The 144,179-nt window shown below is 42.2% G+C and overlaps 1 protein-coding gene, 1 long non-coding RNA gene and 1 pseudogene across 4 annotated transcripts; 1 reads left to right on the top strand and 2 right to left on the bottom strand.

Annotated features, from left to right (window-relative positions):
* Positions 1 to 44,262: 44,262 nt before the first annotated feature.
* Positions 44,263 to 85,621, top strand: LOC116596793. Of its 3 annotated transcripts, none has more exons than XR_004288317.1 (5): positions 44,263 to 44,522; positions 78,732 to 78,822; positions 81,430 to 81,657; positions 83,780 to 84,191; positions 85,533 to 85,621. It is a non-coding gene; the product is annotated as an uncharacterized LOC116596793 (long non-coding RNA). The 3 variants fall into 3 exon arrangements; XR_004288318.1 differs by lacking the exon at positions 78,732 to 78,822 and adding an exon at positions 62,281 to 62,409; XR_004288319.1 differs by lacking the exon at positions 78,732 to 78,822.
* GYPC (glycophorin C (Gerbich blood group)) lies at positions 53,113 to 96,901 on the bottom strand. Its single transcript, XM_032353929.1, has 3 exons — positions 96,292 to 96,901; positions 54,781 to 54,837; positions 53,113 to 53,831 (listed from the first exon to the last, which is right to left on the bottom strand). Exons 1-3 carry the CDS (start codon positions 96,326 to 96,328, stop codon positions 53,635 to 53,637), a joined length of 291 nt encoding a protein of 96 aa, XP_032209820.1. The 5' UTR covers positions 96,329 to 96,901; the 3' UTR covers positions 53,113 to 53,634.
* Positions 96,902 to 124,828: 27,927 nt separating this feature from the next.
* Positions 124,829 to 124,938, bottom strand: LOC116598049 (annotated as a pseudogene).
* Between the last annotated feature and the right edge of the window lie 19,241 nt (positions 124,939 to 144,179).

The raw sequence follows: 144,179 nt of genomic DNA, 5'->3' as shown, positions 1-144,179 counted from the left end.
ACTCAGTCTGGGATTGGAGGTGGGAGGTGAGACTGGAGCAGGACCATGCCCACTTCCTGTTGTTCAGACAAGACCCCGTGTCTATTCAGAGGACCAGGAAGGATGGTGGGCCAGCTGGCATCATGCTGTCCTGGGATGCTGCTTACTCCTCCCATCCAGCTGGTGAACACAGTGTGCGGTGCCCTGGCATGGGCCCCTTGGCTGTGCCTGAGTGGCGGCTGATGCAGTTGATGCTCAAGGGTGCTTGGGACACTACCAGACACCAGGTTGGCTACCCATCCCATGGTACGCCAGACAAAGGTTCTTGTTGCCTTTGGTGTCCTCACTGTCTAGCTGGTGACTTTCAGCCTGCTACCTGATCCAAGCTTCAGTTTCAAACTAAAAATTACAATATCCCCCGCTAGCTATTCAGTGCCACAATATTTATTGAACATGTTGAATGTGCCAAGCATTTTATGTGGATTATCATTTAATCCTCAAAACAAACCTCTGAGGTAGGTACCATCATTACTTGGTTTTAGACATCAGCCATCAAGGCTTAGAGATGTTAATTAAGTTGCTCAAGGTCACAGCTAGTAAGTGGTGACACAGATTCTACCAGGCCAGTGGGGGGAACTACTTGCTTTTATTACTGATAATAATTCTTTCCTTGATTCTGAATGCTTATCTCCTTCGTCCCTCTCTCCCTCCCTTCTTTCTCCCCCTCTCCCTCTTCTTTCTCTCCCTTTCTTCCTTCCTTCTCCTTCCTTCCTCCAACCTTGCTCCCTCCCTCCACTCCTCTCATCCTTCCTCCCTCCCTCTTCTCCTCCCTTCCCTTCCCCTTCCCCTTCCTCTCCCTTCCCCTTCCCCTTCCTCTCCCTTCCCTTCCCCTTCCTCTCCCTTCCCTTCCCCTTTCTCTTTCTCTTTCTTTTCTCTAATCTTCTTTTTTCTCTTTTCTTTTCTTCTTTCAGAAAAGTGTCCATAGAAGTTAAATTAACTCTTTTAAAGTCACAGAGCATGTAAGTTGCTCTTACAGCTGTTTTTCAACCTTAGCCTGCTGGCTAATGCTGCAGAGGGCCAGGAAAATGTCCTCTGACTTGGCCAGGACATCTGCTCAGGGGTTCAGCATATGTGTTAAGTGTCAGCTTTCCCATTGGCCAGTCCCATGTGGTCTCACCCCTGCTAGGTAGGTGGCAGATTGGAGATTGATGACATGGGGGCTTTTAGCCCAACCCAAAGCTGCCCCTTTCCCAAGGGAGGGTTGTAGGGAGATACAGCTTCTTCTGAAGTGAGCACCTGGCAGGGAGTTTGCCAACTCACTTGCAGGGCATTATGGACCCTAGTTCTCTGATCCCCAAATCTGTACCAGCAGCTTAAGCAGAGCTGAGCAGTTACCCCCTCCTGGAGTTAGACCAGGTAAGGACATTGGCTCAATTTGGGGAACCCTTGGTAACCTTGCGACGTGGAAAAGCCCTGAGGTTAGGGAGCTGGGTCATGTGGGTATGCAGGCCCCCCACTCATGGACAAGTTCCCTCCTCTTTCTCACACACATTACCAGTGTCCACTATAGGCCCTTGCTGCAAAGCAGCACCTTCCTACTTCTCAGTTTGGCTTGGGAGCAGGGGCAGTCATTTTTCTATGGGGTCAGCATCCTCCCAGGATCTGTGGGGGATATAAAGTAGTGTCCCAAAGTCTATCTACCCATTGACCAAGGAGGCTTGTGAGGTCAGGTAGCTGTATGACCCAGCCTGGTCTTAACAATTTCTTGTGGCTCTGGCTGTCTATGGATCTCCACTTCTGCTTGCCTACCCAGCCTACCTTGGTAGTTGGCTGGTTCCAGCTGCCCAATTCATCCTCCAGCTGCCTGTTCTCACACCTCCCTCTACTCTCCCGTGTTTGGCTGGATTCCCCGTGTCCTGCTGCTGTTCCTAAGACTGTCTCATGCTGGGGCAGGGTCACAGAAGTATTGCCATATCCCCAGATTTGTGGGGAGTTTTCCCCTTTACTTGGAAGCTTTGAAGATGTTCCTTAAGGGTGAGGGTGATTTAGACCCAGGGCCCAGCAGCTGAGCCAGGTGAGCAAAGTTTGGGGGAATAGCAGATGTTTTACACCATGACAGCTCTTACTTGCTGGGTCCTTTCATTAATGCTGACTCCTCAAACCCTCATATTTCTGGGTGCTGGCTCTCCTCCAGTTTAACAGATGCGGAAACTGGATCTCAGTCATATTAAGTGATCTATCTGAGGCCATCCATTAGTGGGGGGAGCCCCAAAGCTTATGCTGTTGCCATGACCAGACTTTCTGGTGTTGGTTGGTGGGAGTGGGCTGGGGATAGTGGTTCATACCAGTTATAGTCAAGATCTGAAGACAGAAGGAGGCTCAAGAGATAGGCAGAAGATTTCAGCCGCTCCTTACCAGAATTACCTGGCCAGAGGCCAGATGGTCAGGTGTGGGATATATACAAGGAATGGCATTAACTGGAGGTTGGACTTGAGAGCCCATGGGTCTGAGAGTTAGCATACTAGTGACTAAGTCCTTTATAGTTTAGTGAGAATTCACTTACCAGAGGAGGTCCTGCTGATTTTCCCTCCTGAGTATCTCTTAGGTTTATCCACTCTTCCTCATTGTCCAGGGTGTGTCAGGTCAGCTTCTGGCAGTCTGTGATGGTAGGAGGGCCCTGTCATGGGGAAGCCCTTCATCCTGGCACCTCCCTTGGAAACAACCTTCACCTTTAGTGTAGGGGTTTGTGACATGTTGGAGGTGGAGTTACAGTTGAGAGGGAGTGGGCTTAGACCCAGAAGCCCAGCAAGGGCACTCTAGACTCTGCACAGTGTAAGTGGTTGTGGGTCCCATCTGGGAGAGGTGTTTACTGATAACTTCAGTGACTTTTCATTAAGGCCCTGGAAGTCTCCAGTATTTGTATAGTCATGTATTCATTCATTTGTTTGGTCTTATTTCAATCCTTCTTGAGCATCAGTTATTAGGCCAAGAGGGAAGACTTAGGTTAATTGAGATGATTTCTTATAAGTAATGTTAATTTAGATAAATATTCTTATTTCTTTACAAGAATGAAATGATAAGTTAACCTTTTTGAAGATGGTTTGATATTCAGCTGTGATGAAAAACCAAAAATCTTGCTAAGTTGTCTCCCTTCTGCTTGAGAGCTGACACTCCGACATATGGTTGATGGAAATGAGATCTCATCAGTTACCTGTGCTAAAACCTGAGGTTTCTGCTGACTCGGCTGTTCTAATCCCTCTAAATATTTAATGTGCGTCTAGTTCACTTTATCTTCTCAGCCCTAAGTTCGTTTGTCCCCATCACAATCTAATCCCAACCTCCCTTTATTAAGGGGGTTTTCTTATAGAGCAGAACACTTGGGTGAGGAATTAATAAGTATAGAGCAGTACCTCTCAACACTGTCAGACCCTACACCCACCTCAAAGAAAATATTTTGTAGCATTCTCTTTACCATACCAGTAAGAAATTCATAGGATTGACTTACTTGTACACGTGATTTTTTTTAAAAGTCAATAAAGTATTTTCCATAATAACTATAATAAAAAAGGAGAAATAAAAGAAAAACAGTCTATAATAAATGCCAGGAGTTATAATATATAAATGGCTGAATGACTCTATTAGAAAATATAATGACATTATCAGATGCTTATTCCTACTTAAAATAAATAAAGGTGGACAAAGAGAAAAGAGGCAATAGCTTTATTGAAGATTATTAGCTTTATGTTTGACATTTTGAGGTAAGGGCTACAGAAGAATTCTTACATAAGGAATGCATTTATTCATGCATTGTGATGGCCACAAGTGCAGATAGATCCAGGTATTGTGTGCTGAAGATGACAAATATCTTGAAAGGGATTGCCATTGTTACGCGATTTTCCTAAAGGAAGAGCAATTCTTGGTAAAGAAGTATTTCTTCCCTTGATTCTCATGATTGTTGCATTGGAAATACAATGTATATGAAATTGAGTAAATACAATTTGTTTTTATATATAAAATGATGTAATATTCAAGTAGAAACAGGTCTGTCATTTATATAAATGTCTAACAGCATGTTCAAAGGAAGATTGGGACCCTTCATGTACTGCAGAAGGGTCATCCATCATATTGATAACCCCATGCATACTCACAAAGTTCCAAAACATACCTAGAGATTTGCATCCCCCATATATAGAATTAGTGATGGAGAGAGTTGGATGTCAGTGTGGAAATAAAATGGTGGCAAATCAAGGTTTTGCCTCTGTTTCTGGCTTTGCCCCATAGGTATGAGACAACCAAGACTCTAATAGCAATAAGAGGATATTAAATTCTCATTGCCTGCTGGCCATTGTGGTTGCTACTCTACTTATATGAATAACCCACAGAACCCCCTGAGGTGAAAGTTATTCCCATTTTAGTGATGGAGACACAAAGACTGTGAAGTTGGGCAACTAAGCTTAAGTTCTTAATTCTTTACCTTTCTGTTATAAATATATATAAAAAAAAAGAGAATAACTGCCATGTATTTTCAATAAGGGAGGTACAAAAATAGAGAATATACAGGTTTTTATTTCAGTAGGAATATACGGCATAGATTAATTTATATTAAGCATGGAATACTTAGAGAGTAGTTACTTTAGTTACTGTGTTAGAAGATAGACCATATGTTAGATAAGAAAGCAAGTCTTAGAAATTTCAAGAAAATTGAAGTCATAGCAAGTATCTTCTTTGACCCCAATGACATGAAACTGGAAATCAATAGCAAGAGGGAAACTGGATAATTCACAGAAACATAGAAATTAAAGAACCTTCCCTGAACAAAAAATTGATCAAAAAAGAAACTAAAGGGAAAATAAACAAGTTGCTTGAGACAAGTGAAAATGGAAATACAGTACACCAGAACTTATAGGATGCAGCGAAAGTAGTTCTAAGGGGGAAATTCATATTAGCAAAGACCTATATTAGGAAGCAAGAAATGTCCCAAATAACCTTTTTTTAAAGATCCTATTTATTTATTTGACAGAGAGAGGAGATCACAAGTAGGCAGAAAGGCAGGCAGGGGTGGGGAAGCAGGCTCCCTGCTGAGCAGAGAGCCCAATGCAGGGCTTGATCCCAGGACCCCGAGACCACGACCCTAGCCAAAGGCAGAGGCCTAACCCACTGAGAACCCAGGCACCCCCCAAATAACCTAATTTTATGTCTTAAAGAAACTAAAAAAAGAAGAATAAACTGAATCCAAAATTAGCAGAAGGAAGAAAATAATAAATATTAGAGCAGAAATACATGAAGTAGAGAAAGGAAAAACAATAGAAAAGATCATCCAAACAAAGAGTTGGTTCTCTGAAAAGACAAACAATATTGACATAATCTTGGTTAGACTAACCAAGGAATAAAGAAATACGACCCAAATCAGTAAAATTATAAATGAAAAAGGAGACATTACAAATGATACTACAGAAATACAAAAGATCATGAGGGACTACTCTGAAGAAATATATACTGGGTAACCCAGAAGAAATGGAAAAATACAACATTCACTAGTGTATGATGCATACACTAAAAGGATTATGCATCATAAATGCTGATGATTGAACATATATAAGTGAGTCAGTGTGAAACACCACATTAGTAGAATGAAAAAAATAATCATGATTATCTCAATAGACACAGAAAAAGCATTTGACAAAATTCAACACCTGTTCATGATAGAAACACTTAACAAATTGGCCACAGAAGGAATATATCTCCACACAATAAAGGACATATATGACAAACCCACAGCTAACATCATACTTAAGGGTGAGAGTTTGAAAGCTTTTCCTCTAAGATCAGAAACAAGAGTGACCACTCTCAACATTCTCATCTAACATGGAACTGGAAGTTCTAGCTAGAATAATCAATCAAGAAAAAGAAACAATAGACAAGAGAATGGGACAGAAAGTGGTAAAATTATCTAAAACAGATAGCATGATTTTATATAGAGATAATCCTAAATACTCAACAAAAAATACCTGTTAGAACTAATCAAATTCAGTAAAGCTGTAGGATATAAAATTAACATACAAATATCAGTATTATTTTCATGAACTAACAATGAGTTTTCTGAAAACAAATAAAGATATCAATTTAATTTAAGATAGCATCAAAACCAATGAAATACTTATAAAAATTTGATCAAGAACATGAATGATCTCTACTTTGAAAACTATTAGGTATTGATGAAATGAATCAAAGAAGACACAAATAAGTGGAAAGATAGCTTATGTTTTCAGTTAGGGAGAGTTAATATTGTTAAAATGTCAATACTACCAAAAGTCATCTATAGATTCAACGTGATTTCTATCAAAATTCTAGTGGAGTTTTTTACAGTAATATTAAAAAAAACCCTCTTATAATATAACCATAAAATAGCCTGAATAACCACAGATTCTGAGAAAGAGGGCTCCTGGTTGGCTCAGTTGGTTAAGAGACTGCCTTTGGCTCAGGTCATGATCCTAGGGTCCTGGGATCAATTTCCTCATTAGGTTCCCTGTTCAGTGGGGAGTCTGCTTCTCCCTCTCCCTCTGATATTCTGCCTGCTTGTGCTCTCTGTCACTCTTTCTGTCAAATAAATTAAATAAAATCTTTAAAAAAATTCTGAGAAAGAAGAACAAAGCAGGAGGCACCACACTTCCTGACTTCAAGGGATGCTACAAAGTTATAGTAATTAAAATAGTTTGGTGCTGGCATAAAAAATAGATTAATGGACCAATTGGACAAGAACAGTGGAATAGAATTGAAAGTCCAGAATAAATCCAAGCATATTCGGTCAACTAATATTTGATAAGGAAGCCAAGAATATTCAATAGGAAAAGGGAATCTCTTCAATAAAAGATGCTGGGAAAACTGTATATTCACATATGAAAAGAATGAAACTTGACCACGTGTCTTACACAACCCACAGAAATTAACTTGAAATGGATCAAAGACTTAAATATAAGACTTGAATGCATGAAACTCCTGGAGGAAAACAAGAAAAATCTCTTTAACACGGGTCTTCATAATAATTTTGGGGGAATCCTACCTAAAGCATGAGAAACAAAAATAAATAAAAAATAAACAATTGGTATTATGTCAAACTGAAAAGTTTCTGCATAGCAAAATAAACCATCAGCAAAGTGAAAAGACGACCCACAAATTGGAAAAAAATTTGCAAACCATTTATTTCACAAGTGGTTGGTTGGTTTCCCATCCAAGTACTAACCAGGCCCAACCCTGCTTAGCTTCTGAGATCAGATGAGATCGGGGGCGTTCAGGGTGGTATGGCCGAAGACTATCTGACAAGTGGTAATGCCCCAAATATACAAAGAACTCATACAACTCAATAGCAAAAAAAATGAATATCCCAATTAAAAATAGGCAAAAGACCTCAATAGACATTTTCCCAAAGAAGTTATATAAATGGCCAACAGCTACATCAACATTTGTGAATGTTGTTGATGCTTAACATCAACATTTGTGAAATACAAATTAAAACCATGATGAGATATCACTTCACGCTTATTAGAACTACCATCACCAAAAAGCAAAAGAACAAATATTGTCGTGGATGTAGAAAAAAGGGTAAGATTTTGTTGATGGAATTGTAAACTGGTATAGTCACTAAGGTAAACAGGATGGAGGTTCCTCAAAGAATTGAAAATAGAAATACCATATGATCCACTTCTGGGAATTCCAGTTCTGGGAATAAATCTGAAGAAACTAAAAACACTAACTCAAAAGATACATGCACCCTTATGTTCATAGTAGCATTATCTACAATAGCCAAGACATGGGAACAACATTAACTGTTCATCAATGAACGTATGGATAAAGAAATGTGATGTGTGTATATGTAAGGAATTAGCTGTGGTATTTTTAAGTATCAAAGAGGGGGCTCTTGAGATAGTGCTTGTGGAGGGGCAGTCATGTAGGTCTCTGCCGCCTCCTAATCTGGGCATGCAGTGGTTTCCTTCGATAGAAAGCCACATAGTTGAACTCAACCTTGGAAAGGCAGCATAAATTGTTTAGAATAAATTCCATGTAGTTTTCTCTTTAAAGTGTGGGCTTAATTATCCATAGTCAATTTTTTTTCAAGATTTTATTTGTTTATTTGACAGAGAGAGACCCAGCAAGAGAGGGGACACAAGCAGGAGGATTGGGAGAGAGAGCAGCAGGCTTCCTGTTGAGCAGGGAGCCTGGTGCAAGGCTTGATCCCAGGACCTAAGCAGAAGGCAGACGCTTAACCACTGAGCCACCTAGGTGCCCCTCCATAGCAATTCTTATTGTTATCTTAATTCAATTCTGAATTAAAGAACCCATGTGGATATTGTTACAGACTGATAACCTGGGTTTCTTGGACCTTACTCCGCTTCTTGAATTAAACTATAGTCTCTATAATACTTGAGTTAGTCTAGGTGTCTGTGCCTTAAATTATGTCTTTCCTGTTTTTATCAGGACTCTGTAAGATGGCCTATGAAAGGAAGAAACTGACACAGTTACAATTTCACTTGTGCAGGAAGCTCTTAATGAAATTTTCATTGACTTGAAGGATTTTTAACTTCTACTCTTAGGTTGGAGATAACCCAAATTCTATTTGGGAGGAGAATTCCTGCCTGAGACCACAGGAGAAAGTTGGGATCCAGCTAGTGCTCTCTAGTGCAAAAAGGCAAGAGAATGAAGTAAATGGCATCTAGGTTGAAAAAGAAGAAGTAAAGCTACTTTATTTGAAGATGACATATCATCTACCTAGAAAAACCTCTAGAATCTTCAAGTAAGCACTAGAACTAATGAGTGAGTTTAGTAAGTTTGCAGGATACAAAATCAATATACACAATTTAATTGCATTTCCATATACTGGCAATGAAGAAACAGAAATTGAAATAAAAATATCTTTGAATAACAAAAAAAAATTTTTGAGGTAAACTGGACCAAAAAATGCTACATGTGTACCCTGAAACTAAACATTGCCATGAGAAATTTTATAAAGATCTAAATAAATCTAACTAGATAAAAGATCTGGATAAATGCTGTGCATGGGTTAGAAGACTCAATATTATGATACCAATTCTCTTCCAATTGGTCTATAGAGTCAACAAATCACTACCCAAATTCTAGCAACTTACTCATTTATTCATCCATTCATTTACTTATTTTTTTTATTATTTTGTAGAAATGGATGCATTTTTGTCTGGAGCTCATAGGGGTTAAATTGTTAAACTAGTGAGTGGCAGAGGTAGGATTTATAACAGCATACAAGAAAAATCAGAGGATTTTAGAACTGGAAGGGAATTTTTAAAGGAACTAATTTAACTTCCGCAGAGTAGAAATGAGAAAAGCAAGGTCAGGAGAGAGGAAGCAGCTTCCCAGGGGCTCACTGCAAGTTAAATTGCTGACCTCCTGACTCCCTGGTGAGTGGTCTTTCCATACCAGAGCTGAAGCCAGGCAGGCTGAACCAGCTATTGAATAACTAACCTTCTTTGGTTGTCTTTTTCTAAAAAAGATTTATTTCTAAAAATGGATGCCCCTCGTTATTTTATTTTTCCCTGGGTGGGGAATTGAGACAATATAAGAAAATGATATTCCTTTTTCCATCTCCAAACTCAAAGTGTGAATATGATAGATGAGTTGTCACTCAAGCTCAGATGGGCAGCATTAAGCTATACTATTGAACTATATTAAAATACTGATTTTGAAAGAGGAAATAATGTCTTGAGCTAGGCAAATCCCCAGGCATATAGAAAAATGTAAAATAAGGCAATTTGGGAAAAACTGTGGCAGCATGAAGTGAACAGGCTCTGACATACTGGCTGGTAAATCACAGATCTTTTAAAACTTCTGGAGACCTTTTCAGTGGGAGATCTCTTTAGCCTGTCATGGTGAAATGGTGACCTGGCCATCTCTGTGTGTTCCCCAATAGCCCCCTGTATAGGTCATGGAAGCTTGGAAGAGGACTTTTTTTAAAATGAAGATTTAAATTTTAAGATAATTGTAACATCACATGTAGCTCTAGAAATAATGTAGAGAAATCCTATCCAGTTTATTCTAAGGTAACACCTTGGAAAACCATAGTACAATATCATAACCAGGATACTGACACTGATGCAATCCATAGGTTTTACTTAGATTTCCCATTTTTCTTATACTTATGTGTGTACGTGTATGTGTGTGTGTTTATTTTTTACAGTGTTGTCCCTTGTATGTTCACGTAGTCACCACCACAGTTAAAATATAGAACAAGTTCCATTAATACAAGAATTTCTTATGTTGTCCTTTAAAAAAATAAAATTCAAAATTAAATTTGAATTAAAAAATTAAATTAAAATTTTATTGAGATGAAATTCACATAAAAGAAAATTAACCATCTTAAAGTAGACAATTCAGTGGGATTTAATATGTTCACAATGTTGTGCAATAATGGTCTCTATATAGTTCCATCACTCCAAAGTAAAACTCTTTGCCCATTAATCAATATCCTAATTATATCCTCTTTCTAGAATATGACAAGGATCAGTTGCTTTCTTTCTCTATGTATTTGCTTTTGCTGGATATTTTATACAAATGCAATCACCAAATATGTGATATCTTATGTCTGGCTTCCTTCACTTACCATTATGTTTTCAAGGTTTATCAACATTGTAACATTGTACCAGTACTCCATTTTTATGACTAAATAATATTCCACTGTATGTGCAGACCATGTTTTGTTTACCTATTCATCTGCTGACAGACGTATGAGGTGTTTCCATCTTTGGCTATGAATAGTACTGCTATGAATGTATGTGTGTATATATATATACACAGACATACACACACATGTATACACATATTAGTTTTAGTATCTGTTTTTAGTTTTTTTGAGTATGTACTTAGCAATGGAATTGTGGCTTCATATAGTAATTTAATATTTAACTTTTTCAAGAGAGGAAAATCCATTTTCCATGTAGCTCAATCAGTTTTACATTGCCACAGCAATGTATGAAGGTTATCATTTTTCCACAGTCTTGGAAACACTTTAGGAGATTATTTTTTATTAATGATTCAATATCTTTACCTATTACAGGTTGTATTAGTCTCCTAGGGCTGCTATACAGAATGCCACAGACCGAGAGGCTTAAAGAAGAAAAGAAAAATATTTTTCTCATATTCCTGGAGGCCAGAAGTCCAAAATTAAGGTTTCTTCTAAGATTTGGTTTCTTCTAAGGTGTTTCTCCCTGGCTAGCAGATAGGCTCCCTTTTTACTGTGTCCTCACATGACCTTTTATCTGTATGCACTTATCCCTGATGTGTCTTCTTTAAGGACACCTGTTATATGGCTCCAGTCTCGTGAGTTCATTTAACTGTAATTACCTCTTTAAAGCCCTATCTTGAAATACAGTCACATCAGTGGTTATGGCTTCAACATATGAATTAGGGAGTGGGGGATACAATTCAGTGCACAACATAGGTCTGTTCAGATTTTCTATTTTTTATTGAGTCACTTTTGGTAATTTGTGTATTTCTAGGATTTTGTCCATTTCCGCTAAGTTATCTAACCTCCTGATGTGTAACTGTTCATAGTACTCTCTTTATCTTTCTAATTTTCATAAGGTTGGAAATAATGTCCACTTTCACTTTTAATTTTAGTTATTTGTGTGTTTTTTTTTTAATTTGTCACTCTAAATGGTTGTTGACTTTGCTGATCTTTTCAAAGAACCAATTTTTGGTTTCATTTATGCTTTTGATTTTTGGCCTTTATGTTTATCTGTGCTCTAATCATCATTATTTTTTCCCTTCTGCTAGCTCTGAGTTTAATTTACTCTTATTTTTATACTTCCTTAAGATGCAAAGTTAGGTTACTAATTCATGATCCTTCCCTTTTAAAAACATTTTATTAATCTATGTGAGAGAGAGAGAGACAGAGAATGAGCAGGAGGGCACAGGGTGAGGGGAGAGAATCTCAAGCAGACTCCATGCTGAGCATCAAGCCCCATCCGGGTTCCATCTCAGATCCAGGAGATTATGACTTTAGCCATAACCGAGAGTCAAACATTTAACCTTCTGTGTCATCCAGGCACACTCATGATCTTTTTAATGTAGGATAATTAATATAAAAACTATAAATTTCCCTCTGAGCACTGCCTTCAATGTATCATATAGGATTTGACATATTGTGTGCTTTTTTATGTTCATACGAACTTTTATTTTTTTAAATTTTTTGTTCTAATTCTAGTTAGTTAACATACAGTGTTATATTAGTTTTAAGTGTGCACTGTAGTGATACAACAGTTCTGTACATGTTGTGTTGTATTTTTGTTCTCATTTATCTCTACATATTTTCTCATTTTCCTGTGATTTTTTTCTTTTACCCACTAGTTTAAGAGTATGTTGTTTAATCTCCACATATTTGTGAAATTACCAGTTTGCTTTTTGTTACTGACTTTTAGCCAAGTTCTGATTTGTTTGGAGAAGATATTTAATATATAAATATTTTTAAATTTATTAAAACTTCTTTTGTGGCTTAACATACATGGTCTATCCTGGAAAAATGTTCCCTATGCTATTGAGAGAAATATGTCTTCTAATATTGTTAGGTGGAGTGCTTTGTATATGTCTGTCAGACTTTGTCCATTTATAGTCCTGTTTAGTCCTTTACTTCCCTATTTATCCTTTGTCTCGGTGTCTGATCCATCACTGAATGTGGGGCATAAAATTTTCAACAACTGTTGCATAGCTGTCTATTTCTACCTTTGATTTTGTTAATATTTGCTTCATATCTTTTTGGGCTCTGTTGTGGGTGTGTATGTGTTTATAGTTGCTTTATTTTCCTGATGAAGTATTCCTTTTACTTCCTTGTCTTTTGTAAGAGTATTTGGCTTAAAGTTGATTAGTCTAATATTAACATAGTTACCTCAGTTCTCTTTTGGTTACTGTTTGCATGAAATACTTTTTTTCATTTATTTACTTTCAACATATTTTGTCTTTGGATCTAAAGTATGTGTTTTGAAGGTAGTACATAATTGGATCATGTTTTTTTTCAAATCCATTGTGCCAATACCTGCATTTTATTTTTAAGATTTTATTTATTTATTTGTCAGGGGAGGGGCACAATGGAGGCAGAGGGAGAAACAGGTTTCCCACTGAGCAGGGAACCCAGTGTGGGACTCAATCCCAGGATCCTGGGATCATGATCTGAGCTGAAGGCAGATGCTTAGCCAACTGAGCCACCTAGGCATTCCCAATACCTGTCTTTTTATTAAAGAGTTTGATCCACATATATTTTGTGTAATAATTGATAAAGGAGGACTTATTTCTGCCCTTTTGCTATTTGTTTTCTGTATGTTCTAGATGTCTTATGTCCCTCATTTACTGACTTCTTTGTGTTTTATTAATTTTTTTACTCTGTCTTTTGAGTTCCTTTATGTATTCTTTTAAGATAGTGGTTCTATAGTGATTACAACTAAGATAAATTTATAATAGTTAATTATTATTATTTATAAGAATATAATTTTAATTGATACCAGCTAAACTTAAATAACACAATTTATTTAACTCCACCTTCCCTTTTTGTAGTTGTCATAAATTATACCTTTATATATTGTGTGTCCAACAACATAGATCTGTAATTATTTTTATGCATTCATCTTTTAAATCATGTGAGAAATAAAAAATGGATTTATTTACAAATCAAAAATTCACAAATATTGGAATTTATATTTGCTTATGTAGTTACCTTTACTGGAAATCTTTACTTATTTGGACAGATTTCAATTACTGCTTAGTGTCCTTTTGTTTCAACCTGAAGAACTTTTTTTTTTAATCATTTCTTGCAGGGTGGGTCTACTGGTAATTAACCCCTTAGCTTTTTTTTTTTTAATTTAAAGATTTTATTTATTTATTTGACAGAGAGACAGAGAGAGAGAGAGAGGTCAGAAGTAGGCAGAGAGGCAAGAAGAATGAGAGAGGGGGGAGCAGGTTCCCTACTGAGCAGAGAGTCTGACGCAGGCCTTAACCCCAGGACCTTGAGATCACTACCTGAGCCAAAGGCAGAGGCTCAACCCACTGAGCCACCCAGGTTCCCAACCCCTTAACTTTTGTTTATCTGGGGATATCTTAATTTCTCCTTCATTTTTTGAAAAATAGTTGCACTGGATATAGAATTCTTGATTGACCATACTTCTCTTTCAGCATTTTAAATTGTCACCTCCTTGCATCTGACTTTCATGGTTTCTGAGGAAAAACTAGCTGTAAATCTTGTTGCACTCCATTGTAAGTAATGAGTCACTACTCTCTTGCTGTTCTTAAGATTTTTTTGTCTATGATTTTTGACATTTTGATTATAAGGCATTTGACAGTGGTACTCTGAGTTTATCTGACTTGGATTTGTTGAGCTTCCTGGATTTTCATGTTCATATATTTCATAAAATTTGAGACATTTCAGCCATGGTTTCTTCAAATATTTTTTTCAGCTTTTCTCTATGCCTGTGTCTCCCATAGCATATATTGTCTGCTTGATTGTGTCCCACAGGTCCCTCAGTCTTTCTTAACTTTTTTTCATTCTTTTCTCTCTCTCTCTCTTTTTTTTCTCCTGTTTCTCAAACTAGACACCAAATTATCTTGCCCCAAGTTTGATGATTTTTTCTTCTACTTGTTCAGATTGTTGATTTTTAGTGATTTTATTTTACCATTTAGTAGTGTACTTTTCAGTTCTAGAATTTTTGTTTGGTTTCTTTTATAATTATTATCTTTTTATTGATATCCTGGTTTTAGTTCTTTTTTCATGTTTCATTCGGTTCTTTGAGCATATTAAAAATAGTTAACTCACAGTATTTGTGTAGTAAATTCAGTATCTGGGCTTTTTAAGGGATTATTTTTATTGATTTATTTTGGCCCTGTAAATCAATGATACATTCTTGTTTCTTATTATTTTTTATTGAAAATTGGATATTTGAATATTATACCATGGTAACTTTGGAACTCAGATTCTTCCCTTCTGTAGGGATTTCTGTTTTTGATTGTTGAAAGCTGCAGTTGACCATTTCATTTGTTTATGCACATTTTCAAAAAAAATTTTTCTTTAGCAAAGATTATTCCTTGTCATGTGTGGTCTCTGAAGACACTGTTCCTTTAGCTTATGTTTTGCTAGGATTTTGAAAGCTATTTCCTTGAATGGCAGGAGTCAAAAAAAAATAAAAAATACAAACATCTTCCTCTCCCAAGTTCAAAACAAAAAATGAATAAAAAACAATGCAACAACAACAATAAACACTAATCACTTCCATTCTTTGTAATTGACTCTGTGGTATGACGTTCCTTCATCACTTGGCAAGAATCTTTACTATTCTACTTTCACCTTCATTTCCTGCCTGTTTGAGAGATCAGCTGGAGGTGGAAGCTGAGGGTATTCTCAGGCCTTTTTTGGTCATGTGTCCTGCTCTAGATATGTGTATGGATTTCTAAATTCTTCAGTATATATATGCTTTCAGAATACCCCAATTTCTCAGTGAAACTCTTTCCAGTTTATCCTTCATGGCTATGGGTATTTTATTGTATATCTCAACTGTAATCTTTTTCCCAGGAAGATACAAGGCTTTCATTTGACATATGGTTTTAAGTGATGGTTGTCTCTTTTGTGCAGTAAGCAATTTCTGAATAAGGGGAAACAGAGAAAATCAACTTGTGTCAGTCCTGCAGGTAGCCTCTAGACTCAGTTAGAACAGACAAACACAGCAGTCTAAAAATGAGATCCACTCTGCTCTCTCTGAACCACAGACCTGGATCCCACACTGGGATTGTAGGCTACTTTCTTTAAGACCACTACCAAACTCTAAGGGAATGGCACATGGGCAGGTAAGATGTCACAAAATGTTTCTTTCTTTTTTTTTTCCCAAATTGCTTTTTAATTTACTCAATATTTATTTAATTATTCATATTTCCTTAGTTATTTTTAATTAATTTCTTTCTCTGTTCCCAGATATTATCCAGGGTTCCATATTATATCTCTTTAGCCTCCTCTTGTCTGTGTTATTTCTTAGTCTTTACTTGTTTTAGATTCTTTTGAAAGTTTTTAGGAGTACCATTTATGTACTTTGTGATATGTCTCTCAGTTGGAATTTGTCAGATGTTTTCCTCATAATTAAACTTTGGTTATGGTTTTTTGAGAGGAAGGACATAGAGGTAAATTGCAATTTCACACATCACATCAAGGATACATTCTATCAACATGAGTTATCACTGTTGATGTTAACATTAATCAACATCAAAGCTGAGATAGTGTTTATCAAGTTTCTCCACTGTAAAAGTTATTTTCCCAATTCCTCTCTCCTATTCCAGCTTCTTGAGAGGTGAGTATTTACATAAATGATTTGGAAATCTTCTTGGGAGTTTCTTTTTTCCCTATTTATTTACTCATATGTTCAATCCCTTATTTAAATCAAAATGCTAGTTACTTCATACATTGGGTTGTAATATAATATTATTGTATTTTGTTGTTTAAATTATTCTTTATCCATTAGGAGCTCTTTCGTTTGGTTCTTGTGACCTTTTGTCATACCCCTGTATGGGTTTTTTTGAGCACATTCTTACTTTCTGGGGCTACAGGATGTTCTAGGCACTGTAGGACATTCTTATCCCACTCCTAGAATAAGTCATTTTGCCCATTTTTAATTGAGTTTTTGTTTTAATTGGGTTAAATTTTTAAAAAAATATATTTTATTTCTTTATTTATTTGAGAGAGAGACTGAGAGAGAGAGAGAGAGAGAGAGTCAAAGAGAGAGAGCCTGAGCTGGGGCAGGGGAAGAAGAAGAAAATCTCAAGCTGACTCTACACTGAGCATGGAGCCTGACATAGGGTTTGATCTCATGATCTGGAGATCATGAATTGAGCTGAAACCAAGGGTTGAACACTCAACTGACAGCCACCCAGAAGCCCCTTAGTTGGGTTATATTATAAGTGGTTTTTTAAATATATTTTGGATACAAGTCTTTTATCTACTATGTGTTTTGCAACTATTTTCTCCTTGTTTGTGGCTTATCTTTGTTTTTAACAGTATCTTTCACTGAGGAGAAGTTTTTCATTTTAATAGAGTTCAAATTATCACTTTAAACAAAATCCCATGTATTGTGCTTTGGTGTTGTATCTGAAATTCATCACCAAACAAATGTCACCTAGATTTGGGGGCAGATTTTTGCCATGCAAAATGAAATTTCTGGTCTTTATCTTGCTCAATTTACAAGCAGAATTAGATGAAGTGGATTACTACTTCTTGGTATATTTTCTGTGCTTAAATTCTAGGACACCACACTTTCTTCTTTCCCTCCTACATCATTAGCCATTCTTTCTCAGTCTCCCTGCTGCTTTCTCCTTATTTCTTTGATCCCTTAATTCAGGTGTGCAAGAGAGCTCAGTTTTATGACCACTTTGCTTTTCTATATACATTCACACTCTCAATGACTTAATTCAGTCCTGTGTCCTAAACATGATGTTTGTAGTATTGACTCACAAATGTTTATATCCTGCTAGACCTCTTTTCTTTTATTTTTTTTTAATTTATTTTTTATTTTCAGCATAACACTATTCATTATTTTTGCACCACACCCAGTCCTCTATGCAATCCATGCCCTCTATAATACCTACCACCTGGTACCCCGACCTCCCACCCCCCGCCCCTTCAAAACCCTAGATTGTTTTTCAGAGTCCATAGTCTCTCATGGTTCACCTCCCCTTCCAATTTCCCCCAACTTCCTTCTCCTCTCTATCTCCCCATGTCCTCCATGCTATTTGTTATGCTCCACAAATAAGTGAAACCTCTTTTCTTAATTACAGATTCACATATGCCTGATTGAACCTCTAACTTGATTGCATCTGGAGCTTAGTTGATTTTAATCCAAACTCTTTGGTTCTACCCCTATGCTTGCATCTCCTAGAATCTTCTCATTTCAGTATGGGAAATTGCCCAGAGATCAGCATTTTCCTTGATGGAAATTAAAGACAGTAGCCATTTCATGGAAATAGTCAAGGGCTTGTATGTAGGGAAAATAAGCACTACCTTTTGTAGTTACTTTCTGTGGTAGATGATTTGCCAAATGGCTGCCATTATTCCCTTTCCTTTTTTTTTTTTTTTTTTAAGATTTATTTATTTGTTACACACACACACAGAGTACATGCATGAGTAGGGGGAGGGTAGAGGGAATGTGAGACAAGGATATTCCCCACTGAACAGAAAGTCTAATACAGGACTTGATCCCAGGGCCCTGAAATCATGACTTGAGCCAAAATCTATAGTCAGACACCTGAGCCACCCAGGAGCCCTTCTTCCCTTTCCTTTATATGTGTTCTTGAGTAATCCTTTCCCATACCAACTTCAGACTTGGCCAAATGACTTACTGTAACCAATGGAATATGATGTTGTATAACATCTGAGCCCAAGCTTCAAGAGGCTTTGTAAATGGCTTCATTCTCGTGGATTACTTCTTTGGGAGAACCATGTGAAAAGCCTGGTCTAATTTACTAGAAGGTAAGACATAGAGCAGAGATGAGCCTTCTTAGCTAAAGCTCTTAAATCAATCAACTGCCAGATATATGATTGAAGACATCTTTGAATCTCTAACCATAGTTGAGTCACTTGATGATTGCAGTCATATATGTGTGACCCCAGGCTAGGCAAATAGAAGAACTTCCCAGCTGACCCCAAGTCAAATGGCTGACCCACAGAACTGAACACATGAAATAGATTTTGTATTAAGCACCAAGTTTTGGAGTGGCTTGTTATACGGCAAAAGATAATTAGAATATGGGATTCCAAGCAAATCTTCTTATCCTTAGCATCACACATGGCACAGTACAGGTTTGGAAAATTTTGGAGGATGTGTTCACTTGGATATCACCTCCTTGGTCTGTGCTATGGGAACTGAGCTATATTTTTGTTCAAAGAAAATTCATTTCATCATCTTCCTGTTCCCCCTGTGATTTAATAAAGACTGCAAAGTTGCTTCCTATACCAACTGGGTCCATCTTCCAAAACACTAGCCTGTGAACTTCCTAGTGCCAGTGTATCAAAAAAGGTCCCTTAGAGTCAGTGTGGGGGTGGTAGTGCGACCAGAGGGAGAGAGTCCACCCTACTGCACAGCGTCTGGTAAATCAGCTTCAACTTCTTTCCTTGGTCATAAGGCCTTTCTTCCTGATGATATCTTCTTCCTTTCTAGGTACTTTTATAGTTCCCATACTGCCCTTCTAGGTGTTGGACTGATTTCTCTACATCATTCATTCATTCTACAAGGAGCTATTGAGATCCTCCTTAGGGTCAGTCCCTATAGACTGACCTATACATCACAGAGATATGACACATGACAAACATCACAGAGATAAAAGACTTAATTTCAACCCCTATAAGTTGACAACTAATAAGATTAGTTGAGATGGTCTGATTAGTAGAGCAAAAAGATGCATGGAGTATATTGGAGATATTGGAAGAGAGCAGTTAACTAAGACTGGCAGTGGGTAGTCAGGAAATGTTCCCAAAGGTGATAGAACCTGGGGGAGTCCAGAATGCAATGGGAAAAAGAGTGGAAGTCCTTCACCCAGAAGGAGATCCTTGATTGATGGGGAAGACACACAGCGCAAATACATAACAACATGGGGAGGTCAGGGTCCCAGTCTCAGCCCCTGGCCACATATCCTTTGCAGCAGACTTTGCCCATGCCCTTGTGTGGAGCTGTGGTCTGTTGGCTCTTTTGGTGGCAGTATTCCATTGTAGGTCAATGTGCAATTTCTTATCGGCAGACATCCAGTTGTTTCACATTTAGATATGCTATAGGCAGTGCTGGGATCAACACATGTGAGCATATCGCTTGGTGCATGTATACACATAATTGTGTGATGAATATACCAGGACTGGACTAAATATGTTCGGTTCTAGTAGATACTGCCAAACAGTTTTCCAAACAAGGTTTCATTCATTCATTTATTCATTCGTTCATTCATTCATTCATTTTGTGGAGAAACAATCTAATTTCTTCAGTGCTTTAACTGGAATTGTGGAAAGGGCCTCTGTCCTCCAGTGGTCTCAGAGAAGCTTCTCACCAGCCCCAAAATCAGCCTGGTGAGCATGGGCAGGTCCTGTGAGGAGTGGGAAGGAATGTGGAAGGGCTTTGGAGCCAGAAAGGTTTGGCATTGAATGCTGCTTCTGTCACTGACTCTCTGTGGAGCCTGAGGAATTCACATCACTGTGAGGCTGCTTCCTCATGATGGGGTTAGGGTTAACCATGCCCTAACAGGCTCATTGGGCTGTAGAAAGGAGTTAAATGAAGTCATGTGTACCGGGAGCTTGGCAGAGCACCTAGCACAAGCTGAGTGTGCAGTGAATGGCCACTGTTAGTAACGTTGTAAATGTTTTCTGCAAGTGGTGATAGAAGAGGTGTGAAGGGCTTCCAGTTAAAGTCATAGGCTGGGCAGCAGTCAAAGCTGCTGTCATAAAGGTCATACACTATAACTCAGGTACTTGAACTGGGAAAGTCTCTGAAGTTTTCCTTCAAAGCCCAGTCCTATTTTACACTAAGTTCTAAGACATTTCTGTTTGTGTTATCCTGGTTCACAAACGATTCATAGAAGGCATGGTGATGTGGTGGTGGTGATGGTGGGGAAGGGTCTGCCACCCACTGACATTTAAACAACATTGAACAACTTTAGCTGGAAGTTGGCAAAAGGGAAAAGACAAAAAAAAAAAAAAAAAGAAAGAAAGAAAGAAAGAGAAAACACACATGCCCACAGTCCATGGCCATACATCTTATTTTTCAAATACATCCAATACAGCCATGTTGGTTGGGTAGAAAATCTTAAAAATGCTGTGTAGCCCTTGGCTTCAGGGCATCCTTGGGCTGGCTGTGTCCGTGGTTTTCCTGGTGCTTTGCCCATCAGACTCCATGTCCCACTTGGTGCTTCGTCTCACACATCTTGTGCTTGTGCCAGGCTCTGAACTTATGATCTCTCTGTAAAACCTTTTGGGTTTGTCCTTTGTCTCCTCTCACAAGAGCTAAGAATCTTCTGGTGCAACCACACCTACAGGCTGTCCTGATTCTCCAGTCAGGCCAGGTCATCAGACAGGCTGCTGAGAAAGGCAACAGTCAGTCTCAGTCTGTATAGGGGAGGGAAGGTGACCCTCCTGGACAGGAGCAACACATCGTGGTAACCCAGAGAGATGATGCGTGGTCATGGGGAAGCATGCTGTCATGTTTAAGGTGGGATGCTAGAAGGCAGGGAATGCTTCCACTAAATTAAAGTAAAAAGAGATAAGAAGGTCTGAATCAAAGAAGCAATTTTCTATTATTTGGCTTCTACCTGGTCATATTTGACCTTACAGAGGTATCATGATCTATAGTTACAGTTTCAGAAACTGTGGGCTTCTCCATGGTCTGGGAACTGCAGGAGAAGCTGACTGCCAAGTAGAGTGCTCCTATAGCTTGCATCAGACTACAACTGTGTGTTCACATGCCTGAGTGTGAGACATCTGATATTTGGGGCCCCCTTCCTGCAGGATCTTTGGATCCTGAAGGAACAAGTCTCAGATATACCAGGAGATGCAACAGAAGATGATAGGAATGAAGACTGGGTTGGGGACAGGTTGGCAAGGATCCTTTTATGAGGAAACCTCAGGGCACTGCTGAGGGTGGACGTGCTGCGAAATACAGAAGCCCATGTTCCCTCATTAGCTGTATTCAATATCCAGGGCTAGAGGTGAAGTATATTTTCAAAGAGGTGTACAAGTTAATCAAAGCAATTGACTTCTGCTCCTTGGCAGCAAGCAGGATACTGTGCCAGGAAAAACAGCACTGACTGCAGGGGACAGGAAGAATTACAAAGGTGGTTGAGCCTTCCCATGGAGCTGAGATAGGAAGCCCTTAGGCCTTTGCTGCCTACACTATACTTGGGTATAGGTGTTCTGCTTTGCTTCTATGACTGATGTTTGTAGGCATACCAGAGCACAGCCTGTCTCCATGGCTGAAATACAAGCTGAAGCCAGGGCACTCATACAAGGGGGTGTTTCAACTGGGTTGGGGTAAGAGTGTCCCAGACTTTGTGTTTTTTTGAGGAGAACAGTGAAAAATAGAGTGAAAGAACTTCCAACTGTTAATTTTGTCATAGGTCATTACAAGAAAACCGACTATTTCTAACTATAGCTTATCATTTCTTCAAAGAAAGGGCATTTTTAACCCCAAGAGAAAGGAAACAATATCTCAGAATAAAGGATACTGTTTTTATTGACTAAACAGACTAAATTTCTGATTTTTGTCTTTTTCAAAAAATTTCTCCAAAGGTCACTGCAAAGTTCATTCTGAACTAGGACAGCTAAGACAATTTCAGGCTGTCCCAGATTTCAACTTTCTGGCCTCAGAAAATTTACCTACCTCTGGGCCTTCACCTCTCTGAGTGTCTTAGGATTGACCAGAGAAATTGAAGCAACAGTATGTGTGTGTGTGTGTGTGTATGTGTGTGTGTTCATGCTTACATCTATGTGCACACATACACATGTATACCAAAGGCAGTCTGCTGGAAGAATCCTGTCTTGCTTGAAATTCCATCTTTGTTCCAGTAATGCCTTTAACTGATTTGATAAGGCCTACCCACACCATGGAGGGCAATGTGCTTTACTCAAAGCCCACCAATTTAAATACTAATTGTAGAAAAAAAGAAAAAAATACCTTCAGAGAAACACCTAGAATAACATTTGATTAAATACCTGGACACCGCGGCCTAACCAAGTTGACACGCAGCATTAACCATCACACTCAATCTTCTTAACTTAAAAATGAAAATAATAAATAATCCATTTCACATAGATTGGTTAACAGGACTGATAAAATGGCACACACAGTCTGCATCAGAAAGCCTGACCTGGCCTCTGAGGCCCAGCTGCCTGTGCTGTCCCTTCTCCAGACTTGTTGAACCCCTGCAGACAGGCACTGGACTATGAGGTCTGGAAGGTGGGATTGTGTCTTCCTCTTGATAAGCCCTTCCAGAGGCCGGGCCCAAGTACCTCAGTGTGCTGTGAGCCATGACTGCCTTGTGCTATGGGACTGGCCTGGCTTTTTTCCTGGATGCCCCACTCCTCTCTACCAGCACAGACCTGGGCACACAGTATGTGGGGAGTGGCTGAAGAACTGGATCACTGATGGAATTTTGGGACTCCATCTGGGGATTTACAAGAGCCAGACTCTTCCTTTGCACCCACCTGTTGGTGCTTACTCCTGCCTTCACTGCCGTCAAGTGGGACTTGTGCTCGGTGTTCTGAGCAATCATATTCACCTCTCTGAGGCCCCCTCCCCGTGGTCCCACAGCAGCCCCTGTCACTTAAAGACTCCAGGTGTCTGCCCCAGTTAACCCTCCATAGCCACCCCCAACTTCAGGAGTCCCATCCAGACTCTTGTCTGGATGCCTCACAGAGGCATGGCATCCTTATTCATCTCAGGGGAACTTCCCCTGTTCCCCAGAATCTCCAGGATCCTCTTCATGATCCAAGACAGCTGCTTTGTGTTGGCCAATAACTTGGCTTCCCGCTTTACCAGGATTTTTTTTTTTTTTTCCCACCAGGCACCTGGCGCCAGAGCACCCTGAACCCTCTCTCCATCTTCACCAAGGGTCCACATCTCATTGGAAAAAAGGGGAATGGATGACTTCATTTCTTTCAGTCACTCTCTCCTAGAGTCCTAGATATTGGCAAGTATCTACCCTTCCCCCTCCATCTAGGGATAAGCAGTGTCAGGTTTAAGGCAATCCTCTCCCCTCCCTTTTCAACTGGTCCTGTTTGTCTTGCTGAGCATGGTCTGATGAAAAAGAGAATGTCTATTGTTTTGGATAAGGAGAGTCCAGGGAAGGCCTGGAGTGTTGAAGAGAGGGGATCCAGAGTGACCTGGTAGAGAGAGTGGCCACTAAGCCTTCTGAGCCAACAGCCAGAGTCCATCCCATTTCTATAGATGGGAAAATGGACCCAGAAGGGGGCAGGGAGGGGGAGCCCAGGCCCAATGCCTCTGCCACTAGAGGACGGTATTGCTATAGTTCCTTTGCACAGTGATTGTGGAAAATCTCATGCAACTGTAGTCTTTGTTTGCAAACCTGTGACAGCCATGTTCTGGGCCCCCTGTTCTGGGCCAGGCACCTAGTAGACCACCACTCAATAACTGTCTTTAGACTGACAAAGACCGTTTTCAGATGACTGATTCACATGTATCTCCATGTCATAATGGCAGCTTTTTGAGACAGGGGCTGAGTCATAGTCCCCCCAGTGTTCTCAGTCTGGCATATATTGGACCCAATGAGTTGTTCTGATGTCGCCATAGCTCTTCTGGGACAAGAAAATTGAATCCGGGGCGCCTGGGTGGCTCAGTGGGTTAAGCCGCTGCCTTCAGCTCAGGTCATGATCTCAGGGTCCTGGGATCGAGTCCCGCGTCGGGCTCTCTGCTCAGCAGGGAGCCTGCTTCCCTCTCTCTCTCTCTCTCTGCCTCTCCATCTACTTGTGATTTCTCTCTGTCAAATAAATAAATAAAATCTTTAAAAAAAAAAAAAAAAGAAAATTGAATCCAACCAGGACAGAATAGTCAGCCTGCAGATGTGAATCATGCACGAGGTGGCTGGAGGACCTTGAGACCTACTGTGTACTGAGGGGCAGACTTAGCTGGTTTTTCTGGAAAAGTCTTTCCTGATAGCTTGCTTGTCATTCCTGTGGCAGTTCTTGTGGTCAGCTCTGGGCAAGGGGTGCAGTCTTCTGACACCTGCTAGGGTGGGAAGAAGTGCTTGTGTTTCAGATCTTCAACCCAGCAGGTCACTGAGTCACTAATGTGATTCTCGGTTGAAAACTTGATGGTGTCTTCTTTCACGTCCGGTGGCCACTAATGGCTCTTCGATGATACTACCGCTGATAACCTTGTCTTCTACCTTCCCTTCTGTAGAGGAGAAGCAATCTACCCAGGGGCAACCAGGTAGAGTCAGGGCAGGATCCCAGAAACTGCCCACCCAAGCTGGGCCTCAAATCAGCTGACATTCTCCAGTAAGCCCCCTGTTCTTGTCCTGCCACCGGGAAGGACCACTGAGCCTGAGTGGGAGCGACACCTGTCCAGGCATTGTTCAGTTCTGCCATGTCTTCCAGCCCTCCCACTCCCTCGATATCCAAGCCCGCCCCTTTGGTGGTCCCTGTGCACCTAAGGAAGCTCTCAAGCCTCACAGCTTGGAACCTGATTTTTAGAGTTGTTGGGTTTTCCTGCTCTGGCCATTAGCCCATCTTTAGTGTACTAGCCTAAAGAAGGCAGTGGTTCTCATGCTGAAGCTGCCTCAAAATTACCCAGAGGTTCTGATTTAGGATGTCTTGCTTCACACCAGACATTGCTCTTTCCACAGCTTTCATTCCATGTCTCTAAATGTAAGATCTGTGAGAGTAGAGATCTCCTATTCACTGTGGCAGCTCAGGAGAGGGCTTGACACCATATGGCATTTTTCATAAACAGATGTTCTTAAAATGACCAAAGCTACCTGCAGGGACAGCTTGAGGGAATCAGGTCCTAGAGATGGGCTAGACATGGCCACAGGGCTCTCCTGAAATGAACTGGCAGAGGCCTGACGTTCAGGCCCATAGAAACTGCTGCCAGCTCAGAAGCAGAGAGTCAGGCAGGCCAGATGGCAAGGGGGATGTCAGGCTGGATAGGCTGATGCCCAGGAGGACAGAGAGAATGGAGCCGGCAGCCTTCCTTAAGTCTGCACCCTCCCTGAAGGCCCCCACTGCTTAGAACCCCTTCCTCTTCCTTTCAAACTCTGGATTTCAGGGGTGTGGTGGTGAGACAAGCAGCCCCTGATCAGATGGTGGAGCAGACAGAAGCCTTCTACCTGATGGCTACTCCTGGAGACCCCCTTGTCATGGCTGCTGGGCTGGGCTGAACTGAGCTGAACTGAATGCAGGACACCACCCAGCCTGCACTGACCTCAGGGGCCCTCCATAGAGGGAGAGGAAGTGGAGTGTTCACTGTGGGGATTCTGTCTTCCCTGCTGGCCAGAGCTGGGGCTGAGGGCACTTTTCCACAGCATACAGGCAGTTGCTGCGTGGTATTTACATGGACCCCACAGGCCCATTGTTCCCTCTGTTTGGAGCTGTGGCCTGTCTGATGGTCACCTTTGTTTTCCTCTGACCACTGTGGCCACCACCCTGACCCTCCCTTTACTTTTTCTCCTTAAGCATGGAAACAGGCCTCTCATTTGTGTCGCCATTGCATAACTGACACTGTGACCGACATTTCAAAAGACTTCTCTGAGGCTTGGGCCTGGCCAGAGAACTACAACACAGTAGAGGAAAGGGTCACACTGTGCACAGAATATCCAAGAAAGGACACATGGGTCCTGTGTAGCCTGGGTTGGGGGGAGGAGGAAAGGGAGACTTGCTTTTTGGTCTAAACTATTTGAACTGTGCACTTTGGATTTGAACCATATGCATGTATCTTTTTTTCCAACTCCACCAATCAATCAAATAAGCAAACAATAAACAAACAGGCACTACTATTTCTATTATCTAGAAGCCTTTCATGGGGGGTCTTCTCATGTCCCCAGGTCACCACCATAGAGAGTCCTCATGGGTCCAGTTTTCCTTCCTGAGTCTCCAGAACACTCATGAAGTGTCCAGCTGGCAGAAAGAGAAAACCAAGGCACCCCATCCTGTCCTCTCTCATACGTACTCTGCTCCGCCCCTAACATTTCCTCAGCCCCTGGGCAGATGGCTTCACCACTATGCAGTACACCTCTTATTTCTCCATCCCTTCCTCTTTAGAAGAAGATTTATGTGTTATTTGCGTAACCACAAGTCCCACTGAAGACTTTGCTTCTGCTTGCAGAGGCCCACAGCCGAAAGCCAACTGAAGACAGTCTGGCAGCATCAAGGCTGTAGTCTTCCACACATTATAAGGAGTTGAGGAGGTGGGGGTACTCTGGAGACCTCAGTGTGCAACCAGCTCATTTGACTAATGAAGACACTGGGGGTCAGAGAGGAGAAGGGACTCAAACTTGCCTTCCACTTCACCCAGAGCTCTGGTGGCTGTGTCGTGGATGGGGCTCCCTGTCTTCTGTCCTCCCTGTCTTCTGGTTCCACCTCCAACTTTACTTCTCATTGAACCTGGAGTGTGGTCCCCTCAGCGCAAGTTACTGCAGAGTATTCTTGGGGCAGGTGGGGAGAGGACAAGATCAAAGTCTGACCCAAGCGGAGATGTGACAGTTGGGAGGTACCGCAGCCCTGAAGACATGGACTGTGGGAAATGGTGGAGGAGGAGTGAGTCCCTCCCCAGAGGGAACCTGTGTTGGGGTTTGTGGTGGGTGCCCACACTGCAGGTACAGAAGCAAGGGCTCTTTGAAGTGGGAGGCTGGAGCTGACAGCTGGCCTCACAGGCTTGCCAGCAGCAGCCTTCAGATGGAGCCTGCAGTGCCATAAGAAACGGGGCTCAGCCAGAGAGTCTGGAAGGCATGCCGGCAGTCCTTGCCAAGGCTGAAATACTGCACATTCTGTTATGGGTCTGGGTGACGGTCTTTGAATCAAGGGTGATGACCACGAAGAAACATCCTGGGACATCATCCATCCATCTGTTTCTTTTTGGCTTTTCTGTGTCCCTTTGGGGCAGTGTTCTTAATCATGGGTGTTTTTGGAATCACCCATGGAGTTGTTTCCCAGCACTGCCCTGCTGAAACCTACTTCAGGGGTTCTGATGCTGGAGTGGAGGTGACAATTTTGAAATTCTCCCTGGGTGATTCAGGCGTGTGACCCAACAATCTTAAAATCTGCCTCCTCCACGCATGTCAGCAGCTGGGGGCAGGGGTGAATAGGCTGAGTGCTGGCTCAGAGCTCAGGATTCAGAATCTCCTTTCATCCCCACACCTCCCGCCAGAGCTCCAGCGGCTCCCAAGGTCCTACTTGAGCCTGTTGTGTTCATCTCCAACAAACTCTTCTCACTTCTGTGTTCACCCTTTTGTCTGACATTCTTCCAGCTGCAAAGCCTGCTGCTTTTCATCCTAGGGAAGCCTCCCCGGTGACTCCATCTGATCCTCTGACTTCCTGCTACTTCGACAAACTATGCCCTTGGGTGGACATTTGCCACATCCTCCTTCACAGTTAAGTCAGGTGACTCTTGCCTCTTATCAGGTCCTGCTTTCATTTCCTAGAACACCTAATCAAAGTGTTACATTTACTGAGCAAATGAAATGGAAAAAATGAAAATGAATACAGGCAGAAAGAAGGAATAAATTAAAGCAGGAATAAATGATTGCAGGCCCCCCCCCAAAGCCATGCTTGCATCTGCCTTCCTAAGCCCCTTCTCTCTTCATGAAGTGGTTGAGACTGGAGGGTGGGGGTTCACTCATTTGATTTATTTGACCTGCTCAGTGCTTACTGACTGACTGTAGCTAGCTCAGATAGGCCTCTTGAAGCCCCTCATTTTGCCATGTTGGCCCCCCCTCTGTTGCTCAGCAGTTGTCCCCCTTCTATGCCCAAACATTTTCTGCTCTCAGGGCACTTGGGGTGACATTCTCAGGCCTGAGGCTCCACAACCAGATTATCAACGACTCCTGCCTGCTTTTTCCGGTCGGCTGTTGCCTGTGCTAGCAGAGCTATTTATACTTTGTCAGTCAGCTGCCTTGGAACAGTGCATAGTAAGCGGTTTTGTCCCTTGGCTGACTTCTCTGCATGCTGTGTGGTGGAAGGGATTCTGAGAGGAGGTGGGGTTGACAGGGCACTGGCGGGGGGTGGCTGGCACCTGGATCTGTAAAGCGGCAGATGTGCTGGCATCTCACTCTCCAGAAAGTCAGGTTTTCCACCTGAATTCTGTGTGTTCCTTAACAGATTCATCTTGGGTCATTTCACTGGGATGATTAGAAGGACCTTGGAATTGTAGTATTCCTGGGTTATCCTAACTGGGTAGTGAGCTAGGTGAAAACCTGGCAGTGGGAAGAACCTGGTGGCTTTGTCAACTCCATGACCTAAGCTTAGATGCTAGTTGTTGAAATGTGATGCCCACCATCTTTGTCACTCCCATCCCTGTCCCCACTGCCATTTCTGCTGCCACCAAACACTGCCATCACCATGTCAGTACCCATCCCAACTCCCACTGCCACCACGGTTACCACCGTCATCAATAGCCAACCTCAAGTGCAAGCCTGGCAAGTCACCACCCCAATACCAGCATGATTACCACCCCACCCTCATGTCCCTATCCCCTCAGCTGTCCTTACCACATCCTTCATGACTAGCACTTGCCTAAAGAGCTGGCAGACCCCTTTCCTATACTACACACCTGCTTAGGATCCATTCTCCTTTCTAAACTGCCCATGAGGTGTATTTAAAGCCAATGTGATTTGTATAGGATGGTGGGAGTGAAGGTTGCTGGGGTAGGATGACACTGGAATGGTATATTGGCCCTAGACAATGGGGTACCTTGAATGCTGCACTTGTCAGGGTGAACTTGATATCCAGGTTATGTTTTTGAGTCCAGAGCAGAAAGTTTCTGAGCAGAAACTTACAGGAAAAACCTAAGAACCATAAGAGATTGAGAGTCAATATTCACCCACCCAATGACCACTCATTAGATGTCTAGGAAGGAACAACATTTTTATCTCATGGAGGCCTGGACACAGAAAGGCAGACACAGTATTAGAACAGACTGCAGAGGAGGTGACATTTGGGTGAGAAGGAGCCAGTCATTTGAGGATCAGAGAGGAATTTGCATATGCAAATACTATGTGATGGGAAAGAATTTGGCTTCCTTGAGGAATAGGGAGGAAGTGATGTGCCTCTGTGAGCCACTGCTTCCTTGTTTACTAAAGGGTGAAACCATACAACCCACATATAGTTATTATTAGGGTTACATTGGATAATGTGTTCTTGGCACACGTTATCATACTTAACACATAGTAAACATTGCATATGACACTTTGCCTTTTAGAAACTTTTACCTCTGCCTCCTTCACCTCCTCTGGCAGTTCGTGGCTGGTAAGAGGGAGGTAGTGACTTTTCTGAGTGGGACTAGAAAAACACATTATGGCAGGTGAAAAGCAGATTAATAAAGTCTAATTTTTATGAGTAACAGTGAGAAGTCATGTTGGGGTGGGGAGGCCAACACTGCTAGATAAACAGGATATATGAATCTGTATTCAGGCCCTACCAGATCTTACTAAGGAAAATGTACCTCTTGGATATTCACTAACTGTTTCCTAAAAGATTATGTTTCTATCTCTTAGAGAATTTTTTTTTTTTCCTGTTCTAAGAATGAGGAATTTGATATTCCTGGCCACAAACCTCCAAGGGAAGCAAAGTAGGATCTCTGCCTTTCAAAATAAAGCCTCATGTTTTAATTCTTCCTATATAGCATATAGATCCCTGAGTTCACCTTCTACAGGTAACAGAGAACCTTGCCCTTTGGGTACTAACTACTGAACTTACATTTGAATTATTTGTGCCCACGATGATTTATATTCTAGAGCAGTTCTTGTAGGACCAAATACCAGAACGGTACACCAAGTGAACTGGGCAGAGTGTGAGAACCAACAACCATTTACTTCCTAATAGTGCCTTCAGCTGTATTATTTTGGCACCAATTTTGTTTGCTTAATAATCATGTAAAAGCACTCTTTTCTTCAACAAAGTAACATACTCTCTCCCAAACTTCTTGAAATGCATGGGCTTCGTGGTCTAGTTTTATATTCCATAAAGAAGCAGTGGAGAGGCTGTGATAAATGGCAGCTGCCATAAGGCATCGGATAGTGAAGTGAAGGGGGAGAAGGGAGGCTGAGGTCAGACAGGAGAATTCACCACCTGGAGTGAGCAGCCATCATTTGCTTCCAGAAGGTCAGGAGGGACAAAAGCCCAATGTTTCTGGCTGTCCTAATTTTTCAAGAGAACCCAGACATCCAAATATTTATAGGATGTCTCCCGATTTCTAAAAGTGGGTAAATAATTCAAGGGTTTTAAAAAGTCCTATGCAGGGCCACACCATGGGATCTGCAGTGAAATGTGGAACTCTGTTCTGGAGGGTCACAGCAGAAGACTTGCCAATCCCCTCTCCAAGCTTCTCCAAGAGCTATCCACGAGGATGCAGTGTGTGAAGGGCCAGATTACTTTGGTCCTCTATAGAATTTCATTTACAAGACAGGCTTTTCTCTGCTTGGTCCAGGTGGGGATGGTGGGGGGCAGGCCTGCCTTTGTGCCATGTTGCCTGCAACACCTTGCCTTGCTCACCATCAGGAGGACTGATGCATGTGTCCTCTGGGATCAAGTGAAAATACCGCGGAAGTGCTCAGAGTTAGTTTAACTAGAGCCAAATGTCCTCATCTATAGAGTGTGTGTGTGGTGGGTGGTGGGTGGTGCGGGCGTTTGTGAAGTCCTGTGATTGGCTCCATTTGGGTGACGTGGTTTGTCTGGACCAATCAACTGTGGCCAGTGGGAGAGTAGGGTTGAACAGGGAGGGTTCTATGTAAATTACAGAGGAGAGACTGGCGCTGGCAGGAGCTTATCCTTCAAGAAAGAAGAGGCACTGAGCAGCCAGGGTCTGGAATTCCTGATAGTTAACATTCATATGTTAAATCCATAAGCCTCAGTGGGATGGTATCCAGAGATGGGGTCTTTGGGAGGAAATTAGGGTTAGATGAGGTTGAAGAGGAAGAAGGAGTTTCCCTCTTTTCTTCTTAGATTTGATAGCTGGGTCTACGAAATAAACTTGCAATAGGCAGATTAATAAAAGAAAAGGTATACAAATATATTAATTTTTAATATGTGCATGGGAGCATTACAGGAAAGAAAGTAAATACTCAAAAAAAGTGGTGATACTTAAGAACTTATATAGAATCTTAATAGGGAGTGTGGGGGAGGCTGGAAGCCACCTACAGCAGAGTAAATGATTTTGGAGAAGGATACGTCTAAGCAAGGGCCCTTAGAGGAAGAGATGGGAGGTGTGATAGTCTCTGACAAAGTCTCTCTTGTTGAGGTGTAGACTTCTAGTTTCTTCTCCTATGATAAGAGTCATAGTGCTTCCCTGGTTCATACTCCCCTCCCCCCCCCATTCCAACAGAGTTCCTTTGGATGAGGATCTGTCCTTGTATAGATAGAGTTAACAGAAAGCATTTACTCTTTTTCAAGTGCTTTTAGCTCAAAATAATTAATACAGCAATGTGGCTTGTTTTGGGGTGACATGTCCTGAATTCCTTCAAGATTGGGAGGATAGGGCCCCTAGATGGAGTTAGTGCCCTTACAAGAAGAGATCAGAGCTTGCTTTCTTTCCCATTCTCCCTCTCACTGTCCCTGTGTCCACTAGCTGGGGACATAGCCAGAACCCAGCCATCTGTAAGCCAGCAAGCCTGTCTTTACCACAATCTGTCCATGCTGGAACCCTGATCTCTTGCCCCTTAGCCTCCAGAGCTGTGGAGTTTAAACACAGTTTAAACCTTCCAGCGTATTTTATTTTGTTAGAGCAGCCCAAGCTGATTAATACACTGCCCCAGGTGAACTAGACTTGCTTGGACGTTCAGCTCTTCAACAGGAACTAACTGCTGAAGTACTCTTTCTTAATGTGAGGACTTGCCACTTACTGGCTCTGCCGTCTTGGGTGGGTTTTTGTTTTGTTATTTACTTTCTGAATGTCAGAGCTTTAATTTCTCTAGTGAAGTAACTGTATTTATCTCCTTCTTCTTTACTTTTAATTCTCCTGGAGAACTATATGAGATAATACTTATAGAGTGCCCAGAATATCTCTTAGCATATTAAATAGTAGCTTGCCCCAGCTCCTGCTTTAATTATTACTACCATGGATTTTGTTGACATCTTTTTCTTCTGTCCTCATGTCTTGGGGGATGATGACAGAAAGCTGGGGTTTGGGGCCTATAAATGATACCAGTGGCCACCGTAATCTACTTCTTTTCCTTGCTTTTGCCTTGTTTGCTAACTCAGTATTACTTTGGAGCAAATGTGGCATTGGTCATTATGCCAAAGATCCTGTAGCCCTTTGGGGAGATTGACAGCAGGGTATGCAGAACTTGGTGGAACCTCATTTGACAGTGGTGGGGTGCTGTGATTGACTAGTTTCAGGAGAAGTCTTGTCCACTTGCACTACTGGAGCAAAGTTCATGCTCTCATTCAGCCCAGGTTGGCTGAGGCCCATCTTAATATTAAGTGGGAAGAAATAACGTTTCTTGTTCACACATCAAGACTGCAGCCCCTTACTTGAACCTCTTAGTCCTGGTAGTTGTGCCTCTAACCTGTTTGTGTCCACCTGCCTCCACCTGTCTTGAGAAGGCAAAGGCTGAGGGACATGGGGAATGTCCAGAGTCAAGCACCAGAAATGTCTGGGGAAGGAATTCCAAATAGGCTGAGGCCATACTGGAAAGGGAGTGACAATTTGGCTTTTACCTTAAAGAATAAGCAAGGCAGTGATAGGGCATAAATGATCAACCCCCTGTCACTGGGGCTCTTTAGTCTCTGGCCTATGTCAGTTTAATACCATGCTCTGGCTTCTCAGCCCCAAACTGACAATCATGTAATTTATTTTGTGATATCAATGTTGGGGCTCTGCAGATCCTGGTTTTGCTTTGCCAGCTTCTGCTTGTCAGGGTCTGCCAATCAGGGTACTGTGGGGAGAACAGGCTCATTCCTTGTGTCCTGTCAGTGCCCTGTGTCTGCTCCCCTTTCCTGAGAACATCTCCCAGCAGTGCTTGTAACAGAGCAGTGGCAATTCCTTCCTGGGCAGCCGCTAGTGTGGAGTTTCCCGCCATTCTCATCATTCTCTTAGACTCACAACTCCACCAAATAGCACACCTCCTTAGATCTGGGCCCCAGGTCCCCAGGACTGTCCTGCAGGCTCAGACACTAGCACCAATGGTAGAAATTAGGAAGTTCAGGTAAAGATGGAGATGCATGGAAACTCTGTGTTCTTTAGCTCCTCAGAATGCGGTGTTTGTTCTGTCATGAATTACGTTTTATGTATGAGTGGGCCTGCTTCTTGGTTCTCTATTCATTTCCATTTTTCTCTTCCCCCTCCTGCCTGATTGTCTATTTGAAATTTATAATGATTCTTAGGATCTGATAAGGTAAATCTTCTCAATTTTTCTTCTTCAGGAATATCTTTGTTATTCATACTCCTTGCTCTTCTTTCTAAACATTAGAAATAGCAGTTCAAGACACACAAACACAACACAACGCAACAAGCACAAATCCTCACCACTTCACCTCACCACTTGGAATGCATTGAAGATAGAAAGCTAAATTTTTTTGTTTGAAGAATAATTGAAAGACAATATTTATTAATTTCAGTTGCACAACCTCATACATGTTATATATATTATTGACTATTCCCTATTGTGTATATTACATCCCTGTGTTTTATGTATTTTATAACTGGAAGATTATACCTCTTAACCTCTTTCATCTATTTCATCCATAACCCACTCCTATCTTCTCTGGCAACCACCAATTTGTTCTCTGCATCTATGAGTCTGTTTCTGTTTTGTTTGTTGTTTTGTTGTTTAGATTCCACTTTTAAGTGAACTCATGTGGTGTTCAATGTAAGTGATACTAGTGGACTTATTTTACCTATTCCAAATCATAAGGAAACACTTTCAGCTTGTCACTGTTATATATGATGTCTTTCTTAGTTTGAATTATTTCACTTGGCAAAGTGCCCTCTAGGTCCATGCATGGTTGTCACAAATGGCTGGATTAATAATATTCCATTGTGTGTGTGTGTATGCCACATCTTCTTTATTAATTCATCTATCTATGGACACTTAGGTTGCTTTCATATCTTGGTTATTGTAAATAAGGCTGTGATGAACATAGCGGTACATATCTCTTTTCAAATTAGTGTTTTCATTTCCTTTGGATAAATTCCTAGTAGTGGAGTTGCTGGACCATATAGTAGCTCTATTTTTTTAAATTTTTTATTTTTTATAAACATATAATATATTATCCCCAGGGGTACAGGTCTGTGAATCGCCTGGTTTACACACTTCACAGCACTCACCAAAGCACATACCCTCCCCAATGTCCATAACACCACGCCCCTTCTCCCAACCCCCCTCCCCCCAGCAACCCTCAGTTTGTTTTGTGAGATTAAGAGTCACTTATGGTTTGTCTCCCTCCCAATCCCATCTTGTTTCATTTGTTTTTCTCCTACCCCCTTAAGCCCCCATGTAGCTCTATTTTTAACTTTTAAAAGAACTTCCATACTGTTTTCTACACTGGCTGCGCCAATTTACATTCCCAACAACAGTGCATGGGGTTCTTTTTCTCCACATTCTCACCAACACTTGTTATTTTTGCCTTTTTGATACTAGTCATTCTGACAGGTGTGAGGTGATACCTTACCATGGTTTTGATTTGCATTTCCCTGATGGAGAGTGATGCTGAGCATCTTTTCATGTGCCTGTTGACCATCTGGATGTTTTCTGTGAAAAAAAATGTCTATTCAGGTTCTCTGTCTTACTTTTAAATAGGATTCTGGTTTTTTTTTAATATTGTTTTATAAATTATTTATATACCTTGGATGTTAACCCCTTATTGAATATATCCTTTACAAATATCTTTCCCCATTCAGTAGGTTGCCTTTTTGTTTCATTGGTGGTTTCCTTCACTGTGCAAAAGATTTTTGTTTGATATAGTCCCATTTGTTTATATTTATCGTCCTAGCCAGAAGAGACAGAACCAAAACATAGCATAAAGAGCAATGTCAAAGAGCTTACTGCTTATGTTTTCTTCAAGAAGTTTTATCATTTTGGGTTTTATATTTTAGTTTTTAATTCAATTTGAGTTTATTTTTGTATATGGCATAAGAAAGTGGTCCAGTTTCATTCTTTTGCCTGTAGCTGACCAGTTTTCCCAGCATCATTTATTGAAGAGACTGTCTTTCCCCTATTGTGTATTCTTACCTCTTATATCATAGATTAATTGACCATATAAATGTGGGTTTGTTTCTGGGCTCTCTATTCTGTTCTATTGATCTGTGGGTCTATTTTGTACGAGCAGCATATTGTTTTGATTACTATAGTTTTCCTCTAGTATCTTTTGAAATCCAGGAGGGTGATATCTCCAACTTTGTTCTTTCTCAATATTGCTTTGGCTATTTGAGATCTTTTGTGGTTCCAAACAAATTTTAAGATTATTTGTTCTAGTTATGTGAAAAGTGCCATTGTTATTTTGGTAGACATTGCACTGAATCTAAAAATTGCTTTAAGTAGTAAGGACATTTTGACATTAGTTCTTTCGGTCCATGAGCACAATATATATAACTGTGATTCTTTAATGTCTTTTAATGAAGTTTCTAATTTATTCCTCTGAACTTTATACTCTTTAGATAATTTTGAATGATATTTACAAAAGTGATATTTAAAAACATTTGTTGGTAGTGCATAGAAATGCAATAAAAAAAACTGAGTATTTAGTAATCTTGCTTAACTCTCTTACTAATGCAATAACTTGGGTTTTGTATATGTACAGTAATATTTCCACGTAATGACTGTTTTGGTTCTTCTTGGCCAATCTTTATAACATTTATTTCTTTGTCTTTCTGTGCCAACTGGGAGCTCCAGTGTGGTGTTCAATGTAAGTGATGCTAGTGAGACCTTTGCCTATTCCTAATCTTAAGAAAACACTTTAAAAATTATTTAAATCCCATTTAATTAACATATACTGTACTATTAGTTTCAGAGTGAATAGAGGTCAGTGATTCATCAGATGCGTACAACACTCAGTGCTCATTACATCAAGTGCCCTCCTCAATGCTCGTCACCCAGTTACTCCATTCTTCCACCCACCTCCCCTCCAGCAACCCTCAGTGTGTTCCCTATCATTAAGAGTCTCTTATGGTTTGCCTCTCTCTGTTTTCCTCTTATTTTATTTTTACTTCCTTTCCTATGTTCATCTGTTTTGTTTCTTAAATTCCAGCTTTTCACTGTTATGTATGATGTTTACATATCAGGTTGAGGAATTTCCTTCTATTTATAGCTTGCTGAAGGTTTTTATAATAAATATATGCTAAACATTATCAAATGCTTGTTTTTGTGTTTCACAGATAAGTCCATGATGTTTTCCTTTTGATATGTTAATGGATTATTTCTATTCATTGATTTTTTAAGTTAAAGTAACCACACATTCCTATAATAAATCCAGTGTTGTCGTGACATATAAGTTTTCTTATATATTGCTGGACTCAGGTTGTTAATACATCTTTAAGGATTTTTCACACCTATATTCATAAAAACAATGGCTTATAATTTTATTTTTTTATACTGTTGTGGTTGGATTTTGGTGTTCAGTTTATGCTGGCCTCAAAATGAGTCCATTGCATTTTCTCTGGAAAAGTCTGAGTAAAATTAGAATTGTGTATCTTTTAGATATTTGGGATAGCGCTTCGTGAAACTCCCTGTATCAGGTGCTCTCTCTATGGGGCAGTTTTAACTATTGGTCAGATTTTTATAAGGATCACAGGACTACTCAGAATTTCTGTTTTTTAATTTTCCTGAATTAGTTAGTTGTATTTTTCATTACTTGCACATTTTATCTAAGTTTTCAATTTTACTGGTATAATGTTTCTCATAATGTCCTTGTACTGCCTTTTTAATATCTGGCAGATTTAGAGTTATGCTTTCTGTTTTATTCCTAAATTATTTATTTATGCCTTCTCTCGTGTTTTTCTCGATTACTTGTGCCTAAAGTTTTAAAATTGGTCTTTTCAAAGAAATGCCAATCTTTGGCATTCTTTTTCTCTTTATTGTATGTGCTTATTTTTTTTATTAAATTTTTTTCAATAAGCAGAAAGTGTTTTTATTTATTCATTCTTTTTAAGTTTTTATTTTATTATTCCAGTTAGTTAACATACACTGTAACATTAGTCTCAGGTGTGTAATACAGTGATTCATCACTTATGTACAACACCTGGTGCTCGTCATGACAAGTGTGCTCCCCAATCCCCAGCACCTATTTCACCCATCCCCCACCCACCTCCTCTCTGGTAATCATCAGATTATTTTTTGTAATTAACAGTTTGTTTCTTGGCTTGTCATTCTCCTTTTTTCCCTTATGCTCATTTGTTTTGTTTCTTAAATTCTACATATGAGTGAAATCATATGGTATTTGCCTTTCTCTGACTGATCTATTTCACTTAGCGTAATATTCTGTAGCTCCATTATTGCAAATAGCAAGATTCCGTTCTTTTTATGACTGAATAATATTCCATTGTATATTTGTATAACACTTCTTTATCTGTTCATATACTGATGGACACTAGGGTGTTTCTGCAATCTGGCTATTGTAGATAATGTTGCTATAAATATACAGGTGCATGTATCCCTTTGGATTAGTATATATGTATCTTTTGAGTAAATACCTAGTAGTGCAATTCCTGGATCATAGGGTAGTTCCATTTTTAACTTTTTGAGGAAACTACATACTGTTTTCTAGAATGGCTGCAACATTTTGCATTCCCACCAACAGTGCAAGAGAGTTCTTCTTTCTCCACATTGCGTTGTCGCCAATGTGTGTTATTTCTTGTATTTTTGATTTTAGCCATTCTGACAGGTGTGAGGTCATATCTCATTATAGATTTGATTTGCATTTCCCTGATTATCAGTGATATTGAGCATCTTTTCGTATATCTACTGGCCATCTGTATGTCTTCTTAGAAAAAAAATGTCTATTCATATCATCTGCCCATTTTTTAAGTGGACTATTTGTTTTTTGGGTGTTGAGTTTGATAAGTTCTTTATAAATTTTGGATACTATATATTATTATATAGTATATATAATATTATATAGTATATAATACAGTATTATATTTCATAATATTATATTTTGGATACTAACTTTATGTATTTTGGATAACTAGCCCTTTATCAGATATGTCATTTGCAAATATCTTCTCCCATTCTGTAGGTTATCTTTTAGTTTTGTTGTTTCCTTCAGTGTATGGAAGCTTTAAGTCCCAACAGTTTATTTTTGCTTGTGTTTCTCTTGCCTTAGGAGACATATCTAGAAAGAAGTTGCAGTTGATGTCAAAGAAGTTACTGCTTGTGCTCTCTTCTAGAATTTTTATGGATTCAGGTCTTACCTTTAGGTTTGTAATCCATTTTCAACTTATTTTTGTGTATAGTGTAAGAAAGTGTTTCAATTTCATTCTTTTCTATGTTGCTGTCCAGTTTCCCCAATGCAATTTGTTGAAAAGACTGCCTTTTTCTCGTTGGATACTCTTTCCTGCTTTGTCCAATATTAATTGACCATATAGTTGTGGGTTCATTTCATTTCTATTCTTTTCCTTTGATCTATGTGTCTGTTTTTGTGCCAGTACTATACTTTCTTATTTTTCATTAATTTCTGTGTTTATTTTTAGTATACTCTTTTTTTTTTTCATTTTCTTTAGGTATGCTTCATTGTTCTTTTAAGTCATATGTTTATTTAATTAAATTAATATCTTTCTTGTTCTTAATATGAATCTTTAAGACTATAGATTTCTATCTATATATCAAATTAGTATTCCATTACATTTTGATGTGCAGTCTTTTATTATCTTCCAGTTTGAAATGTTTCCTGATATCCATTGTGATTTCTTCTTTTACTTGTGCTATTCAGAAATATGTCATTGAATTTACATACAGTAATATCTTTGTTTTTACTTTCTTTTTAAAATTTTTTTATCATGTTCAGTTAGCCGAGATAAAATACACCATTAGTTTTTTTATGTAGTGTTCAATGATTCATTTGTTATTCATTTCTAACTTAATTACATGGTAGTCAGAAAATCTGGTTTGAAGATACCATGATACCAGCCCTTTACAAGTATTTGAGGCATTTATTTTGTTGTTTTGGTCTTAATATGTGGATAACTTTATAAATATTCTACATACACTTGAATAGAATGTGTATTTCTTAACTGTTGAATGCTATGAATATTAATTGTCTATCTATCTATCTATCTATCATCTATCTATTATCTGTCTAGCTCTGTTATATCAAGATTTATGTGTTTTTCAAATCTTTGCTTTTTTGTTTTTATATTTTGCTTGATTAAGCTATTCCTAAGATGGTTGTGTCAATATCTGCTAAAATAATGCTGAATTTGTCTGTCTTCTTGTAGTTCCATCAACTTTTGCCTTATATATTTAGAGACTATTTTTACATGCATACAAGATTTAAGTGTTATATTAGCTTTTGTGGGAATCAGATATTTTCATGTCTTTTTTTTTTTTTTACTGTTTTATCTTGTGTGTTGTTTATAGTGGTTTTCCTTTTCTATTTTGACAATCTTTTTTTAGTGGAGAATTTAACAAATTTACATTTATTGTATTTCTGATAGAATCAGATTGATTTCCAATAACTTCCTTTTGTGTTTCCTAATTCTTTCTGTGTTTTTCTTTCTTTCTTTTGAATTGATTGCATATTTTTTCTCATTCCATTTTTTTGCTTTCAGCTTAGAATTTATACATTTTTATGTAATGTTATTTAATATGTATATTTAACTTATCAAAGTCAAAGTTTAATTAATGTCATTGTCATTTTCCCAAGCAATGCAAGACCCAAGAACATTTTAACTTCCCTTTCTAAATATGGTGTTGATACCCAGTATTTTAGTCAAACCATATTTTTAACGTCATAAGACGTTATTATTGTTTTATAAAGTATGCATTTACTTAGGTTTACTTATACATTTTTCACATATTTTGCTTATTATCTTATTTTGCATTTTATAGTTTCCATCTGAGATTCTGTCCTCTGCCTGAATTTTTTTAGTGGGGGGGAGGGTAGAGAGAGGAGAGAAAGAATCCAAAGAAGGCTTCCCTCTGGGATGGGAACTGAATCTCACCACTCTGATATCATGACATTAGCTAAAATCAAGTGTTGGACATTTAATCAACTGAGCTACCCAGAGTCTGCTGAATTATTTTAGAATATCTTTTAGTGAGAGTTTCTTGTTCATTTGAAAATGTCTTTCTCTCATCATGTTCTTGAAGGTAATTTTGATAAATATACAATTTTGACAGTTTTATCTACTTTTTCTTTGAAAGTATTATTTTAGCTTTTATGGCTGCCTTTTTTTCTGTTGAGAAAGTGTCCGTCAAAATAATTGTTGGGGGCGCCTGGGTGGCTCAGTGGGTTAAGCCGCTGCCTTCGGCTCAGGTCATGATCTCAGAGTCCTGGGATCGAGTCCCGCATCGGGCTCACTGCTCAGCAGAGAGCCTGCTTCCCTCTCTCTCTCTCTGCCTGCCTCTCCATCTACTTGTGATTTCTCTCTGTCAAATAAATAAATAAAAATCTTTTAAAAAAAAAAAAAAAAAAAAAAAAAAAAAAAAAAAAAAAAAAAAAAAAAAAAAAATAATTGTTGGGATCCTTTTGAATTTAATCCATTTTTTAATCATTATTTATAATATATTCTTGTTATCTTCACTGTTTAGCAGTTTCACTTTGATGTGCCTAGTTGTGGGTTCCTTCCATTTTCCTTCTTGAGAATTCTTGGGATTCCTATATTCTGAAGATTGGTGTCTTTTAATAATTCTGAAAAATTGCCCCTCTCTGTTTCTTCTCTTTATAGAAATCTGATTAGATATATATTAGATCTCCTTACTGAATCCTTTATATATTTTTTTGGGGGGGGGGTATCTATTTTTCATTTCCTAGATAATTTTCACTCAGTACATTGTAGACAATCCATTGCTTTCTGATTTTCTCAGCTGTTGTTAAGATCTCATCTGCTAGCCCAGTTGTTATTCTGTTGGAGGCAATCTCTTTTTCCCATTCTCTGTGATTTTATTAGGATGTGTCAGGGTGTGAACTTACTTTTGCTTATCCTTCTTGGTTCTGAGGACCAGTTGTCTCTGAAAGGCTTTCTAAACTCTGTGTCTCCCTTTCTAGGTGAATGCTTTTATTCTCTATTACTTGGCCAGACCAAGTGTACACAACAAGCTGGTGCCTCTCTCTACCTCTATTCCTTTTCTGACGCCACAGAAACATCTTCCTTGCTTCTGAGGCTGCTTTCTCTCTTTTGGGCTTTACTTTATATTACTATATGATGGATCTAAGGAGGGAATTAACTTGTACCATCTTGATTGGACCATGACTTCTAAAAGTACATAAAAATAATATTAAAAATAAATTAAATGAATTTTCTATGCTGCATGATCTTGGGGCCTTGATTTCCTTTGTCACTTAATCTGAAAAAGGGGTCCAGGCTTATATGCTATAGGTGTTTTTGTGTTGGTGGATGCTAATGTGTTAGTAGGTGAATGTTAAGAAATTACCCAGGAAGATCTGGTGAAACACCCAGGGAACATATTTACATGCTGTTAACTCCTTCTCTGGAGATAAAGTATTCTTCTCAATCCAGGATTTTTAGAAAGTGGTGGGAATTGCATGGAGCACTGGGTGTGGTGCAAAAATAATGAATACTATTATGCTGAAAATAAATAAAAAATAAATTTAAAAAAAAGTGGTGGGAAATTTCATGGATTTGGCTTGTGGAAGGGGAAGAGTCCATCTTGCCCATCTGTCGTGACACTAAAAGTGATATTTCTAAATTTCAAATCTGATTAGGCCTCTCCCCGCTCAGAGTCCTCCAGAGGGTCCCACTGATTATTGATCAAAACGCACACTTCAGAGTTTGATCTTCAAAGCTATTAATGAGTATTCTTTTAGGACTCTGCTCATCACCCTTCTCTTTCTGAGATTCTCTTTTGTTAATTCAAATGCTGATAACTCAGTAATTCCTACTTATTCTTTCAGACTAACAAGTAGAGTTCTTCCTCCAGGAACCTTTCCTGACCAATTTCTCTCTTCTTTTCTATCCATTTCTTTGCCTTCCCCTTGCTTCTCTCTCCATCACAATCTCTTGGGTCATGTGTGGAAACATCCTGGGGTCCCTTCTGTCTCTGTATTCAGTAAGCTGTGTTGACATTTTCAATTTCCTTTATATTACTGCCTACCTTTGTGACCTCCCTCATTCGTCCCTGTAGATCAAGTGTACACATAGAAGCAGGCACAGAGTAGGTTCTCTGTATGTGCTTTGTGACACAGAATGGAGGCACGTTCTCCTGCCATGGTATACAAGTGGTGCTCTGCCTTCGTAGGGCTCCAGGGTTTTATTTTGTCACGACCCATGAACAAAGTTCCCTGACGTGGCTCCTGGGCAACATCATTTTCAGGGTTTTCCATTATTCTGAGGATTGAGCATGGCATCCAGGTAGAATGTTTCTGGAAGGCAGTACCCTTCCTTCCTCCAGTGCCCCAACCCCTGCAGACATCCCAGGGAAAGCAGGGATGTCCTGAAGGAACAGATGTCTTGTGGGATATTTCTGAGAATCTGTTTGCCTGGCCTCTAAGAATTTGATTGGGAAAACATTTACCTCAGTTGGAATAATTGCGAGTTCTGTGGATAGAGATGCTGACTTGACTGGGTCAGGGTTGCAGATGAGTCTACTCACCTCATGCCAGACAGAGAGGGTATCTAGGCTACAGCAAATCTCTTGTGGGCTCACAAGCCGCATGTTCCCAGAAACTCAGTGCAGCTCCTTCATTTCAGAATCAACACTTTCTGAAAAGCTGTGTGGTGATTAAGTGAATGGGCTGAGGCCTGGGTTCAAATCTGGCTCTCTATCATGTCATGTTATGCAATCTGGATGGCTTCCTTCACGTCCCTATATCTCAGTTTCCTTACCTATGAAATGGAGTCCTACCTCAAAGGACTGTTGTGAGGATTAAATGAGTTAATGGATCATACCTAGTACATTTTCAGTGATTAGAAAACTTAGAAAGGTTAGTCATAGCTCAATATAATGTATTGTGTTTTATCCAACAAGGCCTTATCTCATCTCTCCTTAGTGTTCCCATCTGTTCAGTGAGACAGCTGGACTGTATAACCTCATCTGTACCTTCTAGCAACAGGAGCCCACAATTGTCTTCCTAGCTAGTTTGCTAGCTCCGTGCCCAGTGCTTCCAAACATGGATGGTATGTTCATCGACTAGTATGGCTAGGCATTGATGTAAATCACTTGTTTCTGGTTTGGACAATACTCTTGCACTGTGTCTCTGTTTGGCTCTAAAGACTACCCTTTCTGGGGTGATAACCTTCACTAGGGAATTCATACAGGAATTTGTATTCTGAGGGCTCAGGGAGGAGGGTGTTCTGTAGAATACTCTGAATTTTACAGCAGAGCCAATTCATGGCTGAGGTTCATTTAATTTATACTGCATTTTTCCGCCCCCTCTGATTGTATATTTTTTGTAGAGGACTTGGAAAAGCACTTGATAGGAAGGAAATAGCAGAAAATGATGACTCATACCTATATTATGTTTGCTGCAGAACCTCTGCTCCTCTGGAGGAGCTGAGATCCTCTGCAGTTGCTGGGATCGAGAAGGAGACGTCTCGTTTGCAGTGTCTCAGTGTGAACTCACTTGCCACAGTGTGAACCCCTTGACAGGAGATACACAGTGGGACAAGGGAGCCTATGAAGGTGTCGTATCCTGAGGGTGAAGAGGGAACGGGCCACAGTGAAGCTCTGGTCTCGGCCTCCCTAGGGTGAGTAGTCTCAGAAAAGCTTGCTTGATTCTTGTGGAAACTTCTCTCAATGGTCTTAGTACCCTGAGTGGTTACTGTTCACATTCAGGTGGGCTTTGCAATCTTGCCTGTGCCTTTTTAGCCTGACTGAGTTTGCACTGGGTATATTGTGTAATTTAGCGTTTTTCACTTAACATTCTATCACAAGCATTTCCTGAACTTATTAACAATTCTCTGTAATATCATTTTATTGCTTCAGAATATCTAATTGCAAGTCCACATCATAATTTTCTTAACATTCCCCTAATGATAAACACCTAAGCAGTTTTATATTTTCCTTACTGTAAATAGAGCTATTATGGGCACTTTTTAACTGAAATCCTGATGTGCATTTCAGGATATTTTCTCAGAATAGACTTCTAGAGGTAGAATTTCAGGGTCAAAGAATATGAACATTTATGAGATTCTTGGTACACTGCCAAAGGGACTGCCAAGTCTGTTCCTGCCAGCGTATGCCCATTGCACCCTTGATGGCTTTGGGTAAGCTTCTTTTAGATAATCTCTGCCTTAATTAATAAAATAAAATGGGCATACATATTTCTTTGATTAGTAATTCAGCAGCACATTTTTTCCTCTTAGAATCATTTTTCAATAGCAGGTGATTAATAATAAGTGGGATAAACAAGTTAGAGAACTTCCTTCTACGTCCCTGGGGGGAAGCTGCTGCTGGCTGCCAAGAATTCCAGTTCAGCCTGGCTGTTGAAGCTCTCTAGCTTTTTTATTTTGAAAAGTGAACATGTCTGTGTGTGTTGGTGGGGGGGGGGAATTCTCTATATAAGCAACCCAAACACATTTTTGGCATGGTACATTTCAACAGGGTATTGAAAAGGATGGGAAAACTCATGGTGGAGGTATTCCAAACATCACACATTAACACCTCGGTCTCAAGACCAGCTAATTCTGACAGCTCCATGAAGAAGGAGGCAAGGACTTTTCTCCTCTTTTTAATAATGAGGAAATATAGGGGCAAAGAGACAAGACTCCTGATTCTGTTCCATGTCAATTCCCAAGAACGAACTCATCTTTCTCAGCTAGTGAAAAACAACTGCAAGGTGCCAGCAATTCACTTCAATTGTCAGACCACATCTGGGTTTGGCTCAGGCTGCCGGAGTGAGGTGTGGAGGTGATGGTGAAGCCAGGCTGGCTCCGGTAGGAGAGCAATTTAATCAGTTAGCAGTACCTGCCAGGGACACAGGGAGTGGGAGGATTTCACAAGTGCCCACTACTGCCCAGGTGTCTAGTATTGCCCAGGTATCAGTATTACCTGGATGCTAGAATTGCATCGTTGCTAGTACGGCACGGATGCTGGTATTTACCAAATATGTGGACCCCACCTCCCTTCGAGTCTCCTAGATCCCATTTTCCCTCTCTCAGGAAAATTAGAAGGTTAAACGTAAGTACACAGATTGGTTTCTGTGACCTTGTCTGGTACATGTCTACTTATTCTGCCTGACTTCGAGCATAACCTCTTTTCTGTATCACAGTCCTATGTGGGCTAGAATGGGGTTCTGACCTGAGAAAGGTCTCAGAGCTGAGCCTTATAGAGTAATGAAGTCAGAAATGTCTTTCTTATCTACCTTCCTGTCTCTGTCCCACCCTGCACTACATAAACATTCCTCAGCACTCCATTCTGCTGTCCCATCTCCAGGCTCTCATGCCTTGCATCTCTGGCCAGAGATAGGATGCACAGAGGATTAGGATTCCCTTTGTTTCCCCACATGCCTAGAAAGATGTGCGTAACAGAGGGCTTTGCAATGCTTCATCCTGAAGAATAAAATTTGAACAATGGAATTTCTGACTTACTCAGGGTTAAAAGTTTAGGTAGAATGCCTTCCCATGGTATCTCAAATGCCATATGGGCAGGCTTTAAGAGCTTTCAGGCTTCTGAATCCATTGCTATTCCCTCTGGGCTTGTAGTCAGTTATTTTTTGTCTCAGAGGAGATACAGGTGTGACTATAGGATGCTGAAGGCTTTCGTTCATTCCATGCAGAATTTAGTGACAAAGATTGATGAACAGTCTACATCTTTAAACCCAACACATCTAGTGTGAACTTCCCCTCCAGGAGCTGTAGGGTTCTATATGCATGACATCCCAGAACAAGTACGGGAGTCAGGTGAATTCACAATTGTGTTGAAAGGATTTGGCTTCTATCCCAAGGGATCTGTTATAAGGTCCTTTTCCCTATTCAGGCTTCAACAATTCCTAGGCTATCTTTCTCCCCAGAGTACACCTCTAATTCATCTTCAACACTGGCTACTGATATGATTTGCAAACCAGACATCTGGGTCCCATTCCCTTCAAGGGCTTTCCACCACCTACAAGGCAACATCCAGACTCCAAGCATGACAGCCAGGCTCCTCATTACCTGGTTCTTTGCAGTCTGTGGGGCTAGCCTCGCCCTTCAAGGCTTCTGCAGACTACATGCCCCAGGAACAGCAGCACACTGAAAGTTTCTGGGCTCACCTTTACTTCTCTGCATTTCCCACCCCTATGACTGGTTGACTCCTTTCAAACCAGGCTCAGAGTTCCTTCTCCAAGAATGCTTCCTTGGCCTCCCTACTTTAATGTGCTTCAGTATTCTTCTACTGTGGGCTTTGTGCAACTTGAGCTGTTTTAATGCATTTCCTACTGTGATGAGTGTCCTCCAGAGCAGTGGCAGGGCCTTGCTCACCCTGTCTCTGGCATTGTACTTACCACTTGGGATAAACTCAGAGAACATTTGTGGACTGAACGAAGGTGTGTCACTGCCTAAATGCTCAGGTCTGGATGCTCAACATCATTTCGTCCTAATGTCTCCACTTGTCACCCTTAGAGGACAATATCTGATAAACAGCAGCTGTGAACTAACTGGTCCTCCCCTGGAGGAAGGAGTGGTTTGCCCCTGGGGCATCTAAGGGGGACCACAGAGGGCTTTTATCGTCAGAGAGCTGAATGTAAAACTTTTTCTTACTTTTTGATGTGGAGAGAAAAAGAAGAATTTCAGCTATTTGAAAAATAAAAGATGGCCAAAGTGTTTGGTTTAAAGTTAAAGACTGGGTGGGGGGTCCACCTCTCTTAAGCATCCTTGGAGATCTATAATGTTGTCAAGAGAGACCTCTTGATCACTGGATGACCTTAGAAATAGAAGCTGGAGAATTCCATCTAGCCTTGTTGTCAGGGCTCTGGATTTATGAGTTCACCCATGAACTAAGACATTCCCATAGCGTATACCTCTATTTGTTCCTGTGACAGTAAACCAATAAAATCCAGAAAACCTGCAGCCATATCTCTCTGGGATTAGCAAAAAGATGGAGAAAAGTTTTCTCCTTTAAACTCCCTCATGTGCCTTAAGAAGCAGAATATGCTTTTTGGTTGGCTGGTGACAAGGTAGAGATACTTTAATGTTCTCCAAGCCCAGCTACTTGGCACATTGCTTGGGTTTAATGTATGTACATACTTACTCAACAGATATTGAGCACTCATGGGCAGCAGGCACTGTTAGGCAGTGTCTACCTTGTTGGGCACAATGCTCCATGGGTCTCTCAAATTTGTCACATCTTGTGAGGAGTGAACTGGGCTATCTTTGCAAGGATGTTTTTATAGCAAGCAGCTTTGGAGAGTGGAGATAATGCCTTTCTCCAGAGCAGAGAGGCAAGCATGATTACTGTCCATCAGAAAGACTCTGGTTCTCTTAGCTCAAGTCTCTTCTTCTAGAATTCAACCTACCTTGTGGGCAAGCATCTAGCAGGGACCATCCACATTGCCCACATGGGGTTAGGGGACAAGAAGTGCTGACACAAGTGTGTTGATGTTCATGCCCTAGCTGTGAGCAGTAAAGCCCTCTATCCTGTGTCTTCTGTCAACATCTGTGGAACTGTTACAGGTTTGGCTTACCTCACAAGCAAGCAAAATCTCAGCACCTTTATATTTCCTGACCAGCTTATATCCTTACTGAATTTCATATTCAAAAGACCCTAAAATTAAAATATCTTTACTTCATTTCGTGGATTAGAACTGAAGTAGAGAAGTTAACTCTTCCTAGGTCACAGAGCTAGTTAGCGGTAGAGAGGAGATAATTGCTCAAGTCTGTCCAGTTCCAGAACCATGACTTTCCATAATATGTTGGTTCAATTGCAGATGTGAAGGTGCCTATAGTTCTATGTGTGGTACTGTTCCCCCTATTCCCTAACCCCTTGGCCACTAAATGAGCTCTGTTGCTATAATGATAAAAAAGCTCAAGCAAGGAGTGGAAACCAATCGAGCAGCATCTTCTCCAAAGGAACATAAACAAGGTATGATCAGGAGTGACTTCCATGAAAGAAGTTCTCCAATATTTACATAACAGTTGGCTCAAAGCTCTACTTACTGCCCTTTCTTCTGATGCACAGATAAGATCAATTTCCCCACGAGCAGGATGGGCTGAGTCATGTGAATTTCATACAAAATGATGTGTAGCTGGAGTAATGGGCGTGCTCTAGGATGACAGATGTCTCCAGCCCCTTCGCAGTGTCCAAAACTTGATAAGCCTATAGAAGCTCCCTTGTACATTTCCACAGTGCATTTTCATCTGTGCCATTTAATTTGATCATTGCCTTATCCTTATGATAGTGACCTGCTTCTCTGGTGGCTCCATATGGTCTGTGGCACAAAGCCCCATTTCTTAGACTAAGGGCCCAAGATTTTCTGTGGTCCAGCCCTAGTCTACTCTGTGGCCAAACAAAGTTTCCTTTCCCCTAGGAAGCCTTCCTAATCCATTCCATACCTTCGGTGGAACTGGCTTCTCCTTCCATGGTGCTCACAGTTACCTGTATCTCTTCACTCACAGCATCTGTAACTGTGAGTTGAATACATTGACATGTTCATCTTCTCCATCAAGCCATGGGCCCTTGAGGCAAGGCTGGCGATATCTAGATAAACCACCCATGTCACACAGAATCTATCTCTAGGTTTGAAATTTCATCATTAAATCCTCTTATTTGGGGCTTAAACACTTTTTTAAAGCCACAAATCATCCCAGGAGTAAGTAGTACAGATGTTTTGCACATGTTTTGACATGATGTAACCTATCTGATCATTTTCTTCCTTGATAAGCGTGACCTGGTGGTAAGATTCATGGGTGTTAGTACATGAAAGCGATGTGATCAACCTGAAAGTACTTACTGTCTTTATCTTGTTAATCATCCTGCAGGGGGCCAACAGTTCAGGACTCCACTTGGTCACTGACTCGCACCATTGAGAGCTGCCTCTGTCCCAGGTCAGCCCTTGCCAGGGATGGACATGTTGGCATAAGAGCCCTGGTCATTGTTGGCAGGAGCCAGGCCTGGAGTGCTCTGACCCCAGCACTGGGTCATTTCGGGGTCCTTAAGTCCTGGTACCACCTGCTCCACTCCCATGAAGAGCTCTTGCTGATGCTCCTCAACCTGCAGAAGGAAGGAGCCTCCTCTCTCTAGCCTGATAGTCAGACAGGCCTGGGTTCAAACGCTCCGGTGGCCATTAGAAGCTGTGTGACCTCCAGAGATCACTCCAAGCTTTCTGAGCCTGTTTCTACAGGGCTGAAAGGTGGATAAGGCCACTGGCCTGCAAGGACTGTGGTGAGGACAAGAAGAGCACATGCAAAGCAGCTGGCATTTCATACAGAGTGTGCTAGCTCCCCCTCCCTCTTCTTCTAGCCCTCCTCTCCACTTCTCTCCCTTTTCTCTCCCCTTTCTGCCTTTCCTCTCCACTTCCCTCTGTCCTCAAGAGCTTTTGGAGAACTGGTGCATGCATCTGTGCACATTTGCCCCCATCTGCATTTGTGGCAGACATGCTACCTTGTGACTCTATGCATCATCCTTTGGGGGAGGGATCAAAGATAAAGAAAGTGTGCTCCCTTCTCAGATGGTGCACTATTTATTTGCATACCAGTGTGTTTTAGATGCCTGAGGGAATGTGTGCATGCCTGTGCTCACTGGCTTGGTGCTCTGCAGTTAGCCTGTGACAGCTTCTTCCTCCTGGGGGCATCTGGATAGGCCACCTTGGATGAATCAGCTGGCAGCATCCATGTCACCCCTGTGCCTGGTTCTGGCTAGGCCTGAGGGCTGAGACTAAGCTGTGCTTCAATACAGTCTTCTAGGACATTGGATGGGCACGGGGGGCAAGGACCAGGGGAAGGAGGTGCCAGTTCTCAGAGAGTAGTCAACACAGGTGGCTGTGGGGCTTTTGCAGAGGATGTGGGGAGGACATCTGTTGTGGCATCAGGAGGCCCAGGTACTCTGGGTTCATCCTTTTCCTGGAGACTTTTTTAAAGCAAGACATGCCTGTGTATGGGTTCAGGGAGTCTCCTCTGTGCCCACTGGGCAGTGACCTGTGCTCACAGTCCTTCAAGATGAGACCATATGCCCACATTTTCTCAAAACCCTGAAGTGATGTTTCAACAAGAAGGGATGTTGGTAGTTGGTTAGTTCAGTGTTTCCCAAATATGTTCTGGGGACTCTTGGCCCACAAGCGTGTAAAAGGTGTCTGGGGAAGAAATCGGGTCTCTGGAAAAATACATTTGAGGAATGCTGCATTCAACCTCCTACCCTCCCATACTCCAAGAGTCACTGCACACATTGGAACACTAAGGATGCCTGAAGCTTTGCACAGCTTTAACTTTGCTTAACATGTCATTTACACATTTATTTGCACAAGGGACATCCTTTTTGTTTGGGCTGTTTATCACTATTTTGCCAGGCTGTTACTTTATAGGTTAGAGTTTGGGACACATGCATGGTTGTAGCTAAACGCTTGATTTTATAGATGAAGTGTGGTGGGCCAGCGAACTCAGGTTACTCGGGGGAAGGTCTCACCTTTTGGCTATCATTAACTTCTTTTCTTCTATTTCTCCCTCAACACCCATGACAACCCTAGAACATCCAGCTATTTTGCTTGGTGGCCATTTGGGACAGAACTTGGATCCTGCTCTTCTCCTAGGGGGAATGGTGGAGGACCTTTTTGCTGACTCCTGGTAGTAGAAGGTGCAGCCTCAAGAGATCTGAGTCACAGAGGGTTCCTGGCAGCCTGGGCTGTAGTCTTAAACCTGGACTTGCTGATCTCTGAGTGACTGCTGAGTTGCTGGGAGTCTTAGAAAGACCCTTAAAAAGGACGATGGACTCTGAAAAACAATCTGAGGGTTTTGAAGGGACGGGGGGTGGGAGGTTGGGGTACCAGGTGGTGGGTATTATAGAGGGCACGGATTGCATGGAGCACGGGGTGTGGTGCAAAAATAATGAATACTGTTATGCTGGAAATAAAAAAAAAAAAAAAAAAAAAGGACGATGGTTAGTAAGTTCATCTTCTCTTCCTTTTACTCATTTTAAATGACAGTTCCTCTTCTTCTGGAAATGTTTAGAAGTGGTGCAGTAAGGAAATTCCATTATCTATACATATGTACTGCGTATCAAGCACCAATTATTGACTCTGGATGGCAGCACTGAGCGCCTGATACACTTGTTCTTACCACCAACCCTGAGAGTTGGTACTGCAGGGGTTCAGAATGAGTCCCTCAGCATGGGCCACTTTGGCACACAGATTATTTTAAGCTGGAAAGAATCAAGACCCCAAAGACTCAGAAGAATCGCTTACCTTCCCCTTAACTGCCCAAAAGAATTGAGACAGAGGACCTGCTCCAGGAAGGGAACTATCACCATAGATAACTATGTTATGATATAACCAGAGGAGGTGGACAGGGAGGAGTTTAGCAAAGTCTGTGTTAAAATTCCTCTCTGTGTCCTCTTGTTCCTGAGGGGCCCAGCCAACCTTTCTTTACCGAGCATTTACTCTTTTCCACATTCCTATGAATGGACCTTCCTTCCCTTCAAAATCCCATCCACCGACCCTCTTCCCCTTAGTCAGAATGGCAAATATACCTCATTTTGCCTGACTGTTTTTGGAATCCCATGTTTATGTGGATTCTCAGGAATTATGAGATTAAATTTGATTTTTCCAGTCTGTTTCATGTCAACTTGATTCTTAGACCAGCCAGAAGGATCTTGAAGAGCAGAATAAAATTTTTCCTTCTCAACACTACCATGGAATCATGTCCATTTGAGGAATAAGAACCCGGAAGCCAGAAAGGTCAAGTGAGTTGCCCAAGTTCCCAGGACCAGGAAAGGGGATCCAGGGCCCAAACCCAGAGGGATGGCACTCTGCAGTCTATGCTCTAGCCACTGTTATTAAGGGAAGGATTGGTTCACTCATAGTTATTTAACAGGTGTAGTTTTCCTAATATCACACATTAAAAAAATCAATGCTTCAGCCAGTGTCCTGGCAGCTGGTAAGCCCATTATTTCTAGGGGAACATTCCACTCTTACATTTGTTTCATGAAGCTGGTGCCTGCAGAGGGAGAAAAAGAAATCTTGTCACTGGGCCCTCCTTCCCTCAGGGCCTCAGGAACCCTCTCCACTGTCTATGTTGAGGACAGGACAATGGGGCTGGAAGTGGATGGTTCCAGCCCCACGCATGCAGACTTAGCGGATAACACAAAGTCGCACCTGTGAAATGCAAGGTCTGGGTGGTGGTTATCTTTCCCTAGACAATTGCAGTAATGCTCTTTGATTCTGAATGCTTGGTTACATTTCAAATTTATTTCCAATCATTTAGAGCTGGATCAATGGGAGACAAAGGTGCCTTTTAGCTCTGGCACCTGCTGTTCCCCCCAAATGTCAAGGACTGACATTTGATGCCATTATCCCCAGTCAGCTTACAGATGACTCACTTCCTTGCTTCCCCAGCCCTCAGGCCCACCCGCCCAGCAAGGACTTTCACACCATGCTGATAACAAACTGCACTGTCCAGGAGAACCCAGACTTTCTCCCTCTGGCAGAGCAAAGGCAGGCCTCCTGGGTGGCCACTGCATCCCTGGGTGCCTGGGAGAGGCCTCTTGTGGCTCAGTTCCTTCCTCCCGCTCTCTCCCCAGGCTAACACCTAGTGTTCCCAGGCCAGGTGCATATCTTGGGATGAGGTGGGCACTCTCATGATCTGTCTGGTGGTACAGATAGCAGGTGGGGTTGTGGGGTGCATCTTCTCTCATGGAGTTGAAGGAGGCACTGGGGGAGGTGAGGCCTGGTGTTCCTCAGATGAAGTACTCCTTTCTGCTGTTGTCACCTGTGTCCTGGAGGGAGGGGTCGTCCTGCAGGGCTGCGTCTGCACTCTCAGCAAACTCTGTGCCCTTGGCCTCATTGGTGTGGTACGTCCCCTTGTGTCTGTACATGTAGCGTAGCATGACGATGAGGAGGCAGATCAGGACGATGGCTACAGCAGCGATCACGCCTGCAGGAGGGAAGCAGTGCATGGTTCTGTCTGAGACAGGCTTGTGGGAGGGGGTCAGGACACACAGGGCTTGTGGCAGAACAGACACTCTGCTGCAATAAACACCACCCCCAGACAGGCTGGCTCATTCCTGCCCAGTGTGCACTCACCCTTATCTGTGCCCATTGAGTTACCCCTCTCTCCCTTCCTGCTCCCCCTCCCTCCACTCACTGTGGTGCAGACTGAGGCTGGAAGAGGATTCCAGAACTGACCCTCACTCAGGGAAGCTCAGTCTACTGAGGAAGACAGACCTCTGTGCATAACTTGCAGAATGAACTATATGAGTTTATCTAAAACTGAGGGGCTCATGAACCTCAGGACTTTCAGTTTTAAAACCAGAACAATCCCAACTGAGAAGTGCCCTGGGGCATGAGACTTGGTGCTGAAACCAGGAGAGTGGCCAGAAGGCTGGGCCCTGGTGGGTGCCCCCTCTGTACTACGGGGGTACAGAACAGGGCCATGGGAAACCCTTGAGACAGGTTGGATGGAGTGGGGTTCACTGCTTATCACCCTACCTGAGCTCCAGCACATTCTCCAGAGGTGAGGGCTGCATGAGTCTGGCTGGGGAGCAGTGACCAGGCAAGCAAAGGACTAAAGAGGGAGAGGATTCTGGAGGATGCCACGTAAAGGCATCCTTGTAAGGCATCCATGTGAAGGGTGGAAGTCAGCCCTTCATTTCTGTTGGGGCTCATGCGCAGTTGGGAGAAGAGACTTGAAATCTGGGCAGTAGGGCCCAGGTCACTCAGAGCCTGGGAGTGCTGCGGGGAGGAGGACGCTGGCAAGCTTTAGAGGGGCTTAGGCCCCTCATGCAGCCTCACCCTCATTCAGGCATTTGCTCTGAAGCCTCAGGCGGGTTCTCCCTGGGGAGTTCCCTCGAACCCTCCTGGCTTGGAGTCCCAGAACAGCTCACCTGCAATGATGGCGATGTTCGCCCCCAGAGAGGGGAAAAATGGGCCAGGGTCGAGTTCTGCGAACAGAAGAGAAAAGCCTTAGTGGGGAGAGAAAATCTTCCCATACTTGGCAGCACCTCAGCCTTGCCTGCACCCCCTGCTCACAGGTGCACAGCTCTTGAGCAGGCCGAGTGGACAGGAGGCAGCGTGTGCCTGGCCAGGCTTCTGGCTCTGCCTGGTCACTGGCAGGTCTGGAGAGAACGTGTGAACCGCAGTGGAAAGGACCCAGTTCTGGCGTCTCTGCAACCCTGCGAGTGGGATGAGGGATGGGCTCCTGCACTGGGCAGACCCTGGGTGGACATGCCTGGTGGTGGACATGAAGGTGGGCAGTAATATGCCTGGTGCCAGCACCACCGGACTTTGGGCCTCAGCTTTTCTCACCATAATGGCAAAAACAGACCATTTTTGAAGTGTCCCCACATGTGGAGGGTCTGTACATGCCAGGTGTTGGTTTAGTTGCCTTTCACCCATCCCATCATGTGGTCTTCGCAGCCGTCCCATGAGGTGTGTGGTATTACTAGCCATTTCACAGGTGTGACCCTGAGCATCAGAGTCACACAGCTCGCCAAGTGGTGGGCCTGAACTTAGCTCACACTTTCACCTCTGGGGTGTACTTTCTCTTTTCTCTCTTGAAGATGCCCCTCCAAGGGGGGCTCCTGTCTGGAGGCTCCTCCCAGAGTCCCCTCTGTGGTCTCTGATTGGCTCTTCTGTGGGAAGGGCCACCTGGGGTGCTACCAAATTATTGAGTGTGTTTTCCCATAGGGCTCTGGTCTGGCCGCAGGGCTAGCATCTCAAGGACAGCAGGCACCTGCACATCACCTCCAGTGGCTTCACAGAGTGTCTCCTCTCTCCTCTGGGAGATGAGTGAGAGGAAGGATTTATTAGACCGCAGAAATATCAATGTTAACATGGAAATCCCATGTTCCCATTACAACGGCTATGCATATTAAAACAGAGAAGGCTACTTCATAATAGTCCTTTCCGCTCAGATAATCACTTTAATTATAGTCGGATGAGGTCATTCTCCCCAGCGCAGCTTCCAGATGCCTTTTTCTGATAAGAAACCAGCTGTGGTGCCAGAAAGGACAGTGCGGGGAGCCAAGCAAAGGCTCCAGGCTGGAGACAGAGGAGGAGAAGAACAGCCTGGGGGGTGGAAAGAGGTTAAAAGAGGTCCTCAGGTCAGCAAGGAGAGCAGGCACAAGCAGGAGTCAGGGCAGCAGGGGGAGGGGAAGGCAAGAGGAGCAGTCAGGTCAGCTTCTAGGTGCTTCACCGCAGTGAGAACTGAGGCTGGAGGGGCAGGAAGTTAAAGTAGCATCGGACGCTGAGATCTAGGGTGGACAGGAGCAAGGTAGAATTTAGTATGAAGTCCACAGAAGGTGCTCCATGGACACGCACTGAATGATACCGCAGAAAGAAATGCCTGTACGTGTGTATACACCCACACAAGTGAGCGGATTCAGACGCTAGCCTTGTAGACCTTCCTCAATCACGAAGCACTTCATGCTTCAGTAAGAAGAAAGAGTGGCCTCTTCCTTAAGTCTGTGTGGACGGTCACAGAAGTTCAAATATCCAGAATTGCCACTTGGAATGTTCCAGGCCAAGACCAGCATTTCTTATGCCAGTTTATCCAACCCAGTCAGGGATAGAAGGGACTCCTGTTCCGTTTTCTTTTAAAAACAATTCACAGTTGATCACCACGTGCCAGGTACTGTCCTCAGCATTTACCAGATTTTAACTCATTTAGTCCCCACGGCAGTCCCATTCAGAAGCAGTCACTATTTTTCCCATTGTACAGATCTGGAAGCTGAGCCCCAGAAAAGCATTACTGTTTTTCCTGGATCATACAGCTAAGAGAGTTAGGAGTCCACCAACTCAGGCCGAGGCTGCTCGGAGTCAGTGTGCTTACCCCTGCAGGCACTGCCCAGGGAGGGGGTCCGGGTTGGCAGCTTAAGGAATAGTTGAGGTATTTGGCTTGAATCCCTTGGGGTGAACTTCTTAGCTTGTGTTTGGAACCCTGTACCCAAACCCATATACCAGAATACCGGAAGCCCTCCCAGCAGGCCAGTGGTCTGGGGGCATGAGGGACCTCTGGCTTTTGAGGGGTCATTAGTTGAGCCCCTAGCAGGGCTCCCTCTGAACTCATGCACATTCAGGAGCACAGTGGGCAGGGATGCCTGATCTCCATGCCCCAGCCCTCCAGCTGTGTGGAGCTGAATTTGCACACTGCGAGTGCCCCCAGACACTTCAGCATGACAAGAACGGCCACAGAGGTCAGAATCGACACAGAAGAGGCAGCTCAGGCCTATCTGGGAAGATGGGGATGGTATAAGAAGCGGTTCTCAAAGTGTGGTCCTGGGACCAGCAGCATTTCCTAGGAGTCTGCTAGAAAGGCAAATTCTTGGGCCCCATCTCAGACCTGTGGAATCAGGGGAGGGTGCCCCGCAATCTGTGGTCACAGGCCTCTAGGTGGTTTGCTGATTGTTCTGTGTTGAGAACTGCGGGTGGCGAGAAAGCTCCCAGAGGGAAGTCCTTACGATTGGCCCTTGAAGGATGATTGAGAGTTTCTGCACAGACAGGAGTGTAAGCATTCCGAGCAGAGATTGCAGCACCCAGAACAGCACTCATCTCTCCCGAGCCCTCACTTTCTCCCTGAATGTCCGCTCACCATCCATGGTGCTGAGGCTCTGGAAGCCTGTGCTTTGATCTCTCACCTCTGGAGATGGTGGGGTGAGGACCGTCATTGGCTCTGCTCCCTTGTCCTGCTTCCTTTTAGCTAGTAGCAATGATAAGGGACATTTGAAAAGGCTAGCTGGAGTGAGCTCCATTCTGTCCAGGAAAGTGACAGGTTAGTGTGCAAGCAGATTGCAACCCTGGAATGAAAGCCCACCTCTAGCTGGGGTTGAAGGGTGAGTATGTGATTGGAGTTAGCATCATTCTGAGCCCAGGAACTGGGGTAAGGGGCTAATGGGCAGCCTTAGTGGGTGCATTTATGGCAGAGCAAGGTGTTACTTACGTCTAGGCATGGGACTGAGATCAGAAGTAAGCCATTGTGTAGCCCTCAGATTGGACAGGCATGGGAGCCTTCCACCCTTCTGTAGAGATCCAGGGTACGCTGTGATTTTCCTTCTTGGCTCCCCTCAAGGTTGTAACGCTCCCCACCAGAGAGAATACTCTACAAGCCCCAGAAGCACAGTGACCCGTGTGCACAAGCCCCAGAGACACACTGGCTACAGCTCTATGCTCCACATCAAGCTATGCTCCTGGGACCCAAGAACAGTTGTTGAATGGTATTTGTAAGCCTGGTCCCTTCGGGGGAACAGAGAGTCAAACTGCACTTTGCATTGTCCACCTTATTGTGAGGACAGCTTTTGGTTCAAGTCTTGGCGTGAGTTTCGCAGCAGTGTATTCAGCAAAGTACTTGATATTGACTGGCTTTAGCTTCTTTGTATGTAAAACAAGATTAGCAATACCCACCCTGTGGTAGGGATTAGAAATGACATGCCCACACATGATAAATATTATATATGTTTACTGAGTTGTAGTCACTTTTTTTTTTTTTTTTAAAGAAAGGCAGACTGCCACATGTGGCACCTCATTTGGACGTGTCTGGAGTCTTGGAAGCTTGACCACCCTACATTCCCCTAAAATTAGTCCAGGAGAGCTTGACTGAAGGTTCTAGCAGGGGAACTCAGCTACTCATATACCTTCAACTGAAGAATCGCCCTCCTCTATCAGGGAAGGTCGTCCTCTTCTACCAAGGGTGTGGCTTTGGGAGGGAAGCACAGGGAGCCTTGAGGAAGGAAGGGGACACCGCCTCGATAGCCAGATCCACTGAATCAACCGTGGTGATCAGCAGGGTGACAGATGTTGCAGTGAGATTGCCCTCACATCCTGTCACCACTAGTTTGATCTCATTCTTATTATTACTCTGCTTTGCACATAATTCAGGGCCAGTGAACTAAGCAACCTGCTAACAGATGCTGTGAGTCCAGGCAGAGGATGGATGCTGGTCATGGATTCCCAGTGCAGTCTTGGCTGACAGTCAATCACCATCTGGGTGCTGAGTGTCTCTGTGCTCCCAGCAATACCATAGGGACGGAGGAGGTTCCAGGAAACAGAATGAGTCTCGAACCTCAGGGGGCTTATGGTCTCCCTGGGAGATTTGACTGTGACATACAACTTATTTAAGTTAGTGTTGTCAAACAGTAAATCCCAACCCACTGGTGGTCCCAACTAGAGGGAGTAGGGTGGGAAGAGAGAGAGAAGTAGAGGAAGAGAGAGAGAGAGAAAGAAGGAATGGGTGGGTTGGGTGGGGAGAGAGAGAGAGAGAGAGAGAGAGAGATGTTCAGAGACCATCAGGCCCTATCAGAGGCAGCCAGGGGAAATACTGTTTGGTGGGGCTTTGATTTCATTTGTGCGCATACAGCAAAAGCATCCACCATACTGTTTGGAGGCCTTGGCTTAAACAACGGCACTATAAGAGAGAATAAAACAAATCCCTAGTCCTGCAGTGCTGGTTCAAGTAAGCCCAACTACAAACAGGCAGATAGCCAAGAAAGCACTGCTTCACCCTGACAAAAGCTGGTATGGTTACGGCAGTAAGGTGGCCATGTTGTGTGACAGCTCTGAGCTTCTGAACCCCTGATATGGCCAGCCACCATCCTCACAAGGCTAGGGCCTGGGTCATGTGCCAAGTGCAGGGATAACAGATGCTTCCTGTGAGCTGAGCTGGTAAATCTTCAGAGGGAGAGGAAAGGGAAGGGCTGTTAGAGCCCCAAACTCCTGTTCAGGGAAACTGCCCTCCCACGGGGGAAGGGGTAGGATGGTGAGTGGGAGGAATGCTCCCTGATTATGGAGATGAGACTGCATAGCCTGGGGTTCAGCCTTGTGAGCCTCTGGAGGAGGAGAAACACTCTGCAGGTTCTCTGTGCATAGAAACTCTGGGCAAAGTTTCTGTGGAAGCTCCTGCATTTAATCCTGCAGCAAGCCTGCAAAAGGGGAGTTTCCTCCCTCTTTTAACTCACAGATAATCAACGCATGCCTAAAGAAGTCAAATAACATGTTAAAAATCTCACTGCCAACAAAAAGCAGAACCTGTGTTCAAAGCCAGGATTCCGTAGTCCCAGAATGTGTGCCCTTCAAAGCACTGGCACTGGCTTTTCTCCTGTGAAATCTACAACCTGGCTGTGGCCACACACGTGCTGATTCTACATGTGGTCCACAGGGTGGCCAGCTGCCTCTCCTCTGGTCGAGGGCAGCAGGGAACACAGATGCTGCCCCTTGTTAAAGGTGACATTCCCAGTTCCAGCTGGCAGTTGGGCATAGCCAACAGGGTGCAGGACATTAGCAGCAGCTGGACCCTGGAGGTTCTCAGATGTTGACAGAGAGCAGTGGTCAGGTGCTGGCTCCAGAGACACAGGTTGACCCTCTGGGACCACCAAGAATTTTTCTTCTTCCGTGTTTTCTGATGAAGCTGTGCCAGGAGTTCTCTTCTTTTGTGCAAGGTTTTGTCTTTACACCTCTTGCCCACCTCTAATGGATTTTCCTTGTGCCTCAGGAGTTATGGAGGAAGAGCCTGCTCCCAGCTTCCCATGTCCACCTGGGCCAACAAAATCACAAGAATTCTGGCCAGGGCAGAGCCCTCTGGGGAAGTCAGTTACTTAGAGTCAAGAGGGAGAATGCCTTTGAACCAGGATGCCTAAGTGTTGTGGGAAGAGGAATATTATTTCAGTTTTAAAACCATGAAGGGGAATAGAGGTTTGTCGTGTAGTCCTCAGAGAGATCCCACCATAACAACCGTGTGGATGACAGCAACACAAAGGGGTCCACACCATTGCCTGATGATTTGCCAAGCTCCAGGCTGCTTACCCAGAGCATTCCATTTCAAAGAAACTACAGATTTGGTTAGAAAAGTCACTCTCCAGTGGCCATGACTTTGCGTGAGTCTGATTTGGGTTCAGGAGGAGGACAGCTATTGGGGGAGGGAGAGGAAACTACATGGCCACAGAAATTTCTCCTTGGCTCCCACTGGAGTTTCTTCTTCCTGTGCTAGATTCTTGCCTCCAAGTTCTTATGCCGGTCAAGCAGAAAGCAGCTGACAACTGAAGTTTATTAACTGACTTTTCTTTTTGGGTAGGAAAAAGGTCAACCACGTTTCCTTTTCTTTGATGGTTTGTTGTTATCAGACTCTGAAAGGATATAGCATTTAAGCTACAACTGGGGAAGAATTGGTCTCAGGATAGTAGTGCTACAAAATAATAAATGGATAGCTTATTATTCACTGTCTATCCATCTCTCTTGCAAGCCATCAATGTTGGCTGAGCAGGTAGCATTTACCTAGCCTGGGATGTGGAGAAGATGGGATGTGCCCCCAGGGAGCTTATGACTTGGTTGAGGAGATTTAATATATTTATGTGAAAAGAGACTGCCAACACTGTCTGTGTGGTAAAGTGTCAAAATGAGCAATAAAGATATGCCTAGGGGTGTGGCAGAGGGGACTCAACTATCAGACTCAGCCCCAGGATTCCCAGGCTCTCTTAAAATGCGGGTGGTCATGATTCCGTTTGTTTATTTCTGTGTCCTCGGCCACATTTCTCTAGCACCTACTGTTTTGCAGCAATATGCTCTCTACTTAAGCCAGGAACCTTACCTGGAAGGAGCTTACTGTGTAATAGAGACAAAGGCATGCACATAAGTTTAGAAAGATTAGCTCTCTGATGTTTTCAGGAATGGGTTCCTGGAGGAAGAGGGGGCTCCCAAGAGGGACCTACTGAGACGGTGTACTGGGCAATACCAGCAGGGGGAGCTGGGCGCAGTGGTGAGAGGGTGCGGGGTGCAAGTCCATAGCAGAGTGGTCATGACTTCTAGGTGGGGCAGGAGGACCTCTGTGTGGGCCCAACTGCTGTGGTGTCTGGTCATTGTATGTCAGATACAAAGCCCCATGACAGAGAACTACACCTAGGCCGGAGGGCAGAACTTCTCTGGCAACTTAGCTCACTTCTTGGAGCTTCCTTCTACTTCCTTTAGAGAGTAAAACCTCTTCCTGATAGGCTAGAGGGGGCTGATAGCTAAGGCGTGGGTTCTCAGTCTGAGTGTGCGTCAGTATTTCCTGGGGGATTTGTGACACCACAGATCACTGCACCCACCTCGGATTCTGACTCAGCACACCAAGAGCGGGCCGAGAATTTGCACTGTTAATTATGTTCCCAGGTGCTGCTGATGCTGCTGGTCCAAGGAGCCTGTCTTTGAGAACCACTGAGCTTGTGACAGTGAGAGTGGCTTACAGATCGCGTGCTCAGTTCCAATGCTTTCACACACCTCCTCTTTGCAAGGAGGTGATATAAGGCTTCAGTAAATGGAAGTTGTGGGGGGACGGTCCTCTCTTAGCAATGAAAATAAGAAGTCATACTCTCAGCTGCCTGGCATCTGAGCGACTCTGAGCTTAGTGTCCTTTCTTTCAGGAGCCAGCTGATGTAGTTTCAGACCTGGCATAGTGGTTACTGTGAGAATTTGTCACCTGTGCTGGCTTCCTTGCCTGCCCCCATGACTGGAGTTGGGTGAGAGGACAGAGGGCCCCATGCCAGCATCTGGTAGGTGCACTTGGCCTCTGATCAATGCCAGATCAGAAGACTAGTCTCCTGTGCCTTGTTCTTTGGAAACTTTGAAAGTCTCAACTGCCCGTTGGATGTCCATCTGTATACTGAGTGCCTGCAGTGAGACCTACGGAATACAAACAACCTCTGTCGATATTTTTCACTATCCCTGGGCTCTGATGATGCATCAAGGAAGTGATTCTCCAAAGAAAGGTGTTTGGGGCACCAAAGTGGCAAAGGGAATAGATGCTTGCAGAAATTTTGAGAAGCCAAGAGGGGACTGTGTATCCCAATCAGCATTTGCCTGACTTCCTAGCTCTGAGCTTGGGCAGAAGTGACTGGAGCACAGAAGGCCCTGGATACACTGACTCCAGCCCCAGCTCCGTCCAGACTCGGGGAGAGTGAGGGCACAGAAAGCCTCCACCAGCCAGGCTCGTGGCTGGGTGCCTGCTTCCCTGCATACGTGTGCACCTTGGCTGTGTCAGCCAGGCTTGGGAGTGAACAGGTGAAGGAGTGAGGTCCAGAGGCAAGGGATAGTCCCTCAGCACGACTGAGCTCCTGCCTAGACCACACCTGGACCGTCCTGGGGAGTGCTGTGGCCTTTCTAACCTCACCTTCCTCACACGTGAAATGTGATGGCACAGCTATGTAGGCTCCTTGTCCGCTAGTGTGTGGTGAGCACCTGGGGCAGTGGCCAGCACAGGCTGGCTGTTGGATTATCACCATTGTCACCAGGATCACCACTGTCAACAATGTCAAAAGAGCCCCCAAGAGAGATTTTCAAAAATGGTCACCTTTAATTCTCTTGTATACTGTTCGGCAAATGTGTCACCCTGAGAATCAAAAATTCCATTTCTAGTATGATCCTAGTGAAATAATCTGAAAAGGGAGCAAAAATTCATGCTTAGGAAAGTATACTGCAATTTGGTATAAAACAGAAAATAAAAGAGAGAGAATAATCTAAATGTTCTACATTAGGGAATTGGTTATGTAAATTCAGATATGCTTATATCATAGAATATTATGCAGTTATTGAAGTGATGCATGGAAATCCTCAGTGACAGGAGGAAAATGCTTACAGTATGATTTAAGGGGAGAAAAAGGACCCTGTAAATATAAATTACATTAAATATTTAAAAAAAAACTATGAAAAAGGAATCAAAGGAAATAGCATGTAGGGGTAGTGGCTTTTGGGTGATCGGTGGGGTTTAGGGATGGTATTATTTTCTCCTAATATACAGTTTTCTACATTTTCCAAATAATCTATGATAAACATGATACTTTTAAGGTCAGGAATTGGAAGTGGATCTATAGAACCAGCTATCATCACAGAATCTTCAAAGGCTCGGACTATAACGTCCACAGAGTTCCCTCCAACTTTCCCCATCTGCCTGCCCCACCCTAAACCCCATGGGATATCTGCGTCCTTTCGCAGTGTTCCCCACAAAAGCCACTGTGGGCCATCACTGGACAGTGGGACTATGACTGTGCTTTCTCAATGATCTAAGTCTTGTGTCCACATATCCTTTGCTTGACCTGGTAGACATTTTCCCTTCCAATAAAGAGGTGCATGCTGGGGAAAGCTGCAAGTGTATTCAATGCCCCCAGCTCATCTTGCCTTTTCCATGGGCTGTAGATGTGGATGGAGGAGTTCCAGGTGTGGCTTGAGTCCGAAAGTCCTCACAGACATCCTTGTTTTTGCAGGTGGAAACAAAGGTACTGGCCCTCTCCAGAAATGAGTCAGAGCCTGGATATGGGAAATTCTGCAGCTTCTAGACTACAGGTTTTGCTTTTGTCTAAAGGAGTGCTATCCAGAGCAAGGGGCAGTCCCGCAGCACAACTGAGCTCCTGCCTAGACCACACCTGGACTGTCCTGGGGAGTACTCTGGCTTCCTCACATGTGAAATGTGATGGCACAGGTACATTGCTTCTGCTTGGTTTCCTCAGAGAAGCTGCATAACTTCTCTTGAGTCATTGTGCGTGTTCTACTCAGCTGAGCTCTCAAGGATTCCTGGATTTGAGCATCTTCCTAAAGACACTGATGGGGTCCCTCTCACTTCCTAGACTGGTTGAGAGCCCTCTGGGCAGGATTCTTTGAAGGGAGGCCTCAGTTATCCTTCTAATCTCAGTCTCAGGGGAAGTAACCTTATAATGGAATGCACAGACTCAGTTTTGCCTCTTGGCTTCATCTCCCTCCATCTCTTCCTTTTTTCCTTATCGCTGTGGCCATCTTCAGTCACTTCATGCTCATCCATATTTCTTGTGTTTTTTTTTCCCCCCAAGTACAGTGAATCTTCTATCAGTGATTTTACCCCTTCACTTTTGGAGTCTGTATCTATCCTTCTATTTATAAAGAAGTAGTGGGGTTTAGCACCTGCAGGTGATGACTTCTAGTATGCCTTGCAGAAAGGCACCCTTAGTTGTGTGGGTGTCAGAGAGCTCAATTGGAGAAGATTCTTGTAGTCCCTGAAAGCCAACCATTGTAACCTCAGGAGAGCTGGTATTATACCTCAAGGTCACAGAATGCCTCATCTTTCAAAATGTCTGTGGGAAGGGTGTTGGAGGAGTTCATGTCATCTACTATAGACATTGTAGTGAGTATGTACGTATCAGTTGCTTGGTTCCCAGCAGCTTTAGGATGGAAATGACCCTAAATGCTCATCCTGGTCAGCTTTGGATTAGAAATGAACTTGAATGCTCCTCCTGGTCAGCTTTTGGGTAGAAATAACCTTGAATGCTCATCCTGGCCACCACTGTCTGGTTCTTCATTGTTCTAAAGTCTTTTTGACCACAACACCTATACTGCATCCACAGCTTCCTGGGGTTATCAACCCAGCCCTGGGTTCTACCTCTTTCCACCTGAGCTAAGTGGTCAGCTAGCCCCAAGACAAGCTTTCCACTTGGGCTTGTCTTGTTACCTGATCTGTTTAGGAGAGCTCCGTGAGCTGGCATTGGGTTGCCATCACTACTTCATGTTGTTTTGTGGGGGAAACAAGATACACATGGGCAATGGCTATGCTTTGTCAGCAAGTTTATACATTCTCCCATCCAGTTAAGCCCATGGATAGTCAACGCAACTACTCAGTCACAATGTAAATTTCTTTCTGGTCTCCTACAGGTAATGCCTGCTGCGGGCAGGCCCTGAGTTGAACAGGTGTGGGAGGAGGGCACTGTGGTGTAGGAGAGGCAGGCAGGGGAAGGATCAGGCTGTACAATGGGGACACAGCTTCTGTCCCCCCTCTAAACTGTCAGAACATGCTCTGTGTAGCTGCTCTTGGCGGGGGACTGCATCGTGGGTCGATTCTTTAACTTTCCAGTCCCTCCCGGGGGAGTCCAGTCCACAACAAAAGCTTTGGTCTCATACCCATTTTAAAAGTCCTAAGTGAAATAAGCTAGTCCTAGAAACACAGATACTGTATGATTCCACTTACATGAGGAAACTAAAATAGTCAAATTCATAGAATCCAAGCATGGAATGGTGGTTGCTAGGTCCTGGGGGTAAATGGGGACTTGCTAATCAATGAACATAGTTTCAGAAAAGGAAGGTGGAAAGCTCTAGAGCTGTGTCATATGATACTGTGTCCACAATCAACTGCTTGGTACCCTGGAACATTGGTTAAGTGGGTAGGTCTCATAGTAAGTGTTCATACCATAATAAGATAAAATGTTTTTTAAAAAGCTCTCACTATGCTCAGCTTGCCCAGCAGGGGAAAGGGGGCCTGACCTTCTCTCATTAATTCCTCTCTCCTCACCAGTTCTGAGTTCGGCCCCTCCAGAGCTGCAGTGGGAAGGAGATACGAGGCCAGGAGGAACCACCTTTCTACCCCCTAATGGGCGACATGGGTTGTTTGGTGTTGGTGGGGAGCTCTGGACTGGGAAGGCTCTTTCTGAGGGTAGAGTGATGGCCTCTGGGACGAACTGAGGAAGGTGTTTCCACCCCTGACCCTGGTGGGCCTTGAGCTGATGGACCCTTCAGCAGGCCCCTGTCCAGACTGGATGGAGCTCCTGTGAGTGGGCTGCTTTGAGGATGTTCACACCCAACTCCTCTGGGCCTCGTCCTGCAGAGCAGGGGAGATTTAGGATGTGCTGCCGCTGCCCCTACTGCACAGATGGATGCAGAGCCAGCTTCTCTGTGGCATCAGCTCTGCATGCTCTGGGGACTCTCTCAGGTTCTCTTCACTTGGCCAGAGGTAGAGAGATGCTGAAGGCCACTTAGAGAGATAAGGACAATGCAGTGTTGTATTCTCCCACAACTGCCCTCAGGGATGCTCTGGGTGGCTATCTAGCTTCTCTGAGACCACAATTTACGGGTGACCATGCTTGTCCCAGTGTGGACTCCACTTAGGATATGCCTAGTGTCTGTTTAGAATGTAAGTGTTCTACTGTTCCCTTTCCTCGATTTTGACTCTTTATGGAAATTCCTGTATTATTTTTATTAAATATTTTATTTATTTATTTGAGAGGGGGAGAGAGGGAGAGAGAGCACACACATGAGCAGGGAGAGGGAGAAGCAGATTCCCTGCTGAGCAGGAAGCCCAATATGGGGCTTGATCCCAGGACCCTGGGATCATGATCTGAGATGAGGGCAGACGCTTAATCGACTGAACAACCCAAGGCACCCAAAATTCCTGTATTATATTACACACAAGTGCACAGACACAAACACAGCCCTTCAGGATGTGCAGTCCTATAGGGCCCCTCTTCGAGCTGATGCAGCTGCTTCTCTAAGGCATGGTCCCTACCATTGATGGTGGGTTGTGAGCTTCCCAGTTATATCTGTTCTAGCCCAAGGTCAAGCACATGGATGATAAGCAAGATCCATAATGGGGAAAATAATTCTGTAAGTAGCTCTCAGTGAGGCATGAGGCTCAGAATGACAGTGCATCCAGGAAGTGAGCCAGTGATAAGTCTTCCCAATCCTGATTTCAGGCACAGGGACCTAGGGAGGACCTCATCTTTTCAGCTTAGGAAAGAACAGAGGCTGGTGTTATAAAGCCTTTCTCTGCAGTCACCCTGGGCATCTGGCTGCCTCTGAAGCTTTTCTGAAGACAAGGTCGGTCACCTTCTCAGACTTCCCCAAACCTTCGTGGGTCTGCATGGCCTTTGTGTGCTCTCTCTTTCACACCCTGAGGCCTAGGTTTCCCGTCTTGCCTCCACATCCTCTACTTCCCCAGGAATCCTGATTGCCCAAGGCTCTCTTTTCCTGCTTGAAACTCTCCTTTCCTGATGTGGATAATGATGCCATTGCCACCACTTGGGGCTCATTTTATAATTGCATGTGTTGTTCCTATTTCTCAGAAGAATCATTGAATCGGATGTTATAATGCCTATTACTTCACAGTTAAGGAAACTGAGGCTCAGAGATGTTGGGTAACTTGCCCAAGTTTAAATAATGGATAAGTTCTGGGATTGGAATCCAGGTCTAATTCCAAAGCTCATTCCAGAATCATTCATCCAACGAAAGTCTCTGAATGGCTACTGTGTTCCTGTTCTAGAGCCTGAGGATTTCACAGTGCACAGCACAAAACCTGTCCTCAGCGTCTTCCATTCTAGAGGAGGGAGCAACCAATAGCTCATGAAAGATGTGGATCCATGCTACAGGGCCTGGTGGTGATAGATGTTATGAGACATAAAAAGGGAGAAGAGAGAGAGAGTGATTAGGGAGGCCTTTCAGAGGAAATGCTTTTGGGTTGTGCTAGAGACCGAATGTTTTCATCCTCCCAAAATTCATATGTTGAAAGCCCTCACTGGGATGGCATTAGGAGGTCGGGCCTTTGGGAGGTGGAGCCATCATAAATGGGGTTAGTGCCTTAATAAAAAGACTCTGAGAGCTCCCTTACCCCTCCTGCCATGTGACGACCCAGAGAGAAGATGGTCACCTATGAACTGGGAAGCAGACAGGCTCTCACCAGATACAGGATCTGTCAGTGCCTTGATCTTGGGTTCCCAGTCTCCAAAACCCTGAGTAAATGTCTGCTGTTGAAGTCCTCCAGGCCACAGCACAGTGCTCTGTGGTAGCAGCCCGATCCCATTAATACAGTGTGAAGCGGGGAGAGAATGAGCCTTGCTCATTCTGAGTCTGAAAGAGGAGTGTTCCAGCTGGACATTGGCCAGTGTGAAGGCTGGGGGCAGGCTAGCTTGGTGAGCTCTGGGGTGAGCCAGAGACTGTGGGCCTAGAAGGTGTGGCACGCTACTGTAGAAAGAAGTATGGCTTCCATCTGTGAGGGGTGGGAGGCCAGGGAGGGTCTCCCGCAGGACTGTTTACGAAGTTTCTATCTGAGCAGTGTCACCATGGCTGCCGTGCTGAGGAGAGATGTTGGGGTGAGGATGGGACCGCTACAGTTGTGGTACAGAGAAGTGCTTAGGCCTGCACAGCGGTGGTGCTGGTGAGAAAGAATGGAGGTATTTTGGACACGTCTGGAATTGGAGTCAATAGGTTGCTGCTGGATTAGATATAAGATGAACAAATTAAAGAAGGAAGGAAGGAAGGAAAGAAAGAGAAACTAAAAGAAAGAAAGAAAGAAAGAAAGAAAGAAAGAAAGAAAGAAAGAAAGAAAGAAAGAAAACAAACCAGAGAGGAGGAAGAGTCAAGGGTTTGGCCCCAGCAAGAGGGCTGGGCTGCATTCACTATGGGCAGGGGGGGATCACTGGGGTTGGGGGGGTTGTTGCTATGCCCAGAGAGACTTCAGGTTGCAGCATAGGCACAAGGTAGGCCACTGTGCACAGGGCCTGGGGTCCAGGGGAGAGGTAAGGGCTGGAGCTCCCGCTGGGGCTTCCAGGGCCTCGATGGCATTAACAGCCAAGGGCAGGGAGAAGAGGAAAAGAGCTGAGCCAGGGGATTTCCACAGGGCATCCTGGGAGGGAGCAGGAGAGGACTAGGAGGAAAGCAGGGAGCACCGTATCAGGAACATCTCAGCTTTCCCTCTGATGCTGTCCAGGGCTGTCTGGGCTCCCTACCACTGCACCTTTGTGTGTGTACTAGACCCATCTCTTACTGGACTCTGCTGAGATCCTCCCTTCTCCCCTGCATCACTGAATCAGTCCCTCCACCCGATCACTTCTGGCAGCATGACCATCCCAAATTTAAGAGAAGGAAAACCTTCCTTGATACCCTGTCTCCCTCTTGCTCCTGGCCCCTTTCTCTGTGCCCTTCGGGGCAAAGCTCCACTAAAACATTCCTATACATGCTTTTGGTATTTGAAGTGTTTTTTCTTTTTTGTTTCCCAGTGAGATAAACTGAAACAGAACCTTCTACAGAATGTGGGAAGCTGGAGAGAGTGGAGGCAGGGAGAGGGGATGGATTGCTGGGCAGCACGCTGGGGCTCTGGTTGAAGCGCTGAGGTGGGGCTGGTCAGTGTGAGTGTGTGTGAGTGGGAAAGTGTGTAAGCATGTGTTTGTGTGTGAGTTAGTAGGGTGTGCTTGCAGCCATGGGCATGTTTGGATGCAGGCATGCAGCACGAAGGAGAAGGATCATCTAGACTGAGCCAACAGGAGAGAATGAGAAAAGACGAGAAGAGCATTCGGCCCTAACCAGCTGGGTGACAGCAGTGGACAAACAGCTCAGAGATCTGGTCCTCCTGGAGTTCATGTTCTAGGTAAGAAATGCAGATGATGCAAAGGAGAAATTAATAAGCTCTATAGTGTGCTAGATGGTGCTAAGAGAAACAATGAAGCAGAAAAAAGGGTGGGGCTCGGGGGGAGGGGCTGCAAGTTTAAACAGTGCAGCTGGGAGGGCATCAGGAAACAGGTGGCATGTGGCTGAGGTCTGACCCAGGCTATGAAGGGAGGATGAGGGTATCTGGAGAACAGTGCTGTACACAGAGGGAGCAGCTTTGCATATTTCAGGAACACCCAGATGGCCAGTGTGGCCGTGGTGAAATGAGCTGTAGAAGACAGGGTTGGAGCGTGAACTGGGGCCATGTAGGGCCTTGAGATCCCGGGATGGCCACTAGGTCTCACCCCGAGGTATATGGGAGCCATGGGAGGATTCTGAGAAAAGGAATGACATGAACTGAGACGTTGACAGGATTACCCTGTGCAAGGGAAGGGGACCATGGTGGGCTGTGGTAAAACCCAGGGTGGAGAGAATGGTGGCTTGGACCCTAGTGGAAGAGGTGAGAAGTAGTGGGCTTGAACATACTTCCTAGCAATTACTGGCAGGAGTTGAGGACATACAACAAAGGCCACAGCAATGGGCCGCAGAATCTGAGCTGTGGAAGGGAGGTGAGAAAGGAAGGGAGGTGGCCAGGCTGCAGGGCCCGGGGAGCTTCTGGGCTGAGGAATTGCCTGAGTGGAGATATGGAATGGACATGGGCAGGAGCTAGGAGTGCCAGGGGCTTTGGAGGGCAGGGTGACTGAAATGGAGACTGGGGTCATTCTTAGTATCCCCTGTCAGTGAGTGACTGTAGGAGCTAGTGGCTGATGCCAGCTGCAGTTGAGGTAAGTCACCTTTGAGGGTGAACGGCATTAAGAATGACCGTGGCATGTGTGTGAGAGAGGCAGCAGAGGCAACGGCTTCAGAGAACAGGATGTGTGCTTTTTAGAAGCAAGGAAGTAAGAGTACCTTGGAAGTAACCTCTGTTTCCACACTGCCCAGTGGCACAAGAACATGGGAGAGAAACACAGTGTCCTCCAGAAGCCAGGCTGATCTTCCCCCAAGGGAGAAGAAGCTGAGGGAAGGGGGCTTGGTGATGCAGTCTGGAGGCTTAGGAAGAGAGATGCCAGGCAGCGCTGAGGGCCTGGTCAGGGGGAAAGCCCTGAGCCACAGAGAAGAGGGCTAGGAAACTTCGTGTCCTTGGCGTCTGTGTGTGGGAGGTCAGGGGCCCTCGTAGAGCTGTGTGTCTGTGTGTGTGTCTCTCTTCCATGCAGCTGCTCTTCTCTCCCCAGTCACTCAGTCCCCAGAGGGACCCTGTGATGATTCAGAGCTAAGTCTATGGCCTCTAGGCTAGAAGGGGCCTGAGAAGCTGAGTCATCTGTCCCTTCCCTCTGACTGATGTTGGGGCATGTTAGTGTGTCTGGGCAAATGCCTGTTGGTTCTTCTGCTGAAGATCCAGTCCAAGTTCTACTGTCTGACATTTCAGAACTTCTGGATGCCTACAGCCCTTATTTCAGGTAGAAATCCTCTCGATTTGTCCTTAATCTTTGTTTTTCATGTTCCAGCCGCCAGGCTGGAAGGAAGCTCCTGGGATGCCTGAGTGCTGCGCCGAGTCTCAGGGCCTTTCCAAACTCCAGTTCTGCAAACAGGTTTAGATCATGTCACCTTCTCTGGGAAGCCTTTTGTGACTTCTGCAAAGGGCTGTGTGCTCCTTCCTCTATCCCTGCAGAAGGTAGCAAACTTCCTCATAAATATTTTAGGCTATACATAGACCACATATATTCTTCTTTGTTTGTTCTATTCATTGGTTTGTTTGTCTGCTTTTTTACAATATTTTAAAAATGTAAAAACCATGACTCTATCAAAACAGGCCAGAGGTTGGGTTTAGCCTGAAGGCTGCAGTTTGCTGAACAACTTGTTCAAATCACCATTAACCTGCTTTGCAGTTGTCTGTCTCCACACTGAGGGCAAGGACTGTATTTTATATACCTCAATGTCTGACACAATGCTACGTGAACGAGTAAGTGATGTTGCGTAAAATATCCTCTGACATGTCCCAGCTGACTCTTTTATCATTTTTCTGCACACCTGCTTTTCTCATGTTAAATAAATAACCTCCTTAAGAGTCTCCAAGTCAGTCATTAAACAATCCCTCCACAGATGCACACTAAGCTTTCAATGATATTAATGGATGTCATTTATTAAGCTCCTGGTATGTAGCAGGCCAGTGTGGAGTCCTGGGAACACAGAAGTGAAGCCAACAGACTGTGTGTGTGTGTGTGTGTGTGTGTGCTCACACAAGTGACTCAGGTACAGGTCACTCAGTCTCTGCACAGCCCAGGGTCACACTGACGTGCTCTCTACTGTCCCTGCTCTCTAGCTGGATCATGTGCACTAATCCTTACCACTTCTCTGGAGGAGTTAATTCACTTAAAAAAATCATATAATTGCATTTTCAGCATAATTAGGTACCTAATTACATGACTAAATGTCCTCGATCAGGCTGCATGTGTAAATAATGATGATTTAGTTAGCCATGCTTTGTTATTGGCTTTCCAGAAGGCTCATCAGTTGGCGAACAGGATGGAGAAAATGTTTTTCTCTTTCCTTCACCAGGTTTGCAGGCAGGAGCAGCAGAGCTCTTTCCTATTAGGAGAGGAGCTGGGTGGCGAGGAGAATGGGAGGTAGAGGGGACTCCTGCTGCTTGGGGATCTTGGTTCAAAGCCTCAGGGAAATCCTGTCAGAGGAGGGCATGAGTGCCCACATTCTAAAGACAGACAAGACCACTTGCCCCCAAGAACTGCCATGGGAGGCCCAAGTGGCCCTGAGACAGTAGAACCTCCAGATTCCAGACCAGAAGGGTAGAGCTGTGGTGAGGATTCTAGGAGGAAGGAAAGCCACAGGAGTAAGAGGCATGCATGGCTCCTCTTCCATTCCCTGGAATAGTTCTCCTCCTCTTAAGTCAGTGAGGGCATCTACACCAAAGGATGCAGCTTTCTCCCGATCCTGGGCTGAGGTGTGCTGAGGCTCACTGTTCCTATATATGCAGTGGATCATGAGAGAACTTACCTCAGAGGAAAGTTGTGAGAATGACATGAGATGATGCATATAGATGGCACAGTATGATTTAATATGTAACACCTGTTAGCTAGTATTGTGAATGATACTGTGGTGCTTCGTTTTTTTAAGCTGGACTAGTGTTTGAAAGGGAGGGTACATTTTGACCTAGATATTGGGCGTATATTGCTTGGGGGCAGTGGCAAAGAGAAGGGCAAACGTACATCAACACAGTGCTCTATAGAAGTTATCTTAAAGTGATTGAAGGGGGCGTTGTGATGCACAGCACAGGGAGTGTGGATTGTGGCACCAGAAAGATACGGCTATAGGTACCTGAGTCCCACCTGCATATGACTGTCTCTAATGCTCAGCTAAGGTGCCTCCTTAGTGCAGTAGGCAGCACGTCAGTCTCATAATCTAATGCTCAGCTAACTCAACAATACAGAAGGATGTACCTTCATGGCACCAAGAGAGGCACTTCCCAATACAAGCAAGCTCTTCTTATCATTCCCATTTATTTGAGTATAGCTCCTGCACATGTGTGTTCACACATATGGCCCCTGGATGCAGGGCCCCTGTGGGGGAAGCAGAGCGATACAGTGCTTATGACTTGAGGAGTAGGGAGTCCTTGTTTATCTCCTGGGATAGCTGGGCTTCCAGATGCTTCCCACTATGCTGTTAGCCCTCCTTTGTCCTCTGGGTATTAGAGCAGAAAGGGGGCTTCAGGAAGTCACCAGTTCACCTCATTTTGTACCCCGCACTACAGCCAGGAAGCTGGCTGCCCCCAGTCAAGCCCCTGTGCTGTGTTTGTACTCGGGGAGGAAAAGCTATTTCTCTTCACCACACGTGACCCACCACCCCTCCACTCCATCCTCCCACTGTATTTCTGGCTGATGAAGACACTCTATAATACGTCTCAATCCATCACCCTGGCACTCTCCTGTTCTATCTTCCCAATCCCCCGTTCAGGTCTTGTGATTTATATTTCCCCAACATTAATCTTTTAAAAGCAAAGAAACTATAAACACATACATAATTCTTCCTCCTGTCAGTTGAAATTCCATGACACAAATCAACTGCCATCTAAATTAAATGTTTCTTTCACAGAAAGTGATAAATGCCCTGGAGACCAATCAAGAAAGCCAACAAACTTAGACTTCGTTTCACTTGGGAATTTTGCAGGTAGTATGGCTAAAGTCCAATAACTGGTTATCTCTCATAACCAACAGGAGTGGTGAATTGGATGTTTTAATACAGCTGTATGGACAGGAGACATTGTGCATCTTTCCTCATTAGGGATCTTAGCTTATCAATTGCAGGGTTGAAATCTAACACATAATCTTAGAGCAAAAGGGTAAATACAGACAAAATATACTATTCTATCAGACCAAGTGACAGAATGAAAACAGAGTTACCAAAAGAGACATCAGCCTGTTACAGAGTTGGATCTGTTTAACTAGTTAGGATTTGGGCTCCCAGATATGTCAGATGGTCTAAGAGCAGATTTCAAATAATTTTGTCTTTTTTAGCAGAGATGGTTTCATATTTTTAAAAATGCAGTTTTTAATTCTAGACCTTTCACATACGTATTTTTGGGGGAAATATAGAAGTTATGTTTTTAGGAGAAGGAAGGAGAGATGAATGGCTAAATCTGGTACATATCTTGGGTTTATTTTCCTCTTTTCCTTTTCCGTGTCTTATTACTTCTTCCACAATCACTACTGGATTCAATATCATTAATAAACTTCATTATTCATCTCATTATAGGAAGAAAAGAGTCCTTTTTTTTTTTTTTTTCCCTTTTTGAGATAGAGAGCAGAGCACGAGTAGGGGTGGAGGGGTAGAGGGAGAGGGAAAGAGAGACAATGATGGAGCCAGATGCTGGGCTCGATCTCAGGACCCTGAGATCATGACCTGAGCTGATATCAAGAGTTAAATGTTTAACTGCTTGAGCCACTCTGGGGCCCCAGGAAGTAGATAATCTTAAAGGTCAGGTTAAAGAAACTATACCTTCTATTGTAGGCCATGAGCAGGTGAAAGATTATGAAAAAGGAGATTCTCTAGATATTCTGAAGTAGTACGGGGAGGGAGAGGAGAGCCTTTTCTCTTCCAAGTTTAGAAGAACACTTAGAAGCCACCAAGAAAGGATCAGCATGACACAACGAGAGGCTAGCAAGGCTGAGAGTAGTGGACATGAGCAGAGAGGTGTGAGGTGTGTGTGGTGGGGGGGAGGTCCAGCAAGTTACACTTGACAAGGCTAGGCATCTTGAGGGTTAAAGAATTTGAGGTTCTGACAGGAGCGTGATTAGAAGTTAAGTGAAGAAGACGGTGTGATAGAAGAGGTAGGAGGATTATGAACAGTGATTTATTATTTTGTACTAAAATATATACAGTTAATGAATAGGTTCCATAATTATATAATATAATTATGTAAAACAAATGCTTACAAAATACATAAATCTCTTAAAGTATTAAATATCAGGATGTGTTTCAGATCTTCTAATTTATATAAAAAATAGGTTTTTGACCATTGTGGGAAGCATCCATGTGTGGCTGGGATGAATGAGTAAGAAGGGGATCTTGAAAATGTTTGAAATAAGGATAGTTTTTAAGACTAGGAGTGCTCCATTTACCCAGAGGGCTTTGCACCCAGGCACCTGGCCTGGGAGTTGAGGCACTGAGTATGTGGGTTCTTCCCTCAAAGCAAGAACTTCTTGTTTATGGTTCTCAACTCTGGCTGCACATCAGAATCACATGGAACTCTTTAAAAAACACCCATGCCCAGGTCCCATCCTCCTAGGGTTGCCAGATAAAATGCAGAACACCAGTTAAATTTGAATGTTAGACAAACAACAACAAATTTCTTGGTGAAAGTATGTCCTACATATTGCAAGAGAGCTCCAGAGACTATGTGGTTCTTTGTCAGCTTATGATAGACTGGCAGGGGAATGCACCCGGGGGAGAGCTCAGAGCTCAGAGCCACAGACACAAGCCAGCCTGAATTTTCACATTATTATTTCATGTGTTCATTTCATGCAGGGTAGTTCATTTCATGCAGGGTAGTAGCAGAGCCCACTGTATGTGGGCCCACTGTATGTCACATGGATTCTAATTCCACTTCATACCTCCTGGCTTTGGGCTTATGCTGTTCCCTCTGCCTGAAGTTCAGTCCACCTGGGGCCTACCTTGTGAATGAATGTCTACACATCAAGGAGGATGTCTCTCCTGACCTCCCAGTGGAAGTGACCTCCTGTTACTATGCACAGACTCATCAAGTATGTGAAAACTACCCTGGGGGTGGGGAGGGCCACGGCATCTTTGTCTCAGTATCCTGGCATTTTGCAAGGTGGCTTACACATAGTAAGTCAGGTCATCAAAAGCTTACTGAGTGAGAGAGAGGTCTTCTCAGCAGACCGGATTGAAATGTAGCAGGAAAAAAGTCATATAAAAGAGAGCTTCTGAAAGCAGGAGTTGTATAGTGATTGCTAAAACAATTGCTGAGCACCTACTAGGTGCAGGTGTAAAACCATCTTTTGCATTTATTTCTCCACATTGCACAGAAATTTTATATATACTAATCCTTCGGCTAATGATTAGAGAATGATTACAGTGATGGTTTGGTTGGTTCCAGGGAAGAGATTGGAGGAGGCCTCCTTTGTGTCCCCCCAACCCTGGCTACCCTACTGCCCTTTCCCTTGATCTCTAGCTCTTCAGACTTTGTCAGCCTTGGTGTCTGAGAGCTGCTCATATCTTGATATTCTAGTGATAATCTCCTTGAGCTCAGTCTCCAGGTGAGGGCACACCACCAGCACAGTCCCAGTTTGGGTATCTGTCAAGAGCTGCAACTTGCCCACGAGTCTGCTTTGATGGAGCCATCCTGGCAGGTCGTCTGAGGCCTCAGGCCTCCCAGAGAACTCAGAGTTGGCTCAATCCATAGATGTAGTCCTGATATCTCCATGGGAGGCACCAGGTCCATTGTCATGTCCATCTCCCCCAAAAGTCTCTACCATCCCCTTCTCCATCAACCCTCCTTGCCAAACATTTACCCCAGTTGCTCCTCATTGGGTCCTGCTGCCTGTGGCCACCAGGAGTCTATCTGGTGCTTAAGAATGGAGAGAAGCTTCCTGGGTCTCACTGTTCCTGTTTCTGAGGGGTTGGGCCCTGGGGATGGGTCTGAGAAAGCAGGTGGTGAACGGCTGGGCCCAGACCCACTTTATCAGCCCCAGGCCCACCAGGCAGGCACCAGATCTCCCTGCAACTCCCTGATAAGAGGCTCAGCTCAGCACCTCGAGTCTCTTATCAGAGGCAGGCCTGGGTGAAGGTTCCATTTCCTTCAGTGTGAATAAAGGGGAAGGAAAAAGGCTGGGGAAGAAATAGAATGTCCTCGCACTCAGACATAGTCAAGCTGGCTACCTGCCTGTGAGTCTGGGCCCTACTGGTACAAATGGAGAGGGTCTCAGGACAAGGAATCCCAGGCTTCCCTATGTAAGAGTGAGTGGGGAACCTTATATCCACTGGGTCTGAAGCTTACAAAGACCTGAGCACAGTGAGGGTGCGTGCTGCCTTGCAGCTCTCCTGACTTGGGTGTCTATGTTTATGTGCATGTGTATTGGGGGGAGCAGGGAGTATTTAAGCTTGAAGCATTTTCCCCCTTAGAACTGTGGCACAAAAAACACATGGTATCATAGACAGGGGTGCACTGCCTGCCTACCCATGAACCTGGCGAGTTGCAGAGGTTGTGTGATCAAGTTATACCTGAATCCTAGTGCGGACTCCACCATGTGCTATGGGTGTGCCCTTGAGACAGACTGTACATCTACCCCAGGAACACTCAGGATACTGAGCTGTGTGAGAACCCTAAGTTCCTCATCTAGGCAGGTGTGTAATAGTGCCGTCCTTCCCGGTGGGCACATGAACAGCCTGCCCTGGCATGCAGGCACAGAGAGAGTTCGATAAATGCTAATGTCCTGTCCACCCCTCCCTCCTCTGCAGTACCAGGCTGGGTGAGGACAGAGTGAGATAGGAAGTGTGAATGGCTTTGCTATGTGCCAGTGATTCCAAGCACAAACAGTTGCTCAGGGGGCGTGATTTCCAACAGGGCCCTCAGGTGGAGATGAGAAGCCAGTCACTCCCGTAGAAGCTGGATTCTCGTGCTGGGATCATATTCTCTGAGGGGAGAAGGTACACAGGATGAATTTGTGTGTATGTGTTTAAGTGGCTTTGGTCACTTAACTGAATTGCTGTTTGGACTGCTTATCAGACTAAACAGAAAAGTGTGCAAATATAAAGCAGGTGCAAATAACCTCTTAACATCTTTCCCATGCTTATGACCCTGACTATTAGTGTGGCTGGCCTGCGGGGAGAATTGCATGAATTTCTATCTTGCATATGGGTGGTGGGGTGGTGGGGAGAGAGCCTGAGGTGGTGGAATCCTGGGCTCTAACCTAAGCTGTCTGAGCCTGAGCTGGTCTCTTCAGTTCTCTGATTTCCAGGAGAAGGAGCCTGCATTTCTGGTCTGTGCTTTCATTCTGCCAGCGAAAACGAGGTGAGGCTGAATATGGCATGAGGACCTCCTTCCCCAGCAAGGTGGCAGCTTGAACATCAGGAACAGCAGGGTGGACCTCCTTTGTCCACACTCTTTCATGGTTCTCTCTTCACCCCCTTCTAGGCCAGACCCTCCACTGCAGGGGAGAAGGTTGCTGCTCTGTGCTCTCTGCCGGGTCGGTACCCACAGCGCTTCCATGTACCCAGAGCTGCAGGTGAGGGGCTGATTCACATCCCTTTTGCTCCCAGCTTCCCTGTGAACTGCAGGTACTTGGGGCTCTGGGCCCTGCACTCACACTTAGTCCTTGCAGAAAACCTTCAGACCCAGAAGATGCAACTAGCAATATCAGAAAGGCTTCTGGAAGCTGGCCTCTGTGTGTACACACACCTGTGCACTCAACTAAAGCATCTCTCAGGATGGCTGAGGACAAATGGGGGGTCTTGGTATTACAGTACCCCACGTCTCCCATTTCCCTGCATTTCAGGCACTCCTCCGGAATTCCCTAGCTTCTTCTCCCCTCCCAGTCATTCTCACCGGATGCCATGGCTCCAGGTCTTCGCTCTTAGTCTTTTGCTGGAGCATTAGCTGAATGCTCAAGGGTTCCTCTCTTAGGGGCAGAAGTATTCTACCAGGAGGTTTGGAAGTCCCCAAACTTGGGAGGATTGTGGAATTCCACAACAGTTGCTGGGAGATAGTCCCATTGTCTTTCTGCTACCTCCCCTGTTGGTCTTTGTCTCTTTCTTACTATTTTCCACCATTCTCTTCTAGTCACACTGCCTCTTCAGTGTTCCTTGATCAGACAAGGTCTCCTCCTACCTCAGGGCCTTTGTACCTGCTATGCTCTCTGCTTATTTTGTACTCTCTCAGATATTCCTTTTTGACTCCCTGCTTCCTTTCAAACATTATCTCTCCCAATGCAGACTTCTTTGGCCATGCTCTCTAAAATGATATCTCCCTCATCTCCCTCACATCTCTGGGTTCAGACCTAGTTTGCTGCAACATGGCTAAACCTTCCAAGAATGTCGGAATTGTGGGTAAACATAGGACCCTTTATGGAGCTTCCCTCAGGAAAAAGAAGACTGAAATGAGCTGGTATGCCATGTACACTTGCTCTTTCTGTGGCAAGGTGTCACCTTGATGAAAAGGCAAGCTGTGGGATCTGGCATTGTGGCTCTTGCATGGGATCCATGGCTGGTGGTGCCTGGACCTACAATCCCATTTCTGCTGTCACAGTAAAGTCTGCCATCAGAAGACTGAAGAAGTGGGGTGCCTGGGTAGCTCAGTTGGTTAAATCTTCAGTTTGGGTTGTGATCCCGGGGTCCTGGGATCAAACCCCACATCAATTTCCCTGCTCAGCGGGGAGCCTGCTTCTCTCTCTCTCTCTCTCGCCTGCTTGTGCTCTCCCCTTCTCACTCTTTCTCAAATAAATAAATAATATCTTAAAAACAAAACAAAACAAAACAAAAAAAGAAGATGAAGGAGTTGAAAGACCAGTAGAAGTTCCACCATTTGAAACACTGCTGGCCTATAATAAAGGAGTTAGTTTATGTAACAAAACGAAACAAAATTAAATAAAATGGTACCTCCCTCATCCCTGGCCTTCCTTATCTCCTTTCTTGACTTGATTGTCTTCTCTAGCACTTGGCACTATCTGATGTATTGAGCATTATCCCCATACGTCTAGTATCTATCTGTCCAAACCCCACAGAATATAAGTTCCTTTTTGTGATCACTGTTAGTTTGTTCATTGTCATATCCCCAAAACCTCACACAGTTGGTCCTCAATTTATGGTCATGGAATGTGATTCATGGCCTACCAGCCAACTGGTGTTGGTGGCATAGGCAAAGAACATGGATGTATACTCAGGGACCCTAAGACTGAATTCGGATCCACCATTTTATAACTGGTCAAATGCAGACACACTTCTGAGTATCCAGCTCCAAATCTGAAAAGAGAGGTAATAACCTCCTGAGGGGTAAGAGGTTTCAGTAAGGTCTGGGCAATGCACCTGGCCCAACACCTGTCATGTGGAGAGTTACCCCTCTTCCTTACTTGGGCAGTGGGTGAGAAACACTGTTTTCTGAACTTGGGAGGTAAGCTGGCAGGCCCCGTAGCTGTAATCCCAGGGGGAGCCTGTGTGTTGCCTTTCCTCCCACCCCTGTCATGTTGAGATGAGGATTTTCTGCAGGGTAGTAACAGAGCCCCTAGGGCCTATACTGACAGACGGGTGGCTAGAAGACAAGAGACAGTGAAGACTACAAGAGGAGCCCTCTCCTTGGTGGCCTGGACACTAGCAGATCAAGTGATGGGAACAAAGGCACTTTGTGTATCCATAGTCTGGCCCATGAGGGGCCTCCCTGGTTGATGTCTGGTTCTTGATCTTGACTGCAGGTCTTTCCTCCATGGCTTCTTATTCATCAGGGGTGGTGGTATCCCCAGAGAGAGGCTATGGGCCCCACATGGGCTCTAGGCCTGGAAGTTGAGCCATTAGAGATTCTCCTGTTGGTTTAAGTCAGGAGTCAAGAAACTTTTTTGATAAAGGGCCACATGGTAAATAGTGTAGGCTTTGAGGGCCATATGGTCTCTGTTACAAAAACCAGTCATAGACAAATGAATGAGTGCAGCTGTGTTCCAATAAAACTTTATTTATAAAAACAGATGGCAGACTGGATTTGAGGTGTGGGCCTCAGTTTGCAGACCCCTGGTTTAAGTCTCTATACCACTGAGTCTCTCTCTTCCTGCTCAGACTAATATTTACTAAATATTTTTCCCGTGCTAAGCCTGGGCCTTTTCCTATAATCTTCTCATTTTCTCCCACAGGGAAAAAGCCACTGAATGGCCGAGCTGCACCTTGAACCCAGGTCTGTCACACTGGAGGCCTGAAATCTTACCTGTACAATGCACAACTGTTGGAATGCAGGCACGCCGTCCACTGCCCTGGTCACTTTCTACAGATTACCAGTCTGGTGGCATGTGGGGCTCATTGGATCCTGGACATACTGTGGGGTGCTGAGTACACAAGCATCAGGGGCATAGAGGCCCAAAAGGGTGAGATGACTATCCTGAGGTTGTCCTCACAGCTTAGCAGTGGAGACAACAGTAGCTGGTGACGTAGCAAGGAGGGGTGGGGTCCTGCCTCTGAGTTAAACCTTGCATAGGGTCAAATCCATCTGTGCCAGTGAGGGCAGTGGGCTGGGCCTCGCTGTCTTGGCTCTGCGTACCTTCTCTGGCCAATTACACTGATTGTCCAGGCCCTGTCACAGAGGGACTTCCTGGGGAATCCTGAGCCCTTGGGGCCTTGGGTCCCAGAATAGGATAAATGGCCACAGCTGGTTACCATGTAAGGGCTTGGTGCAGGGAGGCCAGAGGTGGTCTGGGAAATATGCTGCTGCAGTCTAAGCATCCCTGAGGGAGGCACAAGTGGCTCAGAAGGGGATACCACAATTTGAGGTGGAGGAGAATGCCACCCTACACTCATTCCCCCTTGGGGAGGACCCTCTCATGGGAGCTCAAAGGAGAACCATGGGGGACCTTGGAGGCAGGAGACAGGATAGTGAGAGGTCAGCCTTTTATCTGCCCAGACAGTCAGACTTCTGTTCCCACAGCCCCTGGACAAGGAGGGCAAGATAAGGCCAGGAACTCAGATAATTGTGCCTCCAAGGTGGTGCAACTTCAGCATTGGCTTATCCCCAAAGCACCACCCTGGAAACAGAGGGAAGAAAGAACAGTGAAAATAGGCAGGCGGAGACCAAAGCCTCAGGACATAAATGGCCCAGAAGTGCTCTTGAATGGGAAACACAGCCTCAGGGTGTCTGAACTTTGAAGGAAAACTGTGGATTCTGTCCTCCTTTGACTGTCCTCCAAAATGGATTTTGACTTTTTCCAGCATTGTTTGTTTTCTCAGTGGTGACAAATATCATTTCACTCAAATAAGTCCTCTAAAAGCAGCATGTTCCAAAAGGTCTTTTCGGAAGCTCCATGATTCTTTTTTTTTTTTTTTTTTTTTAAGATTTCATTTATTTATGACAAAGAGATAGCGAGAGAAGGAACACAAACACAGGGGAGCTGGAGAGGGAGAAGCAGGCTTCACATGGAGCAGGGAGCTTGTATGGGGCACATTCCCAGGACCCTGGGACCATGACCCGAGCCAAAGGCAGACGGTTAATGACTGAGCCACAGAGGAGCCCTGGAAGCTACATAGTTCTTAAATAGGAAATGTCCTAGGGGTAATTACCAGAGCCTGATACAAGGAAATGGACTTAAAAAGCCCATTTGAACCAACATTCTTTCCCTCCTCCTGTGAAAGAAAACTTTGTTCTTCTTGGAAACTCCTTATATTCTGCACCTATGAATGGTGGTGGTGTGCAGGGGTTAAAAGACAGCCCAGGGTTGGACACCCCCAGCTCAAATCACAGCCCTGCCACTCACAGCAATGTCCTGTGTCCTGAAGATGGAGGTGCCACCCACAGCAACCCCCTCACAGTGAGGGACCCTGGCTACTGGTAAGTATGACCAGCAAACATTGGCTCAGCTCTTCAGACAGACCAGATCACCCTGCCTACCGTGTGTACCCTGTACATTTACACGGTATTTTTCCTTTTTACGTCTTTCCATTTGTCTTTACTGAAGTCATTCCCCAAAGTTAGAGCATTCTCAACCATCAACATTGATCACTGACAGCTTATTTCTTCAAGCATAAAATCTTAATCCAAGATAAAATTATATCTAGCTAAGTAGAAATTTACCATAATTTAATATTACCTACCAATATTAGGTAATATTTGGTCATAATTTACATTTGGGGAATTATATTACTTTAAGTTATTCTTTAGATAGCTAGATATCTATTTAGCTTGTTCAGTGAATGATCGCAAGACATAGGCAATTTGATCTGCAACCTGAATTCGTGTGATAAGAAATGTCTCCCTAGGAGGATCATTGCTTTTTTTTTTTTTTTTTTTTTTTTTCTGTTATGTAGTGTGTCTTGCTGCTCCAAGAAGCCCAACAATGGTTTGAGGGCATGGATCTTATCTTATACTTTATTTGTCTCTTCCTTAAACCCTAGAACAGATGATGAAGATGAATATTTCTATTGATGAATCAGGAATGTATATGGTATTGAGTAAAAATTTGTGTATAAATTGCTTTCATAATCAACTCTTCTGTCTAGTTTCCTTTCCTACTTCTCAGATTTTCTTCATGGAGTCTGAGCGTTGGGTTCTGACGTGTGATAAGATATCCTCAGGGAACTAATTGGTAGAGTGATTGACACGTGGGCATACATTACAGTTTGGCTGTAGGCAAACATTTAGCCACAGTGAGAACATTTTATGGCTTCATGGAATGGAAATGTCTACAACTGAAGGATCCTGAAATCCAGGCTCCCAAGTATCATTGATAACCAACAGTGACTGGATATCAATGAACCATTCTGTCTTAAGCACCAAGCACCAGGTGGAAAGGAGTTTGCAGACTGGGTTACACGAAGCCCTTGGTGTCCAGCGATAACTTAAGAGTAAACCATCACAAGGAGCCTCTGGAGTGTGGTCACCTACCTCTCATCCTCAACTTGACTACATCAGGTAGGCTTTTATCACTTTTATATTTCCAAACTTCATCTAAGAATTTATTTTGTGGAAGTGTCATTTCTGCTGAAAATAACTGCAATGGAGATTTGTAGCTGTGACACCACTGTGTGTGTGTGTGTGTGTGTGTGTGTGTTTGGAGGGGAGACCCTAGATGAAAAGCTACTTCTTATGGAGTTTCAGGGATACATGACCTTTATTCCAGAGGGGACCTGCAGAGCTGCATGCAGCTGAACCTGGCGTGGCCAGTGGCCTGAAGGGTATTTTTAATTCTTTTGCCCTCTGCTGTTCTTGGGTCTTGCTTCCCAACAAGGCTGAAGATCTTTTGAAGAGAGGTTCTGTGTCCCCTGTATCTCCTGTGTGGTCCCTTGTACACAGGTGGTGCTCATTGGATCAAAATCAAAGTGCATCCAATTGAATTATGGTAATCTGGAGGAGTGCTCTGGACTGGATTCACCAGAAGTAGATAGAAGGCCAAGGGCCCATGGCTTGTGTCACCTGCTTCCCAAGGGGTCCCTGAAGACGTGGGATTTACAAAGGGACCCCAAATGATGTAATAGGCTGGGAGTGAAGAGGGGCATGTATAGGGCTCAAATCTGGAAACCAGCCCTGAATCTGGTACATGCAGGTGCTGCATCAATAACCTGCCAGAGGGAAGGTGGATTTTATTAATGGACTGACTAATAGATTGTTGTCTTTGTTCATACACTCTGAGTGGGCTCAAGGGGGGAAGGCATGAAAGAGGCAATGCTGAGCCCAAACCCCAAATCACCAAAACAACTTTGTGGACTTCTTTCGACCTGTGTGTTCCATGAAGAGGGTGGTTAAGGGGATCTGACCCGCACATTTCATTGACTTCAGATGAGATCACAGACAGAGGAGGCTTTGAGAAGCAAAGCTGCCGATAGATAGTCAGGTGTTCTACAGAGATACCAGACTGAGGCAAAGAGATGCGAGCTGTGTCTGAAAACTGGTAGCATAGGAAAAATTTCAAAAGTATGCCCGAGGCCAGAGATGCTGTAGGCAGCACGTCTCACATTTGTTTTCAGCTCTCTCTGTGAGGTCAGTAGGGCCCAAAGACTAAGGGTCTGTTCACCCTGCTCCAGGCCAAACTAGGACCCAAGAGAGCTCCTCCTTGCCTTGAACCTGGCGGTGACACCAGTCTGTTGCTGAGGACTGAGAGCAAGTGGTAAAGGGCGTTTGTGCATGCATGCTGTGCGCACCTGTGCATGAATATGTGCGTGCGTGCGTGTGTGTGTGTGTATGTGTGCACGTGTATGGGAAGGTACAGAAGAATGTAGTGCCAGTGTCAGTTTCTTCCTTTTGGTGACCCTACAGGTCCAGCATCAGCATCTCAGCATCACCCTCATCCTGTCCCCGCCTTAAGAACCTGAAGAATGAGTTTCTGTGGGACAAAGAGTGCACTCCCAGAGGAATCAGAGACCTGTGTCCCAATCTTGCTCTACCTACTACCCCTGGCTGCTTGAATTCTTATTAAGTCACACAGCTTCTCTGAGCTTTACTTTATTTTCTCTCAAAGAGGGAGAGTAGTCTCTCTTGAATGAAGATGGGAAATGGATTTAAAAGGACCTAGCAAACTGTAACACACAATACAGTAATGGTCCTGTGGCTTGAAATCTCTGAACAAAAGACAAAGCTGCTAGCCCAGGGGTGGTTGTGTGGTAGAGGCATTCCAGCAATTGTCTGGGAATTGGTGGGGTCTTTATTGTCTCCAGTGTCCTTGCAGTGAACCTGAGAGGCAGCTGCCCACTGCTTCCCCAGGGGAAAGCGAGACTTGTGTGTGGGTGAGCCTTGGCAGGCAGGGCTCTCACAGGCACAACCCTGCCCTTGTGTGCCACTATGGGCATTTCATTAGCAGCTGCTGGGCCAGCAGTTGTGGGCTGGCAGAGGAGGGTAGAGCTGGGCACAAGTGGCCTGGGGTGGGTGGGTAAAGAAAGGCCTTTTCTTCCGAGGCAGGAGAGTAACCTCAGGGCTGCATAGGGCCAAGCAGAAGGGCACGGAGTCATGGGCAGCCTCCTCCCAGCATGGGGGATGGATGCTGCATCCCACAGGTGGAGGGATACACACCTAACTCAAAGCAGGACCCTGCCAGTGGTATACAGTGAGGGCCTGGGGACACCATCTCTTGAACCTCATTTTCCATATTTCTAAACTGGAATTAATAGTGTCTGCATTGGTGCAACATCTCCAGGATGAAAACCAGGTACCACGTATATCCTCGGTGGGTATGGAGTAGGACAGAACGGGCACTCACAACTGCTCTTCACCACCCATTCCTTGCGCCTGTGTGAAGATCCACACCATCTGGAGAGATCCATGCAGCCCCAGGACACTCTTCATGCCCCCACTCTCAGCCCCTGGCAGCCCCCCTTCCTTGGTCCTTATCTTTGCCCAGATCTCTCTACCAAACTGCCTTCCAGCTGTCACCTGCATGCCCCACGAGTATCTCAAAGTCGCCTCTGCTCTAGAGAGAATCTTCCTACCCCTTTCCTCTTGGTCTTGTACATATAATTTGATAATGAACACAAATTGTTTCTATAATAATGAAACAGGACAAAGAAAACCTGTTTCTTTTTAATTTTTTTTTTAAATAGATTTCATTTATCTATTTGACAGAGATCACAAGTAGGCAGAGAGGCAGGCAGAAAGAGAGGGGGAAGCAGGCTCCCCTCCGAGCACAGAGCCCGATGTTCAATCCCAGGACGCCGAGACCATGACCCTAGCTGAAAGCAGAGGCTTTAACCCACTGGGCCACCTAGGCGCCCCCCCCCCCCTTTTTAAAATTTTAAGTGAAGATCAACTTAATTACATGGCTTAAAAAAAGCCAAGAGAGTAAGAGAAAGAGAGAGAGGGAGAGAGAGTGCGAATGAGTGAGTCCTGGCTCCCCACAAGCATTTACTTTGATGGAATCTCCTGAGGCCAGAGGTAAAGGGCAGGCTCAAAAACAGCCCTGGCAGCTAGCCACCCCAGGGGGCTCGACAGGATTATGCAGGACTGCTGGAGGAGTGTGAGGATTGCAGGTAGGGCAGCCATGAAAGGTGGTCAGTGTGCTGGCAACAGAACAGAGTCCAGTAGGGAGAATGGCCATGCAGGGACCAGCAGGTACCCAGCCTCTCGGCCTCTGGTGCACTGAGCCAGGCAGGGATGCTGGGTGACCTTCCTGGGCCTGGGTGCTTCATGGATCCCTTCTCCCCCAAAATATTAAAAGTTTTATTTTATAGCGGTATTGGTCTAAAGACAAATGTAATGTTTAAAAAGTTTGTGTTTTGTTGTTGTTGTTCCTTTTGATTTTAAAAGACACACACATTTTTTGGTATCTCTAAGAGCACCATGGGTCCTAACTACTTGCCTACTGTGCAGGTTAGCCCTGGCTGAGACCTTCCTAGAAAAACCCCAGTACGCATGAGCATGCGTGTGAGGGGTCGGCTGTGGCTCTCTGCAAGTCACGTTGGTTGCCTCTAGGGTTTTGGTATCATCATATGCAAAACAGAGATAAAAATACCTCCCGTAGGGCAGCTAGAGGGTAAAATGAGATAACTTATGGGACATGAAGCCTACTTTCTACCCTTTGAGTCAGGGAGATAGTCACCACAAGGGAGAGTGGGTCAGGTTAATTTACAGAATTTGTACAAAAGGAAAAGAAAAGAGATTATGAAATTTAAAAAAAAAAAAAAGATTACTCAAGATTTTCAGCCATAGATGAAATTAATACACTAAAATGAGAATTTTGGTAGAAGCTGAAGGAGAGCTATTCACATGACAAGTCAGTCTCAGGGTGTGACCGGAGGAAGCAAAGTCCAGGTTTCCAGCAGGAGTTCAGGCATGGGGTGTAGGCTGGAAAAGAGGGGTAGAGGGAGTCCTCCCAGGAGAGAGGGGACTCCAAGCTTTAAGAAGCACCTGGCAGAGTCTATGCTGTCAACCTGGATGAACAGCAACATGAGGAAAGGAAAGAACTGACCCAGGAGGGAAGGCGCTGAAGGGTGCTGGGTGAACCAGGTAGGGGCTCCATGTGCACACAGGTCAGCGTGAACAAGGAGTGCAGGGTAGGATGGGGACAGGCCCGTGCGATGAGCCAAGAGGGGCTCTGAGGCCACTGGGTGGTGTGGGGGTAGGTAGGGGATGTGAATATGGAGACCCATAGCACTCTGTGCAGACAGGCTTGGCTTGCATTAGTTGGACCTCCACATTCACTCATTCTTTCACTCACTCATTCAGTGTTTTTAAAGAGCCTGAGCTTCCCATGGAGAACAAGACAGCTGAGCCCCCAGTGTTCAGATGAGGCTGGTGTTCAGATAAGTCTAGGAGAACAAGGATGTCCCCCCAAGTACCATGTAAGGAAACTCACTGCAGAGGGGTAAAAAGTTTGCTGGAGCCACAGCTGGTGTGAGAAGTCACAGTGGCCTTTGTGTGTTCTGGGCTGCCTCCTTGCCCCCTCACCGTACCCTAGAAGCACGAAGAAGCCCATGTATTAGGGACGGTGCTCACCGCTCAGAAAGGAGCAGCTTGCCTTGCCCTGGCTCTCCAGATCTGGGCAGATGTGCCATCCCATCCTTGGGTGCTATGCTCAGCAAACAGGGACAGGGACTTGGCAGCAGGAGTGAGCCAGCGTTCACTTTGTACTCAGTAAGTGGCAGAGATGAACATGTACCAGGCACTATACTAGGAATTTTATCTAGAATAATACTTTTAATCCTCAGAACAAACCCCTGAGGTAGAAGTGATTATTATCCCCACTTAGTGGATCAAGACTAGCTGTAAAATTTATGGGACCCAGTACAAAATTAAAACAGGGGCTCCTTTACAAAAATTAAGAATTTCAGGACAGTGATTGCAGAGCATTAACAGAGCACATGTGGGGTCCTCTGAGAGTGGGGTCCTGCATTACTGCATGGGACAAAGTCAGCTCTGCCCTGGAGGATGAGCTGAGATGCAGGAGGCCTGGCACCATGTTCAAGGCCATAGGCAGGTCAGAATGGGTTCAGACTCACACCCAAATCTTTGAATTGTAAATCTCTTCATCTGATGTCTTCATCACTAGCAAATTGGTGCAAAGTGAATTTGAGCTAAATGGTTGCTTTTTTTTTAGCTTAATTTTTTAAAAAATTTATTTATTTATTTGACAGACAGAGATCACAAGTAGACAGAGAGGCAGGCAGAGAGAGAGGGGGAAACAGGCTCCCTGCTGAGCAGAGAGCTGGATGTGGGGCTGGATCCCAAGACCCTGAGATCATGACCTGAGTCGAAGGCAGAGGCTTTAACCCACTGAGCCACCCAGGTGCCCCAGCTCAATGGTTTTTAAAAAGTAGAAAGGGGAACCTGAATATGAAGCCTGTGGTTGTTGAAGGTGGTGTGCATGGTTTTAGCATTTGGTGAGCCTCTAAAGAAAAAGTACAGTTTCATAGCCAGTGGACTTTGCTGCTGGGTGAATACAGAAATTACAGCCTGGGGCCCAAAAGAAAAGGCAGGCAGACATGACTACATTATCTGGTTTTGATATAGCTAACCATAATGTCCTTCACCTTAAGACTCTGGTGAGATTATATATGCCCTCAGCTAAGATGTGAAGTTTATCCATTCCAGGGGAGAATATTCCCAAGGGGGAGAAGTGACAGTGCTGGGGCCTGGAATTGGGTGGCAGCTACACACTTGAACCCCTCTTAAAAATGTGCACTGTCTGTAGGAGAAGGGGGAGCAAGGGGCTCTGGCTGTCTGTGCTCTCTACAAGTGATGTGCTAGCCAGAGCTTCACATTTGAAGTGGAAGTAGAAGGCCTCCATCTATGAAGTGTGCAGTAAGATGACTTGGTAGCCTTGCCCAGGGTCTGCCCCCGTGAGTACCCTGAAGGGCCAGCTTCCCCCTTAGGGACCTGGAAAGGATCTGGAGTATGTCCACTTAGCCCCAAATAGTATGTCGCCCACAATGTTTTGACAATAATAAAAAGAAGGTGTGGATTTAACTACAGAAGGACTTTGCTAGAGAACAGAAACAAGAGAGAATATAATACAGTATCTTAACTAGCTATTAATTGTAGTTATTTGAAATTTCCAGCCTGGTAATTCCCTGCCATGGCAGGTTCTGATGCTTGCTCTGTCTCTTCAAATTGTATTTTTTGCCTTGTAGTGTGCCTCATAATTTTGTTGACAGTTAGACATGATGTAATGGGTAAAAGGAACTGCAGTGATGTGGCAGGGCGGGGTGATGGGGAGGGGAGGCGTCCCGTGACCCTGTGAGCAGGTCTGTCTTTCCATGAACCTGTGCTTCTGGGCTATGAATTCATGAGGGTTTCTATTCTTTTTTTTTCACCCCTTAGGTGGGACAGGATGGGCTGGAGTTGGGTAAACCCCTTCCTCCAGGTGAGACGGGTTCTGATTATACACGAACAGATTAGGCTCTGGTTAACTCAATTGACTTTGAACAATGTAGGGCGTTAGAGGTGCTAGCCCTCTTCCTCCCCAACAGCTGAAAATCCATGTGTAACTTGTGACTATTCCCAAAACTTCACTAATAGCCTGCTGTGGACCAGAAGACTTACCAGCAATATAAATAGTCTATCAACATATTTTGTATGTTATATATATTATATGCTGTTTTCTTATAATGAAGTATGCTGGAGCAAAGAAAATGTTATTAAGAAAATACAGAAATACAAAGAAAATACAGAAATAACAAAGAAAATGTTATTAAGAAAGTTAAGTAAGTAAGAGAAAATACAATTACAGCACTGTGCTGTATTTATTTAAAAAAATCCACGTATAAGTGGACCCACAGGGTTCACAGTTGTCCAAGTGTCAACTGTAGCTTCCACTGAGGCAGGCCTGGTTCAGAACAGGTGCTCTGGTCTATTTCAAGATGCATCCATTTTCCTTCTCCTGCTAGAAGTTTGAGGGGATTTTCCTCTGATAAATACTGTGGAAATGAGGTTGAGCTCTAGGAGGTGAATCTCACAGTATCGGGGGGATCTGTTATGACCCAGTCCCCTTGGAATTTCTAACTCTCAGAGTTGTCCACACCGAGCCTCCAGCAAGTTGGTCAATCTCAGAGTCACTAATGAGAGGCGGTGAAGATGTCACGTCAGGAGAAAGGGCAGGGCACAGTGCTAGGCAGGTGGGTCATAAGTCCTACTCTGCTGTTGTAGCCTGAGCAACAAGATGTGGGGTGTGACAACCCTGCATGTTCTCTGGGAGTCATGCAAGGGCCCTGCTGAGCCCACCAGCCTGTGAGAGAACCCCATGTCTTGGACTTGGCTCCTGCTGGCACAAGAGGAAACCTTCTCTCATCAGCACGTGACATGCTATGATTTTGCTCACTATTTATACTGGAAGAATGTACAAAAACGAAAATACCTAATAATGAAGGGCAGGAGCCAGCACTCCCTCATAAGTTCACAAGATTACATGGTGATCTCTGGGGGAGAATATGAAATAAGAATCAGTAGGGGAGTGGGAGAGAGCAAGGTAGTGAGTGCTAGGGCCAGCAGCCCTGATTTCAGAGTTTCTTTCATTTTGACTCTCTGTCCCTTTTAGCTTATTATTCACTGACCTCCATGTATGTGCCAAGTTCTGGACACAGCTACTGAGTGTATGATTTTTAAAAGGGGTTTCCAGTGTATGGAATGGACACAGGCCTAGGAGCGTTCACCTCTCTGTGCCAGACCCCAAGGAGGGGGCATGTGGGGTGATGGAGTCCCTTGGGAGGTCAGAATTTCCAGGAAAGTGACAACTCCAGGAATTTGTTGGTGCTGCAGTGTCCTTAGGGCCATGGTGAGTGGTTTTCAGGTGTGCAGGGAGGCCCAGGGAGCTTTGGGGGAATAACCCAAGTCTTAGGGGATGAGCAGGAGTGAGGCAGGCAGTGTGCGTGGGTGTGAACATGCGTGTGTACATGTGCTTGCATATGTGTGGGCAGGACCACCCAGAGAGCACTGGAGGTGAAGCTGGAGAAGCAGAGCCATCCTGGGCATCAGGAAAGGCATAAGAGAAGGTTCTAGAGGACCGCCCTAGCAGGCTGTGGAAGGCATGATGAAGGGCAGCCGCTGACCTGGTATGGGTCAGGCCCAACTACAAAACCGTGGGCAGTGGTACACTGAGGTCAGAACACAGGCCTGGCTGAAGAGCCGTCGGGTGGTTGGTAGGTTCTGAGGATCTGTGCCACACACAGGTCCTCTGTGTGCAAAGCTACAGTACAGTTTTGCAGGCACAGCCCCCATGGTGCCGGGTGGCAAAATGTCCTGTCCATATGCAACCTAAGTACCCCTCGGCTGGCCTCTGCTGGCTCTGGGGTCTGACAGCCTATGTCCACAGCCCTGTGCCCTCCGTGCCTGGGAATCCTGGGGTAAGCCATCCTCTGAGCCTCCAGTGTTTCCTATGCAAAATAGTTAAGAAAATGCCCATGGGACCAGGCTGAGGAGAGGTGACCCACGCAAGGCCTTACTAAAGTGTTTGGCATCTAAGTATTGATATTCTTGTTATATTATCAAAAGCAAAAACAGCAGCAGCTGTCTGTAAGGGAGACTCTAGAGATTAGGAACACCCGCAGGCCAGGTTTGCTTTGATAAATTCTGTTAACAACAACAGCCACAGATACCACTATTCTGGGCAGGATGCCAAGCTCTTATTCTCTTGTTCGTCACATGACTCCTGGGAAGTAGCTGTTACTATTCCCACTTTCAGATGAGAAAACTGAGGCTCTGACATAGACACTCAAAGCCTGCAAGTGTTGGAGGTGAGTCCAAACTCAGGTCTGACTCCACAGCTCTGACTGTGGGGCTCAAGCCCTGCTCTGCCTCCAGGTCACTATAAGAGAGAGGACACCTCATAAACTTCTTTCCTGGCGGTGGGGAGGCCTTGGAGGAAAGGCCAAGAACAGGTACTTCTCAGAAGAAGAAATACAATATGTTGTGGAGGTATGAAAACATGCCCAACCTCCTCTCTCTCTCAGATAAATAAATAAAATCTTTTATAAAGGTGGGGAAGCACTTGGGTGGCTCAGTCAGTTAAGTGTCTGACTCTTAATTTCAGCTCAGGTCATGAGCTCAGGATCCTAAGATGGAGCCCCAGTCCCCAGTGTGGAGCTTGTTTGTCCCTCTCCCTCTACTCCTCCTCCTGCTTGTGCCCTTTCTCTCTTAAACAGATAAATAATATCTTTAAAAAACAAACAAACAAGCAAAAACCATGCACAACCTCACTTATAATTACAGAGGCACATTCAGAAGTGACAACATGTTTTACTTACCAGATTTGCTAAGATGTAAACTGCACAATGTGATGAGGGTGTAAAGAAAGAATGACTTCCATTGGCTACCGGTGGGTGTTAGAGATTCATGTGACCTTTTAGAGGGCAGTTTTTTAGTATCTACCAACATTTTAAATGTTCACACTCTTTGTCCCAGAAATTAAATCTGTGTGTGTATATTTATACAAACACATATATTTACACATATATATGTAAATACATAAACCCTACTTAAAGGGTTGTAATGACAGCACTGTGTCTGGTTTAAAAACAACAACAACAACAAATAATGACTGTCCACAATCTAAATGTCCATTGGTGAAGGAACCGCTTAAATAAAATAATTAATTCATTTATTTATTCATGCAATTCATATGCATACAGCTCTGAGAAGAATGTGTTAGTCTATATATGATGAAAAATTCTGATCTTCAGCATATATTCTTATGAAAAAAGGAAGATGAAGTAGAATATATAAAAGAAGTTTCATTTTGTAAAACAAAAAGTAATTGTACATACATACAATAGTTCTAGAAGGCTTCTCATAAATCCATAAATTGCTCTCAAAGTGGGATGGTATCATTTTCTTTCCTATTATTAACTCTCGATTCATTGTTCAGATTTGTTTTTAGTTTGTACTTGTTGGGTCCATTGTACTCACACAGTCTCTGGAAGGTGTTTTGGATGTGGCTGCAAAAGGCCATTTGAAATATGTACCTATATCTGCCGTCCAAAAGAGGAAAACTGATATGGCTTGCCACCTCCCTCTGCTATCTCTTCCTTCTCATTGTAGATGGGCTGATGTGCTTCCACTGCAAACACAGAATGCCTCTTAACCTATACCCCGCTGTTTCCCAAGGTGCACTGCAAGTCCCCAGAAATTACTGCCCAACCATGGGCACCCTTGTAAAGGTCCAGCTGCTGATGGTGCCAATGCCATATGACTCCTACTGCTGTGGATATCTGGAGGGGTTGAGCAATGGATGAGATGGAATTTCATTTGGCACTTAATGTAATCCTTTCAGCTTCTGCCAGACACAGTGAAATCTATATAAAGTTGACAAACCTGACTATCTCCTCACTGAGTGTTGACCCCTTCCATCCAAGGGCAAGGCAGTGGATTTCTGCACATGACTCATTTGCAGTACCTGGGGCATTCAGACTTAACAGGAGTTGGCTGAGACCAGAGGGGTAGGCAGGACTGATTGGGCAGGAGCAGAGGGTCTTCTCCATTCCAACCTCTGCTTCTGAGAAGCAGTGATAGAAACTGAGACCGGATATAGACACATCCTGCCTGAATTAGCAGCAAGAAAGAGGGCTCCAGGGTTCTCTTATAGCAAAGAGCCTGCTGTAAATCAAATCCTAAGGGTAATCTAGAATGGTATGCAAGTAAGGGCTGCATCCCTGTGAGCTCTGGAAGGAAAGTGTCTGCAGCCATTGATCAAGGTCAGAAACTTGAATCCTAGAGAACTGCCAGAGAGAGGGGGCAGGGGTAGGGTTTCTGGTGAACAAGCCTGTCCTCTCCAGCCAGGGTAATGGCCGCAGGCCTGCACTTCCTCAGCGCCTCTACTGGAATGATTACAGTGGCTTTGCCTTTCAACCTGGCCCAGACACACACATACTAAGTACACTAGTGTCTGACTCCCACACACTCACAGAAACACACATGCAAGCACTAATGCACATGAGCTTCCGGACCCAGTCTAGTGTAAAATGAAAACAAAAATGCCTGACATTTAGCGAGCTCTTAGTATGTGTCAATCTCTATGCTGAACTATTTACAAGCTCTTAATTCTTACAACCCAAGGAAGAATACCCTATTATTCCCATTTTGCAGATGATGAAGCTGGAGCTAAGAGAGGCTAGCTTGCCGCAGGCACCTGGCTAATGGGTGGCACATCTGATCCCACAGTAGGCAGCGGGGCCCTCACTCCAGGACTCTCGTGCTCCCGCAGCACCCAGACTCGCTGAGTACCCTCACTGGCACAAGCGTGGGCAAGCAAACACATGCACCAAGCCACAGTCCACTATGCTCAAGGTCCCCTGGTGAGGCCACACAACCACCTAGATTTAAAAGACTTGTAAACGAGTGTCTCTAGTACCCATATTATTATTATATTAATTACCTAACGTGATTACACTATAGACTCAGAATGTCTCCCCTCTGACAGTTTCTAAGGACCAGATCTAGCCAGGGTGGGGATAGAAGGGATAAACATTCACTGTTTTAAAAAGGAAATTTTAGTTTTTTTTTAATTGCAGAAGCCCACTGGCCGAGGAGGGCGTGGGGAGGCCTGACAAAGTTTCCCAACATCCTCACAAAGAAGTTCAGGGTATAGGATTTCCCGTCAGCAGGAAACCATGTGCTGTCTTAAAAAGAAAGAGGAATTACAACCCCCCAAGGCGAGCCGATGCCTCCGCCATGTGTGCGTCCCTCGCCGCGCCCAGAGAGTGAGTCAGGGCATCAGCGGAGTTTACTGAAGTTTACTCCGAATCCGCCCCCGCTTCCTGGGCCGCGGAGCGAAGAGCATACGACGTCCTCTCCCTCCCAGAACGTCCTTGACTTACTAGTCTAGGGGCCAGTTCCTGCGGCACAGACTCGGCGGCCACCGCACAAAGACATAGAGAGCCGGCGGAGCGCCGGGAGGGGTGGCCGGGCGGCCTCTCCAGGCCCCGGGTGGCGCAGAGCAGGGCCGGGCTCGGGGGCTCGGGGCGCTACCAGGCGATTCCCGGGGTCAGGCTGCGGTCCCGTCTCTGAGCCCGAGCTCCTGGCCCCCGTGGGCCCGGCCAGGAGTGAGGTCCCGGGGACCCCGCGAAGCAGCGGACCCTCACGGGCGGCGGGTACTCACCAAGGCTGGGCCGCGACGTGCCATTGACGCTGTTCATCGCCGACGGGTGCGGGGCGCCGGCGGGACCAGGGGCCGAAGTGACAGCGGAGCGGTGGCGAGGGTCGCGCCTGCCGGCTCCTGACCCTCAGCGGCGGGGAGGAAGCGGCACCTGTGTCACGCTCCTCTGGCGCGGGCCGAGGGGAGGGGCTCCGGCCCGAGATAGGCAGACTTCATTTATTTTTTTTCTGCAGACTTGGCTGATGGGGTTTCCACCCTTTTCTTTCTTAGTTTCTTTCTTTCTTTCTTTTTTTTTTTTTTTAAACACACACTCCCGCCCACGTCTGAACTCTTCTCTGTTCCAACTTTCCTGCGCAAGAATCACATTTTTCTGACTACGTTTCTGTTTCCATCTGTAGTTACCAGACTCAGAGGTTGTGGTGAATTCCCCTGTGTGTGGACTGAAGAACTCCCAGATGTGACAAGAGGGCCTGTCCCAGCACTGTCAGGGCCGGTGACCAAATAGGGGCAGACTTATTTGAATCTTGGCTGGCTGCTCGGCCACTCCAGAGCAGGGTGGTCTCTCATCGCTGAGGGTCCTTAAGTGGCCTGGGAAATCCCTGCATGGCTGGCCCCTGAAGGGCGCTGTCCCAGTCCCTGGGCTAGTGTTTGGAAAAGATTCCTAGAAAAAGGGATTGCTTGGACAAAGACCATGTGATTTATTTGGATCACTTCTGTCTGAGGCTTCCAGACATAGTAGAGTTTGTAAAGTCTTCACTTAGGGAAATAAAAACTTGAAGCCAATTTTGACACTCTAGTCAGTTAAATGGAGTCTACCTACATCACCCAGAAAGAATGCTATGTTATATGTAGCATTTTATCTCTTCCCTCTCCATGCTAGAGAGAAGGGCAGGGAATTTGAGACCATGGCACCCCTGTTTGAAATCTCAGACCCAAGAGACACCCTGCACTTCTCATGTCTGATGGCTGGTCCCTCCTGCGGGGCTTTTCATTGTTGACTTGACATTCCTCCAGTGAACTGCTGACACCCTCCTGGCTTCTCCCATTAAGATTGCTCTGCTGGAGTTCCAGGGCTGCATTCCAGATGTCTGTACAATGTGTGTGCCCTTGGGTATACCATCCAGGTTGAAGGCAATGTAAGGTTGTCCCCTGGAGGTGTGCAGCACAGACAACTTTCCCAATTCTGTGTGGGCTGGGCCAACTCCAGGCATTATTATCAGGACTGCCTCTTTGACACAGTGGGCAAGTGTTCATAATTCTCTTTAGTTAGTTAATGAAGAAATTGACACTACTTGTCAATATTTAGTGAAATTTCCAGGATGGACATATACATGTTGATGTCAAGGGAACTATTTACAGAATGCTCTTGACCAGGTGTGGAAACTTTTGAGTCTCCATTTCTTCGCTTAGAAAATGGGAACAAGAACACTTGAATTCCAGAGTTTTGCAGAAGCAATGTCTATAAGATAACAGTGGGACAGAGGAGGCATTTACTAGAAACTAGCAACAGTTCAGCATTTTGTTTTGTAGTACTTATAGATCCATGTTGGCTAATAGTATCTTCTGTTTCAGAATTCATAAATTAAACAATTTCAATTATCTGAAATGCAACTGGGGAGCTGGAAGGAAGCCAAAAGAGCCAATAGGTAACCAAAGGACATGTCTCCGGGTTATTGCACCTCAGTTATGGGAAGACTTCTCAAGGCTCACTGACAGGCAGCTGGCTTTTAGATATAATCATAAGATGTCTACTTATGTCATTTCTCACGGTAGGTTGGGTTAAAAACACCAGAATATAACAAGAATTCCTTACAAGGAGGAAGCCAAACAACTAACTAAAGAAAGGTAGAAAATTCCATAAACGATAAGGTCAGATACAAAAACAAAGTAGCACTTATTATACAATTAAAGTTTCTTGGATTCAGCCATAAATGGAGGATGTGCTGGATCATGGGCTGGCAAGGAACCAGGCGTTAGGACTCCATCTCGGTTTGAGTCTTCACTGCCTTCCATGGGGCTGACTGTTGGCATTTTATTTAACTTCTCTGAGCCTCAGTTTTTTCATCTGTGAAACTGGAACAATCTGCAAAGTTAGGTTGTTGTGACTAATACATTAGATAATAATGTGAGGAGTACCTGGGTGGCTCAGTCGGTTAAGCGTCTGCCTTCAGCTCAGGTCATGATCTGAGGGTCCTGGAATCGAGCCCCATATCGGGTTCCCTGCTCAGTGAGGAGCCTGCTTCTCCCTCTCCTGGTGCCCCCTTGCTTGTGTTCCCTCTCTCGCTATCTCTCTCTGTCATAAATAAATAAAACCTTTAAAAAAAATAATGTGATAATACAACGTCTTACTCAGCAAATAGCTCAAAGATATTAAGTTTAAGTTATTGGAGAGATTGGTCCTCTTCCCTTGATGGGCACGCTTATAGTAAGGATCCAAAGACATTCTGAAAAGAAGATAAATAGGGTTTAATGGTGAGTGGTTGTTTAGCTTGTAGGGAAACATTTGATATTTTAGAAGATTTAACCATTGAAGTGTTCAATTTTAAGGAAATGAGACACATTTTAAGAAGGCAAAATAAGTATATGAAAAATTAGATTATATGGTAAAAGGCTGATGTTAAGTCATAGAAATGCAGTGTTTCTTCCTGTGTTGGATACTTATTAATGGAGTAGCAAGAACTCAGCTATATCTTATAACAATAAAACTGTTAGCTCATTTAATTCCCATAAATACCATCAAAGAGTATATTGCCAAAGGCCCATTTTAAAACTGAGAAAATGGAGGTTGGGAGCAGTGACAAGAATTTGTCTGAGGAAGTGCAGCCAGGGCTGGGACTCAGTTCCAGCAGCCTCAGTAATATGTGCAGGATGTGGCTGGTGTAAGCTACTGAGCTCCCCACAGAGTGACAGGGTGTGATGGAGTCCCAGATGGGAATTTCTATTTCCTTCCCAGAACTACATCCAGCAAGGGTTGCTCATGAGAGGGGCATCCCTGCCCACTTTATCCACACCTAAACAAACACATACTCAGTCCTTGTTCCTTCTTGAAGGGGCCCTACTGCAATCCCTGTCTGTGAGCTCTTACACATAGAGGCAGGCAGATTTTCCTTGGATCTTATAAAATCTCTAATTAAAAGTTTTGCCCTGTATCAAAGTGATAGTTTTTTTTTTTTTTAAAGTGACGGAAATGTGAAAACAAAACAAAAAGAGTCCCAAACTCTATCAACTGCTCATAATATCTAGCACATTCAGGTACATTTTTTTCTAGTCTCTTACACACTTGTGGACATTTGCTTTATACCTCTGAGATGTTACTGAATATGTGATTTTAAGCACTGAGTTTTCACTACCAAACATTATACCATGATCATTTTCCCATATAAAAGTACAAAAGCTCTTTAATTTGTTTTAATTACTAAGTTGCTTCCTTTTCTTTGCTATGATAAACCATATGAACATAAATATATGCCTTTCATATTTTTACCTTAGTTTATATTCCAGTAATGGAACAACTGGATCAAAGGTTATGAGACTATGTTTCAGGCTTCTGATACATTCATGAGTTGTGGCTGTAACAATTTATATTCTCCCCAACCAAGTGTTCATCTCAGAGCCTCTTGCCAGAATCAAGCATTAGATTTTAAATATTGATAATTCTGTAGATAGGAAATATGTAATTATTTGACTTTGCTTTTTCTTGATTACTAGTGGGATTCAATGTACTGTCATACGCTTATTTAGAAATTGCATGTTCTTTGGGTGAATATTTTGTTCATGCTGTTTCTCATTCAGAAGGGTGGTTAATGTTTTTCTTATTGATTTATTTGAGCTCTTTATACACAGAAGACAACAACACTTTTTCATGTGTATTGCAAATATTTTCTCCTTGGGCCTTTTTCTGGTTCTTTCTCATTAGCTCAGAAACATGGCTTAACTTAACTGATTGGCAAGTTGGAAGCATTTAAGAAAACCAAACTGTGGCTCTGCATATTTTAAGAGGAGAGGATAGAGGAAGCAGGGGTTTGGTTGGTTAAGGCTCCTGCAAGCTGCGAGTAATGAGGAGCATGGGGTAGGAATGGGGAGGGGGGGTCCTGAGAGATCAGTGAAAACAAACTGTGCAGCCGTGGCCAGGAGCCTCTCCCCTTTCCCAGGGACACAAAGATCTTGAGAAGAATCCATAAATGAGGAGGTTTGAAAGCTGAGAGAGAGGAGACTCAATGCTTCCTCCTAGGACTGAGGTGCTAGGACCTCTTCTGTCTAGACTTTGCTAAAGGCTGGCTCTCGACATGCCAGGTAGAAAACAGCACCCAGGGTCAGTGAGGTTGTGGACTCAGACCCAGAACTGCAGCCTAGGCCCCTAACTTAAAGTGGTACCTCATCTTGGGGTAGATCTTAAGGATTCAGAATAACCTGCCTCTGGATTCTTTCTAACAGTATCTTTAAGAGAAGAGGGACTGCAGAGAAACCCAGCAAGAACACCAAGTGGTCTGGGATCGTTTGAAGTGACCATAAGCAAAATCTCATGTGTTGGTGACAGGTCTGAAAGTCCAGCTGTATGGACTATGGTTAAGAAAAGTGAGAAAGCTTAAAAGTAAGGGTTGGGGCACTGGAGGAAGGAAAAGGAGAGAGAGAGAGAGAATGAATAGAAAACCCAGAGATGTCAGGATGGGGTTGGCTTGAATCTTGGGCAGAGAAAAGTCAGTGAAAAAGACAGAGCATATAAGTTAGCCTGGGTGGTTCTGATGCTTTTGTAGATTTAATGACTTCCCAGAGAAACACATCCCAGCAGACATAGGAATGTACAGACAGTAAAAATCCTCTGAGCACCTAGAATGGGCCAGAACTGGTGTTATGTTGGGTCCTCCTATATGAGGGTATTGCTATGTCACAGCACCCTTACAGGGTGGATGGTACCTTGTTTTAGTCATTTTTTTAAAGAATTTATTTATTTATTTGACACAGAGAGATCACAAGTAGACAGAGAGGCAGGCAGAGAGAGAGGAGGAAACAGGCTCCCCACTTAGCAGAGAACCCGATGCAGGACTCAATCCCAGGACCCTGAGATCATGACCTGAGCCGAAGGCAGAGGCTTAACACACTGAGCCACCCAGGTGCCCTGTTTTAGTCTTTTCCCCCCTTTTCCTTCTTCTTCATTTTACAGAAATGGAAACTGAGGACCAGAGAGGTGTGGTAACTATTCAAGTTCACACAGGTACACAGGGACAGCTAGAAATTGAATGAGGACTGTCTGGCCCTCAATCTCTGCTGTAAGGGAGATGCTACTAGTTCAGTCTCTTTGGCACCCATCCTTTGTAACCCAGTGTCCCTAGAAAACCCCAGTGTCTGGTGTTACTGCTCAGCTTGATGCGGCTCTTGCTGGAGGCCCTGAGACACAAGGAAAGGAGACATGGAGTTCCTGAATGAATTTCCAACAATTCCCATCAGAACATCAGGAAATTAGTATCTCCCAGCAAGTAGAGAGTGAATTACTAATATTCAGAGAGCCCTCTTGGGGTCACAGCCCTTTCCCTTCATGTGTAAGTTGTTGGTGTGAACCTGGACTAAAATAATTTGCATCTCCAGCTCCTCCCAGCTGAGGCCTGGGGCCCTCTAAGAGAAGAGACAGTTTCTTCCTTAGACCCTTTGTTGTGGCTTTTATTCTCTTTGACTAAGAGAAGGGAGAGATTTGGGGTATGTTGCTGTGATGAAGAAGGGAGAACCAGAATGATAATTATATTTGCCAAACTTCTGCTATGAATGCTACATATTTCATCTCATTTAATCCCCAGAACAATTTCATGAGCAAAGAAAGAACAGGATTTGGGGACACCTGGGTGGCTCAGTCGTTAAGCATCTGCCTTTGGTTCAGGTCATGATCCCAGGGTCCTGGGATCAAGCCCCACATCAGGTTCCCTGCTCAACAGGAAGCCTGCTTCTCTCTCTCCTAATGCCCCTGCTTGCTTCCCCTCTCTTGCTGTGTCTCTCTCTGTCAAATAAATAAATAAAATCTTTAAAAAAAAAAAAAACACCAAAAAACAGGATTTGAAATGTGGCAGATATGGCTTTTCATTTCTGACTCAGCACTTGCAACTTTACTAAGTGACTTTGCCTCCAAATTTTCTCACGTCACAGTGGGGTTAATGACACTTACATCTGACGTGCTCTGATGGGTTCTTCTTGGAGGCTCACACATTTATCAAGAAGATAAAGACAGAGACTTCACAGCACTAAAGAAAAAAGTCAAAATATCATGTGTAATACACAGAGAGACATAGATATATAACTTATGCTCACTTACAAATGGAAACAGTCATGCCAAGGCCACAGGGACAAAGGAGACTGTGTATCTATTTATCTCATTAAAAGTTCCTTCAACTGTATAGCTCAATGACAATAGACTTAGCATATTTTGTACTCTTTTTTTTTTCCATTGCCACCAACAGTGTAAGGAGCTGTCAAACACTTGGTATTTTGAGCCTTAAATTTACTTAGTTTGATATGTAGGAGTATTTCATTGTGTTCTTAACAAATAAATACATCAGATAAAACGATCAGTGAAGTTGAACGCCTCAAGAAATTGGAAAGAGCCCATGGGCAGTGTGTGGGCTTCTAGAATGGTCTTGATATCTATCTTTGGCATGCTCTTAGTAACACTGCACGAGATACTTAATAACAATGCACGAGATCTTTTTGATCTGTAGCTTTCTTGTATGTGATATGTATAACATATGTATAACAACTCTTTCTTTGTAGATGTGTGGTGAGAATTACAAATGATACATATACAGTGACTGAAATGTCATGGATACTCCATAAATAGTTACTCTTTTTCTCATTATCTTTACTCATTGAGTGATAAAAGCCACCAAAGCATAAAAAGCAGATAGTTCCAGGAAATTATGAGGAAGCAGCAGGGACCTCGAGACTTAACCATTTTTTTTTTTTTTTAAGATTCAATTTATTTATTTGAGAGAGAAAGGATGAACAGGGGTGGAACAGAAGGGGTGGGACAAGCACACTCCGGGCTGAGAATGAAGCACAATGTAGGGCTTGATCCCACAACCCTGAGAGATCTTGACCTGAGCTGAAACCAAGAGTCTGATGCTCAACCGGCTGAGCCACCCAGGTATACCAAGAGTTAGCTTTGGAATGACTCCCTGTGATAGTTTGTATTATTATTCAGTAAATATTTACTTTTCCCTTCCCCAGAAAAATATACTTCCCCTGTATAGTGCCCCACCCTATGGATATTGGGTTTGGTCACAAGATTTATTTTGACCAATGGAATGTGAGTGGACATGACCTAAGCCATATCCCAGTGGAGGCTTGGAATGTGTTTGCATGGTTTGGCCTGACTTCTTGTCCTCTGGACCTCTACCATGGGAAGAGCATGTGCCTGGTAGCTGCTGCTGCTTCAGTTTGAGTCATGCTTTGGAATCCCCACTGGCTTTTACTATGCCATTCTAACGTCTTGATTCATCTGTGAGTGATTGTGTTGAGAATTGCTGACAATGGGATGCCTGGGTGGCTCAGTGGGTTGGAGCCTTTGCCTTCGGCTCAGGTTATGGTCCCGGGGTCCTGGGATCGAGTCCCGCATCGGGCTCTCTGCTCAGCGGGGAGCCTGCTTCTCCGCCTCTCTCTGCCTGCCTCTCTGCCTGCTTGTGATCTCTGTCTGTCAAATAAATAAATAAAAATCTTAAAAAAAAAAAAAGAATTGCTGACAATGGTGACAGTCTGAATCATATCACAATTTCATTGTATATGGCAACAATAAAAAATAATAAACATGAAATAGATTATCTTGGCAGACAGGAATTAATATGACAGTGGACAGATACTCTAATATTCATCCCTGAAGCTGTTAGTGCTTGTTTTCTCAGAAACATGAACAATAAATACAGGGATCTTCCTGCTTTGAAAAGAGGGAAAAAAAATCTAAAGGAAGCGGCACTAATTTACTTATAGTTTTCTCTGTGCTAATGAAACTTACAGGGTGGAAATAAATTCCACAGAGTATCTTGAAGCATGGAAAAAAGATCAGAATATAGGACCATTTTCAGAACAGGACCATTTTCAGAGCAGTAGACATTAGACATTAGATCTAGTGTGACCCTCTTATCTCTTTGTCATGAGGAAAGGTTGATACTTGGTGTGAGGAATCACTTATCCTCCCACCCGCCCATGCACCCAACTATTCATCCACCCTCCATGGATCCAGTCTTTCACTTATTGAGCTAATTTTCCACTGTGTGCCAGACACTATGTTAGGTATACAGGATACAGGGAGGAGTCAGACATAGAGCTGCCATTAAGAAAAGCAGAGACAAGCATTGGAGAGGGACACTTGACAGAAAACTCTTACAGAGTGCTGTAGATGCTACCAGATACCTGGGTAAGACTCCTCCTCTGGCAGGCTGGAGCAGAGTGCACAGTGTTCCCACGTCGTGTCCAGACTTTCAGAAACAGACTATGTCTTGTCATTCTTTCATAAGTCCTGAAGCAGTTGGCACAGTGGAGCACACAGAGATGGCAGGTGATTGAAATTACGTGGTATGAAGGTAGTAAAACCTTCTCCCACAGTTACCAAATTTTAGGGGTCTGGCTAGTCTACCCCTATGGCTTTGTCCTCCCCTATGCCTTTATAACCACGTGGTTCCATGTCATTGCCCTATACACACCTGGGCAACACTCTGATGGGTGCCTGATATCTTCCATTCAGCCATTCCTTTTAAAATGCTTGCCTCTTCTACTTAGTGTTTGAGGCAAAAACAAGCACTATATTCCCTTTTCAGCTTTAGTGTCCTATTGCAACTACCATTTAGACTAGGAAATATCTATTGCCTCTATGTCATCTTGACAAATATATGAGTTAATACACATAAAACACTAAGAACTATATTTAGTAAATTGTGAGCTCTCAAAAAATGTATTGATATTATTATTAATATTATTATTAGCTAATATATCTTTATGCTTCTATGGATATTTCTGGATGACAGAGCCTTAACAACTGAATTGCTGAATCAAAGGATAAATAAATTTGAAACATAGAGATACCTGACAGCTAAATATTTTCATTTCTTCTTCCCTAACTTATGAAAGTCCCAGCTTTACCACCATGGATCAATGGTGTATTAATTTGTAACTTTTAATATAATGTATGAAAAATACCTCTTATTGCTTTTTAATTTTAATTTTTTGATTAAAAGTGAATCTGCACATTATTAGACTTATTCCTGTATGGCTTATTTGTGTTCTCTTTGTGAATTGCCTGTTTACAAATTTTGTCCAGTTTTTCCTTGTGGTGATTCTCTTTAATCTTACTGATTTGTTAGAACTCTTTATATATTGTTAATAACTATTGAAACTCATCTGATGGGGGTTGCTGAAGATATACATATGTTAGCACCAGTAGAATGTACATTTAAGATTAGTGCACTTTACTTTACTGTATGTTAGTTATCATAGAGTTAAACACTTTTAAAAATAGGAAATCAACCAATATAAACAGACCTACAGAAAAGTCAGATATTACATTTATTAGACATGAACTCTATAATAATATGTTCAAGGAGTAAGCTGACAAAATTTTATCAGGAAACTGACATGAAAAATTTTACAAGGAAACTATAGAAAGTTTATATGAATGCTCTAGAAATAAAAATACAATAATAACCTATATTAATTAAGAACTCAGTAAAGGAGTTTCACAACAGATTGGACAGACTTGCAACAAAATTAGTAAGCTGGAAATCTGGTCACTAGAAAATAGACTGAAGCATGGAGAGAAAAAAAAAAACATGCAAAATACAGAAAAAGAATATGAGACAGATGGAGCATGGTGAAAATATATGACAATGAGTTACTGGAGTACTGGGGGTAGGGAGTAGAAAAGAGAATGAAATGGGGTAGAATCTATACTTGAAAAAAAATCATGGACAATAATTATACCCAAATCACAAAAGACATCAAGTTATAGTTTCAAGTGCTTCAGACTTTAAGCAAAATAAGTGCTACAAATAAACCTATGCTTAAACACGTCACAGGAAAACTGGTGAGAAACAAGACAGATAATTTTTTTTATTTTTTGATTTTTTATAAGCATATAATGTATTTTTATAAGCATGTAATGTATTATTAGGACACTAAAGCTAAAATATTTAGCTGTGAATCACCAGGTTTACACACTTCACAGTACTCACCATAGCACATACCCTCCCCAATGTCCATAACTCCACCACCCTCTCTCAACCTCCCCTCCTCCAGACACCCTCAGTTTGTTTTGTGACATTAAGAGTCTCTTATGGTTTGTCTCCCTCCCGATCCCATCTTATTTCATCCATTCTTTTCCTATCCCCCAAACCCCCCACGTTGCATCTCCATTTCCTCATAATCAGAGAGATCATATGATAGTTGTTTTCTCTGCTTGACTTATTTCACTAAGCATAATACCCTCTAGTTCCATCCACATCATCGCAAATGGCAAGATATCATTTCTTTTGATGGCTGCATAGTATTCCATTGTGTATATATATATACCACCTCTTCTTTATCCATTCATCTGTTGATGGACATCTAGGTTCTTTCTATAGTTTGGCTATTGTGGACATTGCTGCTATAAACATTCGGGTGCACATGCCCCTTTAGATCACTACGTTTGTATCTTTATGGTAAATACTCAGTAGTGCAATTGCTGGGTCATAAGGTAGCTCTGTTTTCAACTTTTTGAGGAACCTCCATGCTGTTTTCCAGAGTGGTTGGACCAGCTTGCATTACTACCAACCGTGTAGGAGGGTTCCCCTTTCTCCGCATCCTCGCCAGCATCTGTCATTTCCTGACTTGTTAATTTTAGCCATTCTGCCTGGTGTGGGGTGGTATTTCATTGTGGTTTTGATTTGTATTTCCCAAGACAGGGAATCTTAAAGGCAGCTGAGAAAAGGGGCACTTTATTTTCAAAGAAGCAATGCTTAGACTGAAAGCAGACTTCTTTTTTTCCTACTGGCAGTGGGATTAAACTGGATTTTCTTTTTGTCTGTACATATTTGAAATGATAAGCAGAAAAATAATATGAAGGTATTTGTATTTAGGGGAAATTCCCTATATAGCAGTTACAATTATATGCCAGTGATATAGCCCTTCTTTGAAATGATTTTCCATCTCATCTCAACTTTGCAAATTACCTGTAGATTTAATCAGTTCTCCTTTTCTTTAAAAAAATAAAAAAATTATATAATCAGTTATACTGTTTGTTAATGGTTCAGAAAACCTGCTCCTCTTTCAAGGCAAAGCCTCTTAGAAAGGAGGCCTGTCAATGCAGAAGGCATAAAAGGACACCCTGTAAGTCTAACAGCAGCTTATGTGAAAACTAGAATAAGTGCCTAGCTTCAAAGGCAACTATTTTGAAGGGGAAAAATGCTTACTAGACAAAAATACTATAAAATGTGAAATTTTTAAAAAAATTATTTTCAGCGTAACAGGAGTCATTGTTTTTGCACCACACCCAGTGCTCTATGCAATCTGTGCCCTCTCCAATACCCACCACCTGGTTCCCCCAACCTCCCACCTCCCGCCCCTTCAAAACCCTCAGATTGATTTTCAGAGTCCATAGTCTCTCATGATTCACCTCCCCTTCCAATTTCCCTCAACTCCCTTCTCCTCTCCATCTCCCCTTGTCCTCCATGATATTTGTTATGCTCCACAAATAAGTGAAACCATATGATAATTGACTCTCTCTGCTTGACTTATTTCACTCAGCATAATCTCTTACAGTTCCGTCCATGTTGCTACAAAAGTTGGGTATTCATCCTTTCTGATGGAGACAAATACTCCATAGTATATGGACCACATCTTCCTTATCCATTTGTCCATTGAAGGGTTCTTTCTTTCTTTCTTTCTTCCTTCCTTCCTTCCTTCCTTCCTTCCTTCCTTCCTTCCTTTCTTCTTTCTTTCTTTCTTTCTTTCTTTCTTTCTTTCTTTCTTTCTTTCTTGGTTCTTTCCACAGATTGGTGACTGTGGCCATTGCTGCTATAAATACTGGGGTACAGATGGCCCTTCTTTTCACTACATTTGTATCTTTGGGGTAAATACCCAGTAGTGCAATTGCAGGGTCATAGGGAAGCTCTATTTTTAATTTCTTGAGGAATCTCCACTGTTCTCCAAAGTGGCTGCACCAACTTGCAGTCCCACCAACAGTGGAAGAGGGTTCCCCTTTCTCCACATCCCCTCCAACACATGTTGTTTCCTGTCTTGCTAATTTTGGCCATTCTAACTGGTGTAAGCTGGTATCTCAATGTGGTTTTAATTTGAATCTACCTGATGGCTAGTGATGATGAACATTTTTTTATGTGTCTGATAGCCATTTGTATGTCTTCATTGGAGAAGTGTCTGTTCATATCTTCTACCCATTTTTTGATATGATAATCTGTTTTGTGTGTGTTGAGTTTGAGTTCTTTATAGATCCTGGATATTAACCTTTTGTCTGTACTGTCATTTGCAAATATCTTCTCCCATTCTGTGGGTTGCCTCTTTGTTTTGTAGACTATTTCCTTTTCTGTGTAGAAGTTTTTGATTTTGATGAAGTCCCAAAGGTTCATTTTTGCTTTTGTTTCCTTTGCTTTTGGAGACATATCTTGAAAGAAGTTGCTGTGGCTGATATCGAAGAGGTTACTGCCTATATTCTCCTCTAGAATTCTGATGGATTCCTGTCTCACATTGAGGTCTTTTATCCATTTCAAGTTTATCTTTGTGTACGGTGTAAGAGAATGGTCGAGTTTTATTCTTCTACATATAGCTGTCCAGTTTTTGCAGCGCCATTTACTGAAAAGACTGTCTTTTTTCCACTGTATATTTTTTCCCGTTTTGTTGAAGATTATTTGACCATAGAGTTGAGAGTCCATATCTGGGCTCTCTACTCTGTTCTACTGGTCTATGTGTCTGTTTTTATGCCAGTACCATGCTGTTCTGGTGATCACAGCTTTGTAGTAAAGCTTGAAATCAGGTAACGTGATGCCCCCAGTTTTATTTTTGTTTTTCAACATTTCCTTAGCGATTCGGGGTCTCTTCTGATTCCATACAAATTTTTGGATTATTTGCTCCAGCTCTTTGAGAAATACTGGTGGAATTTCGGTCGGAATGGCATTAAAAGTATAGATTGCTCTAGGCAGTATAGACATTTTAACAATGTTTATTCTTCTGATCCAAGAGCATGAAATGGTCTTCCATCTTTCTGTGTCTTCTTCAATTTCTTTCATGAATGTTCTGTAGTTCCTTGAGTACAGATCCTTTACTTCTTTGGTTAGGTTTATTCCCAGGTATCTTATGATTCTTGGTGCTATAGTAAATGGAATCGACTCTTTAATTTCCCTTTCTGTATTTTCATTGTTAGTGTATAAGAAAGCCACTGATTTCTGTACATTGACTTTGTATCCTGCCACGTTACTGAATTGTTGTATGAGTTCTAGTAGTTTGGGGGTGGAGTCTTTTGGGTTTTCCATATAAAGAATCATGTCATCTGCAAAGAGAGAGAGTTTGACTTCTTCATTGCCAATTTGGATACCTTTTATTTCTCTTTGTTGTCTGATTGCTGTTGCTAGGACTTCTAATACTATGTTGAACAAGATTGGTGAGAGTGGGCATCCTTGTCATGTTCCTGATGTCAGCGGGAAGCCTGTGAGCTTTTTTCCATTGAGGATGATATTTGCTGTTGGTCTTTCATAGATAGATTTTATGAAGTTCAGGAAAGTTCCCTCTATCCCTATACTTTGAAGAGTTTTAATCAGGAATGGATGCTGGATTCTGTCGAATGCTTTTTCTGCATCAATTGAGAGGATCATGTGCTTCTTCTCTCTTCTCTTATTAATTTGTTCTATCACACTGATTGATTTGCGAATGTTGAACCATCCTTGTAGCCCAGGAATGAATCCCACCTGGTCATGGTGGATAATCTTTTTAATGTGCTGTTGGATCCTGTTTGCTAGGATCTTGTTGAGAATCTTAGCATCCATATTTATCAGTGATATTGGTCTGAAATTCTCCTTTTTGGTAGGGTCTTTGCCTGCTTTGGGGAGCAAGGTAATGCTGGCTTCATAGAAAGAGTCTGGAAATTTTCCTTCTGCTTCAATTTTTTGGAAACAGCTTCAGGAGAATAGGTGTTATTTCTTCTTTGAAAGTTTGGTAGAATTCCCCAGGGAATCCATCAGGTCCAGGGCTCTTGTTTTTTGGGAGGTTTTTGATCACTGCTTCAATCTTGTTACTAGATATCGGTCTATTCACATTGTCAGTTTCTTCCTGGTTCAATTTTGGGAGTTTATAGTTTTCCAGGAATGCATCCATTTCATCTAGGTTGCTTAGCTTATTGGATATAATTGTTGATAATAACTTCTGATGATTGTTTCTACTTCCTTGGTGTTAGTTGTGATTTCTCCCTTTTCATTCGTAGTTTTATGAATTTGGGCTTTCGCTCTTTTCTTTTGGATTAGTGTGGCCAATGGTTTATCGATCTTATTGATTCTTTTAAAACACCAGCTTCTAGTTTCATTGATACGTTCTACTGTATCTCTGGTTTCTACCTCATTGATCTCAGTTCTAATCTTGATTATTTCCCTTCTTATGTGTGGAGTTGGTTTGATTTGTTGTTGATTCTCCAGTTCTTTAAGGTGTAGAGACAGCTGGTGTATTCTGGATTTTTCAATTTTTTTGAGGGAGGCTTGGATGTCTATGTATTTCCCCCTTAGGAGCGCCTTTGCTGTATCCCATAGGTTTTGGGCCAAAGTGTCTTCATTCTCATTGGTTTCCATGAATTGTTTCAGTTCTTCTTTGATCTCCTGGTTGATCCAAGCATTCTTAAGCAAGGTGGTCTTTAGCTTCCAGGTGTTTTAGTTCCTTCCGAAATTTTCCTTGTGATTGAGCTCCAGTTTCAAAGCATTGTGATCTGAGAATATGCAGGGAATAATCTCTGTCTTTTGGTATCGGTTAAGTCCTGATTTGTGACCCAGTATGTGGTCTCTTCTGGAGAAGGTTCCATGTGCACTTGAGGAGAATGAGTGTTCTGTTGTTTTAGGGTGGAATGTTCTGTATATATCTATGGGGTCCATCTGGTCCAATGTGTCATTCAATGCTCTTGTTTCTTTATTGATTTTCTGCTTCGATGATCTGTCTATTTCTGAGACAGGCATGTTAAGATCTCCTACTATTAGTGTATTCATATCAATATGACTATCTTGATTAACAGTTTTCTTATGTAATTGGCTGCTCCCATATTGGGGGCATAGATATTTACAATTGTTAGATCATCTTGGTGGATAGTCCCTTTAAGAATGATGTAATGTCCGGGGCGCCTGGGTGGCTCAGTGGGTTAAGCTGCTCCCTTCGGCTCAGGTCATGATCTCAGGGTCCTGGGATCGAGTCCCACATCAGGCTCTCTGCTCAGCAGGGAGCCTGCTTCCTCCTCTCTCTGCCTGCTTCTCTGCCTACTTGTGATCTCTCTCTGTCAAATAAATAAATAAAATCTTTAAAAAAAAAAGAATGATGTAATGTCCTTCTGTATCTCTGACTACAGTCTTTAGTTTAAAATCTAATTTGTCTGATAGGAGAATTGCTACCCTGGCCTTCTTTTGAGGACCGTTGGCATGAAAGATGCTTCTCCATCCCTTCTCTTTCAGTCTGGGTGTATCTTTAGGTTCAAAATGGGTCTCTTGTAGACAACATATGGATGGGTCCTGTCGTTTTATCCAATCTGCAACCCTGTGTCATTTTATGGGTGCATTTAGGCCATTCACATTGAGAGTGATTATTGATAGATAAGTTTTTATTGACATCATGTTACCTTTGAAGTCTTTCTTTCTGTAGATTGTCTATATATTTCTGTTCAATGCTATTCTTAGGATTTTGTAGATTGTCTATATATTTCTGTTCAATGCTATTCTTAAGATTTTTCCTCTTTTATAGAACCCCCCTTAATATTTCCTGCAGTGTTGGCTTGGTGGTTGCGTAGTCTTTTAAGCCTTGCCGGTCTTGGAAACTCTTTATCTCTCCATCCATTTTGAATGTCAGTCTTGTTGGATAAAGTATTCTTGGCTGCATGTTCTTTTCATTTAGTGCCCTGAATATATCTTGCCAGCCCTTTCTGGCTTGCCAGGTCTCTGTGGACTGGTCTGATGTTATTCTGATGGACTTTGCTCTGTAAGTAAGGAGCCTCTTTGTCCTAGCGGCTTTCAAGAGATTATATCTACAATTATGATTCCTCTATTTGACTATCAGGTGCCTTGATGTTTTTCTGGAATCTATAATCTTGGGGAGACCATTCGGCCTCTTGTACATGAACGCTGGTTCCATTCACGAGATTGGGAAAATTTTCATGAAGAACTTGTTCCACTATCTCTTCTAGACTTCTTTCTTTCTCCTCCCCTTCAGGGATTCCAATAATTCTGATGTTGGTACATTTCATGGCATCATTTATTTCCCTGATTCTGTTTTTGTGGCTTCTAAGCTGTTTGTTCCAGGCTTCCTCCTGATCCTTTCTCTCTATCTGTTTGTCCTCCAGATCACTAATTCTATCTTCTGTCTCAGTTACCCTAGTTTTGAGAGAATTTAGATTAGATTGGAACTCATTGAGAGCATTGTGAAGCTCATCTCTGGTAGCTTTCAGCTCTGCCCTAACATTGTAAACATCATCTCTGGTTGCTTTCAGTTCAGCCCTAATCAATTCTGTTTGGTCATTCATGGCTTTCTCCAACCTAGCTATTGCCTGGATAATTGTTGGCCTGAATTCTCTTTCCGACATATTGTTGATAGCCATTAACTCTGTTGCAGAAGGCCCATCCTCTGTATTTTTCTTCTGTTGGACATTCCTCCTCCTAGTCATTTTGGTGAGAGATGGCTGGACGGATGTAGCTAGATGTATCGACTTTGGTGCAGTCAAGGTGCAGCCTGGAACGCTTCTGAGCAATCAGGATTCCCAACCAAACGTGAGAAAAAAGAAAAGAAAAAGAAAAAGAGAGAGAGAGAGAGAGAGAGAGAGAGAGAGAGAGACAGGAAAGAAAGGGAAGATAAAAGAGAAGGTTCAGCCCAAATGGGCCCCAAGGTAAGATTTATGAAGTATACAAACAAAAACAGACAAACAAAAAGACTGGTAAAAGTATATGACAAGAGAAAAAATTATATATATATAAAATTTATATTTATATAAATATATATATTTATATATATTATTTATATTTCATATATATGTATATATATATGCAAATAAAGGAAGAACCTCATCAAAAAGAACCGCAAGTATAAGATTTATATACTATCAGGACAAACACAAAAACACAGAAACACTGGTGGAAGAAAAAGATGGGAGAGTGGTTATAAATTCTCAGTGTGGGCGAGGAAAGTTGTCTTGATTCTTCCTGGATGTATCTTGATATCTTTGGTAAAGGACTCAACTTTCCTAAGATAAAGGGGGATTAAAAATTGGTTTACCTATGGGGGTAGCATTGATTGGGGAAAGGGGATTACCTTGAAGTTTAACTCTATATGAATATTAGAAAATAAAAATAAAAAAGGAATAAACTAGACTAAACTAAACTAAAATTAAAAAAAAAGTAATTTAAGAAATAGAAACGCAAAAGAAAAACACAGGTGTATGTAACAAAAAGTTTAGGTTAGAAGGTTATTATGGAATTTGATGTACTGGACATCTCACTGTGATGGTAAATAGGTTAAAAAATTATCTATATCAAAAAAATGAGCCAGAATAGTGGGAACGAATTAAAAATAAAAGTTGTCCTATGAAATAGTGGTGGTTGTTCTCTTGTCGTCTTTTTTTTTTTTTTTTCTTTCCTGGTTGGTTTTCTGGGGGAGGGGCCTGCCATGTGGGTTTTCAGTCAATAATGTTCTCTGAGTTAAGTCCTCCCGCCCCCCTCAAGGGGGTGGGCTCTGAGGAAACTGTTTTTTTTCAGGCTTTTGTTCTCTGGAGGTTTTTATGTTTGTTCACTTTTGTTTTTCTCTCTTGCCTTGACCGCTTTTGATGGTTTTTGTAGGTTTAGAGGAAAGCCAACTGCACCCTGACCTCCCTCTCAGAAAGAAGCCTCAGTTTGGCTGCAGAGCCCAAATAAATGCCCCCTTGGCCACTGGCAGAACAGGTTCTGAATCGAGGTCCCTGGGGACGCAGGATCTTCTGCTTGTACTCAAAACCACAGCAGTGGCGGCTGTCTGGGCAGCTCCAGACTGCCAGAAAGGTTCCAAGCAGCGATTGCACACTGAGATTTTCCTGCTGGCCCAGGCTGGGAGTGCCTGGTCTTTCTGGGTCTGAGAGCACCAGCACCGGGCTGGCGCCTGCACACACCTCTCTCAGGGGAGGGCGCGGGGAGTGACTCGAACTCTGATAGCACTGCACGCCACTCGCTTGGGGACTGCAAAAAGGCTGTGCTTCTGCTAGCCGGCGAGGCTCCCAGCCCCTCATGGGAGCTGGACCCCACTCGCTCTCAGGCTTGCTGGTGACTCAGGGACCAAGACCTGGTTTCTCCCCTGCACTCTCTAGATCTGAGCCAGGGGTGGCTGTCCTGGGTCTGAGGACTTAAGCCCCTTTCCCTAATGCCCCGATTCTCACAATCCACCCCCCCCCACCCCCGCCGTGATCCTTTGCTCTTTTGGAGTGCTTTCTACCAGACTCTGAGTTAATGCTGGTCCCCAGACTCAGGGCACTCTTGTATTGGGATATTACTTTCCAATGGGTTGCCTCTGGTGGCTCCCTCCCCCTTTTGTTTATCTTCCGATATCAGTCCGACATTCCCACTCCGCTTTACCTGCCCACTGGCATCTTCTGCTCCTGCAGAGATCCAGACCTGTATAATTCTGATCTCAGGCTGATTTTGTGGGTGATCGGAGTTCTTTGGAAGGTAATCACTTTAGGGTACAGGTTGAAAGGGTGCATCCTCCTACTTCCCCGCCATCTTGTCTCTCCCTAAAATGTGAAATTTTAAAAAGTGACTTTAAAAATTAATAGACTTATTTTTTAGAGCACTTATAGATTCACAGAAAAATTGAGCAGATAGTACAGCAAGGTCTATATACATCTCTCCTTAAACAGTTTCCCCTAATTATCAACATCCTGCATGACTGCGGTATATTTGTTATAATTGTTGAACCAATCAATATTGATACATTATTATTAAATAAAGACCATAGTTTTCATAAAGTTTCATTCTTTGTGGTATACATTTCTATGGGTTTTGACAGATGAATAATGTTGTGTATTACCATGACATTATCATACAGAATAGTTTCACTGCCTTAAAAAAATCCTTGTGGTCCATCTATTCATCATCCCCAAATACCTGACAACCACTGACCATTTTTGTCTCTATAGTTTTGTGTTTTCCAGAATGTCATATAGTTGGAACCATACAGTATATGTTGCCTTATCAGATTGGTTTCTTTCATTTAGCAATATGCACTTAAGCTTCCATCATGTTATTTCATGAATTGATAGCTCATTTCTTTTTATTGCTGAAAATATTCCATTGTATGGATGTACCAGGGTATCCACATATTGAAGAATATCTAAGTTACTTCCAGTTTTTGGCAGTTATGGATAAAGTTGCCATAAACATTTGTGTGCAGAGTTTGTGCAGGTATGGGTTTTCAATTCAAATGGTAAATATGTAGGAAACCTGGGTTACTTGGAAAGAGTTTGTTTAGTTTTGTAAGAAACTGGTAAACTGTCTTTAAATTGGTTGTATAATTTTGGATTCCCAGCAGCAGGGAATGAGAATCCTTTTTCACATTTTTGGCAGCATTGGGTATTGTCAATTTCTTTTTTTAATTTAAGTCATCTTAATAGGTGCACAGCAGTGTTTCATTTTTTCAGTGTTGAGCTTTGTTTCATTTACGTATTTGCTATTTCTACACTTTCTTTAGTGAGATGTCTGTCTAGGTTGTTTGCCCATTTTTAATTGGGTTGTTTGTTTTGTTATTGTTGAGTTTAGAGCTCATTGTATTTTGGATAAAAGTCCTTTATCAGAGATGTTTTTCAAAAATTTCTTCCCAGTCTGTGGCTTAATAGAAGTTTTTTTTTTTTTACTTTTAATAGAGCCCAATTTGGTATTTTTTCTTTTATGAGTCATGACTTTGGTATTAATATCTAGCAACTCATCTCCAAACCAAGGGAACTTTGAATTTCTCCTATGGCATCTTCTAGAAGCTTTATAGTTTGGAATTTAAATGAGGTCTATGATCCATTTTGAGTTACTATTATTTTTTTATGTTCAGTTAGTACATAATTAGTACATAATATAGTACATAATTAGTTTTTGATATAGTGTTCAATGATTCATTAGTTTCCTGTAACACCCAGTGCTCATCACAACATGTGCCCTCACCTTGTGACACATAACCCTGTTACCCCATCTCCTACCCACCTACCTTCTGTAACGCTCAGTTTGGTTCCCAGAATCCAGAGTCTCTCATGGTTTGTTTCCCTCTCTGATGTCATCCAAATCAGTTTTCCCTCCCTTCCTCTGTGGTCCTCTCTTACTCTGTGCTATTATTATGAGTGAAACCATATGATGATTATCTTTCTCTGCTTGACTTATTTCACTTCGTATAATCCCCTCAAGTTCTGTCCATGTTGATGGCTGAATAATATTCCATTGTATATATGAACTACATCTTCTTTATCCATTCAGCTGCTTCAAGACATCTTGGCTCCTTCCACAGTGTGGCTATTGTGGACATTATTGCTATGAACATTGGAGGCATCTGCCCCTTCTTTTCACTACATCTGTATCTTTGGGATAAATACCTAGTGCAATTGCTGGGTTATAGGGCCACTCTATTTTTAATGTCTTGAGAAGCCTCCATGCTGTTTTTCAGAGTGGCTGTACCAACTTGTGTTCCCACCAACAGTGCAAGAAGGTTCCCCTTTCTCCATACCCTAGCCAACATTTGTTGTTTCCTGTCTTGTTAATTTTGCCACTCTAACTGGTATAAGATGGTGTCTTATTGTGGTTTTGATTTGTACTTCCCTGATGGCTAGAGATGTTGAACATTTTTTCATGTGTCTGTTAGCCATTCATATGTCTTCTTTGGAGAAGTGTCTGTTCATGTTTTCTGCCCATTTCTTGACTGGATTATTTGTTTGTCTGTTTGTTTTTTTGGGTGTTCAGTTTGGTATGTTCTTTTTTTAAAATTAATTAATTTATTTTCAGAAAAAGAGTATTCATTATTTTTTCACCACACCCAGTACTCCATGCAATCCATGCCCTCTATAATACCCACCACCTGGTACCCCACCCTCCCACCCCCCACCACTTCAAACCCCTCAGATTGTTTTTCAGAGTCCATAGTCTCTCATGATTCACCTCCCCTTCCAATTTACCCCAACTCCCTTCTCCTCTCTAACACCCATTGTCCTCCATGATATTTGTTATGCTCCACAAATAAGTGAAACCATATGATAATTGACTCTCTCTGCTTGACTTATTTCACTCAGCATAATCTCTTCCAGTCCCGTCCATGTTGCTACAAAAGCTGGGTATTCGTCCTTTCTGATGGAGGCATAATACTCCATAGTGTATATGGACCACATCTTCCTTATCCATTCATCCGTTGAAGGGCATCTTGGTTCTTTCCACAGTTTGGTGACTGTGGCCATTGCACTATAAACATTGGGGTACAGATGGCCCTTCTTTTCACGACATCTGTATCTTTGGGGTAAATACCTAGGAGTGCAATTGCAGGGTCATAGGGAAGTTCTATTTTTAATTTCTTGAGGAATCTCCACACTGTTCTCCAAAGAGGCTGCACCAACTTGCATTCCCACCAACAGTGTAAGAGGGTTCCCCTTTTTCCACATCCCCTCCAACACATGTTGTTTCCTGTCTTGTTAATTTTGGCCATTCTAACTGGTGTAAGGTGATATCTCAATGTAGTTTTAATTTGAATCTCCCTGAGGGCTAGTGATGATGAACATTTTTTCATGTGTATGACAGCCATTTGTATGTCTTGATTGGAGAAGTGTCTGTTCATATCTTCTTCCCATTTTTTGATATGTTTGCCTGTTTCATGTGTGTTGAGTTTGAGGAGTTCATTATAGATCCTGGATATCAACCTTTTGTCTGTACTGTCATTTATATCTTCTCCCATTCCATGGGTTGCCTCTTTGTTTTTTTGACTGTTTCCTTTGCTGTGCAGAAGCTTTTGATTTTGATGAAGTCCCAAAAGTTTATTTTCGCTTTTGTTTCCTTTGACTTTGGAGACATATCTCGAAAGAAGTTGCTGTGGCTGATATCGAAGAGATTACTGCCTATGTTCTCCCCTAGGAGTCTGATGGATTCCTGTCTCACGTTGAGGTCTTTTACCCATTTTGAGTTGATCTTTGTGTATGGTGTAAGAGAATGGCCACATTTCATTCTTCTACATATAGCTGTCCTGTTTTCCCAGCACCATTTATTGAAGAGACTGTCTTTTTTCCACTGTATATTTTTTCCTGTTTTGTTGAAGATTAATTGACCATAGAATTGAGGGTCCATACCTGGGCTCTCTACTCTGTTCCACTGGTCTATGTGTCTGTTTTTATGCCAGTACCATGCTGTCTTGGTGATCACAGCTTTGTAATAAAGCTTGAAATCAGGTAACGTGATGCCCCCAGCTTTATTTTTGTTTTTCAACATTTCCTTTGCTAAGGAAATGTTGATACGTTCTTGATATATCTTGGATATGATCCCTTTATCTGAAATGACATTTGCAAATATCTCCTTCCATTTCATGGGTTGCCTCTTAGTTTTGTTGACTGTTTCTTTTGCTGTGCAGAAACTTTTTATCTTGACGAATTCCCAAAAGTTCATTTTTGCTCTTGTTTCCCTTGTCTTTGGAGACATGTCATGAACAAAATTGCTGTGGCTGATGTCAAAGAGGTTACTGCCTGTGTTCTCCTCTAAGGTTTTTATGGATTCTTGTCTTACATTGAGGTATTTCATCATGAGTTTATCTTTGAGTATGGTGTAAGAAACTACAGAACACTATGAAAGAAATGGAGGGAGACACAAAGAGATGGAAAAACATTCCATGCTTATGGATTGGAGGAATAAACATTATTAAAATATCTATGCTGCCAGAGAAATCTACACTTCCAATGCCATCCCTTTCAAAATACCATTGACATTTTTCACAGAGCTGGAAAACAATCCTAAAATTTGTATGGAACCAGAAAAGACCCTGAATTGCCAGGGGAATGTTTAAAAATAAAAACAAAGCTGGGGGCATCACAATGCCTGACCTTCAAGCTATATTACAAAGCTGTGATCATCAAGGCAGCATAGATAGGCAGAAAAACAGACACATAGATCAATGGAACAGAATAGAGACCCCATAAATGAACTCTCAACTCTATGGTCAATAATTCTTAGTCAAAACAGGAAAGAACATCCAATGGAAAAAAGACTATCTTTAATAAATGGTCCTGGGAAAACTGAACAGCCACATGAAGAAGAATGAAACTGGACTATTTTCTTACACCATACACAAAGATAAACATTCTATATTCATTAAGTTTCAGGGATTTTTTATTGAGTTTTGGGGATTTTATACACTGACAATCATGTCATCTGCTAACAATGACAGTTTTATTTCTTTGTTCTAAATCTGTATATCTTTTTCTTATCTTATTTCATTAACTACCAGTACAATATTTAATAAGAGTGGTGGGAGGAGACATACTTGTACTCTGTCTTAGGTAGAAAGCCCATAGTTTCTCAACATTAACTATGAGGTTATGAGAAGAGTTTATTTTTATAGCTTTTCTTTGTCAGATTGAGGGAGTTCCCTCCAAGTGAGAGGTTGAATTTTTGTGGTGGTTGTTTGTTTGTTTTTATCACAAAGGAGGGCTATATTTTCCAAAAAGCTTTTCTTGGATACAACAATATGATTTTCTTTAGCCTATTGATATGATGAATCACATTAATTGAAATTTTTGAATGTTGAACCATCCTCCCATACATAGAATAAATCCTACTTGGTTCAAGTTTATAATTTTGTCTATACTTTGTTAAATTTGATTTGTTAGTATTTTGTTAAGAGTTCTATTGAATTTATGTTTATGAGAACTTTCTTGTAAGTTCACTATCTGGTTTAAGCGTTTGAGTAATGATGACCTCATAGCTTCTATTTTTTTTGAAGATATTGTGGATAATTTGTATTATTTCTTCCTTTAATGTTTGGTAGAATTCATAAGTGAAACCATCTGGGATTAGCACTTTCTTTTTTGAAAGTTTAAAAGTTATTGATTCAATTTCTTTAATATATATAGCCTTATATATGTTTGTACCTTTCAAAGAATTGTCATTTCACTCAAATTTGTGAGCATACAGTTCATAATATTGCTTTATTATCTTCTTAATATCCATGGAATCAGTAATAATAGTTTCTCTTCCATTTCTCATATTACTAATTTATGTGTTCTCTTTCCACTACTCCTTTAGGTAGCCTAGAGGGTTGTAAATTTTTTTGAAAAAAAAAAAAACAGATTTTGATTTTATTGGTTTTTCTCTATTATTTCCTGTTCTCAGTTCCTTGATTTCTGCCCTGATTTTATTATTTATTTATTTTCTTCTATTTGTTTAAGGTTTTTATTGTTTTTTTTTCTCTAGTTTTCTAATGTGGAAAATTAGATTATGGATTTTAGGTTTTTTTTAAATTCTTTTCTAATATATACATTTGATGCTGCAAATTTCTTTTTAAGAACTGTTTTCTACAAATTTTGAGAAGCTGTATTTTCATTTTCATTTAGTTAAAAATATTTTAAAGCTTCTCTTGAGACATCTTCTTTAACTCGTGTGTTTAGAAATATGTTGTTTAATCTCCAAGTATTTTGAGATTTTCCAGCTATCTATGCCATTACTGATTTCCAGTTTAATTCCAATATGGTCTGAGGGCAGATATTATATGATTCTGATTCTATTGAATTTGTTAAGGTATGTGTTTTATGTCTCAATATGTGATGTATCTTGATCAATGTTCCACTTGAGCTGTAGAAGAATGTATATCATGCTGTTGAATGAAATGTCAATTAGATCCAGTAGATCAATAGACCTGTTCAGTTCAATTATGTCCTTACTGATTTTCTGTCTGCTGGACCTGTCAATTAATGATGGAGGGATGTTGGGGTTTTGAACTACAACAGCAGAATTTTTGTTTCTTTTTGCATTTCTATTGGCTTTTGACCCAGAAATTTTGATGCTCTATCGTCAAGTATATACCCATTAAGAATTGTTATGTGTTCTTGGAGAATTAATCATTTTATCATTAGGGGATTCTTCTCTTTCTTCATGATAATTTTCTGTCCTGAAGTCTGATTTATTTAAAATTAAAATAGCTACTCTAGCATTCTTTTGATTGGTGTTAGCTTGGTATAGCTATCTCCACCCCTTTACTTTAAATCTATTTTTGTCTTCATATTTAAATTGATTTTCTTATATACAACATATAGCTGTTTTCAAAAAGAATTCTCTTCAGAAGTCTTCTAATTTGTACATTTAGAATATTAATATTTAAAGTAATTATTGACATAGTTTGGTTGATATCTACCATATTTGGAACTGTTTTATTTGTTGCCCTTGTTTTATGTTTCTGTTTTTGTTTTCCATTCTTTTTCTGCCTTTTCAGTTTTAATTGAGCATTTTTTTGGTTCCATTTATTTCTTCTCTTGCCTTATCAATTATAATTCTCAAATTTTATTTTAACAGTTTCCCTAAGCTGTTTTTTTGTTTTGTTTTGTTTCGTTTTGTTTTGTTTTTGATTTAAAACTAATCCAAGTCAATTATTAAATAACACCGAACTGCTTCCTGGACAGTACAGGTAACTTATAGCAGAGTATCCCCAATGCCTCTCTCCCTTCTTCTATGACACTGCTATCATTCATTTCACTTATCCATAAGCTGTAATCATGCAATAAATTATTGCTATTGTTACTTGTAACAAACGCTTTCTATTAGATCAATTAAAAATAAGAAAAATAATGGATTATTTTATCTACCTTCTTTTATTCCTTCTCTAAAATTCTTTACTTTTATATATAAATCCATAGTTCTGACCTATATAATACTCCTTCTTTTGACAAAATTCTTTAAACATTTCTTGCAAGGCAGGACTACTGGTGACATATTGTCTAGCTTTTATTTTTCTTATTTTTTTATTTTCTATTTTTCTGAAATAAGTATGCTTATTTCTTCTTTATGTTTGAAGGATAATTTCACTGGGTTTTGAGTTTTAGGCTGGTGAATTTTTTCTTTCAATAGCTTTAAATATTTCACTCTATTCTCTTCTTGCTTTCATGGGTTTTGGAGGGAGGTCTGATGTAATTCTTATGGTTGGTCCTCTGAAGGTAATGTGTTTCTCCCAAATTCTTCTACTCCTGGCTTCTTTCAAGATCTCTTTGTCTGTTTTGTTTTTGGTTTTTTTTTCAGTTGGAATATGATGGCTCGGGTATGATATTGACTTATTTCTGGAATTTTTCCTGCGTGGTATTCCCTGAGCTTCTAGGATTTGTGGTTTGCTGTCATTAATTTTAAGTATTCCCTGCCAGTATTACTAAAAACATTTATTTTGCTCCTCTATTTCTTCTGCTTCTGGTATCCCTATTATACAAATGTCACAATTTTTGTTATTGTCTCATAGTTCTTAGATATTTTGATCCATTTTTTTTCTCCCCACTCTTTATTTCTTTTTGTGTATTAGCTTGAGAGGTTCATCTGGCACATTTTCAGTCTCACTGGTTCTTTCTTCAACTCTGTGCAGTTTGCTGCTCACAACATTCAATCTGGCCAAACTGAGTTCCTTTTCAGGAAATTCTGTGTTGGAACCATGAGAGAATGGGCAAAGCTGAACTGGTAATATGAAGACTGGAAATATCATAACTACCACGTATGACTGTGCAAACTGGCCACAGAAGGAATTTGTACTCAGGAAGGGAAGCTGAAGCAATAATGAAGACTACAGGGGAAGAAAAAGAACAAAAGTCATGAAACATCAGCATCAATGCAACCATCTTGCAATCATGAGGGAGATACATCTTGATGGCAAAATTAATGCAACCAACAATGGAAAACAGAAAGGTGGGGGAAAAAATAAGGCTCCCTGTAGACATTTTTGAGTTGGCCAATTAATCCCAAAGCTTATTCTATCAAAAGTCTTCCTGTTTTAGAAGCCAATATATTTCTTTATTCAATAAGCTATTTTATTTAGTTGGGTTTTTCCATTACTTTTTCCATTACTTAGAGACTATAGCGTTACAACTGATTCTATTTGAGGAGAGTAATTTTCATTCTATGTGACTTTTATTGAGTGAAACATTTTCATTGTTGGGGAGATTTCTTCTATCCTGAGAAACCAGTTTGGATTGTCTCTCAGGTAATGGTAAGGCAGGAGACTTCAGCTGGTCTTCTGAGCTATAAGTCCCCTATTTGAAACTTCCTCACTTTTGACTTCTCCATCCTGTGAAATTTTACTCCTCCCTCACAGCCTCAGTTGGCTTCCTTCTTCTTGTAAAGTTTTTCCGTATGACTCTAAGTGGCAACAAACTCTTTTAATAAAGTCCATGGCAGAATTGCAGTCAATAAAATGACCTCAATTAATAGTTTAAACATCATCTTCTCACGGTTATATGCAGATACTTTCTGTTTTCAAGGCTGTGTACGGTCAAAATGCTCTCAGCTGCAAATAACAAAATACACAACTAACTCCTACAGAAATTTATTGTTTCTTTAACAAGAAGTCTAGAGGACTTCAAGTGATAGTGTAAGCATCTCAATAATGATATTAAAAAGCCAAGCTCTTTTTGTTCTAACATCTTTTGCACATTTCATTTTTGTTTTCATGCTTATTGCTCATGGCAAGAGGACAGCTGCAGCTCTAGTCAACCTCCATGTTTCTCTCATAAGAAGTTCAGAAGAAAGGTTCTAGTTTGTTTGATGCCATCCTGAACCCATATTATGCTTTCTTTGCTCTGCTTGTGTAGCATGTTGCCTTTGACTTTGAGCTTGTCCCTTCATGGTTGAAAGATGGCTGCAGCTGCTCCAAGATTCTCAGGTCAAACATCAATGGTGAGAGGCCAGAAAAAAGAATGTTCCTTCCCTAATTCTCCTTGAAGGATATGGAGCACTTCCCTGGATGCCATATAGAAGGCTTTTCTTTATATATTAGCTAGATGTTCTTAATCACTAACAAGAGGAAGAGAATTATAAGCATTGGATTGGATAAATAACATATCACTCTCTGTAGGTGGAAAGGGACCTTACCTTCCCTGAAGTATGTGGCCATCTGTTAGTAAAATGAATAAGGAGAGAAACAGGTAAAAATTTTTTTTGCCATAGAAAACTTCCCTTTTCCTAGATATTGAAAAAAGAGAGGCATTGAAGTTGCACAGTCCGGATTTTTTTAAAAGTTTTTTTTTAATACTCAAACATTGCAAATACTTTACAGTAAACAACTGTATATCCATCATGTAGAATCTGTCTTTACCATTTCACTATCCTTGTTTTATTGCAATCTCATCAGTTTACATTTCTTTATCTATCCATCATTTCATTTTAGTTTTTGGTATATTTCAATTAGCAATAATCGCGCCTCGGATAAACCTCATTGGCTACGATACTGCCACTGCGCAAAGCTTAGTTTTTGGTACATTTCAAAGTAAACTGCAGGCAATAATATGCTTCATCCCAAATACTTCAGCATGCATATCACTAGAGTTCAGTCTTTTGTCTGTGTTATTTTTCTTTGAAATGCAATTTATATATGGTGGAATGCATATATTTTCAATGTATTTGGTAAATGCATGTACATATAACCCATGTAATCCAAACAGCTATTGAGTTATAACCGTTAACATTACATGAATGTTTCCTTGTGATACTTTCAAATCCATCATCACCTCTAGGCTTTCCGAGGTAACCACTGTTCTTTTTCCCACATAAATTAGATCTTTTTATTCTATAACTCCATATGACTAAAATAATAGAATATTTTCTCTTTTGTGTAAAGCTTCTTTCAAGCAGTATAATGCTTTTGAGATTTATCTGTTGTTTTTGTGTAGTAGTAGCTCATTCATTGTTACTCATAAATAATAATGCATTGTATGAATATACCATATTTTATGTTTCTACTATCCTATTAATGGATATGTGGAGTATTTCTAGTTTTTGAAAGTTATGAATAAAGTTAGTCTGAAGATTCTTATCTAATTCACTGGAATTGGTATAGTTAGAATCAGAATTTGGTGGCTTATAAGGTAGGAATATGTTTAATTTTGTAAGAAATTGTTGGAATTTTTTTCCTAAATTGGCTATAAATTTTATAATTCCACTAATAACGTATTATAGTATCAGCTTTTTGGCAATGTTGTAGAAATCATATAACCTTAGAAATGTGAGTTTATTTCTGGTCCTCTATTCTATTCCATTGATCTATTTGTCATTCCTTATGCAGCTAGCATACTTTCTTGAATAATGATTTTTTAAAATTATTTTTATTAAAATATAATGTATGATTTGTCGCAGGGGTACAGGTCTGTGAATCATCAGGCTTACCATTTCACAACACTCACTATAGCACATACCCTTCCCAATGTCCACCACCCAGCCACCCCATCCCTCTCACCCCACCCTCCAGCAACCCTCAGTTTGTTTATGAGATTAAGAGTCACTTATGTTTTGTCTCCCTCCTGATCCCATTTTTTTTTAAGATTTTATTTATTTATTTGTCAGAGAGAGAGAGAGGGAGAGAGGGCATAGGCAGACAGAATGGCAGACAGAGGCAGAGGTAGAAGCAGGCCCCCTGCTGAGCAAGGAGCCCGATGTGGGACTCGATCCCAGGACGCTGGGATCATGACCCCGGCCGAAGGGAGCCGCTCAACCAACTGAGCCATCCATGCGTCCCCTGATCCCATTTTGTTTAATTTTTTCCTTCCCTACCCCCCAACTCCCCCACCCTGCCTCCCAAATTCCTCACATTAGAGAGATCATATGATAATTATTTTTCTGATTGACTTATTTTGCTCAGGATAATACTCTCTAGTTCTATCCACATCATTGAAAATGGCAAGATTTCATTTCTTTTGATGGCTGCATAGTATTCCTCTGTGTGTGTGTGTGTGTGTGTGTGTGTGTACATATATACACATACACATACCACATCTTCTTCATCTATTCATCTGTTGATGGACATCTAGGCTCATTCCATAGTTTGGCTATTGTGAACCCTGCTCCTATAAACTTGAATAATGATTTTTAATAGAAAATCTTGACATAGGAAAATATTAATTTCTTAATTTCTTCTTTTTCAGTATGCTTTTGATATTTGATGTTCTTTGCATTTTAATATATATTTTAGAATTAGCTTGTTACCAATGTCTCTAAAAAACCTGTTAAGATTTTCATTTGGATTTCTTGAAGTCTATAGTTCAATTTGAGAGGAAATACATTAAAAACATTGAATATTTTTTTAAAAAGTCTTTTTAATCCATTAACATGGTACATCTCTCCATTTATTTAGTTATTCTTTAAAGTCTTTTAGGTCTTCTTTGCAGTTTCCAGTGTGGAGGCATTAAACATCTTTCATTAACTTTTATTTTTAAGTATTTGATTTATTTTAATGCTATTGTAAATGGAGTTAAAAAAATCTCCTTCTCTGATTGTTTATTGCTAATTATAGAAACAGATTATTTTTGTGTACGATCTTTTACCCTACAGCATTGATAAATTCATTTATCAGGTGTGTAAGTTTTTTATAGTTTTTGTTTTGTGGTTTCACTGAAGATTTTTATATAAACAATCATGCTGTCTGTAAATAAAGGCAGGTTTACCTTTTCCTTTCTAATTATGTGAATTTTATTTCTTTTTATTGCCTTATTGCACTGGCTAGGATCTCCAGGTAAAATGTTAAATGATTTGTTGAGAGCTAACATCTGTGCTTTGCTCCTCATATTACATAGAAAGCTTTGAACCTTTCACAGTTGGGTATGATGTTAGCTGTAGGGTTTTAGAGGTTCTTAATTAGACTTAGAAGTTTCCTTCTATTCACAGTTTTCTGAATTTTTCTTGGCAGTGGGAGTTGAGTTCAGTCAGTTTCTTTTTTTCCTGCACCTATTGAAAAAATTGTACAAATTTACCTGTTATTCCGGGGAATAGACACGGGGGAGAGCATTTGCAATGGAATGGCAAAGTTCTACTTCATTGATGACTCTTATCAGATGCCCACACCCAGGTACTACTAAGGATCATGGGAAGAATGACCCCATATCCCCATCTGTAACTCAATTAGCACACAATAGGGGAAAGCAGAAGCTGATGGATAGGAGGAAACAAACCATTGAGCTTCTATTTGAAGTTCTCCAGTGATGGGAAACTCACTAATGACTATAGCTGCCAACTTCTTCCTTACAAAATTCTGAAATGAAGTTTGCCCTTTGAATAGGCCCAGGTCTGTCTCTGCTTATGGCTTCCTCCAATTCTTCTGTTTTATACCAAGAGAGTTTTTGTTATTTTTATACCAAGTTTTATACCAAATTTTATGTGTCAGTTTTATACCAAGAGAGTTTGTGTTATTTACATTGAATGAGTTCTAAATCATTTCATTCTAAAATAAGTGATGCTAGTCTACCACTTACAAGACCTCAAGAGTCTTCTGTTCCCTATCTAAATAAGCCCAAACACTTTTGCCTGGTAGCAATGGTCCTGTATCAGAGGGAGAGGAAGGCAAAGAGCCAGGCACACTGGAGCTTCATGCAATTTCAAGAGCAGGCACAGAGACCTCACAAGGCAGCAGCGAAGTTGGCTACTGACCAAAGTCCAGGTCCTAAGATCTGCACCTGTCGTGGCAGTTTCTGCCTTCTTCAATTACATCAGCTTTATCTTCAAGTTGGTGTCCACTTGATCCTGAAATAGATGCAGTAATTCCTGGAAAAACAGAGAGGATTCCCTTCACTCAATAGTAACTCTTTTGCTATTTTGCTATGTTTCCATTCACTTTTGATTTCTCAGGGTTAAGGTATGGCTATTTCCAATAAATCTTGCAAATCAAGATTTTGATAAGACTAATAAATGTTCACATCAATTAATTAGCTGGAGGAATTGCAGACAAGCATGGCCATATTAGGTAATGCTTAGTAATTATAACCTTAGTGTGATTCATTTTCTTTAAAAAATGAGGCTTAGGGATGTTAAGAGATTTTACTAATGCCACTAAGCAATTTGATAACAGAGCTGTGCAATCTGTACTTCTTAACACAGATTGGAATATTGAGCTTGTATGCACACATTTGTTCATTTGTGCTTTCCTTTAGATATGTAGTTAATGTCATAGCTTGAAAAAGTGCTAAGAACAGGCCATGCAGACATCTCTTTACTGGGTGCAGGGAATTCCCTATGACTAAAACAATAACCTCCTCAATTTTACTATGAAGCTGTGAGGTCAGACAGACCTCAAGTTTAATCACACTTTCTTCACTTACTGATCTTTGGGAAGTGATTTAGTATCTCTGAGCCTCAGTTTTCCCATCTGGATAACAGAATATTTCAAAAGCTGGGTTTTCTCAATTTTAACATTATGGAAATTTTGGACTGGATAATTTTTATTATGGGGCAAGCTGTGCTGTACTAAACATCCTGTGTCGACAGAAGTTTAGCAGCATCCCTGGTTTCTTTCCATCAAATGCCAGTCACACACTGCCCATACGCACAAATTACGACAACCCAAAATAGCTCCAGGGATCCCCTCATATCCCCGGAGAACACTACAGCAAGTATTAACTAACGCATATTCAAATCTTCAAACAGTGCTTGGCTCAGTGAAACTATTCACAGGTGTTAGTGTTAATACCTCTTCCCTGATCCCCACACCCTTCACCCTTGGTCAATTCCATCTACCATCATTCCTCTATTCTGAGACCCTGAGATTTGCTGGGTTTGGATCAGCTCTTCGATTCTGCTTTTTAGCCACCGAAATGGATGAAAATTGAAAGCATACCTGATGGTATTATTTTCAAAGCTGCCTCATATACTTTCCTTCACAATTTAATGGACTCATTCACAAATTGTAGGTACAGCTAAAAAATAACATGTATTATGTTCAATAGCTGTGATTTTATTTGTGGGGGAAGGCTGTGATTTTTTTTTTTTAAACCCAGAAGCAAATGCATGGTTAAAATGTGGATTTTGGGTGCAACCAGCAGACTTAGGATATATTACAGAGAAAACTGAGTCAGTATAGGGCCACTGATTGCTGAGCATAGAACAAAAGGTCCACTGTGGAAGGATTTCAAAGCTCCTGATAAAAATGCAGTCCTCATGAAGTGGGGACAGTGAAAGATAAATGTCCACATATAGTAGAGGTTTTGATTTTCAGGTTGGTGGAAGAAAGATCCACATTCAGGATGACTGAATGAAGGGTACTCTGAGAAGTGAATGGAGTGGTGGTCAGAGCTCTCAATGTTCACAGGGAAGCTCTGAGGGTCAGCCTGCCTGGAAAATGGGTTTGGGACATGGGTGGACATCTGGCTCTGGTCATTAAAGCAGAAGTATAGTTCTGAGCTCATCCATCACATTCTACCGAGGCAGAGGCAGATCTGGGGTGTGATTTTGAAATCATGGTTGTGATGATAAAACGAGAAACCAGGTAGGAGGAAAACCTCAGGCAGTGGGTACCTGGTCCTAATCTGGACATCTCTGTTTTTAATAAATCTCTCTGGAGTCTCTGGTGGATATGCTTTGTGTAAGTCTCAGAAGTGTCATTAATACTGGAGGGCTATGTACTTGAATAGCTCTTTGGTCCTGGGTTCAGCCAGCAGAAGACCTTCATGACAGCTACATTATCATGCAGCAAATATGTAATTCCAGCCTTAAAATGTCTAGGTGTATATTTTTGTACTTATATCCCAGATAAGAAAATTGAGTCTCAAAAAAAAAAAAAAAGCAACCAAAAAACAAAAACCAAACAATGGTGATAAGCTATAAAGAATATAGATTCAAACTCAGTTCTGTTTTCTCTCCAAAAGCTATGCTAAGGCTGTCTGGTTGGTTGAGAAAGGCCAGTTTAAACCAGATTTCAGGTAAGGAGAAGCTTGTTCTGTGGGGATAATATAGCCATGTACATAGCCCAGTGCATCTCTATCCTGAGCCACTGAGAGTCTGCTCACAGGATCTTCTGAGACTCCCCAACTTCTGCTCACACTTTAAGCATTAGCCATAAAAAGTTCCTGTGATTCTCAGTCCTCAATGCTGACTGGCTTACATGGGCACTTATTCAAAATGGAGATGCCAAGACCCTACCCTGGAGCTTCCGACACAGTGGGCATGGGGACATGACACCTCTGGACAAACCATTCTATGAAAAGTTCCCCCACAGATTGGATATGCCACCAGCTCCCATTCACGTCCTTTTCTCTCTGTGTGGGACACCTCTTGCCACCCCTCACCTCAGCTGAGTCCTCCTCATCCTCAGTTCAGCTCACCCCTCCAGCTGACCCAGCAGATTGAGCTTAGAGCACCTCCTTGGGCTCTCAGCATCGCCCACCTCAAATTTTAATTTCCATCTCAGCAGGTAGTAAACTGGATATTGAAATCATGTCTGCTTGTTGATCTCTGCTACTTTCTAGGAGAGTGGTTCTCCACTGGGGGTGATTTGGTCTCTCATGGGACATTTGATAATGCCTGGAGACATTTTTGATGGTTACAACTCAGACAGGGATGCTACTGGTCTCCAGTTGGTTGAAGCTGGGGTACTGCTAATCATCCTTCAATGTACAGAAAAGCCTTGCAACAAAGAATGATCCGTTTCCGATGTCAGTAGTGCTGCAGGGGAAAAGCTTTAATACCAAACCCCTTCTCTCTGTTTACTAGCTGTGTACCCCAAGCAGGTTTCTCATCTTCTCTGTGGCTGGCACCTCCTTCTATAGCATGGGTTTGCTGAAAGCCAGCTGTAGGAGGATGAAATGAGTTTGCACATGTAAAGTGCTTATAATGATGCAGGGCAGGCAGTATGTCAGTGACTGTTCACTGGACACACAACACGATTCCCAGTGGAGTGTAGAGCCTTTGGGGAGTAACAGCCCTGCTGACTATATTCCATGCAACATCCCCTCTGATGGACTTCCCCAGCCTTTGAAAACCCCTTTCCTCTGTTCCATGTTTACATTTCAAACTCACCTGGCCAGTTGGGAGTTCAGTGGGTTTAACCTTGACTTACTGGTTAACTCCCCTCCAGAAAGCAAGGCAGGTAATCACTTCAGAGCCTCCCTGGCGGATTTATTTAGGTTATGTAGGCTCCTCCTTCCCACTCCAGGCCTGTTTGGATGCAGATGTTCTGTGACCCCTCCCCTGGGTGCCATGGGTGCCTCCAGCCCTCTTCAAATGTGCCCCAAGGCCTTCCTCCTCAGGCCCTTGGCTATACCCTGGAGATACAAAGCAAAATAAGACATATGCTATGTTTGTCTATAGGAAACTTACAGACAAGCTGAACACACCCAATAGGTGTCAGTGCTCACAACAGGATACCTTCTTAGTCATCAAACTTCTAGAATCTGGGTTTGAATGTCTGGAGCAGAAAGTCTGGCTGGACAAGAGGATGCCAGCTCATATGCACTGCCACTCTGTTGGATGTACTACCGAACGTCTTCGTAAATACCACACTCGCAGCACGAGGAGTGTGGGGACAGTTTATACTGTCTTCCTTTCACCGCTGAAAAACTATAGCTTAGAGAGGTAAGTAACTTTCTCAAGGGAGAGGGACAAGGGAGTGCCTCTTTTTCCACATGTGACAGTAATAAGTGACCCCCACTTCACTGCCTACCTCTTCCTCTTCTTGTACTTGGGCATCTTGGGATCCTCCTGATCCTACCAGTCCTTCTCTGTGTCTGGTGGCCACCCATGAGCCTATGAATATGTCTGTCTAAAGGAACACACCATCTGTCCTACCCCAGTCAGCCTTGGCCATGCTGGCTTGGTCATTTTACTGGGAAGACAGTCTGGCCCTTGCCTCCAGAGGTAAACTGCTTCCCTCCACCAGCCTATGCTGTTGATCTGACTGGTTTGTTCAGTGCTCCCAACCTTGCAAATCATTGCCCAGGGTTGTCTTCAGTGCTGTCAAACCTGCTTATCTGACGAGGAAGGCTGGAGGAGCCAGGCTATAAAATTAAATGAAATTACTGCAGAAACTAGGGTGTTGGTGACAATGAGGTGGAATTATAACTTGGAGAATGGCAAGGGAGGTTTATGATACCCCAATGCTTATCTGCAAAGTCATTATTCAAAAGGCTCCTGTTTTCCCTAATGTCCATGCTTAATATCATCCTTTGCCAGCTACAGGGGGCTCACTGGCCTCTGCATAATGTTCTTCACAGATGAATAGAATTTGAACATTAGAGGGTCTCTGTTTTAACTAGCTCAATGCTGTCATTAGATGGATGGAGAAGCTCAGACTCATAGAGGTGCTGAGCTTGCCTCACTGTTCCAGAATATGTGAGTGACAGAAGTAATCAGTCAACCTCAGATCCCTTGGCTCATAGTTTGGTGGCTCTTTCCTTGCCATTTTGGAGCATTTTGTAATATAAAAAATTGTATCCACATACCACTGTGAATTAGTATTTAAACACAGAGCTAGGAAACAAGAGTGAGACACAAGGGAGAACAGGGTTGCAATGAGGTTTTAACCATGTTCACTGCATCGCATTCTCTCCCTCTGCAAGGAGCTCCCAGCCTAAGCCAGACCTCAAAAACCTACCCTTGCCACCCAAATCTTACACCAATAAGCACTTTTTTTTTGGTGTCTTTTTTCTTTTTTTTTTTTTCTTTCGGATCTTAGGAGAACAGAAAGCATAATGCACAGTGCCTGCCCTCAGTGAGTTCTGAGTCCACTGGGGAAGCAGACAAGTAAGCAAATTACCTTCTAAATGGATGCCTTTTGCAAGAGAAATGTGCAGAGAACTGGGCAGACAGTAATGCTCGTAAGAGTAAATGTTATCGGTGGCTGTCTGGAAAAGCTTCCTGGAAGAGGTGATCCTGACCAGGAAAGCATTCTAGCCTGGTATGACATGGACAGCTCATTACCCAGAACTGTGGCTTTTCTTGTATACTGTATTGCTTCTTTCCTTGGTGTGATCTTGAGGAAAAGGCCAAGATCTTTCCTTGTACATTTTTGGGTCTTTGTCTTCTCATAGCTCAGGTTCATAAATGTTTAGGTGCTCAAAATGGATGGATCAATGGTGCATCATCATGTAGAACATGGTCTTGGGCTCATTGTATGTCAAATGGAGATGATGATGCTTACCTTGAAGGGTCACGGGATTTTAAATCCTATGAAGCTCCTGGAATAGTTCTTGGCATAGAGAAACTGAGTGCTTTAGGGGCTGTTGTAATGCACCTTTCTTTCATGGCAGTATGCATGCTGTTATTTACAGTGCCTAAACCCATGTTTTCAGGGTTGCAACGTTTTTATTTTTCTTTTAAGAAATAGCAAATCTGGGACTCTTTCACAAAGCTGTTCTGGATTAATGGGAACAGTAGAGGAAAGAGCTACCTGCATGGGGTGTCCCTGGTGGCACTCATTGCAGAGGTGGTGGAAAATCAGCCTCTGTCCTCCTCCAGGCAATGAAATCCTGCTGTGAGACCAGGTGCAGTTAATTTCCACCAAGTTTTCTGGTTTTGGGGGATGTGTGGTGAGATTTCAGTCTAATGAGCTTTCAAATTTAGCTGGAATTTTTAGAAAATGCTGTGTATGAGATTTAATTCATGATGATCTGGAATAGTTCTGACCAAGTCAGTGTTTGTGGAAGGAGAGCCTGTGTGAAAAGCATGGATTTTAGAATTGCACTGGGTGGATTCAAATTCTAACCTAACCACGTAGAGATAGAGAGATTTTGGCAATTCCTTAAGCTCTGAGTCTTAGACTCCTCATCTACAAAATCAGGATATAAACATTGACTGTGCAATCACCACATGGATTGTATGAGATTTCATGTGTACTTGACTCACAATACCAATGACCCCACTTCCTGTGTCCTCACTCAGAAGGCTTGTCATTTCCTTACACCACTAATGATCAGTCCCTCCACAGGCTGGCTAGCAGAGGATGGTCCCCGAGCCCTGTCTTGTACCAGGCCTTCTCTCACATGTCTCAAATGTGTTCTGATCCTAAGCTCTGGATGAGAGAGAGCAAGCTTTGGAGTCCCTGTCTCAGCATCCTCCATGTTGGCAGGAGGACCTGAACTCAGCATGTGTTCCTGGCCACCCAGACATATACTAAAACATACCAACACCTCTAGGCTTTTCTAGTCTCTTGCAGTGAAAAGGCACTGGTTAAAAGGGAATTTTCAAGCAATAATACAATTAGCTTTGAAAATGGTTAGGCCATTCCATTGCAAGAAATGTTTAAAAAAAAAGCTAAAAACCAAAACAAAAAACTAATCACCCTTCTAATTTTAGGGTTACCTTTGCCTTTGGAATTCAAGATGGATGGTTTTCTTGCCCATGGTCACCTCTCCTCAGAATTCAAGAAACTCCTTCAATGATCATCTATTTTTCTTCCCAGTGATTCTTTAAAAAAATTAATTTAATTTAGCTTAATTTAATTATTTATTTTTTTTCAGTGTTCCAAAATTCATTGTTTATGCACCACACCCAGTGCTCCATGCAATAGGTGCCCTCCTTAATACCCACCACCAGGCTCACCCAACACCCTACCCCCCTCCCCTCCAAAACCCTCAGTTTGTTTCTCAGAGTTCATAGTCTCTCATGGTTTGTCTCCCCCTCTGATTTCCCCCAACTCACTTCTCCTCATTCCTTGAACCTGACTTCAAGGGTTTTATGGAGTTCAAGATAGAGACAAGCAGGTGTGACTGAGCTGTGACAGAGGGAGGCACTGGGTCAGGGTAACCTTCTAGCTCCCTTCTATGACAGACTTTAGAGAAAGGCTCAGCACCACTAAAACAACTAGAGAATTACAAATTTATTTATTTGAGCACCTTGGAGATGCCTTATGTGACATTCTGACCCAGTTTTTTCAGGCAAAAAATAGTCCTACAGACAGGCGGTGAACATATGAATGAGAGCAAACTGTAAGCCCTAAATGTAGAAACTACTTCCCAACTTTTCTCCTAACACAGGTGCCCTCGCCTCAAAGAACTTGTCTTTCACAAGTGGCTTTTTTAGATTTCAGAAAGTCCCTAAAATTATCAGGTTTTCATTGCTTCAGTTGTAACTATGAATAACTTGGGGAAAAAAATGTTCTGGGTGAGGGAGCTGTGGAATTAGAGCTGTCTGTAGGTTTCTTAAGATCATTATATGTTGGAGCAGGAATAATTTTTACTGGGGAATTATGTTATATGGATGACCGTCTCTGTCCTGCCTCCTTACTGGCTGGGGAAACTGGACCTTTGAACTTTTCATATATGAATGAGGGTATCTTTCACCCAATATCTCACAGAGATTTTCCTATGTCAAAACATTGTCTACCTTATTTACTTCAGTGACTTTTAATGTATTTCCAAGAATCCATTTAACATAATTTATTTAACAATTCTCTTATTGATAGCTGTCTTTTATTTTCTATAAAAACAATGGTCCAATGATCCAGCTTATCTATGATTCTATGGAAAGTTTGGAGAGCATTTTTCTAGAATAGATTCAAAGTAATTGATTTGCTGATTAAATGACAAGGACATTTAATATTTTATTTTTTTCTACAAATTATCCCCCATTGATGCTGTATTTAACTTACACTTTATCTGCCTATATAGTTCAATTTATCACAGCATAGCAAGCTCTACATTACCACGTCCATTTTAAAGATGAGGGGAACTGGAGTCAGAGAGGTTAAGTAAGGTTTCGAAGGCATTAAATTCTCCAATGGGGAATTGACCGAGGTCAGCTTCTGTTTGTTTCACTGTCCACACTATACAGCTTCTCTCCGGGTTACTGGTTTTCATGACCCATGGAAAATAAGAGTTGACTAAAGATGGAGTGAGAGAAGGCGGCAGGGATTCTGGAGAACATGCATGAGGATTGGAAAAATAACATCATGGGATCCGTGTAAGACCACAGCTATCCAAATCTTTTTTCTTTTATTAAATATTATATAAAAATAATATTTATAAAATATGCATAATAAATGTAAAATAATAATACAATGAATGCCAACATATCCCCCACACAGTTTAAAAAACAGAATATTACTGTGATCTTTAAAGCCCTGTGAGTATCTCTTTCTAACCCCATCTTCTCTTTCTCCAGAAGTAGCCACTCTACAGAATACGTGTTTTTTTTTTTTTTTTTTCCTTGCATTTCTTGTTTAACAACTATGGCTGTTTCTGTGGCAGGGCCACCACATAATGCTTTAGAGCGCATGCGCTGTAACCGTCCAGGACTTATTTACTGAAGTGGTGCAGCACACGGCTGGCTCAGCTCTGACTTGCAGCCCACAAATAAAATAATGCTTAGTGCTACGAATTTTAAATTTTATTTAGATGGAATTGTACCATATGTACTCTTCTGCAGCTTGCTTTATACTGCTCAGTGTACTCTTCTGAGAGTGAGTCACCAGATGCTCATGGCTGTAGTTCATTTATTTTCCACTCTGTACAGTACCGCGTGGTATCAATGTACCAGTCTCTATGCATTTTCCTGTCTTTGGGCATTTGGCTTGATTCTGAGGTTTTGCTATTGTACAGTGCTGCTATGAACATTTTGTAGATATTTCCGAGAGCATATGTATGCATGTGCTTCCATTCAACCCTAGGAATGGAATGCCTGTATCTTGAAAGTGCACAACTTCAATTTTACTAGATAATGCCAGATTGTTACCCCACAGTACTGGATGGGTTTTCTGAACATCCTTGCCAAAACTTGATTTTGTCAGATTTGAGAAATTCTGCCAATCCTATCGGTGTAAAATGGCATCTGATTGTGGTTTTTATTTGAATTTTCCTGATTAATCACGAATTGAACTTTTTTTTCATATTTTCATTAGCCATTAGAGATTTTCTTCCCCCGCCCCAAAGTATTCTTTCAAGTCTTTTGCACATTTCTCTTTTGCATTACCTTTTTCCTGTTGATTTATAGCAGATTTTTTTTATTAATTTGTATTCTAGTTCTTTGTCAGTTGTATATTTTGCAAATATGCTTTCCCAATTTGTGGCTTACATACATTTTTACAATGGTTTCTTATGATGAAGAGAAGTTTTTATTTTTAATATGTTTACATTTATTTTTTCTTTATGATTTGCCTTTTTGGAATCTTAAGATATCCATCCCTATCCTGCCAGTCATAAAGATAGTCTTCCATATGGTATTCTAAGATGTTTATAGCCTCATGTATACATTTACATCTTTAAAGCATCTGGAATTAATTTTTATGTATGGTATGAGGTAATACTCTATTTTTTCTTTTTTTTTTTCCTCTCCTTATGTGGATCACTGATTGTCTTAGGCCAGAAAAGCTTATGCTTTCCCCTATTGTGCATCATTTTCATAGGCGAAGATCTGTGCGTGGGCTTTCTCTCCTGCTTAGTCTGTGTACTAATGCATCCCTGCACCAGTGCCACGCAGTCTTAGTTATCATGACTTCTTAATAAATCAGGTGAGGTAGGACTCCTTACCTGGGTTCTTCTTTAGGGGTATGTTCAGGACCTGAGCCGAAGGCAGAGGCTTAACCCACTGAGCCACACATGCACCCCATTCCATATATGTTTTAAAAACTGCTTGTCAAGTACCACAAAATAACTGAAGGTTTGAATTGGATTTGCACTGAACTGTGTATCATTTTGGAAATAATTGGTAACTTTAAGCAGTGCAGATTTCCGAGCCATGAAAGTGATCTAGTCCTTCATTTATTTGGATCTTCCTTTATATATTTTAGTATAGCTTTATTTGTTTACAGAAAACTCAAGATTTTGTGCTAAACTTATTCATAGGAACTTTATAATTTCAAGGTATTTAAATAATATTTTATTTAATTATAGTTTGAAGATGTTTGCCATGTTGTGTATATATTTAAATCGACCTGTGTTAAATGCATTTTTAATTCTAATAATTTATCTGTCTACTTTAACAATTGCGTTATCTACAGTTTCCTCTCTCCCTTTCTTTCTCTTTCCTCCCCCTTCTTCCTCCTTCTCTTCTTCCTCCTTCCTTTTCTTTCATTCTTCTTTTCCTTCCTTCCTTTTCTCTCTATCACTCTTTCTTTTCATATTCTTTGTACTTCCTTTTCTTATTGGATGGGAAATAACCAGCATATGTTGAGTAGAAATGGTAACAACAGGAACCTTTGTTTTTCCTGTTCATAAAGGAAATGATTATAGCATTTTGTTTGTTTATTTGTTTAGTATGATGCTTGTTTCAAGGTGTTGTGGATATATTTTGCCAGCTTCAGAAAATTCACTTCTACTTTCAGTTTACTAAGTATTATTAATTTTTAAATCATAAATGGAATTTTTTTCACTGAGCAAATATTCTCTTTCAAACTGTTAATATAGAACTTACCAAAACTGATTTCTATGTTAAATTACACGGCTTTTCTACTGGCATATTGCGTTACCATATTTATACATTTTGGATTCAGTTTGATAACATTTATTTGACTTTTTTTGAATAAATTTATGAAATAAAACTATAGTTTTATTTTCTTATAAAATGAGTTGTAAATTTTTTCCACTGTTTTATCCTCCATAATATTGGTTTAGGATTACTTGTCCCTGGACAGAACTAATAGGGACAAACCATTGGAAACCCATATTTTCTCTGTAGAAAGACATCTAGCTGCTGATTTAATTTATCAAATATTTATAGGGTTATTTACATTTTCTATTTCTTCTGGTGTTGATTTTTGTTATATTTTTAAGTAATCTGCCCATTTGCTACATCTTCAAGTTTATTATAAAGTTAGTCATGAAATATTTTTATGTTCTGCAAATTTGTGGTTATACGCATTTGCTATTTCTAATACTGACTATTTCTTCCAATTAATGTTACAAAGTATCTGTTTTTAATTGGATTACTCTTTGGTCTATTTTTCTTTCTTCCCATTTATGTTGTAAACTCTCAATCTGGATTCTTTGCTCATTAAATTTCATTTTTTTTAAGTTTTCTAATATAAATTATTAGGTTATATATTTCCCTCTAAATACTATTCTAGCTGAACTCCACAATTTTGTCAAGCTGTAGTCTCCTTGTTGATCAATTGGATGTATTTTTAACAACTATGATTTATTTGATCCATAAATTATTTAAGTTGCATTTTAAAAATAATTTTCATCTTTTCTTATTGCTTTCTAATTTGTAAGAGTATAAAGATATAAGAGAAATTCTAATTTTTAAGGCTATCAAGTATTTAAGTAAATCTTTTTTGTTATTGATATCTAACTAATTATATTAATTTTTTGATGTTTGAGTTATGGTCCTGTTGATCAATATTTATGTTGCCTAATATTTATATATTATTTATATATTATTAATATTCTCTACTGGCTGTGTTAATACACTAGCTAAGTGTCTTTAAGCTTACTAGTTGCATTATTACAACTTTATGAATGCTGATTATTTTTCCTGACATATCTTTTTTTTTTTTTTAAAGATTTTATTTATTTGTTTGACAGAGAGAGATCACAAGTAGGCAGAGAGTCAGCAGGTAAAGTTGTTTTTCTCATGGAACATTCAAAGTATTATTCCACTGTCTTCAGACCTGTATTTGCTTTTTGGCATTCCTTTATTGATAATCTGTCTTTTCTCTGAAGATTTTTAAGATAGTCTCTTTCTCCCTTTGGTATTGTGCAGTTTCACAGTTACATTTTTAAGTGTGGGCTTTATTTTTTAAAAATTTTTATTCTACTTGACATAAATTTGCTTTTATAAGTAGTGATGTCTTTTAACAGTTCTGAAGTATTTCACTCATAGCTTTTCTTTTTTTTTATTATGTTATATTAGTCACCATATGGTACATCATTAGTTTTTGATGTAGTCTTCCATGATTAGTTGTTTGAGTTTAATACCCAGTGCACTCATAGTTTTTTTCAAATATCTCTCCCCATCTCTCACAACACACTTCTGGATTTCCAATCAGATAAAGACTAGGCTTTTTTATTCTCCATGTCTTCTCATCCTCCTTTGTTATTTCCTGACTCTGGGATTCTAGACTGCATTATAGAAAACTTTAGATCTAGCTTTTGTTTTCTTAAATATCTCTTAAACTTCTAAAATTTTTATGTTAAAACCTTCTATTGTGCTCTTTAATTGTTATACATTCTTGAGCACCCTTGTTTCTTGTCAAATGGATTGTTCATCTTCTCAAACACTATTTTTTCTTTAAATCCATTAAATATACATATTTTACATTCTTGCTGGTAATTCTGAATCTGAAGTTGGTATAAATGTGTCATTACTGCCAATTCTCCTGCTGATCACTGCCAATTCTCACTGAGGGTGCCTGTTTTCTGTGTGTGTGTGTGTGTGTGTGTGTGTGTGTGTGTGTGTGTGTATTTTGACTGTGAAATCAGAATCCTTGGCAGTTCATTTGGGGGGACTCTACCAAGCTTGTGTTGAATATTTTCTTTTACTGCTTATCTGGAATTTATGTTTTAAACTGAGCTTTAAACTTGAGTTTTTTCAGACCTTTCAGGTAGAGTTGACTTATGCTGCAATTTGAGTGAGAACAAGATTTTCTTTTTAAAAATTTTGTTTATTTACTTGTGTGTGTGTGAGAGAGAGAGAGAGAGAAAGAGAGAGATCTGAGAGAGCACAAACAGGGAAGGGAGGCAGAGGGAGGGATAAAGAGACTCCCTGCTGAGCAGGGAGCCCCAAGGGGGTCTCAATTACACGACCCTTGGATAATGACCTAAGTTGAAGGCAGATGCTTAACTGAGCCACCCAGTTCCTTCTCCAAGAGAACAAGATTTTGTCAACAATTCTCAGGGTAGATTTTCTTTCTTTCATTCAGCGCTGTGACTCAGATGGGTATGTTTCATAATTTTCCTTCTGGGTAGATGTGGATCTGAGTAAGTGGCAATCAGTACAGAATATATGTTTATTCTTTTTTTTCTAATTTTAAATTTTTAATTTTTTAAATACATATAATATATTTTTATCCCCAGGGGTACAGGTCTGTGAATCGCCAGGTTTACACACTTCACAGCACTCACCATAGCACATACCCTCTCCAATGTCCATAACCCCACCCCCCTTCTCCCAACCCCTCTCCCCCCAGCAACGCTCAGTTTGTTTTGTGAGATTAAGAGTAACTTATGGTTTGTTTCCCTCCCAATCCCATCTTGTTAATTTATTCCTCTCCTAACCAATTAAGCCCCCATGTTGCATCACCACTTCCTCATATCAGGGAGATCATATGATAGTTGTCTTTCTCCGCTTGACTTATTTTGCTAAGCATGATACGCTCTAGTTCCATCCACGTTGTCGCAAATGGCAAGATTTCATTTTTTTTGATGGCTGCATAGCATTCCATTGTGTATATATACCACCTCTTCTTTATCCATTCATCTGTTGATGGACATCTAGGTTCTTTCCATAGTTTGGCTATTGTGGACATTGCTGCTATAAACATTTGGGTGCACGTGACCCTTCGGATCACTACGTTTGTATCTTTAGGGTAAATACCCAGTAGTGCAATTGCTGGGTCATAGAGTAGTTCTATTTTCAACTTTTTGAGGAACCTCCATGCTGTTTTCCAGAGTGGTTGCACTACCTTGCATTCCCACCAACAGTGTAGGAGGGTTCCCCTTTCTCCGCATCCTCGCCAGCAACTGTCATTTCCTGACTTGTTGATTTTAGCCATTCTGACTGGTGTGAGGTGATATCTCATTGTGGTTTTCATTTGTATTTCCGTGATGCCGAGTGATATGGAGCACTTTTTCATGTGTCTGTTGGCCATCTGGATGTCTTCTTTGCAGAATTGTCTGTTCATGTCCTCTGCCCATTTCTTGATTGGATTATTTGTTCTTTGGGTGTTGAGTTTGTTAAGTTCTTTATAGATTTTGGACACTAGTCCTTTATCTGATATGTCATTTGCAAATATCTTCTCCCATTCTGTCAGTTGTCTTTTGGTTTTGTTAACTGTCTCCTTTGCTGTGTAAAAGCTTTTGATCTTGATGAAATCCCAATAGTTCATTTTTGCCCTTGCTTCCCTTGCCTTTGGCGATGTTCCTAGGAAGATGTTGCTGCGGCTGAGGTCAAAGAGGTTGCTGCCTGTGTTCTCCTCAAGGATTTGGATGGATTCCTTTCTCACATTGAGGTCCTTCATCCATTTGGAGTCTATTTTTGGGTGTTGTGTAGGGAAATGGTCCAATTTCATTTTTCTGCATGTGGCTGTCCAATTTTCCCAACACCATTTATTGAAGAGGCTGTCTTTTTTCCATTGGACATTCTTTCCTGCTTTGTCGAAGATTAGTTGACCATAGAGTTGAGGGTCTATGTCTGGGCTCTCTATTCTGTTCCATTGATCTATGTGTCTGTTTTTGTGCCAGTACCATGCTGTCTTGATGATGACAGCTTTGTAATGGAGCTTGAAGTCCGGAATTGTGATGCCTCCAACTTTGGCTTTCTTTTTCAATATCCCTTTGGCTATTCGAGGTCTTTTCTGGTTCTATATAAATTTTCGAATTATTTGTTCCATTTCTTTGAAAAAGATGGATGGTACTTTGATAGGAATTGCATTAAATGTGTAGATTGCTTTAGGTAGCATAGACATTTTCACAATATTTATTCTTCCAATCCAGGAGCATGGAACATTTTTCCATTTCTTTGTGTCTTCCTCAATTTCTTTCATGAGTACTTTATAGTTTTCTGAGTATAGATTCTGTGCCTCTTTGGTTAGGTTTATTCCTAGGTATCTTATTGTAAATGGGATTGACTCCTTAATTTCTCTTTCTTCTGTCTTGTTGTTGGTGTAGAGAAATGTAACTGATTTCTGTGCATTGATTTTATATCCTGACACTTTACTGAATTCCTGTATATGTTTTCCACATATAGTATCATATCTGCAAAGAGTGATAGTTTGACTTCTTTGCCGATTTGGATGTTTTTAATTTCCTTTAGTTGTCTGATTGCTGAGGCTAGGATTTCTATACTATGTTGAATAGCAGTGGTGATAATGGACATCCCTGCCGTGTTCCTGACCTTAGCGGAAAAGCTTTCAGTTTTTCTCCATTGAGAATGATATTTGCGGTGGGTTTTTCATAGATGGCTTTGATGATATTGAGTTATGTGCCCTCTATCCCTACAGTTTGAAGAGTTTTGATCAGGAAGGGATGCTGTACTTTGTCAAATGCCTTTTCAGCATCTATTGAGAGTATCATATGGTTCTTGTTCTTTCTTTTATTGATGTGTTGTATCACATTGATTGATTTGCGGATGTTGAACCAAACGTGCAGCCCTGGAATAAATCCCACTTGGTCGTGGTGAATAATCTTTTTAATGTACTGTTGAATCCTATTGGTTAATAATTTGGTGAGAATTTTCACATCTGTGTTCATCAAGGATATTGGTCTATAGCTCTCTTTTTTGATGGGATCCTTGTCTGGTTTTGGGATCAAGGTGATGCTGGCCTCATAAAATGAGTTTGGAAGTTTTCCTTCCATTTCTATTTTTTGGAACAGTTCAGGAGAATAGAAATTAGTTCTTCTTTAAATGTTTGGTAGAATTCCCCTGGGAAGCCATCTGGCCCTGGGCTTTTGTTTGTTTGGAGATTTTTAATGACTGTTTCAATCTCCATACTGGTTATGGGTCTGTTCAGGATTTCTATTTCTTCCTGGTTCAGTTGTGGTAGTTTATATGTTTCTAGGAATGTAAATATTTCTTCCAGATTGTCAAATTTGTTGGTGTAGAGCTGCTCATAGTATGTTCTTATAATAGTTTGTATTT

Source organism: Mustela erminea, chromosome 8, assembly GCF_009829155.1.
Source record: "Mustela erminea isolate mMusErm1 chromosome 8, mMusErm1.Pri, whole genome shotgun sequence".
NCBI lineage: Eukaryota > Metazoa > Chordata > Mammalia > Carnivora > Mustelidae > Mustela > Mustela erminea.
The sequence above is the reverse complement of the archived record's forward strand: the minus strand, read 5'-3'. Positions and strand labels throughout refer to the sequence as shown.

Excerpts from the sequence above, each read along its gene's own strand:
- GYPC (XM_032353929.1), bottom strand. The coding sequence starts at position 96,328 with ATGAACAGCGTCAATGGCACGTCGCGGCCCAGCCTTG. Across the intron at positions 54,838-96,291 it reads CACGTCGCGGCCCAGCCTTG|AACTCGACCCTGGCCCATTT; the intron begins GTGAGTACCCGC and ends TTCTGTTCGCAG. Across the intron at positions 53,832-54,780 it reads GAACATCGCCATCATTGCAG|GCGTGATCGCTGCTGTAGCC; the intron begins GTGAGCTGTTCT and ends TCCCTCCTGCAG.